At 37.7% G+C, this 144,179-nt stretch overlaps 4 protein-coding genes and 1 pseudogene across 11 annotated transcripts; 1 reads left to right on the forward strand and 4 right to left on the reverse strand.

Moving 5' to 3' along the window:
* Positions 1-14,266: 14,266 nt before the first annotated feature.
* Positions 14,267-69,021, reverse strand: SPAG6 (sperm associated antigen 6). 3 transcript variants are annotated; one of them, XM_016124652.2, is made up of 11 exons: positions 68,898-69,021; positions 68,716-68,811; positions 52,304-52,470; positions 48,743-48,926; positions 35,406-35,611; positions 34,354-34,527; positions 33,041-33,193; positions 30,424-30,615; positions 22,103-22,219; positions 18,659-18,804; positions 14,267-15,211 (listed from the first exon to the last, which is right to left on the reverse strand). In XM_016124652.2, the coding sequence occupies exons 1-11, from the start codon at positions 68,920-68,922 to the stop codon at positions 15,142-15,144; spliced, it is 1,530 nt and encodes a 509-aa protein (XP_015980138.1). In that variant the 5' UTR covers positions 68,923-69,021; the 3' UTR covers positions 14,267-15,141. The 3 variants fall into 3 exon arrangements, with proteins under 3 accessions (XP_015980138.1, XP_015980147.1, XP_036084034.1); XM_016124661.2 differs by lacking the exon at positions 18,659-18,804; XM_036228141.1 differs by lacking the exons at positions 68,716-68,811; positions 68,898-69,021 and adding an exon at positions 55,679-56,418.
* Positions 62,405-62,523, forward strand: LOC118608765 (annotated as a pseudogene).
* A 13,938-nt stretch (positions 69,022-82,959) lies between the features above and the next one.
* Positions 82,960-93,352, reverse strand: BMI1 (BMI1 proto-oncogene, polycomb ring finger). 4 transcript variants are annotated; one of them, XM_016124587.2, is made up of 10 exons: positions 92,748-93,352; positions 87,823-87,953; positions 87,389-87,485; positions 86,795-86,850; positions 86,658-86,708; positions 86,384-86,492; positions 86,258-86,303; positions 85,737-85,835; positions 85,281-85,361; positions 82,960-85,190 (listed from the first exon to the last, which is right to left on the reverse strand). In XM_016124587.2, exons 2-10 carry the CDS (start codon positions 87,932-87,934, stop codon positions 84,861-84,863), a joined length of 981 nt encoding a protein of 326 aa, XP_015980073.1. In that variant the 5' UTR covers positions 87,935-87,953; positions 92,748-93,352; the 3' UTR covers positions 82,960-84,860. The 4 variants fall into 4 exon arrangements, with proteins under 4 accessions (XP_015980073.1, XP_015980084.1, XP_015980093.1 ...); XM_016124598.2 differs by lacking the exon at positions 92,748-93,352 and adding an exon at positions 92,271-92,406; XM_016124607.2 differs by lacking the exon at positions 92,748-93,352 and adding an exon at positions 88,692-88,791.
* Positions 88,497-92,264, reverse strand: LOC118607782 (atherin-like). Its single transcript, XM_036226651.1, has one exon. It carries the CDS (start codon positions 89,403-89,405, stop codon positions 88,497-88,499), a length of 909 nt encoding a protein of 302 aa, XP_036082544.1. The 5' UTR covers positions 89,406-92,264.
* Positions 93,353-94,198: 846 nt separating the features above from the next.
* On the reverse strand, positions 94,199-98,079 carry COMMD3 (COMM domain containing 3). Of its 3 annotated transcripts, none has more exons than XM_016124628.2 (8): positions 97,896-98,079; positions 96,461-96,572; positions 96,292-96,355; positions 96,163-96,197; positions 95,761-95,821; positions 95,617-95,673; positions 95,467-95,526; positions 94,199-94,558 (listed from the first exon to the last, which is right to left on the reverse strand). In XM_016124628.2, exons 1-8 carry the CDS (start codon positions 98,032-98,034, stop codon positions 94,499-94,501), a joined length of 588 nt encoding a protein of 195 aa, XP_015980114.2. In that variant the 5' UTR covers positions 98,035-98,079; the 3' UTR covers positions 94,199-94,498. The 3 variants fall into 3 exon arrangements, with proteins under 3 accessions (XP_015980114.2, XP_036084036.1, XP_036084037.1); XM_036228143.1 differs by having other exon boundaries at positions 96,292-96,379; XM_036228144.1 differs by lacking the exon at positions 95,617-95,673 and having other exon boundaries at positions 96,292-96,379.
* Between the last annotated feature and the right edge of the window lie 46,100 nt (positions 98,080-144,179).

Raw genomic sequence — 144,179 nt, forward strand, 5'->3', positions numbered from 1 at the left:
GTAAGCAAACATGAGAGCTTCTCTTTAAATACTAGCACTTGATTCTTTCCAGATATATGAGGGCTGATAATGTTTTAGCAAACATACAGGTTTTATATATACAAATAGGTGCTGCCCCTTAAGAATAGGTCATCAGCTTGCTACAATTATATTACCATTACTCAAACATTTTTAGAATTCTTTAGAAATTCACCACAAGAGACTAAGTCACATTCTTTTAAATGGACATCATCAGTGATGGCAACTCTTTCTCCTCTGAGAGTAGATTTAATGTTTAGAAATATCTAAAAGTCATTTGAAACCAGACCAAGCTTAGTTACATTGTTTAGTAGGGAAAAATTAAACAAGAATAAAAATAAGTGAACTGAGTAGTACTTTTTAAAAAATTAAACTCCAAGAAAAGGAGAATTAAAAAAAGATTGAAGCAGAAATTAATGAATTAGAAAACAAATGAAGAAAACACAATTATTATTCAATTCCAAAAGTAATTCTTTGGAAAAAATAGGAAGAAAGTAGAGAAATACCTGGCAAATCTATTTAATAAAAGAAAGAAAGAGAAAGGAAACACAAATAAAGTTATAAAGGAGAAAGGAGACAGACGTAAAGAAGTTTTGGTTTTTATAAAACTATGTAGAATACTATGTGTAGTTAGCTATGTGCTAGTACATTTTTTTCCTGGAAAAACATAAATCGTCCAAATTGAATCAAGAAGAAGTGCAGGGGTGGAGATTAAAACTAGAGAATTCCAAAAAATCTCACCCCTAGAAATTTTATAGGCAAATTCTTATACATTTTGAAAGACATACAATTCCCTTTCTAAATACATAAAGATTAAAATGTAATTCCTTTTATTGAAGCAAATATAGGTATTACAAATATATCTAAACTGGTACAAAAAGAACACTCGAAAATATAAATCTACATAAGAGATCCAAACCAATGAGAGAAATCCCACTTAAAATACCAGCAAGTTAAATACACTGAAAAAAAGTAATTTTTAACATGATCAGATAGATTTAGTCTAGAAAAGCCAGGATATTTTTATAATAGGAAAATAATTGAAATAAAAAATCATTTAGGTCATATAAGAAAAAATGCCATCTCAATAGATGATAAAAATCTAATACCTCCTCCTGATTAAAACAACTAAACTATATAGATTTAAAAAAGTCTTAGTAAATATAAACCAATGGCCAACATCATATGTTATAGTAAGATTTTATAAAAAATAATGCTATGGTAAGACAGTCAAACAGTAAGGAAGAGGAGAAAGTGTAAAGTTAATTCCTCAACCTCTCATCACCATTCATTCTCCCTCCCAGAGGTAACCTCTATTAACAGTTTCTTACATATCATTCCAGAAATTTTCCATGCACATAAAAGTGTATGACTATTTCCTTTGAAAAAAGAACAGATAGAATCATACTATACATATTGTTCTACACTTGCCTTTCTCATTATACCTTGGACATCTTCCCACTTCAGCATATAGATCTACCAAAATTATTCATAATTTTGAATACTAGCACATGAACATACCATAATTTCTCATTCGCCTATTGGGAGCATTTAGGCTGTTTTCTAGTTTTCTGTGATTATATACAGTTACAGTGAGCAGCATCCTTGAATATCTTTGCCTATTAGTGCTAATGTACTTAAAAGATTAATGCCTAGCAATGAAATTGTTGGATCTATTTTTGGATAGATATTTCCAAATTAGCATGCAAAAAGGTTGGTTTAATTTATAATCTCACTAAAAGTGTATGCAAAATTTTTTATAATTGTTGAGGCTAGGTGATGGGTATATGAGAGTTTGTTTTACTATTCAATCTACTTTTGGGTAGTTTTAAGTTTCCATACTTAATAACATTACAGTAGACACATTATTAAAATCAAGTATAAAGATGCCTGCTATTCTTTAAAATTATGCTGAAGCAATTCTGTAATAAAACGAGACACATAAATAATAGCTAAAATATCAGAAAGCAGAAGAAAAATTGCCTTTATTTGCAGATGATACTTTTGCCTAAAAAAAAAAAACCAAAAAAAACACCAAGAGACCTGATCGAGAAACTATTGTAAAATAAATATTAAAAATCCAGTGACTTAACAATAACCTCTTGGGAAATATATATATACAACATATTTTTATATATAAATATAATAAGATCCTATTCACATATAAATAATATTGGCAAGAACTAGAAGGGATCTATAGAAAAAGAGAGAAAGCACAAAAACAAAAGGATTTCAATCAATTGAAAAATCTGTTATGCCCTAGAATAAATTTATCTATTTTTATTTGTGATTTTAACCAAAATTCCAATGGGATTTTTTTGAAATTGAAAAAAATTAATTTCCATTTGGAGGAAATAACAGAAGAGAGTAGCCAGAATATTTTTGAAAAGAAAGAGTAATAACAAGAGATTCACTGTACCAGATGTTAATACGTATTATAAACCCACAATAATTACAATGATTTTGAATTCCTGAGAAAAGATTGATAAATAGATTGATAATATTTCGGAACAGATAAATTTGAAAGAAAATTCAATATGCCAATAAATGAAGCATCACCAATGAGGGCATGGATTATTCAATAACTGATACTAGAAAAATCAACCATTTGGGAGAAAAAAAATCAAATTAGATGCTCACTTCATACTTTATACTGAAATACATCTTAGGTGGATTAAAGAGGCAAATGCGAAAATGAAACAGTAAAAGAACTAAAAGAAAATATAAGTGAATATCAAGTGATTCTTAAATGGGAAAGAACTAACTACAAAACAATAGAAGAAATCATTTTTATGTATCTGCATAAGCATCTGTATGTCAAAAATTAAAAACAATATTGAATAATAAGTTGCAAAGTAGAAAGGTATTTGTCAAAAACATTGTAAAATGGCAGAGTTAGTTTTTGCACCAAGGTCCTTAAAAACCTTTTCAGAGAAGAAATCCCAACACCTTTGAGACAACAACAGCATAATATTATGGACATTAACTCAGAAAGAACCACTTTGAAGAGGTCATTTGGAAGAATCATTTGTCTCATTTTTAGAATGTTAGGTTTTTGTCGTGTTCCTATGTTTTGTTTTATGTGTTTCCATCTCATTTCATATGTACAAGGTGATATTTGGATTACAAAAGCTTTTTTCTTCAATTTCTTTTTCAAAAGCACCCCTAGAATATTGTTTCTGGATCCTCTGGAAGAGATTCACTTGATTTATCTCATTCCAAGCCCAGAGTAGATCTCTTACTATTCCCAGTTTCCAGTTTACGAAGGATGTGTCTTTGTGGCTTTAAGTACAAATGGGCAGCAAACTAAAATGTTAACATAAAAATCATTTGAAATAAAGTTATCAGAGAAGAAGCTAAGCCAAGTGAACATGATTCAGAGAAAGGGAGGCAACTGTTAAAAGAACCTGCCAATCCTCAAATAAGGTATGTGGGCTCTGCCAGGATTCTTACACCTCACCCCAATCCTTAGCTCCTTAGCTGTCGCAGACCACATCCAAGGAATATAGCCTAGCTTTCCGCAGTGCTCAAAAGAGGCCTTAGGCTGGAGAGATGTGAGGCTGTGAGGAAGTTGGCTTACCTCAGTGGGAAACACAGCCTGATGCCTGCACTTGTGCTAGCACTTACCAGGGCTTAAAACCAGGACTGTTCTGAGCATGTTCTGGCCTCAAAATATGCATGAATTCTCTCATGTAACCATCACCAAACAACCCTTAGGTGCTTTTATAATCCCTATTTTCCACATTAGGAAACTGAAGCACAGAAAAGTTAAGGGGTTTATTGAAGTTCACACAGCTAGAAAATGCTAGAAGCTGTTTTTGAGCCAGGTAGTTGGAACTAAAGCCCAAGCTCCTTGGTCATATTTAACCACGTACAAAGTCCTTTCATCCACGAGATTTTATTTGACCCTCACAGCTTTATGAGGAGGTCAGGAAATAGTCTCCCCAATTTACATTAAGGCAGTGAGAAACCAGAAATGGGTTATTAAAATTAGTCATCGCCGTCTTCTTCTTCTTCTTCTTCTTCTTCTTCTTCTTCTTCTTCTTCTTCTTCTTCTTCTTCTTCTTCTTCTTCTTCTTCTTCTTCTTCTTCTTCTTCTTCCTCCTCCTCCTCCTCCTCCTCCTCCTCCTCCTCCTCCTCCTCCTCTTCCTCCTCCTCCTCTTCTTCTTTCTCTTCTTCTTCCTCTTCTTCTTCTTCTTCTCTGTTCTTTTTTAGTGATCTGAAAGAAGCTGACAGGAGAGCATAGACGGACATGTGATAAAGGATGACTGGAGAGAAAACAAAGCTTAAAGGCTTGGAGCAGACAAAGAAATGCCTTGAACTTTATGTGGATTAAACACAAGCTGCATGGAGGGGAAGGGAGCTGGAAACCAGCAAAGGGAGGTTATCCTGAGCATAGTGAGAATGCAATCATTCCAGTTCATGAGCTATCTATCAGGTCTAGAATGAAGCTAGATGAGAAACAGTGAAAGGAATCATCCACAGCATTCTCATCATGTTGAACTCGGCTCCCTTCCTGAAATATTAGCTCCTATTCCATGTCATTGTTTGTCTGAGAATCCTGTTGTTAAATTTATGTCTCTGTTTATTTACCCGGCCTTTGTTGGTTTAGATAACAAGGCTAGAAGTTGTGTTTAAACCACCAAAGTGAAGCTCCATTGCACAACAGCATTTTCACCTAGTTTTTAAATAGAATCATGATAATAAAGTTTGTACAAATACTCTTAGAATTTGCTTACATAGAACTAAAACAGTATTAATCAACTTCGGAATTTATTGCTTGCTTTTTGACTACATTTTTTTATTGTGACTTCAAAGGAACTTCACAAGAAACATGCATATTCTCAGAAACTTATTTTTATAAAATGATCTATGTTAAATGCACTGGACCTCCATCTATTTAAAAGAAAATATAGAATCCTGTTGCACACTCATTTATTTGATTTTGTTCATCTGAAAAAGTATCAGAAAAGATATGTATATTCTCTATTCATTTCAAAAAGTTCTTAAAGTCAATATGCATCATTGATGGCAAGGGAAATTCTTTTACCTACTGTAAATTACAGCATTAACCTCAAGTTTTATGCAATGTAATATTATCACAAAAAAATTATCTCTTTAGGTATAAACATTTTCATAAATTTCCATCTGAATTCTCTCACAAAAATGAGTAAATTCCATTCAATAAGACTTTGCTAACTTCCCTGTCCTGCTCCAAACGTACATTCTTTCCTTCTATAATTCTTTGTCATCATAACCCTCAGTGATCTGTAGCAACGAGACAGGTTTCCAGTATTTGATCCCAAATAGTTAAAATGAAAAAAAATTGGGGGATTGTTAAGATTGAAGTATTTGGCTATGCCTCAGGGGAAAAAAATAAAAGGTACTCTTAATCCATGGTTCTAAAGACATTGTTCTTTTTCTTTTTTTCTTTTTTTAAAATGCTAGTGCTGGCATGAATGAAATATAAAATGATTCATCCAATGAGAATTTGAATGCTGGCAGAAAACCGTACAGTGAGGAAAATATAGTCAGAAAATGCAAAGAGAGGTTCTACGAATGCAGGAAAACAAACATAGCAGGTTTGACTCTTCATGCTTAAAGACTGCTAGAGGCCAGTGACATACGACACCAGGATGGGAGAGGAGCCGAGGGTGAAAAGTTTTCTAAGCTGACTATTAAATAGATGTAACTCACTGACGAGTGTGCCCATGTGGGATTTTAATTACTGAGACATCTGTTTAGCGAAGTGTACTACTAAATAGGGATCAAATACAGAGATCAAATTACGTGGGGAGGAGAGAGGAGATGACATTCATGACTAGGAAAGGAGAGCAATCGGCCAGGGGAAAATCAATCCTGGCTCTACATCTCACCAACAGAGAAGCAATTATTTTAGATGTGGAGCTGGTTAGCATCCTAGGTCATGAATTGAATTAAATAACCCTCGAGTGGTAGAAAACAGAACAAACCACTGTATTTAACTGTCAGTAAGACATGCTACAAATAAATGGTCCCAATTCCACCTCTTTTCTTTCCCTCCTCCCACATAGACTTCGTGTAGTTTTCTTAAATTCACAGCTCCCTTCCTAATTTAGCCTTTGCTTCCCAGTGGCATGCAATAAACTCATCTAAATAGATGGCTTGAACCAGAGGCAAGATTTGCTTTCCACATTCTTACAATGAGATACTTGGGAAGATGAAGAAAAGGGTCAAGGATTAAGTCACCTTTTGAGTTTCTTCTGTGGGCTCCATAAAAAGTCTAATAGTTCAGAAAAACATCCTGGAATCAAAGAGAAGCTTGAGTGGCCCTCTTATGGGCAGTTAGTTAGCACCTGGCAAGGTAAAGAAAAGAAATCGAGATTCAAAATAAGTAGCCGGAGGCAAGAACTGTAGGAAAGATCCCCAAGCAGTAAGAAGGGCAAAGAGAAGCATTCAGGTTTTGAAATGAATGTTTAAAAACCAGTTTTACGTACTCAGTGTGGCCCCTGGCAGCTGTCTGCTGAGCTCCAGCCAACAGCTGGCAGCCTCCTGTCCATAGCTGACTCTGGGCAGAAAGGTGATCGTTTTTATAGTCTTCACTCTGGCTCTCCACTCAGCTTTCCAGCCCTCATCACACCACCATTCTTCCAGCATCCAACTTGGATATACTGGTTTCCTCAAAAATGCTTTCCTTCTTTTTGCAAATAATGGAAACCAACTGGAGATAATTTAAGTAAAAGTGAATTTGCTGGATACTTGGGTATCTCAAGTAACCCAAGGAAGAATTGAACAACCAAGCCTTCCTCAGGGAATGCTGGCCAAGGGCAGTCCCCAGAACCCCAGAAGTTGAAATCCACTAATTCTTCTGGTGCTGCCATTAACGACTAAGATACCAACTCGCAATCACTAGCTCTCTGTGTAAAATCCAAAATTCCCAGGAGAATCACACACACACACACACACACACACACACACACACACACACACACACAGTATGTATTCAAGCTCACGCTGTTTAATAAACTCTGAAAAATCCTCCTACAGTTTGTGTTCATTCCTTTGAAACTGGTCTTTTTGCTACCATTTTAAAGTCATAAGAACTACTTCAGGCGCTGCTGACTTGAGTTGAATGGATGTGGCTGACAGCACAGCCAGATTCTGATGCCAAGTGTGAACAAAGTGGCAGCAGTCCTGACAGAATAGAACTTGAAAAGAGCCTATTCTTGCTTGGGTGAGCTACACTTTCAAAGTGTTCTGGCCAAAGTCCCATCAGAGAATGCCAGCAACCAGGATAGCTTTTAGAACTCTGCAGCCTCATTCATTCATTCAATCATTATCTATTGATTGCCTACTGAGGGCCAGGCAACTATGCTAAGTGATGTGCTCAATGCAAACACACGTTTCCTGCCCTCATGGTGCTTAAACTTAGACCTGTATCTCTTGTGTGAGCAACAGTGTCAGGGCTCCTAAGAATAATTTTTCACACGAATACTGTTTTTGTTTTTGTTTTCATTTTTTAACTCCTTCCCCCACGCTCTTAGATGAAAAAACCCAAGGATTTTGCCTGAGTTGTGAGGCAATCTCATCGTCAATGAGGTTAAGATTTTACTTCCTGTATGCAGAGAATTAGACTACATCAGATGAAAACTAAGATCACTTCACAATTAACCACAACCAGGTGTTACTTATTTTAATGATGTGATTTAGAGGGTATGACGTTGGGTGAGTATGGAATTATTTTTTGAAAAATAACTAACATTTTCTTCCTTATCTGAACCAAACAGATAACTAAATATGTTAATTAAAAAAAATATTCTAGCTCAGCTGGAAGCACACTTTAGAAGACATTTATCAGCTAAACTGCCAGAGGAAAGTCAAGAGCTTCTAATTAGCAAGAGCTGCTAAGGCCACAGAGACTCTACCCACGCCTATATGTGCAAAGTGCCTGGAACTTTGGTTTGGGTTTAGATCTGAGAAAATTTGATGTTTGGGTTTGGTGTGATTCCAATCTGAACTAGTTGCCTGAGTGTTCTTAATTTTTTTTTTTTGGTTCAGTTTAAAGTGTTAATTTTAAGGTTTAGCAAATTATTAAGGTTCATTCTAGTTGCGGGCTAAGGATTTTATTCAGTTCCTATCTGTGGTAAGGCTATAAAAGGTGTGACTAGAAAATAGCTGCAGCCGAAGGACGAATGCGTCGGCCCTTGGCTCTGACGAGGAGATGTGAGTGGAGCATTGGGGTATCTGTTACGTCACCCCTTGTGGTGCTCAGATCCACTTCCTCTCCCGCCCAGTAACCAGCAACTCCAGGACTCTGGTTGGCCTTTACTGCTGAGGAAACACAAGGAGGTCAGTGGGAAACCTGCATTTGCTACAGCTGCAACAGATCTCAAGCCTGAAGTGACTGATTATTATTATTATTCCATTTTCCACCACTCATTCTAGATTTGCCTCAGCCTCAGCTAGCATCCATGCTGGTCTAGGCAGATGACACAGTGTTGTGAACACCTGCATGGTAGCAGCAGATGACGTGGGGATCTAGATCACCAGCTGGTACAACTTTATTTACTATGACCTTTGGCCCTGCTCATGCCCAATCTTATACCTGCCACTTTTGTTTTTGAGGTGGATTGCTGCTGGGGTCATCCAGCTTATGACATGCTGGATCTGACAGAACCTAGTTCATGATGGTGATCTCGGGTTGCAAAGTTACTTGATGTCCCACAGTCAGATACTCCATTTCAAACAAGGCCTATTAGTTTGTAAGAACTTCTATTTGAATGGTGTATAGATCTTTACTAGAGATGGTGTGACCTTGCTCCAGAATCCTAGGAATCTATGCTGTGGTTCTCCTATTGGAATTATTGGTAACTCTACATGACATCTTTTCCCACCACAGATCCCTCTAATACCATAGGGTCTGCTGAGGGATATGGCAGGGCTGCTTGCGCTGGTGCCTAGGCCTGCCGCATAGTCAGTCTTTTCAAGTTCCATCTCCTGGTAAAAGAGTTGAAACAATACTCTAACATGCATGAGAGGTAACTACTGAATACACTTAATGAAGGTCCTCCAGACTGTATTCCCATAGGGACCAGCCTCTCCTTCGGTCAACGGGTTCCAGATCTGAGAATTGATGCAGGTCTTAAAACTAGGTAAGTGACTGTCATTTTTCATTGGGGCAGCTGCCCTTAGCCTTCTGACCAACCATTCTTGATTTGTTTTTACTTCATAAACTGATACCCTTACTGACTTCCTCTAGGAACACTGAGTTCTATTAATCATCTTTATAGCTCCTTATGGATTGGATCCCTGGATGCCACACCAGTTTTGCTACTCGTCGCAATAACTGCACACCCCTTGCTTCTGACAGTTAAGTACTGTCCCTTGGTCTCTATTGTGTCAGGATTCTATAACCCTACTAAGGAGCCCAGTTCTGTAACGGTGTCTCCTCCAGACAACCCTGGCATCGAGAAAAGCACCACCACTGAGATTCTCAGTGGTCGTTACCCTCTAATAATGCATCTTTTATTGCCTTGGTAAACGGCGTGTTCTCTGGAACCTCTCTTACAACAGTCGGTCAGTGAGTTTCCATGACTAAGCCGGTTATGGGCTCCAGAACGCCCGCCCCCATGAGCCATCCGATATCTCTTTCTAGTTGGCCAGGGCAGGTGTGGCATTTCCACTTCACTTAGTGTGGGTGGTTGATTTCTCCAAACTTCCAAGAGCCATCCTTGTACCCGGGGTCCTTGCTACAGCGATAAATCCTGCATCCTGGGAGAGTGTGCCCATCATTTACATGCTCTCCATAATCCAACGTTAGTCAGTCTTCATGATTGCATTGCTAGGTTTGAGTCAAATTTTTCCCTGTTGCATGCAAAAAATATACTATAATGGTCACTCATTAAGGACTCTCCCAGCCCAGGTTCCAGGATGAAGAGAGGTGAATGGAGCCCCAGTGGAGTTGCTTTCCAAAGATCAGCCATCTTGCAATAATGTTATAATATTCTTGATCCAGTCTCAAAACTCAAGATTAAAAAGCTATATGGATTATTGCAAAATGTACTTTGTTTTGTATACAAAAAAAATGTCCCCTGATTTGGTCTTACATTTAGTGTTTATAAATACAAGAGTAATGGCTTAATTAGTATCTCTGCTAGCTTAAATTGCACATTTTATTGTGGAACGTACTTTTCTGTGGGGGAAATGGGAAGTGAGGGAGGTAGTAAGCCAGGTTTTGTAACAAAATTCTGATTCTTTTTATAGAGATTAACTTTGACCCCTTTATTTTTAAAAAAATGGATAGCATTGTTTATCTGGAAACCAATTCCAAACCCCATTGACAAAAGTGAAAAGAAGAGTAGCAAGTACAATCTATTGAGCACTTATGTGCACAGTTGCACAGGTTGCGTATTGTACAAGGGCACTAGCATGTCAAAGGGGGTGTGGTTCACATCGTTGACATCATTATTTGCATACTCATTAAGAAAATGTTCCAGCAGATGGCAGTAAAGACTTGCTTGAACAAAATCATACTATTACAAAGATTTCTGCCAAATGGAAGTAAAGTTTCTTGAGAGCCATACACCTTTCACTGTTCACATGAAGGTATCGTGTAGACAGACTACCATTGGCACTGCTTACTACACGCCAGGTCCTATTCTGGCTCACCCTTGCTTAATCCCCAGGATCCTCTAAAGTGGGTGCTATTAGTAGCTTGCTGAAGGCCAGTGAGGCGGGCTGTAGTAGTTTTGAGAGTCTAATGTGGGTCTCTAACTTTAGAGCCTGTCCTCTTCTGCACTAAGCCATGATATTTCAGAAAACTATGGCCTGGGGATTTAAAGAGATTTGACCACGACAAGCCTTGCTACCCTGAAGCTCCAGCCTGCTACCTGTTCTACTCTGGGCTTACCACAGTGCTGGATGCCGCTGGGAACTAACCGGAGCGAGGCACATATCACTCATCCGAGAAAAAGGTCGTACTTCAGTCAGTAAAAAACAAAAATTAGAGAATGACGACGTTCTCTTGGGCATTTTAATTACGTTTATATGATTTAAACTATATATGCTACAGAAATTTAAAAAACAGAGGACCTAATATAGGTTACAATCGTTCTCAAAGAGTTGGTATTCTTTATATCAAAAATACATTGAATAAACACTATCAGTAATGCATGAATTTTATATTTTAGTATAAATTTAGCAAGATTACATTGCCACAAATTCCATATACATGGGACTTTTAAAAATGTATAAACATCTATATCAAACTGCCTTGCAAAATGATACATTATTAGTATAATATTCTTGATCCAATGTTGTAAAACTGATAAGCCATAACTAGCACTCAGTTTAAAAACTCTATAGCAAATACTCACCAGTCATTAATAAAAGAACATTTATATTTTCTATTGATCTCTATAGTTAAGAATTTTTACCTAAACCCACTAAACAAACAAAAAAAGTGAAAACTCCATCTTTTGTGAGTTAAGCAGACTGCTATAACGTTTGCTTTTTATTTTAAAATAGTATGTATAGCAAATATATACTTCTCTAAATATTTTTCTATCTGTATAAAGGCAGAGAGGAACTTGGAATTATGTTAACTTGTTAATGACAATCATTTTCTGGGTTGTGAAATTTGGAGTGAAGTTTCTGCTTTTGGCTTTATCCTTTCATATATTGCCTAAATTTTTTTAAAAATCACTGATTTTTATGAACACAATAAAACCATTCTTTAATACAATTGTCATTGAATGTCTAATCTTACGGCCTTTAGAAAAATAATTTTATAGACAAATCACATTTGAGAAAATCTAAAGTTCCTTAAGCAACTGGTAAATGCAACAGCTATACTTAAGACTGTCATTTGATCTGTTTGATCTCTGAAACAAAATAGCTATAAATCAATACTTTGTAGACAGAGAATTTTGTGGGACACCGCGCCAGTGCGTGCACATGTCTCGGCATATGCTAGCACCTAACTTAATCAAAGGATTGGAGATTTGAAAACACAACAGACAAACCCTTCATTCTTTTAACGTCAGTTTCTAAACTTGACATCTTAGATTAGAGATGGCCTCACTCAGGAATTTAAGGTCAGGGTTTATGAATTTAAGGAAAGGGTTGACGATGTGAAAACACAACAGACAAATCCTTCATTCTTTCAAGGTTAGTTTTTAAACTTGACATCTTGGATTGGAGATGGCCTCACCCAGGAATTTAAGGTCAGGATTTATGTTAAGCAGGACCTCAAATCAAGTTTAGAAACAAGCAAATCTTTAATCCTTTCTTTAAGGGCATAATTTGAGAGGAAAAGGTTAGAAAAACAGGTCAATCTCCTGTAAATATGAGGTTGTCATTTGTTTTACATACTAAATGAAATATGCCTGTGTCGTGTTCAGTGTCTTGTGCCTATTTTATTCCTTGTGTCCAGGCAAATGTGTGTGTATTAGAAAACTCCATGAGGGCAGGAAATGCAGTTTTTCTTTATTGTTAATCATCTGATATAAACTCTACTTATCTAAGAGTATGGGGCCTGGTCTGCCCAATTGTTTTGCTTGATTTTTGGACCAAACGTGTAGTTTGTCATCGACTGTCACTGCCCATACATCGCATGTCGGTTTGCACAGAACAAAATTACAAAATTGTTATATGCATCACTGCAGGTTATTTTCACAAGCATCTTATTAGTAAGCTGAGCAAATACTATCACCCTTACTACTTAACAAATGTGACTAGAATCCAGATTTCCAACATCTCTTTTGGGTACCACTGACTTGTACCTATTTCCACAACAAGTGAACTGAATGAATAACAAGAAGGGTTAAGCAATAATGTGATTTAACCAAATCTATTCCTAAACTGAAGTCCTAAAAATAAATTGTTCAACTGAATGAGATATCCTAACGATAGCTGACTCTTAAATAAATCGCAGGGGGAAGAGGAGTCAGTGGGACAGGAGTTGGTCCGCCCAGAGGACTGGAATTGAAATAATTCAAACTGAAGGTGAAAAATATCAGAGAACACTGTCAATGAGAGACACTATTTTTGCTCTAGCACAAAAGATTTTTTTTCAGTTTTAAAGTCTTGTAATAGACTTTTCAAAAAGTAAAGCTTCATTTTGCTTTAAGTGTTTTATGTCAAAAAACATTTCATAGCATTAATATTCCAAATTGCATATGATTACATTGTAGCACCCATCAATCACTATTAAATATTGTATTACTCTCTTAGTTTAATACTATTTGATAAGTATGAAATTATGTATGCAGTAAAAACTCTCAAGTATAACATACGATGGCAAGAAATACCTAATAGGAAATTCACAATTCCCATATAGTTTGAAGAGGTTTTATCCCAGATAGACCAGTTTCTTCATTAGCAAAATGGTCATCTAAAAAAAAAAGATCTTAATAAAGGAAGATGAAAACTACCTTTATTTTCTCAAGTTGTTAAAATGTTCAAAGCAGGCAAGTGGGAAGGAGAGGTAGGGAAGTTACAAAACTAGAAAAAAAGTTATATTTTCTTGTGCAATGAGCCAAAGAAATTACTGCAAGGAAACAAAATAAGCACAAAGTAGTATTAAAAAGTCAAACTCTAAGCAATCCTAGACTGATATAAGGCAAAAGGAAATGGGATAATCTTGAGTATAATATTTTAAAAGGTGCAGCGGAGCTATGCACTATTAGGAAATGATGACAGAGATGAATACAGAAAAAAAATTGATTAATGTGTAGGTTCCTTTTGAGAAGAAAACCTGAAAGCCGGGAAACACTGTGGCCTAGGGGTTCCCTGGCTATCATTCACCTCCTCTCCAGTCTTCCAGGGGAGATCACTGTAAAATATGTCCCTTTAGATCAAAAGACACCCACATGCAAACTAACCAAGATTCTTAAGTTTAATCACATATTCCCCAAGGTCAGAAACACACTAGATATGAAAAACAAACAGAGACTCATGGATGTGGACAATAGATTAGTGGTTGCCAGAAGGAATAGGGGGAGGGGAGAGGTCGGTGGGGGGGCAGGAGTCAAATATGTGGTGACCAAGAAATCTAACTATGGGCAGTGAACACACAATGCAATATATATATATATATATATATATATATATATATATATATATATATATATATATATATATGCCTTACTGTTGAACTGTACACTTGAAACACTGGATTTCACTAACCGATGTCACCATAATAAAAAAAAAAAGAAAGAAAAGAAAAAGAAAAAAGAAAGAAAAATGCAAAGGACAATTCTATTGCTCTTTTTAAAATTTTATTGAAACCCCCTCTCATCCTTTTTCAGCTCCCTAAGTAAAGACACATGTAAATCTGAGCGTGATGGTATTCTTTACAAATTACATCTTAAATCTCTGAAAAAGTGACTTTTGAAACTTAGGAAAGTGAAGCTAGCTAGGAAAAGGGAATACTGACAACCCACGTTACACACTTTCTTTCTTGTTTATTCATGAGCAGAGCTAGACTAAGAAACCCTTCAATGAAAATGGAAAGCATGTCTACAGTGGTATGATGTTTAATGTTGACTTCTGTCCTCTCCAACACCGTGACAGATAAGGAACAGTTTAGGTAGGGTAAGAAATGAGCTTAGAAAACTTGGGATGGAAGGAGAGTTCCCTAAGGTTACCCAGAGAGTATGTGTTCAGTTAATGCATTTGTGTAACCAGCATCAGAGTCTCTTTCATATGCCCTGTACTTCATCATCAGTTTCTTCTTTCAGCTATTTTCCTTCTAAGCCAGTTTTCCTTGCCTATGTCTATGTGGCATGAACCAAAATAACTATGAGTTTTCGAATACCATTTTTCATCTATATCTAGTTGGAGGGGTGTGCGTCTGTGTGTATATGGTCTTTAACAGAATAGTAACAAATGCCTTAAAAACTCTTTAAGGTCCTTTTTAAATCTACGTTTACAGAGTAAATCCTGTCTAAATGACCACGAATAGTGTCTCATATATTCAAGCCATTGATCTTTAAAGTATTATATAAATTGAGAAAATATTGTCCAAAGGTATTTCACATTGAATAAATCTAGAATGTACTTAGTTTGAATATTTAGAAAGAGCTTTAGCAACTGTTATTCATAAGTGCTCTGCTGTGAATTTGAATATAAAACTATAACTGCTTAGTTAATAAGTGGTTGATAGCTGTCCACTCTTTGCAGAAGTGTATCTGAATATCCAGGAGAATAATACCTGAAAAAGAAAATTTTCTATTAGATATTTGTGAAAAGATTCAGCACAGTAGGCACAAAAGATCCAATATAAGGTATTTATCCAAAATAATTCTATGAATGAAACTTCAAATACACCCCGAATAATTGTGCTCCAATAATGTTTTGTGCATGAGGTTAGAGACTATCAAAAAAGAGAGCACCAGCTCACAAGACTGTTCTAGATAAATAGCAAAACATGTAAGGAATATCAATGCACTGGCAGAGAAGGGGTGCTTTCAAAGCAAGGTGCTTGGATCCAATGATAGTATTTTATTACAGAAGCTTTGTTTTTATGATGTCAAGTGACTGATGTTGCTTTAATCATCATAGCTAACAGATTTTTTTTTTTCATAAGTTAAACAACACAGTCCAGCATTGCAAATCAGCTTCTGCATTCTGATTGCCTTAGAGATTATTCTCAAGGTTTGTTTTAATCAGATCTGGTCACCCATAAAAACAAAAGTTTCTGGGAGCATAGTTCATATTAAAGAACCATTTCATAAAGAGCTTACACATAAAAATTCCATCATACAAACCTAGAAAACTAATCATTTTCATTTGTTCTTGGGCACCTATAGTGTTACAAATTTATATTTATAAATTGAACATTTTATGAAAGATTTAATATAAAAGGATTAAATATATCGATTAATGCATTATGAGATGTTTCACATACCAAGGAAAGATGCTTATAAAAATATGTCAAATAAAATTTGGACGACACTCTAGCATATATAAATGAACAAAAAATCTAAATAAGTGTAATTTAAAAATTGCCAAAACACTTAAAATAATTAAGTCTCTTAAGTTGTTGCCTCCAGATAAAATGTAATTTTGAGACTTGCTTTGTCCTTTGTTACTTTATTGATGCTCAGATGCTTGACTTAAACACTCATGTATTTATAGTATACTAATTTCTTCCACAATTTATCAAGTTATAGTAGACAAAACAGAACTGTATTTTCTCAGTAATGTACTTTCTAGGCTATCATAGTTAAACATATGTATACACACGCATACACAAACATAAAAAGCTACCTTAAAGAAGAATGTTTTTCTTCTACAGGCCTCCTGCTCTGGAAAAAATTGCCCTTCGACAGTGGGTCGCTTCAAAGTATTCATACACTGAGGAATTCACAACTGTTTCTTTCTCTCAGTCACAAATTTTAAAGTAGACCTTACCTTCATAAGCCTTATGAATATGTTAGACAAAAGGTAAGCATTTTTTATGTAAATGGCAGGAAGTAGATTTTTAAAAATCTAAACTTTAAAAACTGTGCTCTTTATTATGGTAGCTACTAACCACATGTGCCTATTGAGCATTAGAATTATGACTCGTGTCTGAGAAATCAATTTTTCATATTTAATCTTAATAAAAATTTAAAAATTGATACTCAATTCAGTATTGGAAATACTTTAAGTGTCTTTGGAACAACCTATGGCTCTACTTTTTCATCTATAAACTTTATATAATCTAAATAGAGATTAATAATTCAGACAAAATTTATTATTGTGTATTGAAATGTGCCAGAAGTGATAAAATACCCACCAGATTTCAAAAACTTAGTATAAAAAATGTAAAAATAACTAATTAATAACTTTCATATTGATTATGAGTTAAAATATTAATACTAGGATAAACTAGACTAACCAAAATATATCATTAAAATTTATTTATCCTGTTTTATTTTACTTTTTTAATGTTATCTATTAGAAAATTTAAAATTAAATGTTAACTCACATTATATTTCAATTGGTAGTATTGCCTTAAAACAAAGTCCCCAGTAAATAAATTAGGATCTACAAATAATTCTTGAGGCTTTTACTTGGCTAATTGCCAAGCTAATTGCCACTGTCATACCTCTCTCCTCAAGGACTTCAGAGACTCCACAATCTCAAGGACTCTCAACTGGGAAGGAAATGTGCTCAGTACTTACACCTCCCCGCTACTGCTATCCCAGACCCACGCTGAATTCAGGTTATGATACAGTTATCATATGAGAAATGTGCCAAATGGAAGACTGTATACAGGCCTTCCTCCCAAATTTAGATATTTCCTAAAAACAACTTCCCTTCCCCAGTTTAGGCAGGGATCCAGAAGACGGAAGAGTTCCAAAAATACCTCTGGCTGTGGAATGGATCCGGACTAGAACTTCTACGATCTAGTCCTGGGCCCCTTCTCTCTCATCATACCAGCTACATTTATTAGAAATTTTTAAAGATTACTAAAATTAGAAGGCAATATGAAGTAAATGTTTAGGCTAATAACAGTGGAGAGAAAGTAACTGTTGATAATCTGTCTTATAAAGAATAATTAGTTCTAAAATAGTCTCCAAGTGATTCTTGAGAATTATATGATTGCAAAAATAAAACCATTTAAAGATTATATTTGTCTTTTTTTATAGCAAGATAATGTTTCAAAGATTTCTATAAAACACCACTTTATAGACCCTAAAGCTTAAAATATATATCAGAAACTTGAAAAAGTTAGCTAACTCAAATTTTTCATGATAAAATAAAATCCCAAATCACAGAATGCTGGAAATTTAAAGCTTGCAATGATATTTTGACAAAGCACCAGATTAGAGTCTCACATGACAGAGATTTTTATTTCCCCTGGTGCTCTGTAAAATAATCCTAGAAAAGAGTAGAAAGAAGACTTCTGTTCAAGGATGTACCTTACCATTAGTTAATTCTAATAGGTTGTTCCATTGCGGGGACCCTTTCATTTGCTTTTTTATCATTTTTCTATAATTTTATATTACAAAATGGTATTGAAAGTTATTTTAAAATTGTACAAGGTAGCATTCTTCCTGAAGAGATGTGTAAATGCGTAAAAATTAATTTTATTTTTTTTTCTTGAGAAAAGATTTGCCTGTTTCCTTTATTTAGTGGTGTTAAACTTATGTTTAAAAATATTTTGAAAATAGCTTCCTGCTACATTATTATGAAGCACCTGCACATCATAAACAACGTTATTCTATTTTTTCAAATATAGATTGTAACTTTCTTTTTTGACACTTGACATCTCTTTTCTATTTGTAATACTCCCATTAATATAAATGTGAGCTTAAGGTAGAAAAATAATATGCAGATAACTCTGAAAATCAGGCTCCATCTAAATCAGGTTCACATTAAAGATTAATTTAATTTGAACTCTGTATTTGGGCACTCTAATAAAGCATGTCTTAAATTAGTACAGAAATGTCTCAAATGGCATTCCAGTTTGATTTGGGAATGTGTGTGTCAATGAGAATATTATTTAAAGTGAGAGAAAAAAGAGATCAAGAGCAGAAATAAAGGTATACACATTGATCTCTTATACTATTTCAGAGTCTACATTTTGACACGATGGATACAAAATCTAGATTTGAAAACAGAAAAACTACATTATAACTTTGAATTTCTCAAAGTCTATTTTACCCACCTTACTATTTCCTCTGGGTAACAGTTGTTAATACTGTTAATATATTCTTGAAGGAGGGATCCAGGTTCTGCTTTTATCTCTTGAACCTTTTTAAGTCCACCACTTGTTACAAAAAGTCGTCGAGCTTTGCTGTCATGTGGCAGCACCTTGAAAAGTAAAGCACATTAAAATGTCAGCTTTTCTTTTTTCAAGTTGGATTATTACTACTCTGTCTGAGGAAAGGTAAAAGAGAATTTATGTCCAATATATCTGTAACACAATGAGACTAAATTTGGAAGTTAAATGCAGTCTTTTTAGGACCATATGAACTTTTCGTGTTATGGAGATGGGATAAAGGCAAAGAACATGAAGAAAGGCAATGGAGATCCACTCCTACACATGAAATGTGAAGTGGTGTCCCTCCTTTGCGGATACCCATTCAAAATCTTTTGGCCACCTACAAAATTAACAACAAATTCATTAACAAGGCCCAGAAGGTCTTCTGAGACCAGGCAACTAAGTAGCTCCCCACCTTCCTTTCCCATCAATCGCTATCCCAAATTTTGTTCAATAACCTCAAAAGGCGTGTGCCAGGCCATTTCTTTGCCCAGGCTGTTTCCTCTCCTAGAATGCCCTCCACCTTCCACACTCTTCTCCCATTTGCTTGGCTAACTCCTGTTCATCTTTAAAATTTAGCACAAGTGCTACTTCCTTTAAGAAACTTTCTCTGGGACACCCTCACTCTCTTATCCCAGGGTGAGTTAGATACTTTTCTTTTCTAGTAGCATTCTGTTAAACCCCATTGGTGCACTTATCACATAATATTTTAATTATCAGTTTATATGTCTGTCACACATAAATGTCATACAGTCAGAAGCTGTACATTTGTTCATTCATTGCTCTAGTGCCCGGTGATTAAAAGACGTTCAATAAATGTTTAACAAATGAATGAACATACCAAAGAGTGGGCAGAGGAAGGAAATTGAGTTGTTAAAGAGATAAAGAATCAGGAAAGTAAGGAATCAACAAAGCCAAGAGGAGATTTCAAGGAGAAACCAATGAGAACTAAAGAAACTCACTGGGTTGGACAGTGGCTGTTTGTGAGTTGAGAGGAAAGAGTTGGTGGAGATGAAGAAATTAATTATGTAGGACCACAACAACCGATGAGACAAGGAAGGTTCTGGAGAGGGGCTTTGCATTGTGGGAATTCCCACTCTCTTCCTTAGTCATCGCTACTATTCCCTCTGACAGAAACAGCCTACTCTTTCCTCAAAACCAGCTTTTTTTTCTCTTGTACTTCCTCTCTGAATGCCTCAGACTGCATTAACGTACGCCTTTGTTTAAAGGAAATTTATTATGAAGTCTAGTACGCTGAAGTATTTTTTAATTGTTTTGTCTGGACTCCCCACCTAGATTATAAAGTCCCTTGAAGAAGAACTTTGTCTTATTCTTTTTTTTTTTTTTTTTTTTTGTCTAATCTCCAAAGCTTTACAGGGTACATGTAGGCATTTAACAAATACTTCTAACTACAGAAGGATCTGGCTAATAGAATGGTAATACACATCAACTGGACAATAAAAGATTATACAATACTAATATATTTCTAAAAATTGAATGGCTTACAGATATCAGTTTTAAACATTTTTTTTATTTTGACCTGGTGAGTTTTCATACTTCCTATGTCTGTCCCCAGCTACATTAAACTAATATCTTTTTACCTCTGCCTTGCTCTCCCATTTTTTTCTAATGCTCTACTCTCCTTAGATTAGGAAAACACAAAATTCTTCCTGAAGCAAGTATTCCCAAAGAGTACATATTATGTACTCAAAGGTACATAATATGAGGTACTGTCCATCTTTATTTTATCTTGGCTATCTAACCTTCCACAAATCCCACTGATATATGTTTATTTACTTTAGTGACCGATTTTCAACTCTTTATTCCAGTTAGAGTTCATTTTTATGACAAGTTCAGTAGTCTAAAATATTAGACTATTCAAATGAAACTTTCAGAAATAGTGCCAACTACTCATTTTTGAGAACCGATGACTGTCCATGCACGAACCACTCAGCTCCTTACTCCTCTTCCCTCTTAGCTGGTCAATTTTTTACATAGCTCCCGGAAGAGGGAGGGAAAAAAAGTTTAATTATTTTCTTAGAAGAAAGAAGACAGAACATAGGTGTTTGATACCCAGGATTGTATCCCGAGGTGGCTTTAGCAATGTAAAACCTACTATCCAGGGGCCCTGGCGATTGAGGGTCAGCCAGGCTGTTGGAGATGAGACAAAGAGTTTGAAGAAGTGAAGGCCACTGGTAGAATATCTTTCAGATGAGTACCTAAGACTAGACCTCTTTACCTATAAGGTCTCATTTACAAGTTATAACAATATATAGTTTTGTTGACTTTTTGTAGAAATATACTGCACAGGTAGTATAGTACCTTCTTTATATAATATTTTAACTGACTATTCAAATAAATTTGGTACCCCACTGATTTTTTATTAATCTTTTTAATGAGCCTTAACCACTGCTATGTTTTATATTTTAAAAATTATTTTATATGCATTTGTGCTTAATACGTGCCAGTGATTGAGCTAAAAACTCCTGACATATAACATCCCATTAAACTTTACAATGGTCCTATGAAATAGGTACTCTTATTATCCACGTTTTATGGGTGATCGTACTAAGATTAAGAGAGTTCAAGACTTTGCTAAGGATATTACAGCTAGTAAATGTAAATCCAGGTACCCCAACTCCACAGCCTGAGCTCAGAGCCACTGTGGGATGCCACTTCCACAGACTCCAATTCCTTACATCAAATCTCCTGGGCACAATTTAAGCAGTTCTTGATAGCTTAGGGTCACCATCCTAATTACCAATGGCTGTGGCAATGCAGTCATCCTCTCTCCTCTATTGCTATCAGCTAGATCTTCCTACCTTACTGCTAGTGATCTGCAATCATCCAAGAAATGTAACAGCTACATTTGTTAAAATTGTTCACAAGTCAATAAATTTTAAATGACCGTCTGCGAGCATCTCCAGTAAGTGTATGAACTGTGTGGAAAATATTTCAGTGGCTCAGAGACCTTTTTCTGTTTCTTCATGAGATCTTTGCAGTGTTCCCAGATGAGTGAGACTAACAGACACCAGAGAAATTACTGAAAGTTGCTTATAAAAATAAATGATCTGTATTATGAGGGTTTTAAGTGTCGACATACTATTTACTCCCCAACAACACTGAAAAAGACAGTGCAGAGACTGTGAGGAAGAAGGAAGTGTGAATTTTTTTCAACCTGTTAATTTTACTAACCTACGTTACCGTCTCTGTCAATACAGTCAGTGAGAATTAAGTAGTAAAACCCTGCCCCCATACTACAGAAGAAAACATTGACCCAACAGAAAAAAACAAGTCAATTCGTTTCCATCTCCTCCCCCTCTCTTCCAGGTTAAGAGCACATCTTACCTTACTGAACTGCCCGACCACGTGCTTCAGAATGTTGGGAGGAGCATCGTACAGAAACGGCTCGAGGGCTGGCAAATAGGTGCATTTTTGTAGGATATTCTTTATAGCTTTTTTACTCTATTGAAATATAAGCAAAATACATACCAAAGTAAGTAATCGATGAAAGCTTAACAAAAATTCATGTCTCATGTTCCTGGAATTTGAAAATGAAATCAATTTCCCGGTCTAAGCTGCAGTTGTTTCATTTTTCAAAATAGTTGTCAGAAAAACTGTCTTTCATTGGTTTTATCACAGAATACCCTGCCAGTTGTCTTCTTGTCAAATTTTAAAACATACAGTTATTATTGAGCTCTTAAAATACCTATGAGGGAACTAAAATTCTAAATGATAAAACTATAGACTCTAAATTAATATGGATTATATTTTATAAGTGTAAATTTTGTATATACAAAACTATGAGCTAACTAATGTCCTACTCCTTCCAATCAACAAATATGAGAAAAACTTAGTTTACTACAGAAAGCCATTACCAGGCAATCTATGTTCTCCAAAAGATTTCATAATATGTGGCCAGAAATATCCTCCTATGTGTTTAGTCAGTGAGCATTTGCAGATATGCTGCTGTATATCACAGGTAGAAATTGCCCCGTTCATAGATAGAAGTGAAACAGAATCTACTTAACTATAGAAAAAAGCTCAACAAGACGGAGTATGTCACCCGCAAGCAAAAAAATAGGTCCCCACGTGTACCTTTCCCACTGTCCCCAGCACTCTGTATTTCACGGTGACACCTTGTGCTGCTGCCCCCCTGCTGCAAGTGTGGCTGAAGAAGGGGTCTGATGTCGCTGTAGCACATCCCTGCCGCCAAGCTCTAAGGCCACGGCTGGTGTGATGCTGTTTCCTTGCAGTAAAGCCTGCCCACTTCACTTTGGAAGGCTTCACGACCGGGCTTATCTACAGCTGTTTTCCACTGGAAATCCACATCTGTTTGTATGTGTGTGGTTTTGTGCTTCAGTGCGTCCTTATGGCCTTTCCTCTGATCACCTATTCTCCACCTGAGGTCTCAGCTGACCTGTTCGGGCATCTTGCTATTGAACGTTTAGCAATGCTCCTGAATGTCACGGAGCATTCTGGTTTTCATATTATGAATTTTACAGTCAGTAGAGAGATTCTGCAAAAACTTTCATCACATTTGTGCTCTCTGGAAAGAAACTCTTGAATTTGTGATTTCCCCGAGATGCAGGTAAGCAGTCTTGTAATAATCTCTTATTTCTTGATACATTTATCCTTAAATATTGTTTTATAAAGCGAGATTAAATAAAACAAGAAATTAAGAAATGCAACTCAAAATTTTTTCTACAAGTAGTGTAACATAAATTGGAATTAAATTCTATTCCCAAAAAACCTAATCATCTTCGTAAACCATTTTAGGATTATGCGGACATTAACAGGCCAACGAATTTAACTTAACTACTGCTGGTGACAAGGTCTACTGACAGTATAGCAGAAGTCACTTTCACTGTACTATGTAGACAGCCTTGCTCTAATTTTAACAGTTCCAAGTTGGTGATGTACTGTCAAGTTATTAACGAAGAACTCTCGAGGATTTGAACTTCTAATGACATTAGAAATTCACTGAGCTTTACTATCCTTTGTCAAGAAATAGCCTAGATTTATGACTACATACTTCTACATAGGAATGTATGTTGTGATTAATAATCAGCTGTATTGCCCATTATGAAAGAAATATTAGTATATTAATTAATTAAGATTTTGTTTACTTGTCAATTTCTGTGCTTATGATTTTTAACAACTCTATTGAGATACAATTTATATACCATAAATTCATTTTAAGTGCACAAATCAACGGACTCTTAGTAAATTCACAGAGCTGTGCAACCATCAACACAATCTAATTTTACAACATTTTCATCAACCCAGAGAGAAACTTCATGCCCATTTGTAGTCATTCCCTATTCCCTCACCCCACTTATCTCACCATCCCCAGGCAACTACTAATCTACTTTCTGTCTATAAATTTGACATTTCTGGACAATTCATATAAATAGAATCATTCAATATGTGAACTTTTGAGACTGGCCTTTTTCACTAAGTATAATGTTTTTGAAGTTCATCCATGTTATAGCATGTGTCAGTACTTTGTCTCTTTTATTGTCAAATAATAATCCATCATACATATTTATCACATTTTGTTTATTTGTTCACCAGTTGATGAACATTTGCATTGTTTACACTTTCAGCTACTATGAATAATGCTGCTATGAAGATGCATACACAAGTCTGTGTGTAGACAAATGTTTTCATTTCTTTTAGGAGGATATCTAGGTATGGAGTTGTTGGGTGATGATGGTAAATTTATGTTTAACATTTTGAGAAACCGCCTAACTGTTTTTCAATGTAACTACAACATTTTACATTCCCAAGAGTAATGTAAAAAAGTTCAAGATTATCCACACGATGGTCAACACTTGTTATTGTGCATCTTGTTAATTATAGTCATTTGTAGGTATGGAGTAATATCTCATTATGTTTTTAATTTGCATTTCCCTAGTGACTAATGATGTTTAACATTTTTTCACGTGCTGATTGGTCATTTGTATATCTTCTTTGGTAAAATGTCTATTCAAATATTTGTCCAATGTTTGGGTTATTTGTGTTATTATAGAGTTGTAAGAGCCCTTTATATATTTTGAATACAAGTCCTTCCTCAAGTATGTGATTTACAAATATTTTTTCCAGTTTTATGGTTTGTCTTCTCATTTTCTTCTCAATGGTGTCTTTTGAAACATACAAGTTTTAAATTTTGATGAAAAGCAATGTATCAATTTTTTTAAATCACTTATGCTTTAGGTGTTGTATTTAAGAAATCAATGCCTAATCCAAGGCATAAAGTTTTATTCCTGTGTTTTCTCTAAGAAACAGTCATAATTCATATTCATATCTCTGATCCATTTTAAGTTAATTCTGGTGTATAGTAGGAAATAAGGGTCCAAAATTAATATTTTTCAATGAGGACATAATAATTATCCCATTACCAGTGGCTAAGAAGACTATTCTTTTCATGTTACACCACCTTGGCACCTTTGTGAAAAATCAATTGACTAAATAAAAAAGCGTCTATTTCGGATTTTCAATTCAACTACATTGATATATATGTCTTTCTGTAAGCAAGTACAGTACTATCTTAATTACTGTAGCTTTGTTAAGTTTTAAAATTAGGCAGAGTAAGTCCTCCTTTTTCAAGATTGTTTTAAATAATCCAGGTCCTTTGCATTTCCATGTGAATTTTAGAATCAGCTTCTCAATTTGGAGGTAGGAGAGGCAGTTGGGATTTTGATAGAGATTGTGTTGAACACATAGATAAATTTGGGTAGTATTGCCACACTAACAATATTGAATCTTCCATCCATGAACGTGGAATGTCTCTCCACTTATTTAGATTTTCTTTAATTTTTTTTAGCAATGTTTTATAGTTTTCAGTCTTATATTTCTTTTGTTAAATTTATTCATAAGCAATTTATTCTTTTTATGCCATTGTGAATAAAGCTGTTTTCATAATTTCATATTTGAATTCTTCATTATTAGCATGTGGAAATACAATCGATTTTGACATATTGACCCTATACCTTGTAACTCTGTTGAACTCATTAATTCTAGTATTGGTGTGTGTGTATTCTGTAGGATTTTCTACATACAAGATTGTGTCACATGTTAGATTTAAAATTTGACAGCCTTTAGTAATTGCACCTAATGTAGGTTATTTATTGCTGTGAGCAAAATAAAATAGTTCTTATAACTTCATACTGCAAATTGTACAGAAATTATATGGCATCAACAAACCCTTTTATTTACTTAACTCAGTAAATTAAGTGATATCTTACTCTGAACTAATGAACAACAGATTGTGAATTTTGCTAATTGTCACTGCATTTAGTAGCTAGTGTTTATCTTTAGACATACATAATATATGACGATATCAGAGAGGAATCAAGGGCTATACATTTAGGGCAACTTATCCACAGTTCTATATTCATTCAGTTTTCTGTCATTGCTTTCTTTTTATTAAATTTATTTGAGTGACACTCTTTAATAAAGTTATATAGGTTTCAAGTGTACAATTCAATAATACATCTTCTGTATATTGCATTGTGTGTTCGCCACCCAAAGTCAAACCTTCTTCTGTCATTGCATATATGACCCGCTTTACCCTTATCTACCTCTCTCCCACCCCTCCCCCACCTTTTCCCTCTGGTAACCACTAAACTGTCATCTGTGTCTATGCATTTTTGTTTTGTTCATTTATTGCTTTCAGTTCTATATCCCACATATTAGTGAAATCATATGGTTCTCAATTTTTGTCATTTTATAGAACTGACTGTCCACACTGATTAAAGCTGTTGTAAAAACCACAGTAACTGACTAATGACACTATATTTTACCTCTAAACAACACACATAAGAATAGTAATTAACAAAATAAAATTGTTAGTACAAACCTTTGATACCATTTCAATTGTCCTTCACAAAAAGGAAGGAATAATAAAAATTATTCATTGCTGCTTTCCTTAATGGATGATCTTTAATAAAACTGCTTAAATTTTTTAAGAAGTGTTTCTTATTCAAAAGTTAAGTTTGTTCTGAAAGTATTTTGGCCCAAAGAGTTATAGTTTTTTAAATGAAGGGGAAACATAGGAATACATTTTGTGACCTTAGGTTAGACGAAGTCTTCTTAGATATGGCTCCAACAGCACAAGTAACAAAAGGAAAAAAATACAAAAACTGAATTTCACTAAAACTTAAAAGTGTTTTGTTGTAAATGATACCATCAAGAAAGTGATGAGACAATCTACAGATTGGGAGAAAATGCTTGTAAACCATACATCTGATAAGTCCTTGTATCCAGAACATATAAAGGACGCTTGCAGCTCCATAATAAAAAGATAAACACCTTCCTTTTTAAACAGAGCAAAGGGTCTAATATTTCTCTAGAGAGGATATGTGAATGTCCAATAAGCACATGAAAAGTTTTTCACTATCATTAACCACAAGGGAAATACAAATCAAAACCACAGTGAGATACCAATTCACACCCACTAGGATGACTATAATAAAAAACAAAGTTAATAAGTGTTGGCCAGGATATGGACAACTGGAACCTTCATGCACTGCTGGTGGGAATATAAAATGGCGCTCACATCGTAAAAGAGTTTGGTGGTTCCTCAAAATGTTAAACAGAGTTATCATGTGAGCTAGCAATTACACTCGTAAGTATCTACCTGAGAGAAAAAAAAATCACCTCTCCATGCAAAAACTTGTACAGTAATGCTCATAGCAACATTATTCCTAATAGCCAAAGAGTAGAAACAACCTAATGTATGTCAACCGGTGAATGGATAAAGGTGGTTTATCAAAATACAATAGAATATTACTTGGCAATAAAAAGGAACAAAATATTGATATATGCTGTAACAAGAATGAGACTTGAAACTTATGCTTTGTGAGAGAAGCCAGGCACAAAAGGCCACATACATTGTATGATTCCACTTAAATTAAATGTCCAGAAGAGACAAATACACAAAGACAGAAAGTAAATTAATGGTTGCCTGGGGCTAGACAGGGAAGATACAGCTAATGAGGGAATAAAAATGTTCTAAAATTAGACAGTAGCGATGGTTACACAACTCTGTGAATATACTAAAAGCCAATGAACTGTATGATTTATGTGGGTAAATTATACGGTATATGAATTGTATTTCAATAAAGCCACTAAAAATTTAAGGGGAACAACCATGATAATAAGAATATAATATTTAAATTAACTAATTATCTTAGAAATAGTTTTATAACTAATGTGATAAAATGAACTTATTCAAACCCCAAAACTAACATGAAATATTTCAATACAATGCCTTTAAAGCAAAACAAATGAAAATGCAATTGCCTGAATATTTTCAAAATATATATAGGTAAGTTTATTAGATAAAATATTTATTTTTTCATTTTTTATAAGATATTTGAAAGAACATAGGCTCAGACAGATAGTAAGGCTACGTGAAAATATGCAGGAAATTCCAAGGGGCTGCTCATCGGTTCTCTTGGATCAGAACCAGTTAGAGACTGCTTACAGAAGCTGACATGCCTTTGGGACAAAATGAACTTTAACATGGCCTTATAACTTGAAAGCTGCCATAGAGTTACAACTGAGAAATACCATTAGACAGTTTCTGAAGCTCTTGAATACATTTTTCCCTACTGAGACAATGTCAAATCAAACAGATTTGGAGATTCATCTTAAAGTCTTTAAAACAACTAATAGAATTCAAGAGACCTTGGGAAGAAAAGAAAAAAGAATGGCCAAGTCCCTACGATAAGAAAATATTTGTATGGACTTAAAGCCTTGGAGAGATTGCTAACAGGATAGTGACTGATAAAGATCCCTCTTTTTAATACCCACTGTATTTCCTAAAAGTATTAAATATTGCATCAAATGTAGGCAGAAAAACCTTGACTTCTATTAGTAAACCTAAATGTTTTACTAAAATCACCTTTGTTAAAATAAAACACAAAAAAATTATCTTACTTTAAGAAGTGAAGTTTTCAAACTTATTTTACTCCAGTGATTTTTATATATCATAACATAATAAGTCATTAAAACCCAAGATATATAAACTTGGTAGTATGTAAAAAGTATATAGTACTATCTAAGAGACTATTTGTAAGGGTTTCTCAACTGTTATTACTGTTGACTCCACTACTAATTATTCATGTTCTAGCTTATGTATTCCTTTATTTCTAAAACTTCAAGGAAAATAAAAGTTGTTAAATGCAAGAATCTGAAAGTGCCAGAGACTTTTTTCAGGCTATTAATAATTTATCTGGTGACAACATAAAAGTTGAACATAATTACTATTACATCCCGGGCAGCATAGCTCATGCCTATAGGGACCCAGCAGAGACGGCCCCAGTCACTGACTCACTAGAGGTACAGGGCGAGGGAGGATGAGAAGTGAGGAGGAAGGTAAAGGGAAGAGAAATTTGCAGGGTGGAAGAGGGAAGCAGGAGAAAAAAGGCAATAATGACCATGGGTTAAAAAATATGGAGTCAAAAGAGAATTACAGACATAGGTTAAAATTACATATACATAAAGTAGCTGTCTTGAACACCTCAAAATTGAAAGTGGGATTGTGGTTTCTCAACCAAGAAAGTCAAAGAATCACAGAATTGTTAAATGGAAACAGCCTTAGCACACGGCCAGTCTTACTCTCTCTACCAAGCATTGCCAAGGAACGCAGTCAACATCAGAGAAATATAAAGGAAGCCCTCAATCTATCAAATCATCGCTCTGATCTAGAAATAGAGAAGTAACGTGTAAACATAACCAAATATAGATAAATTCACTTTTATAAAATTTAAAATTCATAAAGATATAAATTGATCATTAATGATCCACTATATACAGCTTGCAGAGTTCCTGAATTATACAGTTCTAATAAATTTCCTGCCCCATTATGTCACCTAAAGTTTTGTCACCAAATACATTTTCTTATTTGTTAATTTGTTGTTTTAATTAAAATTCAAGTATAATTTAACTTACTGTTATTAATTTTATTTTGAATTATTGTGTTTTCCGTACACTTCTTTCAAGCCGAGTCAATTCTGAAAGCTGCTTTCAAAAAGTAACATGTTTTCCTAATGAGTCAGTATGCTGGGAAACACTTTTTTTTCTTTGAAATACTATAATTATTAAACAACTCATCTTATTTTATGTTTTATGAATCATACATTTAGTAGCTAGTAATATATTTTTAGACAGTTTGAATTTTTTAAAAGTGCATATTTAAAAATGTTTACTTTAGTGAACCTTATGGACATTTTAAGGAACGAATATTAGACATATAATTAAAAGCCCAGGCAGACGTGGAGTGAGGTGAGGTAGATCATAGCTTCAGGAATACCCTCCACTCAGTTACGTTAGACACCACATTCTAATTCCAAAATTCTATTCTTCATTCTGTTCCATAAGAAAAGTCGACAGGAATGTAGCAGGGGACAACCAGACATCCGTCTTACAAACAACTGCACCTGCAGAGAACTTTCTGTAAAATGTATCATTGATTTTCAGAGACAAGGGTAATTCATTTTCCAAGAAGTCACCTCATTTCTTCAGGTAAATTTGTATCTCTTGACTCACAAAAGCAATATTGTCCATAATGAAAATTAAAGCATTTTAAATTACGCATTTTTAAGAATGAGTCGAAATCTAACAAGTCTTTATAAAATAGTTCAGAATTAAGCGCTTACTTTTACTTGAAGATCCTCAGAGCTTTCTGCTGACATGTACAAAGAAAGCAGAACCGGCAAAGTGTTTGTGACTGCGACAGCCCGTGCATGCTCTGGAGTGTGTCTCCCAATCTGTCCCAAGGCCCAAGCAGCAGCAGCCTTAATATGATCTTCTGGTTCTTCTGACAAGCAGACTGACAGCTGGGGCACACCCTGCAGCGTTGATCAAAAGAGCAAGTGTTACGAAACTAGAGCAGGATTAAAGAGTCTTCCATGTCTCCCAAACATTAGAGGAAATCATTTTGGCCTTGATCCTTTTTTTCCTAAATGGTTCAATAAATAAGCACGTCAGAGGGGCTGTCATTTTTCAAGTCGATAAAATGACTAGAACTAATTTACTTTAATTATCTGTAACAATCCAACTACACTAAGACTATCTCTGCTAGACTTTTTCAAATAGAGAGAGAGGCATTTAACCAAACAACAGATGCCACAAACAGGTATTTAGGCAAAACCAGATTTCACTGTGACAAATCGAAAATGCTTAGGATTTTAAAACCTTTAATTTTCCTTTGTTAAAAGGGTTAATTTAGAAACCTTTTTAAATTTCCTTTTTACTAAGTGGAATAGATCTGAGAACAAAATAACTCCTATAGATCCAACATACAATTAATAATATGAGTAAGAATTCTATTTAAGTAATTTTTTATATGAAATATAATCACTTAAACCTTTCTTGAAAGAATAAATAAATTTCCATTAATTTTTTTTTGGTTAACTTTTAAATGATAGTTTTGCCCATTTTAACATGATTGAATGTCAAAGTAGAAATGATTACTTTTGTAACAGCACATACTTATATTTTGCACTGTAGACTTCAATTTTATCTAAATAAATGAAACAGAAGTAACTAAAGGGCCTCAAATCCATTACAATTTATACATCCAAAGAAGAAGCAAATAGCCAAGTTAAATTATGATTCCAGATTCTGTATAATTTTCTAAATAATTTGAGACTATAGTTACTATCACCTTAAATTTAGTGCCGCAAAAGTCAATGTCACAAAGGCCAGATGATCGTATATACTTTTTTGTCCCTCAACCTTTAAATTTGGTTATTAAGACCAGTTTCCTGTAGAGACCTGCCATATTTCTTCATTGGCTTCTTTTTTACAACTAAAAATGTGTGTCTGCCAATACCAAAGGTCAGACCCGTCTTTAGAATGAGGCGACTTTCCAGAACGTCCGTATTCTGGGACATACCAAGATTGAAGAAGCAGGAGGAAAAGCAGCCTCCTCCACCCAGACCCTCCAGCCTCTGACTTACAGGCCTCAGCTGTTATGAATACCACATGAGACAAGGAGCACGAACGTGCTTTGAAGATGTGCTTAGAGTACTGTGTGGGGAAAAGAAAGTACTGTGCGGTTTGCCTCAGACTGCTGCCGCCACCTTGATCTTCAGCTAACTGAGCGACAACTAGGTGGGAGAGGCCAGCAGCAACACTGCGCCAAAGGAGGGGAGCGCCTCCTGGTTGGTCTGGGGAGGGAATGTAGGAAGCAAAAGCAACTCTTTCTCCTTTCATCGTGCTTCCTACGTGCAAGCCTTCTGATGATCCATAAAAGAACCAAGAATCAAAACTCCCGGGGACAGCCCCACGGCGACCCTTCAGAAAGTGGCGCCACTGCCCCGGTGGCTATCACAGCCTCTGGTAATAGAAGAACAAAAGGAAAAGCGCGGATAAAAAGCCGGAGAAGCAAAGAACTCTCGAGGAATAGGTAGGAAATAGAGATCTGAGGCTCCTTTTAATTCTAAGGATTAGCAAAGGATAACAAAAAAAAAAAAAAAAGTTCCACACTTCTGTGCAACATACAGTAGCAGGTTTTCTATGCTGGTGAGAAACCCGCATTCTAGAGGGTTGCTGGAGACACTGTACGCGCACAGCCTCAGAAGTGTTCTTCAGGAGGTCAATGTATCCATTTAACCAATATTTTTTGAGCGCCTACTATGTGCCAGGGCTACACTGTATGAAGGGTTGATACTAAGTTGTAAATCGAGGTGAGACCAAATCCCCAGAGCGAGAACACAAAAAAATATTGCTGTCTGACATACGCTCCAACATGTAGGATTGCCTGCATCTGAAAAGAGAAATTGAAAGCTAAAGGAGAGGAAGTGGACAAAAAGGGAATCCCTCGTCGTTGTCATCTCCTACCCAAACGACAGGAAAGGGAGAATGGAGAGATCCATGAGAACAGCGAAAACGACTACTAAGCATGTCATCTATAACAATTGTTTTTAATCAAAGTATGCTTTACACGTTTGTAAATATGTACAGTCAAACCTTCAAGATACAAATACACTGAATATTTTAATACAGATAATACTAACATGCAGAGGTACTGATATTTTGTTGATATTAAATACTAAGTAAAACTTTAAACTGCAGCAAAGTAAACTTTACTTCAACAGCATTGCTCTCAGAAACTTACTAATTAGCCTTGAAAACAAGCTGAAAAATTCTTCAGGTTTCTTTCACTCTAGTCAGTTATATTTTATACTCTATGGGAGAGTATTCATCCGTGGTTCCGTCTTAGAATCTACCTCACTGCAATCATGAGAAGAAAACCGAGCAGGAACAAACCTTGGAAATGATCACCGCCATTGCCAGGTTCTCAGAATGAGCCGCCACGTAGCCAAGCATCATGATGCCAGGCAGCCTGATGTTGCCTTTGCAGGACCCAAGGCAGTCGATCACGGCAGCAACTCCCCCTGCGTTAACTATCAACTGGGAAAGCTGAGACAGAAGGAGAACTGGTCATTGCGACAGTGAAGCATAAGATGGTCCTTAAATATTACTTTAGTGCTGCCAAACTTTTTTACCTGGGACCTAAATGCATCTGGTAAAATTTGAAATATGATTTAGCAAAATGACTATAGTTAATAAAGGAATATACGAATGTAATAATTCTGCCATTTTGAACGTACAAATATACTGACACTTTCAACTTTTCGTGCGCCACTGGTACAACTTTTACCCCTATTATAATGGATGTCAAAATTCCTCACCCAGACATGAAGCCTAGGGCTAGTTCATAACTAGCTAACTAGTGAAAGCCCCAAGTGCAATGTGTGAGCATGAAGCAGGTTCATCATTGAAAGTTGAAAGACAATGTCAGACTTGAAATATTCTAGCCTAATTATCCCTGTTTGCAAGCAGTGATTACTAGCTGATTACACTTCAATCTTGAAAAATCTCAACCAAGTAAAGATGTTAGGTGAAATAAAGAATGAGGACTTTAAAGTTTAGTGAAATAAAACTGATTGATCAAAATACACACAGAAAATATATACAACTTCAGAATCCCCCCAGGCTTCCTTCATCACTGTTCTTTTAGCATCTAACCACTCCGAGCGGGAACCGCCATGTAAGAGCTACTGCTGCAGGCGGAGACCGGTGGTCTCTCCCAACCTGGAACTCAACAACCACTCACCACGCCCAGCTCACCTAAAATGACAAAAACGACAAAGCTCCACAGTCCTCACGATCTAGAAACGGAAAGCTGAAAATGATTAAAAACCGAGATTTCAGTCTCAAACTCCACGGATATAAACTGGTGGTTCTCAAGCGGAAGGCACTTTTGTCCCCTGGGGAACAGTTGGCAATGCGTGGAGACACTTTTGGTTGTCATGATTCGGGGAGGGGTGCTATTGGCATCTAGTGGGCAAAGGCCACGGATGCTGCTAGATACCCATCTTACGGTGTCCAGGACGACCCTCTACAACAAAGAATTATCTAACCCAATGCCCATAGTGCTCAGGATGAGAAACCCTGATCTAACCGGGTCATGCGGTAGAGTACTTGGGTCCTGTATACAAATTTATGTTTTACTTAAAAATGGAAATTAGTATTATTGTATTTAAAGGTTTCGGAGTTTTTCGTTGTTGTTGTTTTACCTCAGGTGTATGTTTTGCAATCTCTCTAATTAAAGTAGAAGCATTTTTCTTCACGTATTCGTCTTTGTCCTTCAGACAGGTGAGTACAACTGGAAAAATCTCTGCTTCAACTACCATTTCTGCCAGATCCACAGAATGTTTTGCAACCTGACTGAGCGCTGAAAGAACCTGACGCTGTTAGGCCAAAAGAAAAAAGAAAAAAAAAAACGGAATAAAAAACACTATGTAGAATCCACTGCAGAGCTCAGATATAATTTAAAGGGCTTTATACACAGTCATTTTATTTTTTTTATAAAAAGAGAAAAACAATTGCATACCTAATAGAACCTAAGATTTCTGAAGTCTCGAGACTTTCACATCCTAGCCTTATACCTAAATACTCTACTTAAATGCTCTGATTTCCAAATTAAATGTCTTAGCTTCTATGGACTATTTAAATCTCTATCACAAAAGATCAAAGATGAATACTGCTTCTTAATTATGTAATACTTAAATTGTTAATTTACAATCTATGTGGTAATGTAACACAAAAAATCAAGCAGAACTAGCATCTTATTTTGGACATGATGATGACAACATTTCAAAGCAGCTTTCCATTGCTTAGTTAATATTAATAATTTAAAAACCTTATAGGATATAACTATTAGAATACAAAAGTATAATTTGTGATTGTTAACTGAAAATCAGATTTTAAAAAGCTATTTAAAAAAAAACACTAAATACAATGATTTTCATAAGCAATTTAAATAGTGGTGACCTAGAAAATCTTTAGTCCCTTCCTACCCTGAGATTCGAAATCATTATGTGATTCCTGATTTTAGTGATTAACGTTAATACTGAGGCTACTTCTAATTCTTAGCATTATACATATTTTCCCCAGTCATGTCTTACAGCATAATTTCCACATATTAAAAGACCAAATACATAATACAGTGACATGTTTTCAATGATAATTTACTAATTATTTTTAAATGTATAATATTAATCTATGCACATTTCCATTTTCTTAGATTAACAGAAGACTGGTTTGTTTTTAACTTATTTTTAAATACCTTCAATTTAGCATCAGGGTTCAGGATCATCTGGGCTAAGTGAGCAATAGCTCCTGCATCCACTACTGTCTGTGCTAACTCCGGAGAATGCTTTGAAATATCACTAAGGGCCGAAGCAGCAATCCTTTTCAAAGCAATTTCTGGCTCCTGGATACAGAGCACTAAAAGAGGAACCGCTCCCGCATCCACCACAGCTTGTGACAGTTCTGTGGGTCCAAGAAAAGTAATTAAGTGAGTATGGGTGACTGACCCTTGTGCAAGCCATTTTTCACCCTGACAGATACAGCAAAGAAAAAAGAGGAGGGTGTACTTCACTGTCTCGACATCTGCATTTCAAATCAGCTTTCCTGGTTTCATAAACCATGTGGACCAATCCCAAGCTGAAAAGAATACAGGTCAATAGATGGACCTCCATTTACATGAACACATTTGAGGTAGATTAGGCTGAAATGGCTTGTTATTCTTTTTTTTTTTTTTAAGAGAGTAAGCAGATGTCAGCTGTTTAAGCTCTGACAATTCTGCACTTCTCAATAGGCAAGCATTTTATGCATGGTTTACAATAACAGAGAAAATTAAAGTACCAAAAATTTACCAACCACACTAATTAGGCAGTATTTTGTGCTATTTACATGAGTAAACATTAACACGGATCTTGTGCCAATAATGTTGATTTTTAAATTCCTTTCATCTTATAGGACTTTCAAAAGATTTTTAGAATTTTTATACAAAATAAAAAGGTACATTTTTATTATACATATAAAAACATTTTCAAAAATGGGATCTACAACCAAACATCATATTTTAATATATATAAATGTTAATGTTTAGATAAATGAATAAATTTATCTTAACCATTTTACATGTCAGAAATAAACATCTTTTGAATATACATGCCGATTTACTTTTGTGCCCAAAAAATAACAGCTATAAAAGTAAAACATCTTAAATTATAGATAATGAGAGACAGGCAGGCAGACCCATATAATTAATATATATATATTTTGAAAAGCATCAAACACAATACATAGTTACATAGTTACTTTCATTGTATTCATGGCCTCTCTTACTGAATCACACATACCCATTTCTATAATCTCTTCCTTTCAAATTATGTTCTCATTTGCCTAGATTTGTAGTGCCCTGACAATTTATGTCTTAAGAGCCAAACTATATCTACAGCTTATCACTTAAAGTCTTTAAAGAAAATGTGGTGTTAACTTTTTCAAAAAATTGATAGTATCACATTTTCTAACAGATTAGCATCCAATATTTGTTTTCCTTAAATTATTATAATTATTTAGAGGTCCCTATATTGTGTAAACAACTTACTCATTCTATCATTAACCAAGTATTAATGGAATGTTATTATGCACCAGACACTTTCAAATCTGATGCAGATGACAGGCTTCTACAAATTAATACTACATTGATTAGCAAATATGTTTCAATTTTTTAAACCTAGTGTGAAATATGACAGTGATTTTTAAAAGAAAGAAAAAAGACAACAGCAGCAACAGACAACAGACTAGAATATCAACAGTTTCCTCATAAGCACCTCTGTGATTCTATCTCAATTGCCTGAAGACCAACGAGACAGCAGGTAAAACAGGAAACAGGTGATCACTGGCTCTCTCTGGTCCCCCACCCCATCCACAGGAAATGAAAGAAACATAAAGCATGATACTATATGTAATTTCTAGATTGAATTTTCACATTTTATAATTGACACATTGATTCAATCCAGCCCAAAGTATACAGGTATGGTACTTTGTTGTATGTTGTATGGTAACATCAGCTTTATAGGTACATATCTAAAGTAGCACCTAGAATATATGTAGTGGGCTGAGCATTTTTGCTTCAATAGAGTTTAAGGGTTAGTCCATCTATTTAAGTATTATCACTTTTATACATAGTTTATAAGAGTAAAGAATATGCAGTAAATTATAACTGTTTAAGAGTACCATTAACAAAAAAAAAATTGTCTCTTTAAAAAAACAATCTGTTTTCTTTGTAATCCTCACACATTTTATTCTTTGCTTGAATAACAGACTGCCATATCTTCTTTTCCCTGAACTCCAGAATGTTAATAACAAAGCAAATTCTGTTCTTCTGACTTGTTACACTATCCCACCCTAAGCTGTTTTCTGTTCTCTCTGAAGTAGTGATGTTAAATGTTGGGAAAGCTGGGGATGGCTCTGGAGAAAGATCTGCCGTGTAGGTAACGAAGCTCCCAAGGTTGTGGCCTGGGCGAAGTCGTTTTGTACTTGTGACTTCAGGTACTTAGTGTCTCTAAATTTATACTGTTCTATGAAGCTGGCATCTGCTCTTGGGTGGCACATATTTTTTAAGTGATATTGTTCTACTACCCCATACATATGCATTAGGTATAAGACAGTATAGTATATATAAGTAAGAATACAATAGGCCTAAATAATGCACAACATACTGTATTACACGTACCACAGGCTAACTCTTTCAGCCTACCTCTGTCACTACTCTTTCTCCTGCAGCACATCTTTCTCCTCTTCCCTACCAGTGCTTCCTCTGGCATTTCTGTGTGCACTTGACTATTGGTGTCAACCCAATAACCTTTGCCAGCCATGGATGGGTTCGTGAACCAATCCTGGCCAACGGGACCTGAGTAGAAGTCAGCTAAAACCATCTGTGAGAGGCTTTCCTCTGTCATAAACAGAAATATACAGGAGGAAACACTGCCTCATCTTTGCTGGACATGGTCATGTCTGCAAATGACATCTGGAACTCCTACATCCGTCTTGCGACTATAACAGAAGAGATCACCAGTATGCTGAGGATAGCTGAGTACGAAAATGAAAAACATCTGGGTCGTCCATGACACTGTTCAGCTGCCTAACCAGCCTTGGAGATGCCCTGACTCTGAACTTTGTGTCATGTGAAATAAAAAAGTGTCTTTATGGTTTAAGCCACTTGTAGCTGATATTCTATAACTTATAGCCAAAGGCATCCTGATGTAATTTTGTCCTCTTGTGTGCTCAGTGTATGGGAATACTTTCCTCTCTCCCTTTAGTCACTGAGAATTTGTTAAATGCTTACTACATGCTAGAAATTCGGCTAGATGTTGGGGAGCAGAATAGAGTAAAACACTGTCCTGTTCTAGAAGACTTTGCGCAGGGTGAATATACAAACAGACCACTCACTCCAAGTACAGAGCAGAGCTAGGAGTCATGTCTGGGGAGTGTTTGGTGAAAATGTATACAGGAGGTGCCATTTCAGGCAGTTTTTCCCACCTTACTTCCTTGTCCCTTTTTCTACTTTTCCTGTACTTTCCTACTCTGAAAGAAGTAGTACTAATCAAAACACATATACAATTCCAATATATTTAAAAATAACTTCTTATAGGGGAAATTTTAAGAGTTCATTTTAAAATTCTAATTTTGAAATGAGCTTTGATTTCATTAATTATCATGCTTATGAAATCAAAGATATGTACAGACTTAAATGTTCATAAAAGGGTTGAAAAAAAAGCAGGGAGCCAAGAAATTTATCTTTCATATCTTTGAAAAGATTTTAGCCTTGTTTTAAATTTTAAGTGGATCTTCAAAAAAGATAATTTTTTTAAAATACACCTTCTATTGTGCAATAACAAGTGACATGATCATATACAGTTGATAAGCAAGATTAGAAGTATTTGTGCAAAGAAAAATGCAGAGAAAAAAAGGCTATACGATATACCAACATATAACAGGATTTGTCACTATTGGGTTGATGGTACTATTAGTGATATTTTCCTTTTCTATTAGCCAAATTGTCTTTAATGTGATTATATATTTCTAAAAAGTGAAAGAACTATGAACATGTCTCCTTTAAAGAAAATATTAGGAAAGGGTGTATAAGTATTATTTGAAGAATTACAAATATACACTAAAAATATTGTCTATTGGCTTTTTCATACTTTCCCTCTTGCCTTAATCCATGCCCTTATTATGTTTAAGTTAAATCGTTACATTTTTTTAATGTTAAGGGTTATGCTTCATTTTTAACAATTTTTTAGATTACAATCGTCAGAATAAACTATTAATGGCACCTTCTTTATTCATAAATAAAAAAAGGCATTCATTGCATACACATAGATGATTGAATATACAGTCCTCAGATTTGATGGTCAGCTATCTTCAGTGAAGGAGTAACTAGTTCTACTGGGCCTCATGAATAGCTCGTTGTCCAGTGGAGGAGCTGAGGCAGCCTCTTCTGTGGTGGTGGGGTCATCTCATCATACTTCTGCCTCTCAGTTTTTCCATGGTTCTTTCTAATAACATTTATGAGGCCTATGTGCATGCAATGCTTTGAATGTTAAGAACGTGAAAAATTCGGGTGACAACTTTGCTTCTCACACAGCTGCTTTTTCTTAAGAATTTTATTCTATGATTTTCTCAGGACTTGGGCTTTTGTTTTTGTTTTTGTTTTTGTTTTTGGGGGGTGTGGTCCTAACAAAATAAAAACTTGAAGTGCTCTCTCACTAACATTAAGGTGTGACGCGTTACTGTTTAAATGCATCAAAATCTTCAATTTAGCATAATCAAAAAAAGCTCAGTATAACTTTAGATTTAATTTTAAAGCAAAAAAGAGACACGGATAAAAGGGTAGACTTCTAAGATCAGCATTGTTTATAAAATTAATGCCATCTAAAGCTGATGAATGGAATAATAGAAATTATTTCATGCTGACTTGAAGAGCGCACACAGAAATGCCCAGCAGCATATATTAGGCTTGACTGTAACAGGTGAAACTAGGGAAATGAGACAAAAGTAATTTTGCTTTGATGGTGCTCCCAACAGCCTCAACTCTACCTCTTAACTGTTATTTATGGCTCATTGTTTGTATAGATATGGAGTGGTAAACTGAAATGTCTCACGAGGCCCAGGCAAGCAAGTAGAGTAAGTGAAGCCAAAGGGTGTAAGAAAAATACCCAGTGGGGCACCAGGAGTAAACCGGAAACGCCTAGGCACCGGCTACAAGCGGCCTTAGTCGGCTTCAGTCCAGTACGGCCGTGTAGGGGTTATAGGCCTACTGGTGTCAGACCTTTTGATTTTTCAAAAGAAGCCAGAAGTCTGATTTTTAATGTGAAATTGACCGATTTTTAAAGTAGACAACTTTTTTTTTTTTTTTTTTAAGAACACTGTGTGAGACAACATACAGCAAGCCAAATAAAATGCATCCATCTGTGGGCCAGCTCCTGCCTACAGCCGCCATTTTACAACTTGGGTTTAAACCTCACACCTTCTAAAATGGCCTTTCCTGGGCTTGGGGGCGGGGAGTCTTCCTAGGTATGGAAGAGCGATGATGTTCTTTCCACCTTTGATTCTTGCACTCATGTTTTTGAGTCATAAAGGAAAAATCACTCGAGTGGTTATATAAGAAAATTCTGGGGAAAATTCTGAGAATTTGAAGAAAAACTTAAAAAAGGATTAATCAAAACATATACCTAATTTTTCTGTTCACGAAGGAGCTGTAGGAGAAAATGTCAGCAAAACTAACTGATTCATCATGAGAACTCATAAAAAGTGCTCAAAACGAAGAGGCTCTCCAAAACAAATAAATAAATAAATAAAGGAAAAAAATATGTGTGTGTGTTTAGCACACTAATTCAAAAATAATGAGGCAAATCAAACACCTCAGGAATTCTAATTTTGTTTACCTTTTTGCTTTTTAATTTGTTATTTTTTTCAAAAGCTTCTTTTAACTCACTATTCTAAACCCTACAAAAATTTACTTTATTTGTTTAAAAAAAAAATGAATCATTATTTCTCTGCACTTAGGTGGCCTTATTTATCAGTTTAAAGATAGGTGGTTTTTGCTTCCAGCTATAAAATATATAGCTATATCACTTCAAAACCTTTTTGAAATAAAGCCTGTTAAAATATACTTAAAATCTAGCTACCACTTATGATGTTAATCCTATGTTATAAAAATTGGTCACCCCATTCAACCACATTTTTCATGATTTGGGAAAATTATAGTCAAAACAATATGGTGTTGCAATTGCCAAAACTGGTTATACGCTGACCATACTCTAGTATAATTTTAGGAATGTCACTTTCAAAATAGAAGTAATTTGTATAGTTTTTTGTCTAACCCAACTGTTTACAGCTGGTTTAGTTATCTATTGCTGTGTAACAAATCACAGCAAACTTAGCTGCTTAAAACAGGAAAGAAACATTTATTATTTCATAGTTTCTATAGGTCGGGAATCTGGGACGGCGACCTCTCTCACTAGGCTGCAGCCAACATGGGGCTGTTATTATCTGAGGCTCAACTGGGTCGAGAAGATCTGCTTCCAAGAAGCTCACTCACCTAATTGCTGGGAAGCTCAAGTCTTGCTGGTTGTTGGAGACCTCAGTCCCTCACCTCACCATATGGGCCTTTCCATAGGTGGCTTGAGTGTCCTCCTGTCGTAGCAGCTAGCTTTCCCCAGAGCAAGGAATGAGAAAGCGGGGTGGAGGAGGGGAGAGAGAGAAAGGGGCCCTATGACAGAAGCCTCAATCTTTTATAGCTGGTCACCTATTCTTAGATGTGACATACCATCATTTCTGCTGTATTCTAGTGGTCACACAGACCAATGTTGGAGGGGACTATATGAAGGTGTGAATACCAGAACCCAGGATCTTCGGGGGGCATCTTGGGAGCTAGCCACCACAGGTCATACATACATACATACATAACTTCACAGGTTATACACACATGCATACATATGTATATGTGCACATGTGTGTATTTGCTTAAATAGAGGCCCAGAGGTGAAATTAACTGAAGGGAATAATGTCGACATTTTTGAAGTTTTTGATATTTTTAGATTAAACCACATGAAACCACTGTTTTTGTTACGTCGAAACCAGTCAAACAGGTAATTTCACGTAGGTCAACCTAACATGCACTGCAATATTGTTTCCCGAAGGGGCCGTGTTCAGCATATGGCCCCATCGACAATGTGTGAGGCTGGCCGTTTGGCCATTTACCTTATAAAGTTTATTTTGACCCTTACATCAAGTAAGTGATTGCCTGAAGTCGAATCATTATTACTTCTCCCCAAATGGCATTTTTAGTTCCATATTCCTTGACTTATTGCATTCTACAGTTGGGTTAGGCGAATATTAGGTTTGATATTTTGGGGCCACGGCATTGCCGCCATATTGCCTTTTAACAAATAACTACAAAGCGCAGGCACAGCAATTCTCAGTCAGTGCTGTCCACTAGGAACATGAGCCACATACAGAATTTAAAATTTTCTAGAAGCCACACTTAAAAATAGGCAAAATCAATTTTAATAAGATACACCATTTAATAACACATGCAAAATATTATAATTTCAACATGCAATTAATATTTTAAAATTTTAATGAGATAGCTCACATTCTTTCGTCACACAAGTCTGAGAAACGCAGTGTATGCTTTGCACTTACAGCATGTCTCGATTCATTTGCCTATTTTCACTGGAAATAATCTCTATTTAGATTTCAAGAGTTTACAATTGAAAAAATAGATTCACATACCCAAGTTGTTCCAATCCTGCCTAATAATGTTCCAATAATTGATAATCGATTTTAAATGTATATTAATTAAAAGTAAGTCCAATTAAAGACTTAGGTCCTTAGATGTACTAGGCACAATTCAAATATGCGATAGTAACACGTGACCAGTGGCTACCACATTGGTAAACCTGTGGTGTGAAATCCAAGGAGATACAGCGAAATCGTCTATGACTAGTAATAGAATAATGACACAAATGGTTAAATAGCTATAGTTAATGCCTTTTCGAGGCCAAAGCTCCTTTCTTGAGCAGAATGCTGTGATGCAATTAACTTATGGTTCATTCATCTAAAACCACAGATAAGAGCAAAGTAAGCCCCCAAAATTAACTGTACACAATTATCAGATAACATGGTAAATATACAGCAACTATTTTCCTGTCAACTGTGAATTTAAAAATTTATGGTAAGATAAGATGAACATGACTTATTTCAAAGTACAATTCTTATGCTAACAAAATCCTAAGCTTTTAATAGCTAAATTCTCTTATAGATGTTTGTGAAATACTTAATTGGAGTACTTTCAAATTTCAGTCAAGTACACTATGCCTAATGTACTTTTAGAAATACAAATGTAAATTAAAATGTGTTTTACCTCGATATCTAAAAAATGTTAAGACTTATACACTAGTGACTGAGAAATAAAAAAGTTCTAGAAACAATTTTGTTCAGACTCAAAAACATGTTATGATGAACGATTCAAACTTGATTTACAAAACCACTAGGATATAAACACCCCGTACTTTATCCACACGGCACATAGACATTTAGTGAATTTCTTGCACAGGTATTTGCATAAAACAGAAAACAAAGCCTCAGGCTAAAAGAACATTAGGTGCCATCAGGTATAGGAAATATCGTGTGGGGTAGAGGGCTAAGTGTCTCAAATACTTTTGACGATTGCAATGATGATGATAAAGAAATTGTTTGCTAGCCTCACATACAAAGTTTTAGGTCTCAGTGACTTAGGGATCTAAGATCACAGAATTATATTTTATTGTTCCATATTCTGATTTTTTGTAACTTTAAAATTCACAAATAAAAATATAAAAAATTCACAAGTTTTTTACTAGCATACAAACTAACCCTAAAAATGACTAACAAAGTAGGTAATTACTGATAAAGTTATCATTAAAATGTTATTTTGTGTAACACATTTGGCTTCTACGCCCAAAGAACACAGAAGAGACATTTATTTTTCACTTGATCTTTTTTCACCAACACCTATATAAATAGAAGAATATTTACAGAAATAAATTTTAGGATCAAAATACGTATAATCTCATATATATCATCTGCCTCCATGCTTGTTTCTCAACCTCTCCAAGATAAAATAAGTTATAAAAAGAAAAAGATGATACAGAAATCAACGTTAGCTACAGGCATCAACAAGGACAGTTAGTTACCTGTAGGGCTTTTTAAATAGTCTGTGATTTCCAGGCTCTAGTCCCCTTCTCCTGTCCATCCTCACTCTAAGACATGCCATACAAAATCCCTGGTTAACACGGGTATTTGTCACTAACATGTGGATTTTTTTTTTTTTTTTTTTTTTTTTTTAGCTAATTACTGCTTCCTAAGCCTGTTCCACACAATTTAGGTTATAGGAGTGGTATGGGAAGAATATTTTTAAAAATTCAGAATTTTAAAATTATTTTCTCCTTTAATCATTTCATCATTCTATACTAGGAAGAAAATAATCAGGCTGTCAGCTCTGTCTGGATTCATTCGTTGCATTATCTATTTAATAACTAGGATACACTCTACTAAATGTTTCTTCCAAATCAGCCAGTTCCTAGCAGCACTACTCATCTTTGGCCACTGCAATCTCGTCTCATAACTGCTACTGAGCTGGAATGGAAATTTCTCACTTGATTTAGGTCCTAAGGACATAAATCAGGTCTATAGGAGAAAGAATAGTCACACATGTGGAAACCAGCCATCAGGGATTAAAAACAGAGGTATCTGGCAAGACTTTCAAATACAGGGAGATTAAAACGAAGAATGATGAGCTCTTATACATGTTCCTTTCTCACACTATAAGGATGAAAAGTCTCTAAAAGGTTTTGAGTAATTGCCAAGTGGTTCCACCATAAATTACTGCCTGAGCAGAATAAATCCTTTAACTTCTCTAGTTCAGTTTCCTCATCTATAGTATGACAATTACATTAATAACTAAAATGTTTTTTTAGAACACCTAGTCAAATGCATTCCTCTTTGCCAGGAATGCCCAAAATTTACAAGAGATCCAGTTCACAAGAGAGAGCATTTTTAGCTAAAGCCCCCAAACCAAACACTTAAAACTTATTCAGAGCCCAAATGTGGAAGGCCATTCTCACAAAACACTGACGTGGCTCCTCCCTTCGCACACTTCCGGCCGGGCTATTGCCCGCACGGCGGTCTCGAGTATTCTAATTGCTGCCACACTCCCGGCCCAAGTTCACTGGAAGCTCCGCAAAGCTGCTGTGCAAAGACCCGGCGAGAGAGCGGCCGCGGGCGGGAGCCGGGCAGCAGGGCTCAGGGCGGGGAAGCGGCTCCCCGGCCCCTCCCAGGGGAAGCGCGGTGGCTCCTTCTGCCTCGCCCCTCAACCGCCTGTCCGCCCAGGCTCCGGGCCTCGCCACCTGTATCTCCATGAGCAAGACTAGTCTGGAGAAATAGTGAGAGATTTGACATTGATTAAGTAAAATATGTTAACAGGATAATTCTGCAGAGTGGGAGAGTGTGGCAAGACGAGAAACAACCAACCTGAGAAGAGTTCTACTTCAGCCTTTCTCAAGGAGCAGGAAAAAATATGAAGAAATAACATTTATCTTCAAAGTGAGAGGTACATATTATCAAGTGTATTCAATATCTGGTGATCCAGTCATAGAAAATTAATGATATAATTTAGAGAGTTAAAAAAAAAAATTTAAAAAACACCATTTCTAGTTGTTGGCTGCCAGTCCTCTTTATCTCTAAATTACTTTAAAATCTACATATAGAAGTAAATTTTAGAAATTGTGGTGTTTACATAAGAAAAAATCAAATGATGCCCAATGGTTACTCTCTTCTACTCTTTGTATACTTACTTTATTTTTAGAAATAAAAATACACAAAATCTTTTCCTTCTAGTGCCCTTAAAGGTACACTTTATTTCTTTTGTATGTCCACGTAAGGTTTATATTTCTTAAACTGTCTAATCAAACATTTTACCACTAATACCAAGAAGAAAACACTAAATGAATGTCTTCCCATTAATCCCAATATATCCCATTTTGGGAAATCATGGAGAAAGAAATCAAGTTATATCTCTTTTCACTGATATTCAGCATGCGAATAATGACTTCTCTTATTGCTTACTAGCTAGATAACAATTCTCTTCTGAGAAATCTAAGCAGTAATCTCTTCTGGGAACTTCTGAGTCCCAGTCCTTAAGTATGGTGAAATATTAAAATTACAGTGAGAATGCCACGTGGGAGCCAGATTATAGCAAAAAGTTGAAGTGGAATCCCAAAGACAGAGCCTATTCATGAACTATTATCATTTAGCCTCATGCTCAACAGAAGGGAAGTTTGGAAGGGGCTTCTATGGGTCCTGCCTGGGAATGTATCTATGTGGTTGTCCTTGAAGCCCTTTTGCATCAACCTTTGAAATACTCATGTTACAATGTGTTTGCCATGAAGTCCTGACATAAAAAAAAAAGATATATTTATGTAGTTTCCTCATGATAGCCAGCTTCTGATTTAGAACACTACCTTAGTTTTCTAAATCAACACATCTTAAGCAATAGCCTACCTAGGAAAAAAAAAAAAAAAGAACAAGAGCCTATCTGGAAAACCAAAATCCAGATGTTAAGGAAATAATTACAATAGTTTTCTTAATTTATTTTTGTATCATTTTATTTCTCTTTTGTCTCTAATAGTTTTACCATTTTGAAAACCAAATTAAACATAACAATGAGAGACTTTCTCACTGTTTCTGTTTTAAATTTCTTCAATATTCTTTCATGAATTATTAAGTAAAGCCGTGTGGTACAGTGGTTAACATGGCCTTTGGATTCAGACAGATTTAGACCCAAATTCCACTTCCATCATTAATATAACTTCGGGTATCTGCTCAAGGTTCCACCCACTTCCTTTGTTTAACAGAGATAGTAATACCTACCCTAAGGGTAGCACAATCAAAATGAGGTAATGTATCTGAAACAATCAAAATGGGGTAATGTATCTGAAGCATACTGCACAGAGCCAAGCACCTAGTAATTACTCAATGAATAGTAGCTATTATTTTATACATATATGCACATTGAAAATCTGGAAAACGAAGAAAAAAATCCTTAATTCTATCACCCTAGCAATACAAACATGTGTCTCTTTGTAACTTATATCTACATAAGAACTTACTTTATTACAATGCAATATACAATTTTGTCCTTTTTTTTTTTTTTTACCTACATGTTGCCATGTAGGATTCATAATTATCTTTTAGTTTGTTGAGTGAGATTCCGTTAAGTAACCTATTATAAATTAACCTCTAAATTCCTGCCATATATTTGAGGTTTTTTTGGTATTACAAATAATGCTACAATAACATTTGCATGAATATAGTTTTTCATTCTGTGGAATTCTTTCTTTAGGATGAATTCCCAAAGCAGGATTTTTGGCATAACCATGGACTCTTTCATGACTTACTTTTACCAAACTACATTCCACAGGTTTATACAATTTGTGGTGTCTCCACCAATGGGCATAAGCATCGTCATGTCCTCTCCAACCTTCAGTATTCATACTAATATCTTTCATTTACTGAATACTTACCATGTGCCAAACACCAGTCTAAGTGCTTCACATATATCATCTCATCATCCTCACAACAAATCCCCGAAGTAGCTACTTTTAGTTTACAGATGAGGAAGTTAATGTTCAGAAAGTTTAAAAGCCGTGTCCAATGTCACATAGCGGCTAAGTCGCAGAACTTGGACTCAAACTAGATCCTGTCTAATGCCCTTAACCACTTGGCTAGATTGCTGCTTTACTCTTTTCTTCCCAACTGGATGGGAAAACATATTTTCACTGATGTTTTAATATGCAATTCTTCATTACTAGCAAAGTTGATCATTTTTACATGTTCATTAAACTGTAAATTCTTATTGTGTTATCTGAGATTTATATTACTTAACAATTTCTGTAAAGTGGTGGGGGCACTTTTATTCCCTATGTACTTATCACTAATTGGGTGTGTCAGCACAACCTTCACACAAGAGGTCCAGGTCCCTTCTTGATGACTTCAGTGAACTGTCAGTTTATAAGACAAGGTGCTCTTTCTCTTTCTCCTCTTACTGGCCAATATGCTCTAAATACAAATATGTTCTAGAAAGTTATCATGTCCATATCCTTTCAACATTACTATTCATATGATATGGCCCCTGGCTAGTTCGGAACACCTTATTACAAGTAAGAGTGGAGACCCAATGTACCCTGCGGGATGACAAACTAAAATAATTTCTTAACTGAACCATTTACTGAGGTCTTTGAGAACTAATCAATATCTCATGTGCTCCACTCTTCCCCTTTCTCTTTCTGTCTTCAAATTTCTCTTTGGTGAAAGAGAAAAGATAAAAACTGAAATGTATAGGTTTTTGTAAATTTCTGATCCAAACAACTTGGCCATTGTTCAAACTTTATCTCTGATAATATATATAAACATCATGAAAACCTCACGTATGATTTACTAAGCAAAACCAAATTTACCTTATAAATCTAAACTTAAATAATCCTATGTTAAAATATGCTCCATTACCTGCATTATGTCTTGCAATATATCCAAGTGCCCAGGCTGCAGCCTCCTTGACTCCAGGGTCAAAATCTTCCAAGCATATCACCAGCGTATCCAGCGCTCCACAATCAACTATGGCCTGAGCTAGTTGAGGCGAATGTTTACCAACTGCTCGTAACACAAAGGCAGCTGCTTTCTTGTAAAAACGCTACAAGGATAAAATAGATAAAAACTCAAAGTGAGTTAAGCACTCATATAACCAAAAATTAAAATAGATGAAAACCAATGTAAAAATGACATTACTATAATAAACTCCAACAGCGTTTAAATACAAAAGATAAAAAACATCCTGTAAAATCTTCTGCAATTTTTGCAAAAGCAATTCCCCATTGCTTCTGGCCAGTAACTGAACAATGTAAGTCTTATATTTCATTTTGAATGTTTTATTCTAAAACACATGTTTATTAAATAAAATATTATATTTCCTACAAATTCATAAAGTAATGAGATTTTATGTATCTGCATTCACTGAAAGGTATTCGTTTGACCCTTGGGAACTCTTAGATTGTTAGCATGTGCAACTAAATTGTCAGCTGACAAATCCGTTTCCTTTATTTGCCCTCAGTCTCTAAGCATGGTAGGCCTTTCGTGACCTCAACTAATCTTTCTGGTGTCCTAAGTTATCCTGAAATAACAACCATGTTTTGAGATGCACTTACCAATCATTGGATAAACATGAAGGCAAAACATTCATAATACATTGTAAAACTTTCCATGGCAAATAAACTAGCCAAACAACGGGATATGTTATTTATCTCGTTTTCAGAAATGCTTTTTTAAAAAGGTAAATACAAATGACTTATCATTATGTGAATTTTAAGTAATGTTTCATATTTACAATATTATATATATAAATTTATCAGATTAAGAAATAAAACTGAAACACCATTTTCTTAAATAGCTAAGAAAATTAAGTGTTGAGGAAATATTTAGCTGTAACACTCCCTGTGGTTTTATGGTTCATATAATGACACAGTAATGGTCTCTTAACTCTTTCTTTTATTAATAGAACTCAGTTAATCCCCTATTTTAGATTTTAAGTTTCTATTTCTTTAGAGTGACTACTAAAATATGATTGGGTGACTGTTTTTAAAGTATTATATTTACTTAGGCTAAAATATTAAGCTAGAATAAAAATTATAGGAGAGAAAAAACACATCAAGGATATTTTTAACCTATTAAATCTCAAAACTTGGTATGTATTGATAATGTAAGAATATGCCATGCTAGTTAGTCATAATATTTTAATTTTACATATTTTTTAGTTTCTTAAATGTAACATATAGATGTTAAAATATTTGTTGTAAAGTCTAATTTTATGTCAGTGACCAAATATCTACTAATTTATTGTCAAAATTAAAATAGAATTTGAAGTAACCTTCCAAAATTATTTTCTTATAATTGTAGAAAAATAATAATGATACACTTTTTTTGTCATTACCTTAAGCTAATTTGACTTCTTATATTGCAGAATTTTCAAACTCACAGACAATTTATTGGGCATCAATAGTCACTACTAACCACAGTGCCTGTAATTCACATTTTCTGATCTCATTCCCCCTTTTTCCTAATTTCCACTTCCCCAAATTCCTCTCTTCTTTCCCATTTCTCACCGAAAGAACTTCCTTAAAAGCAAAAGCAAAATCAGAATTGTACCTCATTAAAAGAGATTAAGTCTCCTGTGAGAAATGAGTAAAAGGCCTAGGAGGTGAAGGAGACAGAAGCTTGCGAATAATGCTTCACATTCTCTCTTTCTCCTCGCTTTCCTGCCCTACTACTTTTTTGTCTCTACACCACTAGTAGACATTCATTGACAGTTAGAAAACTTCTAGAGAACCTTCTATGCGGAATACCAAAACACAAACTCTGCCCTCAAAGGAGCTAAGAGTCCAGGAAGAAGAAAGTCTAACAGTATTTGATGATAGAAGCAACATCTACAAGAAAAATAAAATTTCTGTGACTCCTCCTAGAGATAAAAGTCATTAGTAAATGGCTCTCCAATCTATAAAATAAGGCACATTTTTAAACAATTAGGACTCGTGGGGTATTTTAAATTCTGCTAAAATACACATAACATAAAATTTCTCATTTTAATCAAAGTATACAATTTGGTGGCATTTAGTGTATTTACGGTGTCATGCAACCATCACTTGTCTAGTTCCAGAATATTTTTCTCACCCCATATGTGTTGAGCAGCCACTCCTCACTCCCCTCTTCCCTAGCCCTGGGCAACCACTAATCTGTTACTGTCTCTATGGATTGGCATATTCTGGATATTTCATAGAAATGGAAGCATAAAATTGTGTCTAGCTTCTTTCTCTTAGCATAACATTTTCAAGGTTCATCCACTTTGTAGGGTTATCGGTATTTCATCCTTTTTATGACTGCTAATACTCCATTGTATGTATATATAACGTTTTGTTTACTCAATCATTCTTTTAGCTATTGTGAATAATTCTGGTATGAACATTTGCGTTCAAGTTTTGTTTGAACGCCTGTTTTCAGGTCTTTCGGTGATATACCTAGGGGTAGAATTGCTGTGTCATCTGCAATTATGTTTAACTCACTGAGGAACTGCCAAGCTGTTCCACAGTAGCTGCACCATTTTACAGGCCTACCAGCAATGTGTGAGGGGGGGGTCCAATTTCCCCGCATCTTCACTAGCACTTATTATTTTCCTTTTTTTGCTTTTTTTTGGTGGCCATCCTAAGTAAGCAAAGTGCTATCTCATTGTGGCATTTATTTACATTTCCGAATGACTAATGTGTCTTGGCCATATGTACATCTTCTTTGGATAACAGTCTATTCAATTCCTTTGCCCATTTTTAATTGGATTGTCTGTCCTTTGGTCGCACAACTAGGAATTAATTTGAAAGATGTATCACTAGGCTATGATAAACTAGCAGAACGCAATGAGCAGTCCCAGACCCTAGCAATAGGAGGGTCCCTGACGATTGTTACGTGGCGCTGCGCAGAAACAGGTGGAACCAGACAGGAGGGGGAGGCGGGGGCACGCTCAGATGGCCTTTACGGTGGCTAACACGCTTGCACACTGGGTCAAAACGCTTCCTCAAGCCTTCCGTTACACTCATTCTCCTTCCTTTTGGAGAATTCCCCTTGCTTTAGAGCTGTTTCTTACAGTTGCCATTAACCAGGTTTCACCTGTATATAAAGATTGCTGAAAACAACTTTTTGTTTGCCTAGGGCTTCATATACCTTTCTAAGACTGATCTTGTAATGAATACGCCCAAAACACAGAAATACTGCTCTAGGTATAATTCCATTAACATTTTTAAATCTGTTTTCTCCTTATAGTAACAATAATGGAGGGGGGGGAGGAAACTACATACCAGCCCCAGAGTAGAATACCCTAAAGATATTATATGCAGTTCAAAGAATTCAATATGTAGTAACATCTTAATAATTCTAATGCCTACAAGCTTGCAACTGTATCCAAACTATTAAATTTTTAAAAATCCCAAACAAAACGAAAAACATACAACTTATATATTTTTTAAATCTTACATTCTGTTCTGCTAGTGAATAAACAAGCTGTGGCAGAATGTCACCCTTCACAACCGCTTCTGCTAGGTCATCGTTGTAATTAGCCAGTCTCCCAAGAGCCAAAGCAGCAGTCTGTTGAATTGTTGGGACCACATCCAGAAGAAGAGGTCTCAGCAAAGACATTACACCTGAGTTAAATTATGAAAGACAGCAATCAGCAAAATTTAAATTAAAAAGTGAACATACAATTTGGCATATATATAGATAAGAAAATTAAGGGGAAAAATCAGCAAAAAAAAAAAATTATCCATCGAAAACAAATGGGATATTTAAAAGCATACAACTGACCAAGATTCAGAACAACACAAACATGAAAATAAGAAAGGCTCTGGGGTCAAGGAAAAGTTTAGATCCCTGATTTGGCAAACACTAGCTGAGGGACTAACTGGGCTGTCCTGAGGAACGCAGACAAGGGTCACGAAGTGCATGGCTAATGCCCAGGATGCGGAAGGGTGGCGGGGGTGGCGAGGATAGGGTTCCCCATCAGCTTTTGCAAATCCTGTCTTGCAGGGCTCAGTTCATGTCCTTTTCTCTCAATGAAGTCTTCTGTTTGGTCTTTTCTCTGATCCCAAGTGAACTCAGAATTTATTACAGAAATTTTATCAGGATCTGTCTCATTGCCGAGGGAGCCAAGAAGAGCATCTGTCTAGGACCTCACATTCATGAAGGGCCGCAAATCAGATTTCTGACATCATCACCAAATAAATAAATTCTTTGAGATAAGGAAGTAAATCGTATTACTAGCTCTCATAATATTCACTCTAGGTTTGACTACATAGCAGGTATATCATTACCACAATAAAAATAATAAAAGTAGCTTATATTTACGGAGCACATAGACATACATTGTTTTAAGGACTTATTTTTCATAATTCACTGAGGTCTCATTACAAATCTATGAAGTAGGCCCTATTATTATGTCTCTTTTATAAATGAGGAAATGGAGGTTGAAAAAGTTTAAGGAAACAACACGCAACTAATAAATGATGGAGCAAGGTTAGAGATTCTGACATTATTGATAATTGCTAAATAAATAATACGTGTTAAAAATCGAGGTGAGAAAAGGGAGACAAATAATAATTGCATTTTGGTCGTTTTATTGGATAATTACAACCCTTTATCTTAACTTTGCCTTACTATAAGATAGTCCATTGCTATCTGTGCTTTAATGATGCTCTTTTTAGCCTAAGGTTGATGGTGGCATCACAAGAAAGATGATGGCATGGCTCGAACTGGAACGAAGTGCCCGCGACTTCCTAAACTTTACATGATTTACTTGTAAAGCTTATTCAACTTGATGTTATTACGTATTTTCCATAAAAACATAACCCGGTGGTCTATAAAAACAAGCGTTACCAGTATTCTTTTATAATATTATATCCAGAAGCATTAAATAGAATAAATGGAAAACATTTGTAATAACACTTAGGATTAGACAAAAATAAGAAAATAGTACTACCAAATAAACATAAACAGAGAATAATGATCTTTATCACAGATACATCTAATAATGTGGCTTTTTATAATTTAAAATTTCATTTAGTGATTATTTTTATGTCTAAGTTGGCTTGGTTGGATCATCTTATATGAGGCCGCATTGGCAAATTTGAACCCTCGTCAGGCCAGTTGACTTTGCAGCCATGAAGCACTCCTCCTCATGCCCATGCCAAAGCTCCTGTTAGAGAAATCAACAAGTCTACACTCATAAGTGCTGCTTTTATTATTATACTGTGTATAGAGATTATTTCTGAAGTGCTTCACAACAAAATGTTTAAAGCACAGAATAAGGTTAATATAGGTTCTTTCTGGAAAGTTGAATTTAAAACAATTTGCCAATCTCGACTTGATTTTTTTTTTTTTTAGTTTTTTAATTGTGGTAAATACACATAACATGTTAACCGTTTTTGGTGTGCAATTCTGAGGTATTAAGTTCATTTATAGTGTTGTATAATCATCGCCACTATCCAGGAATGGTTAAACGGCTCAAAAGGCTGCACCACTTTACATTCCCACCAGCACAGATCAAGGGCTCAAATTTCTCCACATCCTTACCAACACTTATTTTCCTCTTTCTTTTTCTTTTTCTTTTTTTTTTTATAATAGCCATCCTAATAGCTGTGAAGTGGTTTCTCATTGTGGTTTTGATTTTCATTTCCCTAGCACTAATGATGGTGAATGTCTTTTTATGTGCTTATTGGCTATTTGTATATCTTCTTTATTAAAATGTCTTTTTTTTGGCCAATTTTTAAGTTGAGTTGTTATTTGTTGTTATTGTTGAATATAACTTGACACATGTGATAATAGGCACTCTTTTACTAAAATAAGTCAATACCTCAAAAAAAGAAAAATTATATTTGTTAACATATTTAAAATTTTATAATAAATATATTAATGAGCCCAAGGCCAAAAACATAAAGTATAAGAAAAGGAATAGTTTTAAAAGAATCACAGTTGTTTCATGTTGTTTTTTCTTAATGATTCCATTATTTTCTTTTTTTCTCACTGAAAAATTTATGTGAAGGAAGTGGCTTATTGCTTTTTGAAGTATAATTGGTAAATCAATCCATATTGGGGTATTTAACCTAGATATTTTGAATTAAAATCTCAAGAACTTTGAACTTTTATGTTAAGAATTTGAAGAGTGGATTCATCTGTCTAGGTCTATAATATTTCATTATAAGTGTTTATTGTGGCATTTATGTAATATACCAAAAGTCTCTCAATTTTGGAAAATTTTAGTTTGCGATTTTAGCAGTAAAATGTTTTACCCCCCAAAAGATATTTTGCTTATCCATATACCAAGAGGAATTTTCTGCTTTATGTATATTTTCCTCCATTTTGCTACTGCATCTGGCCCAGGAAAAATAATGTAAATAGAATGACACACATTTTTTTCCTTCTATTTTCTTCTATATCCAAGGTAGGTGTCTCCACACTCTTCTCTATTATACTTTTCCTATATTCCTTAGTTCAGACAGTAGCATGAAGAGGATTTAGAAAAAAATTAAACCTCTGAACCTATAAAAGTAAAACCTAAAGCCTCCATTTAAAATGTCTTTGTTTGAATAAGATCATTCTTATTAAAAGAAAATATTGCCCCAAATTTCTAGTCCTTGAATTACCTCTTGGTACTGCATAATCATTAGTCCCCAAGGACACGTTTTCATCTCTTACACAGATTAAGCATGGAGACTTTGTTATTCTAATTACAGGTTTGTCCTAAAAATATAGATAATGCAAGAAGAACTGAGAGAGGGAGAGACAGAGACAGAGACAGAGACAGAGACAGAGACAGAGAGAGGAAGTATATATAACATAAAAAAAACTTCCCCTTACCTGCCCATCCATTATGAATCCATAATGATTGATCCTTGGTGAGCGAATGCATGAAAATTTAGAGTCCATAAATTACAGCAGTCTGAACGGTTGCTACAATATCTGATACACAAGATCTCTAGGAGCAGCTAACGCCTTCACTGAGATCCCCACTGGAGGAGACAATACGTACTATCTAATGATGTGAAACTATTTCTGAAATTTAACTTATAAAATGAATCTTTACGATGTTCCTTCTCCCTCGACTTTATGACTTTGAGTTCCTTTTCTGTTTCTCTTATTCCAGTGCCGTACTGGAGACACTGCTGCTAATAACTACACTGCAATCCGGTTACGCCAGAGATAACCTCACTTATCCTGTCCATGATCATTCATTCAAAAAACAGATCAAGGTTTACAAATGGCAAGGAGTAAGACTCCTCATGAATAAGCTCCTCCTCTCAAGAAACTAATGATCTAGTGGGGGAGGTTATACAATAGCCTGCAAATAATCACAACTCTTTCTTTAATTCCTTTTAATGCAACATAGGCCTAATTACATTGATTTTGCATGGCAACTCCACATATAAATAAATCAGGAAGAAAATGTCAAACATTTCCAAAGACAAAAATATTACCCATTCATTCTCATACTCTATGTATATAATTTATATACATATTATCTCAATCTTCTGTTTATAAAGATATTCAACATCTCAATTTTGTTTCTTTAAAACAAGAATCTGCACACAGTGGCCAGGACATGGAAACAACTGAAGTGTCCTAAAATAGATGATTTGCTAAAGAAGCTGTGGTACATATATACAATGGAATATTACTCAGCCTTAAGAAGAGATGAAATACTGCCATTTGCAACAACATGGATGGAACTCGAGATAATCAAGCTAAGTGAAATAAGCCAGACAGAAAAAGTTGAAAATCACATGATATCACTTATATGCGGGATATAAACCTAAAAGCAACAAAGAAACAGGACAAACAGAGACTCATGGACATGGACTATAGACTAGTGGTTACCAGAGGGGAGGGAGTGTAAACATCACTCACTGTCATTTCCAGAAATTTTCATCATCACTAACAGATACCCTGTCCGAATCAAACAGTAACTTCCCATTTTCCCCTACCCCCAGCCCTTGCTAACCTCTATTCTACCTTCTGTCTCTCTGAATTTTTCTACTGTAGATATCTCATATAAATGAAATGATATAACATTTGTCCTTTTTCGTCTGGCTTATTTCACTCAGCACATTTTCAAGGTTCATCTATTGTAGCATGTATCAGAATTTCATTCCTTTTTAAGATTAATAATATTTCATTGTATGTATACAACACATTTTGTTTGTTCATCTGTTAATTTCACTTTTTTGATCGTAGTAAATAATGCTGTTGTGAACATTAGTGTACAAGTATCCATTTGAGTCCACGCTTTCCATCCTTTCAGTTGAATTGCTGGATCAAGTGGTAATTCTATGTGTGACTTTTTGAGGAACCACCGAACTTGTTTTCCACAGTGGCTGCACCATTTTACAGTCTCATCAGCAACGCACAAGGGTTCCAATTTACCCACATTCTCACCAACATTTACTTTTTGTTGTTTTTTATAATAGCCATTCTAATAGGCGTGGAGGTGCTATCTCATTATAGTTTGATTTGCATTTCTGTAATAATGTGATATTGAGCATCTTTTCAAGTGTTTATTGTCCACTTGTATAACTTCTTTTAAGAAAGGTCTATTCTAATTCTTCGGCCATTTTTTAATCAGGTTGTTTGTCTGTTGTTGAATTTCAGGGTTTTCTATCTGTTCTGGATATTAATCTCTTTTCAGAGATGCTTTGCAAATATATTCTCCCATTATGTGAGCTGTCTTTTTACTCTCTTGATAGTGTCCTTTGATGCCCTTTGTTGTGTTTTTAGATTTAAAATGAAGTGATTTCCACTATATATATTTTTAACTTTCCAATTTTATTCAAAATTATCATAAACTTATAAAATATGTTAAAGATTTATTATTGTAAATTTTGCAAAGCTTTAAAAATTTAAATTCCAACAATATGTTTCATTTTTATCTAAACTGATTTCTATATGACCATTTACTATGAAATTGCCATTGTAGTTTATTCAAGTTTTGGAAGAAGTGATTTACACATACAATTAACCAATACACAGCAAAGAATTCACCTTTGACTGTCAGCATTTCCATCTGACTCAGGCATTCTGTTTGGGGTCCAATGAGACTATAAAAGAAACTTCATGCTGTAGAAATAGAAGGAATCACTTGCCCTGCTCGTTACATTCCTGCCTATGTTGAAAGACAAGAGACTGAGGTACGTATCTGTAGGGAGACTGACTGGATTCAAATCTGGATTCTGCCACTTCCTGGCTGTGGGACTCAGTGAGGTTACTTAACATCTCTGTGTCTTAGTTTCCTCACATGTAAAATTGCGGCAAATTCTAGGACTATCTCATAAAACTGTTATGAGAATTACAATAAATTAAAATTTCTAAAATGCTAAGAAGATGCATTGGAACAGAATAAACACCAGCAAGTGCTTGGTAAATAAAAGTGCCAACTAATCAATTCTCTATGCTGACTATATTTTTTATTAACTTTTATTATTAGCATATATGACTAATTAATTAATCAGTACTTCCACTCTGATGAAGAAATATTTAAGGTCCTGTGGCCCCATAGACTGAGTCTTTTCTACCATTTAGAATTACTATAGAATGAATAATTCGCTCATCATTCATTCAAGAAATAGCTCTTAAAAATACACAAGGTGTTCAAAACACAGTTGTCCTTGACCTCAAGGAATTTATAAAGGGGTTGTGAGAGACAAATAAACGCAACACACTATGATGTGTGCAACTAAAGGAGAAGTGGAGTGTGCTCTGTATCTAACCCAGACTTTGAAGGATACAGGAAAAGCGACCCGTCTAAGTTGAGATCAGAAGGTTTTGGGGGCGGATTGCCTGCTGAAAAATTGGAGGGAGTCTCCAGAGAGGGGAAGGATTAGCGAGTCTTCCGACCAGAAGGAACTATATAAATGAAGCTCATAACAAAAACTAGTTTCATATGTTGACAAAACTGAAAACGCAATATGACTACTGCATAACAGGGGAGAGAGAAGGCTGGGGAAAGAAGGCTAAGAGATTGACAGAGGCAAATGTCCTCAAGGATCCAACAAATTATTTTAAGTATTTTGAATCGCATCTGAACATTAATGTCTGTGCAGTGACAGAATCAAGTTTTCACTTTGTAAAGAAGGATCACTGTGATCACACTGGGAAGAAAGGAAGGATGGAGAGATACAAGATGGGAGGCAGGAAGACCACTTAGGAAGCTATTGTAGGAACCTACACTAGACATGAAGAAAGCCTGGCAAAGGGGAAAGAGAAAAATAAAGGGTCTAAGGAGATATTTAGGAAACAAACTGATTGATATGAAAAAGATGGAGGAATCAGTGATACGACCAGGTTTCTGGCTTAAACAAGGGATGCATGATTACTGCATACAGTTGAAGAAGCCACGATAAATTCATGGGACATAAAACGGGAAGGGTGACATGGCAAAAGTTAAAACTGCAGGTTAGTTGGGGACAGACCAAATCTGGCTATAGGTCAAATTAAGATTTTGTTATTCTAAATGACATGGGAAGCCATGGGGAGCTTCATTGTTTATACCACTTACTCTCAGGGAAGTAAATAAAAATGAACACTTCCAAGGTCAGGCCATGGATAGCTAGGTAGGCTGTGGACTGTACGAATCCAGGGGCTACCACGCCTATAGATCACGACATAAATGGCATTCCTGAAGTTATGCAGAGCACAGCAGCCATCCTTGACATAGCATGTTATGTGGTTCTCTACTTTGTCACTTTGTTTTATGTGAATAAATGTCTTATCTCCTCAGTAAAATAACAAACATCTCTAGAGCAGAGCTTATATTTTATATTCTTTTTCTATTTCTCATATTACCTAGCACAGTTCTGAATTCACAGCTAACTCTTTTTGAAAAACTTGTGGTCTTGGCTATAGAAAACACCATTCACTTCGATTTTACTATTCTAAGCATTACCTATTCTATCACAGAATAACTCCAATGACACTTATCAACTTTAATAGATATTTTTTCATTTTATAATAAGATATTACATTTACCTATTACTGAAGTAAGATTCATGCTACTAATGAATTTTACATGTTCTCATATTCCTTCACTGGTTATTTTTTACTTGAAAACATGTAAGTGTTCCTCCCTTGCATTTTTCTTTATTTGCTTTTTTTATTTTTTTAGATTAAGGATTTTCAGGCCTTGATTTGGTTTCTTTCAGCCTCTGTAATTATATACCCCTGGCCACTATTCCTGGATTTGCTTAAGAAATCAGATTTTGGTTTCACATATCTATTTATTTTGTTTTCTGCAAAATACTTGTTCACTATCACAACTATCAAGTCAGTTATGATTTTAGATGTTACGTCCTCCACAACACATGAAGAGTCTTATAGTTTATTTAAAGTGTCAGAATGAATCACAAAACATATGTATAGTCTTTTTACATAGAATTCCATTGTAATGGTAAATAATTCAAGAAATGCTTATGATCAAGAATAATCTACTTTCTCCTTTTAAATTTATTCTCATTAACTATCATAGCTTATGAACTTCGTTTGCTGATTTACTGTTAACTCAGTTGTTTATGAGTGAAGGGCTACCATACCTGATACATCGTTTTTTAAACAGAAGGGGTGACAGGAAGAGGGGTTCACTGAGCAACTAGCCACTCTTGTGAGAGGGCAGGGCAGTGCAGTACGTATTTATTTACTTATTTAACATACACTTACATAGCATTCACCACCTACCAATGAAAACCGGCCAATTGCCAGATTTTGAGTGCACACTGAAGGGTATAACATGCTGAATTCGCATTATTCTACCATTGACATTGCTGTAGCTGTCTCCCATGATTACTGTGTTAAACCCAAATTCCATTCATTCTTCCAGTGCAACTGTGTGACTCTGCACTAGGTCAGAGCCATCACCATCTATGTGTGAGATCTGAACTGAGAATGTAGAGCATGCAAGTTATGGCAAATTCAATTTATGTTATACTTTAGTTGAAATAATTGGAACTTACATGTTTATAATTACATAAAGAAATATAAAATGGGCTTTTGGTATAGTTTTCATATGAACATGTTAAATTCCACATATCCAAACCTGTATTAACAGTTACACGTGTCTCCTGAGCCCAGAGCCCTATATAGCCAAACTGCTTACCATGGTCACTGGCATATAGCTACCCCAGACATGCTACAAACTCAACACTGTTAGAGAGTAAAATCGCCATTTCCCTCTGCTTTTTGTATCCTCTTTCTCCATTAATGAATGGTGCTCCTGCACCTAAGCAACCCGAAGCCTGGAAGTCATTCTGAATTCATCTCTCTCCTCACCTGACCTTGCCCCTGCCTGCTTCTACTAAGCATAAGTCCTGCAGACCTCTTATCCAGTGTGACTGCTATTGTAAAAATAGATACTTGATCTTCCTGATTCTGTTTTAATTGCCTTCAAACAATTCTCCATACTACTATGAAAATCATTTTCCTAAAACACAAAATGGGTTCCATCATTCCTCTAGTTAAAACTCTTCAATGGCTTTCTATCAATTTCAGGATAAATCCAAACTTCAGATGAGGTCCTTCATAATTAATCCTGTTTTCCTCTCTAGCCACTGATTTTCCTCTCCCTTGCCATATTGGCCTTAAGAAGCTCCAGCTACCCCTGAACATTTGCCTTTTCTGTCAAGTACACTCCACATTTTCTCTGTCCCTTTATGTTTAACGTTACCTCTACCAGAAGGCAGTTTTCCCCTCCCCTTTCTTCATTTGCCAACTCCTCGGAACTCCTCCTAGAAGTCTCCCATGAACAGCACCCCTCACGCCCAAAGCTTGAGTGAGGTACCCTTCATTTGTGCTCCACACGTCTATCTTTATACATTTATTAAACAGTATTTTATTTCATGTCTCTCCATTAGCAAATAAGCTCCTTAAGGACACAGTGTATGTTTCCTATTTTTGTATGAGTAGTATCTAAGTATTTATCTGGCACTTGGACGCTCAAATGTTAATTGAATTACGAATGAACAAACTGAAACTGAATGTATAGAGAACAAATAGGACAGTTCTAAAAGAATTGTCTACTCCAAGAGGTTTTGTGAGTAATATCAGAAGAGCAAAATTTTGGAAGGTGGTCAGTTCAAAACTATATCTTCAGATAAAATTAATTTTTATTTCGTTTATGCTCCACCTACTCTAATTTTTTTAGATGGCTTACTCTAAAAGATATGGATACAAATGTAATTATTAAAAGCCATGTAGTAGGGAGGAAGATGAGCAATTTTATTAGAAATACAGGTTACAGAACATTGCTGCAATTGATTTCTCAACATAGCACTGCGCTTCCTGGCAGCAAAAGTGCAAAGGGAACACTCTGTGAAATAAATGAAAGTAGGAATAATTTTTTTCTGAAATTTCATACCTAGGACTAGCCTGACATACAATAGTTAATAAAGGTTGGTTAAATAAGTGTACCTTTATATAAAAACATTTAAAAATGTTTTGTTCAAAATGAACTATATTTTCAATGACAGAATTAAAGACAGTATGGGGAAATTGTCTGTTTTTAAAATAATCCCTCAATTTAAAAATTAAAAAGAGGGCATATTAGTCTACGGCCATGCTACCCTGAACAAGCCCAATCCCGTCTGATCTCGGAAGCTAAGCAGGGTCGGGCCTGGTTAGCACTTGGATGGGAGACCACCTAGGAAGACCAGGTGCTGTAGGCGTAAAAAATAAAAATAAAATAAAAATAAAAATAAATAAAAAATAAGCAATCGTAAGATGACAAGATCCTTGCACTCTGTAAGGCCAAAACAAAGGTTGCCTCCCCTAAAAAAAGGGGGGGGGGGCATATTATTAGACTAATTCTAAAAAGACATTTCCATGGAAAACTAATATAATCTAGCCAAGTGTAGAATTTAATAGTGATTGTAACTTGACACAGAGATAGAATATGTAGAAAAGTGGATAGAGATCATTTTTTTTGGAGACAAATACATACATACACACAAGCACAAATATCACTTGTTTTCACCTAGACTTTTAACAGAATGTGAATAAATAAATATTTTCAGTTGAGCTACCCTTCTGATAGAAAGCACATGGCAAAACCAAAATACTTCACTTTGAAAATCAGGGATGTCTGACTTGTGTTCAAGGCAAGGCCATAAATGTTCTAGGTGTTGCCCCAGATTTCTCCTAGGGCCAGCACACCTTCTCAATAAAAATCCCAAAGTTCTGCCCCCAATTAACTAGGATAAAAGTTCTTCAGATAAAATATGATTAAATGAAAAACAAAGGGAGAAGTTAAGTGTATACTCACGCCAATCAACCAAAAAATATCAAGTGCCTCCTCCTTTACTGTGCTCTACCTCCTGTGCTCTCAAAAAGCCCAGGAGAGCAGGAAGCGGATCACAGGGCAGCCAACCACACAGAACTCTGACAAAGTCCCGTCAGCACATCCCCTGATCTAGGTAGGGTCTCCCCCAAAAATTCTCTGAAATCCTATCTTGGGTGTCAACTCACAGGGGATTACATACATACTTTTCCCTTGGTGCTTTTAATGAGCTTCTGGTTTGATAAGGCTTTTCCTTAAAAGCCAGAGGAAGCCAAATGGTCCTTTAGAGCAGTGGTCCCAACCTTTCTGGCACTAGCGACTGGTGCTCCTATGAAAATCTGTTGCCTGATGGATGACCTAGGTGGAGCCGAAGCGGCGATGCTAGCGCTGGGGAATGGCTGCAAATACAGATGAAGCTTCACTTGCTGGCCGCTCACCTCCTGTTGTGTGACCTGGTGCCTAACAGGCCATGGACCAGTATAGGACCATAGCCCGGGGGTTGGGGACCCTTGCTTTAGAGCTCTGAGGCTAGTTTAAACTCTAAATGCAATTCCCACTCTCTTGAACCTCCACATATTTATCAAAGTTAGTCCTCTGCATCTGGCCTCCACTCAAGCTCTCATAATGGTCCTCAAGGAGACCTCGAAAGCCAATTATGCATAATTACTAGACAGCCACTGGTACCCAAAAGCCTGAACTAGAAAACTTGTTTTAATAATTAACATAGAGGTTTATTAGGAACTCCTAGAACCATTTAGAAATCGTTTACTAATACCCACAAGCAGAAAAAGCACAGGGTCAGGCAGCAATTAAGAAACAACAGATCCTGGTCCCACTTTGGACAACCAACTCATTCTGTGAGCAGTTATCCAACTTTTTGGCTTAAGTATCCACACTGAAGAAGATACCTACTCTATTTTTTAAGAGATGTGAAAACACTTAGCGAAATAATTACTCTTTCTTTCCCTTAAACACGTCGAACATCAGTTTATACTAAGCATTACACAAGGCATGGAATCTACAGTTAGTGGAGAAAACAGAAACTAAATCATTAAAATTATGATGAGTATGAAAGAGAACTATTAGGAGAAAGGAAAACATAAATCAGGAGACTTACTATGAGTGCTCAAGAAAGGTTTCTCTGAGGAACAAACATCTAAACAGAACCATAAAGAATGAGGCAAAGAAGTATAGGAAAAAGTTCTAGTCAGAGGAGCAAAGGTCATGAAAAAACATTCAAATGTAAAGTGGAATTAGGAAATATTTAACTTTTCAAAAACAATATGTAACATCTAAATTTAACTCAAATGATTTGCTATTTCTAAGCCCTGCTTAAATAGGTTCATCTATACCTGGATTTTTTTAATTATCCAGTTTTTCCTAAAAAACAGTGAGATCCTAGCCTTATTTATGTACCATTGCTTAGATAAAGAAACAGATAACTGTCCATGTAGGAACAATGGTTTGGAACACAGATTAAAATTCTGAATAATCTTGGTTTTAGGACATTTTATTAGGTGCTACAAGTTCAAAAGTTTTATAGTTCCCTAGAATATTTTCCACTTCAGCATATGTTTAAAAAAAAAAAACCCTCTATCTCTATCTTTAAATAAAATAAAATAAAATAAGTGCTTTAAGTTAATTATCACATTTATAAGTAGAAGACTCCTTTTTGTTGACAAAATGCATCAATTTAAATAGCATGATTGGTTAAGTTTTTTCAAATTGTTTTACAAATTATCTTGATCCTATGGAACAATAGTTTTGTAGGAGAATCCTGATACTCTTCCCGACCAAGATATGTTTTTAATGCATTACAAATGCTTACCACAGGCTTTTCCTTCTTATAGTAAATTGAGGTACTAGATCATTAATTTGAAGGTTTCTACCCTGCCCCAGACACGTGTAATTTCAAATCACTTAATGTCATCATATATTACTATTTTCTTGAATTCTCAACCCATTAGATTGACTCAACTTGTAAATTAGCTTCATACAAATGGGTATGAAACTTCTCTATTCCTACTCTTCTAAAAATATGCTTATCTAACTGATTTGTCATGTTTACTGTTTTACTTTAGGTTATATGTAATATATTACAAAGTATTATGTTAAACTTTACCTCTATTTTTCTTATAAAAATGGTTGCTTCAGAAGAAGTTTAGCTAAGCAATTTCAAAATAATTTTCTTGGAGCTTTTATTAGCTTATTTCAAAAGACCTACTAAAACCTAAGAGTGGCTTGGTATTCCAATATGCCATAAAACATGTTTCTTTTATTTTTATAACTAAACCACCACCTTTAATTGTTGAAATTCTACAATTGGTAGAAGTAGCAATGTATTATCTCTGCTATTATAGTCATGTGTTACTGATTATCCAAAAAGGGGAAGTATCAAAATGCATTTTCAAATCTCTGCAAGACAAACATTATAGGGTTGGAGGGTGCATAAAGAGACTTTATAACAAACTTTTTAATGTTTGCATATATGCTCTTTTGATTTAGAAGAATAAAATCTCAATGAGAAAAAAGCAACTCTAGGTTATAGAAACATTAGACACAGTTCTTTCTAGTAACAATTTTGATTAGAAATTAATCTTATTTTTATCTAAATACTCTGAAGAAGGTATCCTGCAACACTTTGTCTTAGTAATTACTTTGATCATATTTAATATGGCAAATTAATTAGCATATCAAAAAACAATGAACAGAGCAGAGATTTAAAATGAAATAAAACTCCATTGATTATTTCCACCTTTAAGATTCCTTTCCCAGTAAATGAATTCAAAAAGTCTTAACAAGTAAACTACTGATTTATCATAATGCTTGTATGGAAATGTTTTTCACATTATCTTGGATACATGACACATATTTATTTAGTTTATTAGAAAAGTGAGACAACAAAACAAAACCTCCCCAGATATCCAGAGATTATGTCAAAGTCAGGAATAAAATGTCCTGGTGTCTTATGCTACCAAAATAAAGTCACTTAACTGAAAAGAAAAGAAAAAAAAGCTTGATCAGAATATATAATTGATGCACACATATTGTGGCTCATTCAAAAGCATTTTTAAATCCATGGTGATTTTTCAAGAAAAGAATAAATTATTTGCATGGTTAATCGACTGTTATGAAAAGTTTTCCTAATAAAGCTTACAGATTACTTTTAATTAAAAGAATAAATAGGATATTCATTATCTGTGTCTATTTAAAATAACTAAGGGAGTCCTTACATTGAATCTAGATAACATGATATTAAAATAAATTTCTCAGGAAGAGAAAAATCTTAGTGTTCTATCAAGATATTAGTGAAGTGCAGATAGCTTGAAAACATTTATATTCTTTTTGTATTCCATTCCTTCATACACCAGACCATAAGCAGAAATAGATGGCTATTTAAAATGTCATATCTAAGTCACTTATACTTTGGTGATCACTTAGCCTAACAGTTTGGATTGATTACATTCCATAATATATTCTACACTGTACAGTGATGGAAAGAGATAACCTGCCACTATTATACCAAAACATGATATTCTGTTACCTGCATTTCCATATTTCAGTATCAATTCTATAATATAATGTCAATCATTTTCCCTTTGGATATTAGCTGTGTAATATCCAAAAATTAAATATCTGTAAATAGTGAGTATCCATCCACAAAGGTCATTAACTAAGACTAAGAGAAAAAAAAAACTAAAAAAATTAGTGCATTTTTAAAATGTAGTATGCTCTAATAAGCTTTAATTAGCCAGTATCTGTGAAACACTGTGTCCAGCAATGTTCCAGGTACTTTAAGGAGTATACATGCATGCATACAAACACACACACATACAGAAGAAAATTAATCCACATGAAACAATTGCAGAACAAATGATCAATTTTGAAATGACACAATTTTTGAAATGGAGAACAGATTAGTGGTTGCCCAGGGTTAGGAACAAGAGGGAGGTGGATGTGGTTCTAAAAGGGCAACACCAGGCATCCTGGTGGTGGTGACAGAATTCTGTATCTTGACTATGGTGGTGATGCACACACACAGGATAAAATAATATAGCACACACGCACACACACACACACACACACACACAAGTACAAAACTGGGGAAACTTGAAAAAAATCAATGGATTTGTATCAATGTCATTATCTTGATTGTGATACCACACCAGGGTTTTGAGGTACACAGATTTTATATTATTTCATACAACTACATGTGAATCTACAATTACCTTAAAAAAAAAAGCATTTTTAAAAATGATTATAAAATACACTTTCTCTATTCTAAATACATCTCCTGACCCAAATAAAGCTAAAGGAGAAATAAACACCAAAATCCCCTCCAGTGACCCACTCCCCCCAAAAATACCATCTCAGTGCAGTAGAAATTCCCCCTCAAAAAAACATATTATTATTATGTCTAAATATTCTCTTGCTGTCGATATGTTCTATGTTCTTAATTTTCTTTTAATTTCACATTAAATTAAATAAGTTTTAAAGATCATATTCTATAATTGAAGATTTCTCGTGACACAGTAGTGATAAAACGTTTCCTTACTTTGAGTTTAGATGATGGTGGAATTATCTGTAATGACAGAAGGAGGCGGAGGGAGGGAGGAAGCGAGAGGGAGCAGAGAGAGATGGAGAGAAGGGACCACCATTACCTCTTCTTTTGATGTTAACAACCTAGAAGCAAATCTCTCTCTCTCTCTCTCTCTCTCTCTCTCTCTCTCTCTCTCTCTCTCTCTCTCTCTCTCTCACACACACACACACACACACACACACACACACTCTCTCTCTCACACACACACACACACACACTCTTCCTCTCTCTATAAAATCTGCATGAGTTTGGACCGAGGGGTAAAATAAGAACATCGTAAGGATTTATCAAAGCTTTGTCTTTACCTACTTTGAATCTCTTGGAAAATCTTTAAGCGTATCATTGTTCCTTCACTAATACAAGATGAGAAATAATGTGTCAACTGCTCTGGAATTCCTTTGGCGTGAAGAAGTAGAAGGTGATCAAAGGCAGGGTGACATGAAACGGCGCACGGATAAAATGGGTCTGATTAGGGTAGATGCCCATTCACTTAAAATGACTTCCAGGCAATTCATTTGGCTTTGACTTTCAACTGACACTTTTCTGGTTGCGATAAAGATGGACGTAGGGACGTCGGGCCCCTCGTACACCCATCTGGAAGCTTCACCTTCTTGGCCTCCCCCTCGAAGGCTGCGAAGGAGGTTGAAGGTTTCTACAGCCTACGCGATGGTTTGGAGAAACTTAGGAACGCCGTCCTCCAGTCCCCATCCTCCTCCTCCCCAAAAGCTCAGCCCACAGCGGAGCGAGGCCGGCGGGGAGGGGGTGGGGGTGGGGGAGAAGGTGGCAGGGGACGTAAGGGGAGGGTTGAGGCGGGGGATCCGGCACTCGGGGCTGGGAGAGGACCGGGGACACTGGGAGACGAGGGGCGGGGGATCCAGGTGAGGGATGAGGCAGGGCCGAGGACCCAGGGCGACCAGGGGCTCCAGGAGCAGGTGGAGGCCAGGGCCCTTGGTGACACAGTGCCGGGGGTGCTGGGCTCACCCGCATTCTGCAGAGTCTCGATGTTTTGGGGTCTGGTTGCCAGCTCTGCCACCATCTGCACGAACTGGGTCCGGGCTTTCTGGTACTGCTCGAACACTGCGGGGAGAGACCCGGTGGAGCGGGCCGCCCCTTTGTCCCCGGCTCCCGCCGCCCGCCGTCGGGGCGCCCGCCCGGGGTCCTACCTTGCAGCACCTGCCTCTGGCTCATGACGATTGCAGCTCTGCGCCCGCCACAAGCTCGGGGGTGACGTGGCTCATCCGCAGACGGGACGACCGCAGCGGCCACTCCGGCCTCCGACGGGAGCCGTTCGTCTCTGTGTACCCGCGTCTCTGGGGCAACTGACCGGAACCGGAACGCGGCCGTCTCGTGGCAACGACCAGTCCCGGTGTGACGTCACGGCTCCGGGGCCCCGCGCCCCTCAAGGACAACCAGCCTCGGGGGAACTCCGCCTGCAGGGGGGCCCGGGACGTGCCAAACGCGCCCCGCCGCAGCGGGAGCCTGGCGCCGTCGAGTGTCAGCACCGTGCTTGGTACAGGCGACCGCCGGGAGGACAGATTCTTTACAAAACGACCCCAGACCTGTGTAATTGCCGGACTGCGCGCCACTCATCTCGGCTGGGGAGCCCCATGCGTTGGGAGAACCTAGTGAAAATGCGGGGAGACAAGGAAACTGGGCAATGGAGTCGTCTTGGTATCGACGGTCAAAAGAAATCGCACACGTGACATTGTGTAATCTGATAAATACATTATAGTCCATGTGACTTGAAAGTCCATCGTTTCCCCCTTTACTCCAGCTTTTAAATGCCTAGCATTAAGGGGTTCAGGATTCCTAGAGGGTCAGGACAACGATGTCCATACAGGTTAATTATACTGGACTGAAAGCATTTAATAAGCACTCCTAGAGAGTCAACGAGAAAAGCAGACGAGGAAACAATATGATATATGTCCTGTCTTCTACGACTTTCTCCTACCACTACTAGCTTTGCTGTTTCCTCACTTCTATGTGATTTATAAACATTTGACTTTGTCCTTTAAATTTAGGCTTCATTTTGTTGCTGGATAACATTTTCAAAAGAAAGGGAGAGTCTTTACCTGGAAAGTCTTAATTCAAATAATCTAAACCAGACTCCCCTAACTTATAAACCTTTAACTCTTTACCCAGTCTCTTTCAACAGAAGTCAAATGCTCAGTCTGTCACTGGCTTCTAGCTTCTCTGAAAACGATATACCAAATGCTTCAATGACAGGTGTTAACTTTAAATGTTTCTCCATCAGAAACTACAATTTCACCAGGTGTCATGTGAGTAGTTAGACACAGCTGCTGAGTAGTGCCAAGACAGGAAATGTCTTGATATCTCTTCAGTAGAAGGGGGTGTGCAAACATATTTGGGGCGAGGTCTATGAAATAATCTTGGATATCTCACTCTGACTGGAGCTTTCTGATGAAGTCCTGATATTTTATGGAGCCCCAAATCATTTGGGAATGGACCCGCAATCGGAGAGACCCAGGGCAGGTGCCCACCGGTCTTTTGCTTTGCATTTCAGAGCCAGCGACATACACAGTCTTTTTACCTAGCGCTCAGGTATTAGTTTCACAATGATCTTTACATTTCCCTAAGGAAAAAATTCTTTCATAATTAAAGCTTTTGTGTGTCCACATTTCAAGAAGTGGGGGGAAAACAGATTGAGCAAATAATTAGAATTGCAAATAAACCCTCATTGTAATTTTGTTTTCAGTTCCTTTTTGCATTATGAAAAAAAAATCCCCTTAAACTAAAAGGTTCCGAAATTGGTTTCAGTCCTTGAACAATTCAAACTCCCAAGCTACTACAGCTGCCATTTTTAGTAATTGTTCTACTACATATTTTCTACTTTAAAAGTGTTGAGCTGAGCTCAATGGTGAAAAAAGGTCTAAATCTATAAATATAACTCTATTTATGGAATGCTACAAAGTTTGAAAACTTAAGTTCGAATGGCATCTAAATTATTTTTAACTATAGATTCTGAGAGTCTGTCATTAACAATGTGAGTTAAATTGTATTGTTCCTGATAATACACATATAAGATTCCCACTTTATAACTGGAATTAGTCTTATCAAAGAAGCTAGATCCTTGCTCTTCATTCTAGCTTTCTTTTTTAAGTCTTAAAAATTAAATGGATAAATGTAACACAATGATCATAACATACATATAAATGAATCGTTAGTTAGTGAAATATAAAATATGGCAACAGGTTACTTTTAATGACAAGAAAGTCAATCTATATTTTCTAATCCACTTTTCAACTCCCTAACTTTAAAATACCATTGTTTTTACAAAGTTAATTGTATGCCCCACGATCACAAACATACTTCTAACAGTTAAGCAGTGAGAACAATAACAAAAAAAAACTACTCAAAGGGATATTTCAGGGTTTTTTTTTTCAGTTTTTTTAAGTGCTATTTAAGATTAAAGTTCTTAAAGCACCAGCTGACTTTAAATACAGACGTACAATGTACTTAACACATTAAACTATACATTTGATTGAGAATGAAACATGTTATCTGAACAATTTACAAAAATGTTTCCATGAAAGATTTGTTTGGAAGACTTTGGCTCTTTTGTAGAAAGCTAATCTTATGTAACTTCCAAATCATCTTGTATTCAATTCTTCTATTTATGAAAATGAGACAAAAAAATGACAGTATAAAGACAGTTTTTAAATCCTGTTCTGTTTCTCTTTAAAAATCTGCTTTAGGAATTCAGAAAATCCCATTATCATGGGAATATACTCTACACATGCCTAAAAGAAATTTTAATTTTAACATATATGTAATTTTTATTCAGCTCAGCTGAATTTTAAAATTAAAGCTTAATATGTACCAATTAGATATTAACATCCACATTTAAAAAACTGCTGTTGAGTGAATCAAGGTGAAATGTACATATATATTCCTTCATCAAGCCAGACACATATTAAATATCAATATGTGCTAGACACTTTGCTGATAACAGAATGTGCTTGTCTTCTAGGACGAGAAATCTAGCAGGAAATAGGCATGTAAACAAAGTATTAATTCATTCAACAAGCATATACTGCAGTCTTCCCTGTTTTAAGGGCTGTAATTGCTCTAAGCTCAGTAATTACTCTGGGAGCAAGGACAAGGGACTTGAGGTAACCTATGTAGAGGTGAGACTACCTAAAACATCACTTAAATGTAAAAGACTTCTTGTTTTTAAGAAAAATTAGCTGAGTTTATCTGTGTATGAAATCTCCTTCCCTTCTCTCCTAAAGAATTAAAACATAGTATTTAAATAAGCATTCATTTGGTGATTGCATGTAGTTGTTCGAGTTATGAGAACATAATAATCATTTTGTGTTCAATAATCAACAGCAAATCTAAAATTACTGAAATAACTCCATATTTACATACTTCAATTAAAAATAAAGGCATTACATGCCCATAACCAAGTTAGTGGACTCAAAATATTATGAGGAAAGGACATGACATCTTAAATGTTTTATAGCCCCTTTTTAAGGAAAACGTCAGGATTTTACTTCTACGTCTGAGATGACCATCCAACTGTGCCATCAAGTTTGTCAGCAGGGCAGAAGACACTTGTACATTTCTGTCCAGGAGGAGATTAACATTCCTATGCTTTTGTGTTGAGTTTGTGTCTTACTTCCAATTCTTTGCTTTTCAACCCTTTTAAGTCAACTCGTACATTTTAAACTTTAATGTTTATGTGTTTCTTTTAGTGTCGAGGCCAAGAAAATGTTAGCATGACAATGATTTAGCTGTCCCCAAAGTTCTGAAGGTAACACCTGTACATGGCTTCCTTTTCCACTAATTCAGAGGATGCAGAGATTGAACTCATCTTTCCCACTCCAAAAATAAACCGTCATTAAGGGGATTCCACACACGAATAATTTCACCTCCAAAGGCACCATAGAGCACAAAGTGATTGACACTAAAAATTGATGCTTCTGAAGCAGAAGTCTGAAATACAGCGTAACATTTTCTAAGACAATGGGACATGCATAAAAAAATTATTGCTGCTTGGGATGTGTGGGTGTGTCCGCCTTACGTGATTATCTTCTTTCTGAAGACTTCTGTGGATGTTTCTTAAAAATTGTACCCAAACCCCGCATCACCAGATAGAAACCTCTAAGCCCTTTGCCATAGAAGTTGGTCACCCCCTCCCTCTCAATACCGCCCAGACCTACTACCCCTTTAAAATCTTGGCGTTGTTGGACTTGCCTCGGAGAAGGTAGGTACTATTGCTTTCCCTCTTTTTTATCTGTAGACACAAGGGACAAAGATGGGAGGTGCCACAGAGGAAACTCTCGACCCCTGGAACCCACCAAGCCCGCATCTGGGCCACCACTGGGGAGGACGAGGCCCGTGCAGGCGCGGGTCCTGCCAGCCCGGAGAGAAAGATCCCTGGCTGATGACTCAAATCTGGGGACGGGAGGGTCTCCGCACACCCGGGGCGCGGGGGTCTCGGCTCGACGGCGCTGGCCCTGGCAGACAACGGCGTTCAGTGTGCACGGAGGTGCTGGGGCCCCAGCTGAAGGGAAGGATGTAGTCCTCCCCGACGTCTACTGCTTTTCTTTTAGGCCGAAGGTTCCAGAACACCAGGGAGCACCTACGCGCTCTCCACGCACTTTCTAACGGGGGAGGAGCGCGGGGAATCGGTTGGGACTGGGGTCAGGCGGCCGTTCGGGTTAGACCCCCACGAGGCCCCCGCCCCGAGTCGCCGGGCCAGGCCGGAGCGGGGGCGCGGGGGAGCCCCGGGCGCAGGGCCGGGCCGGAGGAGCGAGCGGGGGCGCGCGGCCGGGCGCGAGTGCGGAAGCGCGGCGCAGGCTCGGTCTGGCGGCCTCGCTCCCGCGGGGCCTCCGGGGGCGGGGCGGGCGCGGGCCCCGAGGTGCGGCCGGCCTGCGGGGACGTCCCTCCCTCTACCCCGCTGCCTCGCAGGCTCCCGGGCCGCCGGCCTGGGGACCGGGAGGGAAGGGGCCGCGGGTGCCCAGAGCCGGCGTGTGCTGGGGGCGTGGGGGGAGCGAGATAAAGGCCTCTGTCCTTTCGCTTTGCCTCTGCGGCCAGGCCTCCGGCGGGCTCCGCACCCTGCGCGGGCTCCGGCGGGGAGGTCCCGGCCGGAGCCGCCCCGCTGCGTGGCTGACCCGCGGGTCCGGGAGCGAGGCGGCCGACGCGGAGGGCCGAGCCTGGAGCGGGCGGAGACCGGAACCCGGGAGCCGAGGCCCCGAAGCGCTGGCGCAGCCAGAAAAGCTCGCCACGGCCGCTCCGGTCGGCCCTGCTTCCCCGGACTTTCTCCTCCAGGGACTTAGAAAAAGAGCCCCTTTGTGGGGTCGGGGGGTGGGGAAGAGGGGTCTTTAGACCCTCCTTCCCCGGAGTGGGGTGTAGGAACCCTGCACCACCTTACATTAGCCAGCTCCTAGACCCCGCCGCGCAGGCCAGATCCTAGAGGCTGGGTGAGGAGCCAAAAGCTTATTTAGAAAAAAAAAAAAGAAAGAAAAAGCAGCTGCATCTCAATGCGCATGTGCGAGCCTCTTTTCTTTTTTTGACGTCATTTCGCTTTATTAAGTCCCAAAGCCAAACTTCTTGCTCACTGATTACTCTGAGGAATAATTGGCTATATGCATTGACTCCTGGAAAATATTGCAGAAGTACAGAGAAGGTCTTCAAGGTTTTTGCTTCACAAAAATAGCGTAGGCTATTTATCCACTCCTCACATCCCCACACAGATTTTCAGAGCGGAGACGGAGCTCCGCTAACGTGTAGTCTAGATTGACAGACGCGGTAGCACAGCATCTCATTCTTTAAGAGGAGATACTTGCACTACAGTCTGCAACTTCTGTCATCTTGTTTTTGATATTTCAGAGGAAACGTCCGAATACTGCCAAAGCTGGATTGCTTTAATTTACCTCCCTCTCCTATGTTACTCTATATTTACTTTTTAAAGTGAAGAATAAAGTTTCTCATGTGAGAAACATAAAAGATTAACGACTACCTGTAAGAAGAAAATAGTAATACCTTTTCCATTAGTAAGACAGGAAATGAATTGTAAAGAAATTATTTTTCTAGGCGGGCTTTTTTCCTGTTAAAATAATACATAATTGCTTATCATTTTAATTATAAGTCAAGGATAAAGGTCTTGGAAGTTTACAAATACACTTGAAAGTATACAACTAATGCCAGTACGTTTATGAAAAAATCCCAAAGAAAAACAAATTTGCAAACTCTTTGTTTAAAGAGTGCCTTGCAACACTAAGTACACCAAATGGGGACAGTAAAGATAGAGACTCCTCGTAGCACAGTCGGATAGAAGAACAATGATTTTTTTTAATGTGATGCTTAAGCATAGTGCTTTAAATGTAAGGCAAATGTTTATAAGAGTGACACAAGTAACTGGTATCCATTATCTTTCTGGGAAAGGATATCCCCAGAACCCATTGCAGACCATAATCACATAATAGACTTGTGTTGCACTAGAGTCTCTTTTTAAGTTTAGAGAATCTATATTAGTTGTGTACATTAAAGTTAATGAAAATGCATTTTGAGTTTATTTTAAAGGTTGCTTATATTATTCTATTGTAAACTTACTTTATTGTAATGAATTTCCTTAAAAGAGTTCTCCAAAGTGACAAGAATTTTAATAGATGAATAACTTGAGTAGAATGATCATTTGATAAAAGTGAGTAGGTTCTATTGAATCTCATAACCTCTTTCTCCTTAGAAAATGATAGGATAGTTTGAAGAGAACCCAAGTGAAAATATTTTAAGAAAATTGTCATGAGGCAATATTTAGAAAGAAACAGCTGGTAAACACATTTTCCCAAGCTTACTCTGAGTTCTTCAGTTACACTAGAAAACAAACTAATGAACCATGTTCAAAGCAAAGACATTCTCCTGACATACTTACTGATAACATTAATTTTCTGACTCATGAACAGCTAGATGCTTTCTAAACATTATCATCCCAGTACAATTTATACTGAAGTATTTTGGAAGTGTGTTTATTGAACTTAGTTTTGTTCTGGAGGTTGGAAAGGAGTCAAAAATTGTGTGGTAAGATTCTATGGAAATGTAACCAATTCCAATAAAAAGTCCTCTGTACGGAAGTACATTATGGAAATGACGTGGTTGTCAGACCTAATTGCTTGGCTTTTGAGTCCTCATAGAAGAAATTCTACAGCCTTAGGGGTGTAGACTCAAAAGCAGCAGCATTTCTAGTTTCAGTTTAAATAAAACAATGAAATCCATCATTGTTCAAGTCAATAGCGATAATTCACATGAATATGAATGCACTTTGATCTTATCCTTCAATTCATTGAAAGAAACAGTCGTAATGAAAAAGGGAGATAATCTCTTTAACTTGGTCTAAAGCAAATTGTTGAAGCTTTTCTTTCCTGAAAGACCATAGAAAGGAATTTTTCACTAAAGCCTTGCTTTCCTATTTTTAAGGTGGTGGTGGTGGGGTGTTTAGGGAAGCTACAGGTCATTATGTTGCCTCCAGGCACCAAGTAGTGCTAACTTTCTACTTTGAAGTAAACTGTCTTATTTAGTGAACTTGACGTTTTGTGAAGTTTAAAGGTGAACCCCTTTTATAACATCATAAGAGTCATTTTAGGAAGCATGTTGATTTGAGTTTACCATCAGATATGATTAAGACATATTAACTACTTTTAGTATGTTTTAAAGTTGATTTCAATTAAGTAGATTTCAAGATGTATTCTTAGTAGATTTACAATATCCAATACTAGCCCCTTAAGTGCTTCTGTTGAACTGAAAAGATAGTTAATGCCATGTCTGTGCTCTATGAAAGTATGAAAGTCACTCGAAAATCTCATCTTACTTTTGGCTATTGAACCAATTTTCAGACTCTTTTGGTGGAAAAATAGCAAAGTTACAAGTTCTTAGATATAATTTATCATTCTTAGATTTCTGGAAACATCTGTCAGATATTTTTAGTACAATCAATCACATTTCAAATATAATTAGGTTAAAAAAATGCATGAGTGAATCCTGATTAATGCCACTAGTCTGGAAAATGGTTAGCTTTCCATTAAGTTCATTAATGATACCCAAGCTTTATAGTAGTTATTAGTAAGTTTTTTTTTTCTAATAAGGGTTGTTGAAATTCTGGAATCCTCTGGAAATTCAACAAATATTTGTTGAGTTATGTTAAAAGGAGCTTTAAACTTAAAAATTTCAGCACATCTGTGATTTACATGAAATTTCAATCTATGAGGAACACTAAACTAACTTAAAACTATTTAAAGCTGGGACAATTATTAAGAGTGAAGACATTTGGCAGTGCACATATTTCTCCAGTTATCCTACTCACTAAATAAAAGACTTTGCTTGGTACTTTGAAGATTCAGCTTCAATAAAAACCTGTTTAAGACACTAACAAGAGTTCTGTTTAAGAAATTAAATCAGTGTCCTAGAACCACATAATGGGAAAGGCAAAATCATTCGTAAGGGTTAATGTTAATCATTTTCTTTATGTATCAGACCACTGAGTCCACAATGCCAAGGAGTGATGTGGTTCATCAAATAAAATGAAGTTGGGGGCGGGGGTCGGAGGGGAGGGAGTGCTCCATCCACTTCTGTATAACAAGAACAAGTATCTGGATGTAATGTTTAAGCTGACACAAATGATTACATTATAAATTGTGTGCAAAATATTCGTGGTAGCCATAGAAGAGGGAAGAAAGCAGTGTTTGCCTCTGGCTCCGACCAGGGGAAAGACCATTATCAACAGCAGACACAACCGTAAGCTCTTCTTTGTGTCGATGTTACTGGGAAGGGAGTGGGCATCTGCTCTTGACTTCTTCACCACCATCTTTATGTTTGAAGTCCAGAAAAGCTTTCTAATGGACTGGGCATTGACAAAGAATTTCGGCTCAAGGTGGAGACGAGGGCACCTGGGACTGGGACTCAGCAAAGCGCCCCTCACTCCCGGGCTCAGGTGCCTGATCAGCGCGGCGCGCGCTGCAGTGTGTGCGCTCCCAGTTCCCCTATTGTCTGCTGTGGGGGCAGGGCCAAGCCGGGGAGCTGGCTTTTGTGCGGAGCTGAGGGTCCTGGAAGATGAGGACCCTCAGCGGGGGCGAGAGATGTCAGCGAGGGCCACCCCCCAGAGTTGCAAACGCTCGACCCCGAGGTGTAAGAGGAGGCAGCGGTACCAGCGGCGGCGGCGGCAGCCCTGGCTGCAAATCGCCGTCGTGTGGTTGCTACTGGCAACCGAGCCTCTGCCGAGCGCGCAGCCCCGCAGCCCCTGGAAGGAAGGTGGAGAGGGGAAGCGGCTGCGGCGCCGGGGCCGCGCCGGCTCGGCCGCCCGCAGGGCTCTCGCTCCCGCTCGCGCTCTATGGTCCCTTCGGACCTTGACCACAGCTGTGCTGCAAGAAAGGCCAAAGGGCTCTCAGGCTGGGGGTGTCGCTGCCTCGGGAGCGTCAAATTACCGGCGCCCTCCGTGAATGCAGCAACATGGCAGCTGGGGCTCGAAGACTGGGTTCCTTCGGCCCGCGGGGGAGGCGGGGGCCGCGGCCCGCGCACGGCGCCCGCAGGCTCCGTTCCAGCCCCGCGGCCGCCCTGCCCGCGCCCCGACTCGAGGCCGGGGCGAGCCCGGGGGAGCCGCGCGCGCGGGTCCGCCTCGCCTTCACCCCTCGACCCTTTGTTCTCCATTAGGTAGGCACCTCGCGCCCCGCGGGCGTTTAGTGGACACCCTCGAAGCCTCGGCGACCCAGGATGGAGCCCCAGACCTCCCCGCACTGCAGAGCTGTCTGTCTAGCTTTCCCGGTCTCCCGAGGGCTCCGGGCAGAGATGGAGGTGGCGTCCCCACCGGGCGCTCCCCGAGGAGCCGCCTCCCGTCGGGGGGCTTCGCCTCCGCGAGGCCCAGCGCGCAGCGTCCCCGCCTCCGGGCTCAGAGGTGTGAAGCGAGAGACCAGGGCGGGGACGCGGGCCGGCGACGCCACCATGCCCGTCACAACCCCAAGGAAATGAGATTCTCATCACCGGGCCGAGGACAGCTGCGGGCTCGGAATCGCCCCAGTCTTAGAATTAAAGGAGACGGCGACACCCCGTTAGGTCTGCGCCGGGCTGCGTCGCGCGAGCCCAGTTTCTTCCCGAGGGACGCGCCCCCCGTCGCGGTCGCGGGGCGAGCGGAGCCTTCCGCCGGGAGTGGGCGAAGGGTTCGCTACAGGCGCCGCGGGACGGCCGAAAAAGAGATTTACGTTTTTAAAAACCGCGGCTTCAAAAACAGCGATCGCGCCACGTAGGCAAGCCAGTTGTGACGCTCGGCACAACGTGCTACTGAACTGCCGAAACCCGCCACCAAATGGCGGCTCCTGCAGTCGGCCGCACTGATGAAGAGGACTGGCCCGGCGTCGCCCATGTTAGGCCGCTTTCACTTCTCCGCGGTCACCCCGACCCTCCTCCCCAAGTCGTTCCTTCCTCTCCCGGTTTTCGGGTGCACGCGGGACTCCAGGGTCAGAAGGGCGTTCATGTCCTGGGGCTCGGGCAGGCGCGGGCTCCGCGGGAAGCCGGCTGTGTCCCCGCGGCTTCGGGAGGCGACATCCCGGCCTCGGACCGCGCGTTGCTGTGCCCGGCCGGCGTCTCCCGGGCGCCAGGCCTCTTAGGTTCGCCCTGCCCTGAGACCCACCAAGGTGTGGTTCTTCGCCCTGATCGTGAGGTTCCTGCCGCGCAGCCAGCCCCTCATGGACACTGTCACCCGGGGAGGTTTGCTCCCCAGGGGATTACAGCCTAACTACCCATCAAACAAACTCAAGTGGAGGGCCTTCTCCCGTGGGCCTTTTTAGTCGCTGCGCACAAAACTCAGCCTTCGGAAACCTTCAAGATGGCAGTTTTATATTTTGTTACTTAGTTTACAATTTAACCTCCCATAATCCCAACTGCACGGACAGCTGGTTATTGAAGGAGGAAGGGCGCCGGACTTGAAGCCGGAGGAGGGCAGAGCAAGGCGATCATCTGGAAGGCCCCCCGCCAGAGCGCGCGTCTTCGGGCTCTGAGGCGAAGCCGCTGCTTCCGCGGCCGGTGGGTCCGTTTTCTGGGGGCGCTGAGTTCGCGGCTTCGGCGGCCGAGCGGCCCCACTGTTGCCTTGCCGCGTGAAGAAGCCTTCGGCAGGAAGGGATCCACCTTACGAAGCCACGCGCACCCCACTGTCGCCGCCGATCGCCACGAGGTCCGACTCTGGAGAAACGACTTCGTTTCCCCGCCAGCCCGGCCCCGCAGGGCCTGAGAATCTCGCTTTCAAATTTGGCGGGATGCGAATCCGCGGAGGCGAGCGCGGCGCGCGGCGAGCGGCGCAGGCGCAAAATGGCCTCCCGGTGCCCCGCGGCCTGGGCGCGCGCGGGCCGCGCCGAGGTCCCTGCGGCGCGGCGGGGCGCGGGGGTCTGAGCTGCGGCTCTTCGCAGCCCTCGGGGAGCTGCTAGTTAAAATTGAGGACCGGGAGAGGGGCCCTTCCTTCCTAGCGTGTCCTTTCGGTAAAGGCTCCCGGACCAGGAAGGCAGCGCGGCCGGGAACGAGGTCGTTTTCTCCAGGCTGGCGTCCTGTGTCCTTTCCATCGGGCACCAGAACATAAAAAGCCTCCCCCCTCCCCCCACTTTTTTTTTTTTTTTTGGAAAACCATTGATCTTTCCACCCTAATTACCCTCGCCCCCGCCTTTGTCTTCCAAGCCGCGCACTGCGCGCCTGTCTTCGCCTTTGAGTATCGTCCACTCTTGGGCGGTCCACTGAGGCCTAAGATTGCAGCTCCTGGACAGATCTCCATCTCGGGTCAACTCTTTCTCCGTCTCTATGGCGTTCTCATTCCTTCCATCCCAATTTTCGACTCGTTTCTCTAGTACCCTGGTCCTCGACCTCACAAGTCTCTTCTCCCAACTTGGGTTCTAGCTAACAGGACAGAGGCGTGCAGAGTACCGAACCGGTACTGAACATGAAATCATGTTCTCTCTTAAGTTTGGACTTTATGAAGACACCCAGCAATCAGCAAGAAGTAATGTGTTGAAATGTAGGTGATTCTGAGGGAACAACCCCTATTTGGGGGAGTTCCTTCTTATAGTCTCCAGAAAGGATATTTTAAGGCAAAAGTTATAAGAACGGGAGTAATTTAACTCATTCATTGTAAGTTTTTATTAAGCGCTTACTATTAATTAGAGGGTTAAATGAGACTTCGGGATGCGTTTTCCATGCGCACTTGAACTTCAGAAAACGCACAAGGATCTTAGAGTAGCCTTTCCAGGGATAAATGACTTTTGGTGCCGTCGACTTAAGACAAAAGTTGTCAGTGAAGTCTTTGTGAGACCTCTAGAAATTGCACACTAAGAAAAAGAAACTGGTGCAAATAAAGGAAATCCGTTTCAAGAACCAAAAAGAAGAAAAAACGTTAAAAAAAATTAACTGCGGAAACAGGAAACACTCGACTGTGTAAACATTTTCGGAGCCTTTCATAATCAAAACTGGGCGATCTTGAGATTTGCAAGATCTACAGGTTCAAGGTCTTCGCGGGGTTGTTTCCCAAGTCTGATTTACTGAGAGGCTTTAATAGGTGGTGATACTTTCTCTTCCTGGTAAAGGACCGTCTATCTGAATTCTGTGGTTCCAGTTGAGTTCCAGGTTTTATTTTGGAGGAGTTAAAAGTTTTTTGAAAGCGACTTTAGAAATAATCACCTGTTGTACTGTTTTCATTTTATACCTGAAGAAACAGCCTCAGGTGAAATGACGTTGTCTACCCCTAGAACCTCATGCTGAAGCTTTCTGCACTCCTTTGCACCATTAGATGTTTTTAAAAGTATCTACGGTTTTTTAAAAGGTTCGTTTTACATGTAATTTCATTAGAATCTTTGGTTTGGGATAAAATGTGAGTTAGACTGTATGGGGGAAAACACTCAACTAAATCAGAATTTCACCTGTCATTCCAGGGGCAATGAAAAGATACATTAATATAATCTTTAAGGTGTAAAGAAAAATGAAAAATACACTTCCTTCACCTTAACCACAGAATTCTAAGAGAATAGGTTCCCTATGCAGATTGTTTCTAAAATTAACATTCCATCCCCTCAAAGATTACCATAAGCTATTTTTAAAAAACCAAACATGTTCATTTCTTGTTGGCCAATGCAAATATTATATCACATGGGTTCCTATTAAATTCCTTTTAAGATTTCATAACAAAACTTAGTCTTGGTAGGCCTGAGTGTATGGAAAGACTTAACAAAAGAACTAAAACTCCAAATATTGGGAAAATAAGGAAAGGATAAAGAGGAAAGAAAAGTCACTACCAGCTTACTCTGCCTGTTGCATTACACCCTGAGATCCTAACATTTCCACATACAGATATGGAAACAAAACAATATGGTTGGTAGGTTGAGTCAACTGAAGGCAACTTTTTTTTTTTTTTTCCAACTCAGTGCAATTAACGGCCGGCAATTTTAAAAGCAAAAAGTACTTGTAAAGTGGTATGCATGTGTAAAGCAAGATAGATCACTGTTTACACAACAGCAACCAGTCTCATTCTCTTTCTGTATTTAAGCTAAAATCTGTGAAATCAATTGAGGCGTTTTCTGTGAAACATTTTGTTAACATCTAACTTTGTGGTATAGAATCCTAGAATACTTTTCAGAAGCAAAAGCCAAACTTAAAGCCTATTTTCCATGTACCCGACTTTTACTGCTAGGAGTTTAAGAGTTAGCAGCTTTGATACGAGTTTTTTTTAAGGTTGAAATTTTAAGTGGTAATTTAGCAAAAGTTTTAAATCTTGTCAGAACTGTGATAGCTGGTTATGGGAAAATGCAAAACACTGTAATCTTTCTTGTTTTAGCAAAAGACAAGTTTTAGCCCAAATATCCATTAACACTTCAGCAATTTTCAAATAGGGAAAAATATCCTCTTGCAAAAAAAAAAAAAAAAGACATTTTCAAGTATATGTGTTAAATAAGCCATAAACATACTATCTGGTATTTCAATAGGTAACTTCAAAAATAAGTCCATCATTAAAAGGCTGAGATGTAAAGTCTAAGTTTCACATTGACCTTACAACTTGGTTTTAAATCAAATGACAGTCCACTAGCATTTGAAGTTTTTAGTCTTTGAAAAAGTTTTTCATTTTTTTATACACCACCGAGATCCAAAGTAAAAATACCACTTAAACTTCCATTAACTAACTTTAGTCTTACATAACATCATGAAAAACTTGAGGCCTAGAAAAATGAGTTAAATTCACCGAAATTGGCAAACATGGGTAACTTTTACTTCAAAGATTATAGAGTAAATAAACAGATACATCTTTCAATTGGGCTTTCAAGCAATTATACAACAAATCATGTTCTTAGCAACATCAGTATTTAAGACAGCAATGGATTCTCTTTACCTTTTACCTGTTGTTATCCACAATAGGGTTTCCAAAACTTCTGCACATTGTGCTTTTCATATCAAATTTTTATTAAAATCTTAGCTATTTTCTAAACGAATATCCTTTTTATTGGATTTTTTCCCAATTACAAATGAAATTTAATTTTACATCTATAATTAGAAACAACACAGTGGGAACTGTACAAATTTAGGTCAAAATAAAAATATATGTACTTTGTGGTTTCATAAAACTTCATTTACTGTATTTTCAAAGAAAGCAGAAGTAACAGCAATATATGTAAAAGTAATGATTTAATGACTATAAGCAAGACAAAGCAATAGAATTGTGCTTCTTTTGCAGACTGAGGACAATGAAAGGTTTAGCTACAATTTTCCCATACAAACATGAAACAATATTCATATAGAATAAACACCCTCACGAATAACTGATGGGTGATGAAAACACACCAAGTTCGACCAAAGCAAAACATGAACTGAAAAATTTGGGGGGTTATTCATATTTTAAATTTAACATGCTTACTCTAAAAATTAATACCTGTAGAAGCTCATAATAAATTGCTTCTATTTCCAGACATTTGAGAGGGTATATGCCATTGTTTAAAACTGTAAAAGCAACTCTTAAATTTGAAATTATGATGTACCACATACTAAAATAATTTTAGATAAAATGCCTTTCTCCAGCAATTTGCTGTTTAAAAATTTGTTTTAGGATTATAGTGATCAATATGCATTTTAAAAACACATTAATTTTATCATATGGAATGAGAAACAAAGATACTATTTCCAAATTAAAGTTTTTCTTTACTGCAATAGTATATTTTAAAAGTAAACATGTCTCATTAGAGTATTATGATTTGCCAATTGCTTCCAATGGAACAGACTTTAGAATTAGATATCCACATTAAAAATATTCTATGCCAATAAGGCTCAAACGCAGGGTATCTGCAACGGTCGAACCAGTTGGGAGAATTTTAACAACCATTTCTGAGTGCATGAAACACAATATTTTCTTTATAGTATTTATAAATATATCATACAATACTGTTTCCTGTTATGTCATATACCAATATGGCATTGTACAACAAGCATAATGCCATTGATTCTTACAAAAGCGAATCATTTAAACAAGTCAGTAAAATAAACGGTAGTACCCGCTTTTAGGTATACAGATTGTAAAACTGAAGTTTACTTTCCTTTGATCGGTTTTGCGTAGCAACAGAGAAGTAAAAATCAAACAGGAATCAAAATGGCTAAATATGCAAGAAATTGTTATTCACAGTGACATGGCTACATAGAATGCATTATTCTATGCATATTCTGTTTGTTGAATTTCCAGGTAAAAAGCACTTGTTTTCTACAGGTTCACAAAACAGCTTAATAACAAGAACAATCAAGGAGAATGTAATGTAGGCGTTAGTTGAGATTAACAAACTATGGCCCAATGTTTATATCCACTGCAGTATATTTTCAAAACCAAACAACAGTTACAGAAACCATTTCATATCTTTCCTAACACACAGAAAAAAATCTTGCCTGCCTTCTCAGAAACCAATTCTTTATAGGAACAATCTTTCTTTTCAATTAACGTCCATATGAATATCACATCTAGTCCATCTTTTATAGCCAAATTTAATGTCACTACAAAAGAAAGCAAATTGGACGATAGTCACATGTATTAGCATCTATAAAGCTGTAATGGCATGAAGATATCTATATAAATCAGGGGTTTAAAATTTTTTCCTTAACAGTCTCAGGTATCAACCAGATGAAGTTGCTGACGATCCATTTACTGATGATTTTCGAGGTCTATTGGCAAAAGAAGATTGGTGGTTACCGCTGGGGCTGTTGCTGGTTCCATTCATAGTACTGGAAATGTGAGGAAACTGAGGATGAGGAGACTGAACTGGAGTACTGGGGCTAGGCAAACAAGAAGAGGTGGAGGGAATACCTCCTGCTGGGCTGTTGGCCTTGTCACTCCCAGAGTCACTTTCCAGTTCTCCAGCATTTGTCAGTCCATCTCTCTGGTGACTGATCTTCATTCTTTTACAAGTAGGTCGAACTCTGTATTTCAAAGGAAGTGGACCATTCTATAAAGTTAAAAGGAAAAAAAAAATCAGCTTTAACTCTTTAAATACAGTTTACTACAATAATCTGCAAGTATTATATACACTGCTTACCCTTCTCCAGGTATAAATGTAGGCAATATCCATTAGTGTATAGTAATCCTTTAAAGGTTCCTCTTCATACATGACATCAATCTATTGAATAATAATATTTCAATTATTAAGTATCACAAAGAACAAAGGTAAATCTAGAATTTTTTGGTCATCTAAATATAATCCAAAATTGCTTTTTAAAAAACATTTTTTCCAAACATTTTGACAAGAAAGAATCCCTCTTGAAACCTCAAATGATGGACAATATTTCTTGAAATTATCAAGGGATTTATTTTCACAGCATAAAACACAATTCATACCAAACATTTTAAGAGCTATTTCCAAATTAAATGCTAAATTAAATTGTAAAAAATTTTTGTCGTTTTTGGGGTTCAGAATTCAAAGAGAAAAAAATCACTGAATTTAAAAAAAGGAGAGAGCTCTACATAAAATGCATGAAGGCAATAAAGTGAGTACCTGGAAAGTATTAGGTATGTCCATTTTACTTCTGAGAAACTTTCTTAGGTGCATCACAGTCATTGCTGCTGGGCATCGTAAATATCTTTTATCATTCACCTAAGTACATTTAGAAAAGTAACTTTTTTATTCTTAATGTTCAGATTAAAAAAGGTTTCCATTAGATAGCCTGAATATGATAAAAGGTATCCCCAAAACTGGGACGTGACTAAATTCTCATCTATACTTTTGAGTTTACTACTTTTATAAATATTAAATGAACAGATTCCTGAAATAATAAGGAAACTTCATCAAAACATTAAACATTATTTAAAATATTTTGTAAGAATAGTAATCACATAAAAAATAAATTCTATATATTATCAGATCAGATATAGGTCACTCTTAAACATCAAACATGACCATTTTCTTCTATCTGACAGCATCGTCTGACCCCAGAATATTCTAAAGGGCAACATAAACTCATAAAATTTAGAATCTAAACAATATTTCTTTTATGTTTTTTATGACATGGAACCTACCTCCTCTTTAGATTTCTCCTTGTCTTTGTTTACTTTCCGATCCAATCTAAGAAATGGATAATTTATTAGTGGAAGAATGTTTCTAATAAACATATGAGCATAAAACACATTTTCTAAAGAATTTACCTGTTCTGGTCAAAGAATTCAATGGATAAGCTTATTATTTCATCATCAGTTATAATTCTCTTGTCTTCATCTGCAACTTCTCCTCTATCTTCATTAGAGCCATTGGCAGCTGTAAAGACATTTTGAAATTAAATATTCAAAAATTAAGTATTTAATTAAATATTATATATAAGGGAGAATGGAAATGGTACTTTAGATTATATTCAATTTTAATGTTACTGAATAATAAGTTCTCTCTCCAAATAAAACATCTTCCCCCCTCCAAAGAGTTTACCATCAGCTGAAGGATGAGCTGCATAAAAATCCCTTCTTCTCTTCATTTCATCTAAAGGGAGAAAAAAGACTTAAACATTTGGTATAGTAGGTAAAACTGCTATTTTTTAAAGACTCATTTTTAAGTAAGCTACTCACTTTTGAAAAGCCCTGGAACTAATTTATATACAATATCCTGAAGAGTTTTATCTGACCTGAAAAAAAGTAAGTTAGAAAAGTAAACTATCAATTAATATGACAAAAACTAAAAATGTCCAGTTATAGATTCTTTGTTCTCAGTGCTATGGTATTTTATTTTATTGTGACAGTGTCTGTAACAATGTCAATAAAATAACATTTATGAGAATAAAATTCTTTATATAGAAGCACTCTTTTCAATAAGTAGAAAAACATTTTATCTTATATTTAATAACAAATTCTTGCCATCTTGGACTCATACTAAATAAGCTAATATGAAAGAATAAAAAGAATGGTAGCACTTTAAACACATTGACTCTTGCTTGAACTGATTTGGTTTTTACAAGATAGGTTTTAAAATCTCAAAATCACTTGATTGATACTGAACTTTGTTTAAAGTTAGTCAGTATTAACAACGCAAGAAATTAAGAGCTATCTTCCACAAAGGTGGGGATTTGAGAGTAAATTTTCTGTGAAGAAATAACTAGGGTAACCGTCATTAAATTATGCAATTCCAATAACATTTACAAACAATGATTTTAAACATTTTCTTACCTTATATTCAGTAGCGGTCTGGTTTTGTGAACTTGGACATCACAGATAGGACAATACTTGCTGGTCTCCAAGTAACGTACAATACACGTTTTACAGACTAGAAGTAGAAACACATTTTATAAATTTAGAAATTATATACTAAACATTAAAATTAGTGTCAGAAACAGAGAACAAATAGTAGTCAAATAGTAATTTTCAAAAGATATTTCCAATTACATAAACTAACTCAATATCCTGAGAACCTTATGCATTGCATACTAATACAATCTTTTACTAAGTAAATATTAAGAAAAAGTCATCAAATGCAAGAGAAGAAAACAATTCCATCACTTTGTACCAATATTCTCAAAGTCTGCAGAATTGTCAGTAGTTTTTCTATTTCAGGACAAATGTGACATTCATGACACAAAAAGAGTCTAGAACTATGTACTTACAGGAATGTAGACATTCTATTATGGTTGTGGCATCAATAAAATACCCTCCACAAAGCACACACATTAGGTGGGGATTTAGCTCAGTGATCTTGATTCTGGTTGTTCGATGCATTTCTGCTTGATAAAAGATCCTGCAAGACATAGAAATATTGGCCATAATTCACAGAAAGAGAATCGACATTGTCTCCAACTCCTACTAACCATACACTCTGAAATGCTGAGTTCACATAAAACTCGTTTAACACTGTACTGCTAGACTGTCCCAACATTTTCTACAGAAGAAACTTACTAATCAGACTTGAATCAATTCAACCGAAATGGTGAAAAAGGCTCCTACTAAAGTAACTTGTGGTCCCTCAGGTCATTCCAGCAGAGGGAAGAAAAAGGTCTGGGGTGGGGGCTGGGAGCCAAGAGTACTCGGGTCTTTCTTCCATTTGTCCTCCAGCATAGCAGCCCCACGGCTGCTGCAGACGCCACACAATCCCCGCAGATACTTGCCAACCGCTAGGGCATGTTCAGGCTCTCCAAATTTATTGTAAAACTTTTCTATAGATCTTCAATCGAAAACCCGGGAGCATGCCCTGGCTTTCCAGGGGTTCCTGTTGTTTTAGGCGCTTCCAGAAACCAGAACCTGGCACGTTTTTCCTCAACACAAAGGGAAAACAAATTCTGCTTTATCTGCATCCCTGGCATTTCCGGAGCTGGGTGCCGGGACCACAGCAGAAGCACCTCAAGTCGGCCTTGGGCTGGGGCCTGAGCGCACAGACGCCCGGGGGCCGGGATGCGAGGGGCGGATCTGGCGGCGCCCGGGGCTCAGTCTTGCTCCGGATTCGGAACTTGCCTCTGTGGGGGTTTCCATAGCAACTTACACTTACACTTGGCATCCGGCCACCGCTACAACTCCGCGCTGAGCCGGGCAGAGCCCGGAGCTTCGGGCGGGCGTGCGGGCGGCTCCGCGGCAGCAGGGGCGGCGAAGGGCGCGGGGGCGGGGCCGGCGCGGGGGCGGGGCCGGCGCGGGGGCGGGGTGGGGTGCGGGCGCTGCGGCGCGGGGGTGGGGCAGCCCCAAGAGGCCCGCGGTGCTGGGGGGCTGGATCCCCGCCCAAGGCTATTCCGCAGGCAGGCTGAAGGACCGCGGAGCCCGCGAGTAGTACGTGAAAATGCAAACAGCACCCCGGACCATTTCGCACACTCTTGGGGGCCTCTTTCCACGTCGACTTGGTACGAAGAGCTTTCATATCTTGACTATTTCGGTCTGTCCTGTTAGCAATCGCTAGGTAAGAAATTCCACGAAGGGATCTTTTGAGAATTGCCAACTGTGCACTTAGCCCGAAACTGTCAGGGCTCAAATTGCAGAGATGTTCATTGAACTGAACCTCCTTAAAGCTTTCTTCTCTAATATTAACTTCTATAGATTTAGACGAGTGATATGAAGTTTCGGAAAGGATGAAAACTGAAATCTGTTTTACAAGAAGACAAGGAGGGGGCAAAGCCCTGTGTTTTATTTTAGTTATGCTGGAGGCAAGAAAAAGTACTTTAATCCGTACAATAGTGACAATATGTAAAGAACCACGTGACCAGCTCATTCCCAACGCTAAATCAACACCTTGTCAACCCAGAGCAACGACAGGAGAGAAAAACAAATATCATTTTCTCAGCCTAACCTCCATACAAACCCCCACACGGTGAAATGATATTCCCAACAGATATCATATATTATAAAGACACGGTGGGGAACTGTCAGCCACAATACACCAGCGGACAATCAGGGAAGTCAATTACTCCGTGTAACAGTCTTGAAAAATACATTTCTTACCCCCACTTCATTCATTTCAGAACCTGAAATAAGACTAAGCTTCCAGATCTGTCTGAAGTACATTCTCAAAGCTGCCTTGAATAGAAATCTAGGAGCCTGTGAAACTTGAAGATGTATCTGAGGTTTTAATTCATAAGAAATTTTAATGCAGAAGAGGGAAATACTAATCAACATACCTCAACAGCTGAAACTAAAAGCTTCAGAGTACTAAAAAACAGTAAAAACAAAACAAAGCCTCTTTTATGAAATTGCCTACAGTGGCAACCAGCAATTTCAACCATAAAACTTCATGTGTGGCTCTTCAGTTATCTTTGAGTTACTTGTTTAGAAGAATATTGTCAACATATTATTGATATAAATCTAGGTGAGGTTGCAGAGGAGTTGTGATGGAGCAGTGTCCCTAAAGAGTGCAATAGTTAAATCCATTGTACTTGATAATTAAAGACAAGCCTCTTGGTTCTTAAAGGAAACTCTCCTTGTAACACCACAGGATCTTTCCTAGAAAGACAGTTAGCTAGGTGATGCTTCTGTCTGCCTATGAATGCATATCATACTAACGCCACAGATCACGAAGTTTAGGTTAGGGGCTTCAATAAAAAGAGCCGCCTTTACTTCTCTATTTTACAGAAAACCAACACAAGACAAACAAATATTAACAAAGAAAACAATCAGACTTCAGTGAAGGGTAATCGACTGGTTGGCTTTGAACATTTAAGTCAAATGTACTTAACCAAAACCCTTTCAAAATTCATCTTACGTCCTAATTCACACAATTGCTCTACCTCAGTTCAGAAGAATTTGGCCACACCCCTATTGTCATTTATAATGCTAGTAAGTACCACTTTGTTACATATATAAAAATCAGTTCTTTGTCTTTTTATACCGTTTGAAAGTACTAGCAGCTTAATGAAGACTTTGAAAATGTTTGACATGCTGATAAGATTTAAGAAATACTCTCACCTTAAAAGAGGAAAACTTCTAAGTCCCAACACAGAAACTTCCAGTCAAGCAAGCAAAAATGCACCAAACATAGAATGGTAAAAATATTCAATAATTAAAACTTGCCATTATAGCATACTTATTTGGGGCTGTGTTTGCTTGGAGGCCTAACACCACTAATGTCAAAATGAAGGAAAACAGAAGCAAGTTCTTATGTTAACAATCAACTTGACTATTGCAATCTAAGAAATGCAAATGAACTCCACAACCCCACTTGTGGCTTACAGCCCAACAGAAGTATGGGTGAAGCAGGGGTTAACTTGACTCCTAGAAAGAATTTTGCCTATTTGGGCACTTCATGCACATCCAACAACTTGGAGGTAGAGTATTAATGGATTTATCAAATACAATTAAGTGTTCGATTTTCTTACAAAAGTGTGTGTGTGTGAGTGTGCATACACATACACACAGAGTGACTTTTCTATGGCTTTAAAGATACTGTTACTCAAGCATATAACTTGCACAGGTAGGTTATTTCAAACACCTTTGCACTCTGGGGCAGTAGTATGGGAATGAACTCAAGTATTAAAAAGTTTATATATTTGCTCATAAAATCAACCTCTAAGGGATTCTGATTAATCTACTTAAAATAAAACTCGAATGTTAACATAGTCTCATAAGTTGTACATACCGTAAACAATTTGCATCCTTAAATTTCAAGTGTTTAATGAGGCTTATATAATGTGTTTCCAGAACTTGGGGGTTAAGGTTCCTATGAAATATAGGTTGAACTACTCCTAACATTCCAAATATCACCAACCTATACTTGGATTTGGATAAATATGCCCAGAATTTTGCCTGCTTCAAGGGAAGGGGTTAATGCATGCTTCTCTTTCAAATATTGAACCGTGACCACTAAGCCCACTAAATCCTTTTATTGCAATTGGGAATGATCACAGTCTCTCTAGTTGTTTACTTCCAATTATTAACTGTAAATCTCTGGGAAAAAGATCATGTTTTATCGCTGTCAAACCCAAGAGACTGCGTAATCACAGTCAACTTTTTAGTCCTTCTTTTCCAAGCATCTCTTTTACTATATGACCTATGCTGACATTTAGCAAAATCTACAAAGCGCAGTGGACTTAAGTCGTGGTTCTAACTGCACCCCATAGTAGAGGTTGAGAGAAAAATTGTCGTCTCCAAAAGAGAGAAAAGAAAAAGAAAAGGAAGCTTGAAAGAAAGGAAACCTCCTGCAAGACTAACGTCCAGTCACCATCATCACTCCAAAAAAAAAAAGCTCCAAATTTGAAATACACGCGTCTCGGTGAGCATGTCCCAAGTGATGTTTAGAGAACTTACTCAAGGCAACCAATAAATAACACCTTGAAAACTTTACCATTTTAAACGCAAATGCAGGAGACCTTAGAAACAACTGGGAACCGCCATCTTACAAGCCATCCAATCTCACACAAGTGTCCCTCCAACTTAAGTTAATAACATTTTTGTTTGGGCTCACCCCAGTCTAACATCCACCTTGGCGGGACCGCCGCCCCCCACGCAACCCGTCCCTATAAAATGGGGGCGTTCTCTGGACGTTCGAACCCCTCAAAAGCCTTTTCTTCAGGAGAGGAGGGAAGCCACTTGACCCAAGCAGCTCCCGATTTCAGGAACCCGTCCCCGTTTCATCAAAATCTACCTCTCAACAAAGGGCGCCGTGGCCGCGAGAGCCGCAGAGGCTGCAAACAGAAGTGTTCTTCTCGGGGGCCATGTGCGTCGCGAGGGTGTAGAGGGGCGCTCGGGGGAGAAAGGAACTAAAACGTGGGGCCGCGCGCGGCGCGTCCGGGGCTGAGCGGGCGGCGGCTGGAGCGGCGCCGAGCCCGGCTGGCGGCGGCGGCGGCGCGGCGCGGGCTGCGGGTCGGTCCCGGCGCCGCGGGAGTCGGCGGGCGACGCGGGCGCGCGCTCGCGGGCGCGGGCGGCGCGCGGGGCCGGGCGGCGCGCGGGGCCGGCGGGCGGGCGGCGGCGCGGGGCTCGGCGCCCACGCTGTCAGCGCCCTCCCGGCCGGCGGGGCGAGGCGGGGGGGGGCCGCTCCCCGTCCACCCGCGCTCGGCCTGAGCCCCGCGCGGCCCCCGGCGGCCCCCGGCCTCGGCCCGGGGGCGCCTGGCCTCCTACGTACCCAGAAGAAGCAGCCGGCGAGAGGCGATCGAAGCGGGCGGAAAAGACAATGAAAGTTAAAAGTCGTTCAGCAGAAAATGAATGCGAGCCAAGCGGCCATCTTGAAGCGAGCTGCAGACGCCGCTGTCAATGGGCAACGAGCGCAGCCGAGAGGAGCCGCGGCCGCGGCGCTCGGCTCATGCCGCCTCCCGAGCCCGGCCTCCTCCTCCGCCTCCGCCTCGGCCTCCTCCTCCTCCGCCTCGGCCTCCTCCTCCGGGGCCTCCAACGCCTCCTCCTCCGGGGCCTCCTCCTCCTCCTCGGCCGCCGCCGCCGCCGCCTCCCGCTCCGCACTCGGGGGAGGGAGCGCGCGGAGGGGGCGCGATCAGTATTATTCTGCGGGGCTGGGAGGTGTTTCTAATCCGGATCGGGGCTCCCTCGCCAACATCCCCATTGTCTCGCCCCGATCTCTGCCTTTAATACTACGATTATTATTTCATAGTTGCTGTGGGGGGAGGAGGGCGGGTGGGGGGCGCCGTGTGTGTGCGTGCGGAGAGGCGGGGGGAGGGGAGGAAGGATGAGAGGGGGGAGGGGAGGGTGGAAAAAAATGCACCGCTGAAGGCAGAGTGGAAACTGACACCGGCTCCAAAATGGCTCAGAGTCCGCCCGCCCCCTCCCCCCGCCGCCCCCCCACCGGGTCACGTGCTCCCCTCATTCCTTAAGGGCGGCCTGGGAATTAGTGTCGGTGTAGTCGGGCCCGCGGCCGCCCCCTCCCCTCGAAGCAGCGCGACCCAGCACCCTCCCCCTCGCTCTGCGCGGCGGCGGCTGCGGCGGCGCTGGTGCGGCTGCGGAGACATTTCTCCACAACGCCACACGCGCCACCCTGCTCTCGGCGCGGGCATCGCTCCGGCCCCGCACGCCGCTCAGCCCCCCCCCCTCACCCCCCGTTATTTCTTTCTTTCTGCCGTGCGCCTCCTTCCGCGGCGCACACGTCCACCGGCTCCCGCCAAGGAGAGCACGGGCCACCGCCCCCACGGGCTGCGGCCCAGACTCCGGCGCCGCCGCGCGGAACCTGCGCCCGAGTTGGGCTCGCGGAAACAACAGCGCCCGCCCCTGTCTTCCCGCTGCCGCGCCGGCCCCTTACTTCGCCCGTCCGCCAGCGGCCGAGGCGGGGCGCGCGCGGGCAGCCGCTCGCTCCGGGCAGGGGCTCCGCGCGGGGGCTGGCGGGGCCGGGCCTCGGGAGCCCCACGGGCGAGGCTCCGGTTGCGGACGAGCCCTCCGGCTCAGGTAACGGAACCGGCCAGCTCCCCGCTGCGGGCCGACCGCGCCCGATCCCCAAGTCCCGAAGCTGGGGTTTTCAACAAACCCCGGAGTTCGCATCCTTCCCACTGTGGTCAACTTTAATCCACAGAAAAATCGATCGTTAAAAATCTTCAGAGTGATAATTGACACACAAACTCACATTCAAACAAACGCTCACCAGTTTTGGTGGGAACTTATTTATTCAGTGTAAATGCTGTCTATTTCCTTTTATAAGTCTTGAAAAAAGATAAAAATGGGATGAATGTACAGTTAATACTAGAGTCAAACACTTAGGCAGAATTTAACTTTCGCAAAAGCAAAATGTGTCAAAATTGAGTGTCATTAATCCAAAAGGATGTTTGTTTTTTTACTATTGAAAAAGAAGACATTCAGCTTGCACAAATGACGGTTCGGCTGACGGCAAGGCGTTCCTGGTCCTCTTCTAGACCCGGGCAGATCGCTAACTTCCCAAAGTTACAATTGACTTGCTCTTTCCATGCTTTTCGAAGCATCTTTAAGTTTCCCCACTAAGTCCTAAAAGACGTATATAATGCCACGTTTGTTAGGATAAAACACGGGAAAGAAGTATCCAAGTTTGAGAAAGATGCAAGAAAAAAGTCGGGAGACTTTTTCTAAATAAGTTAAAATTCACGAGGTTATTAACCTTTGATAAATCATTATGGTTCAAAAGGTTTTCCTCTAAAACAGCTCATCTTCAAATCGGCTGCTTGCCCTCAGGTTTGAAATACGATTTCTAAGTGAATCTTAACAGGCAAGGTATAACTAAATTAAACTTCTCAAGTTATCTAACAAAGATGATGTCTATATTCACATTTTCTGAAAGTTTAAAGTTTGATGAATGGTTACATTAAAACTCTGCAGGAAATGCCTTTTGGAAAATTTAATTTCATCAAAATTTCAAGCGATGATCTTCCTTTTTTAAGTGGTAAGAAATAAATTCGTTGTCATGTCCACCAATTAATGTAGTTTTGAATTTCCCCAGTCTTACACTGGCAATATAAACGGTTCCCCCTTTAGAAAAAGTCATTTAAAACCACTTTAAAAAATCCCATTTTGAAAGTTTAATTCAACATCTGACAGCAAAAGAGACATTTTCAAAGCCATGCTCTTAATTTTGCTTGGTCCTATTGGATCAAACTCATCAAAAATAGAAGGAAATTACACTCAGCACTACACTTCAGAAGTTTATTTTAATCGGAGGGAACAGCAAATGTAGATCAATTCTGTTAGTGACATCTTAATTTCAAAAGTGAAGCCTATGTTAAAATATTGCTTTTGAAGTCCCTTTCCCATTAAATCCTTAAACAATCTTCATTATCTACTGACAGATGGTTAGATTATTTTTCTTTTGAACTTTCTAAAAGTATAATTCTCAAAGATCTATTAAAAGATAGACATATTCACAGATCCTAATACTGTACCTGTAATTGTTCCATGTTGCAACTAAAGCTAATCTCTGGGTGGGATCGGGAATCAATGTTCTAGGGAAGAAAAAAGTGCCGATTATTTGAATCAAGGAAATTTAAATTCCATTACACATTTAATTTTAGTCGGGGCTTATGTATAAATACCTCTACATTTAAGGTCACCAAATATGTAGGTCTGTACATCTTATGAAGTTGATTTGTCTAAAATAACACAACACATACATTTCAGCATTTAACTGTATTTCTTTTAAGTTTCCTATATAACCTTAAAGAACAGCTAAACTTTACCTTTATCTGATATTCCAAACGCCAAGAAACATCAGTTATATGAGGCAGAGATCTCCCTATACTGAAAGATACAATGATAATTTTATACACAATATCTACAGAAAACTTTCAGTATTTTTCTTTACTAAGAATGGTGTCTACCTCCCAACGCCCCCCCCCAATTTAGAACATTGTTAAACTTTATTTTCAAGTTCCCAATAATAAAAGAGCATTTAAAAAATTATGTCAATAAACTTTATCTTTAAAAACATTGGCTTAACTTCAATTGTTTCACTTGCCCTTTGGCCCCTTTTCTTTTGGTCAAGATCCCTGTTTTTTGCCCTGTTTTGTTTCACACCAGCACTCTCCATTTATATCTGCAAGTGAAAAGTGGCTCAACTTGACACATTATACAGTACCTACCTTCCCAGTAGGATTTCTAGGGAATTCTCATTATTCTGGAGGGGTGAAAAAAAGAAAGAAAGAAAACACATCTTTGCAAACAAAGTAGAAGAAAGATAGTAATTGTTAATTTAAAAAATGAGAAGTAACCTGATATTCCGTGCAAAACAGTTCTATTCGCTCTCTATCAAATTTACAGTCTTCTAGATAAGTGCTAAAGGAAAACAAGAAGCAAAAACTTAGTTACCATTTTAGAATCTGAAATTCGAATCATAAAGGTACTATTTGATAATGCATGGAATTTAAATAAATCCTGTACCTTATAGTTGATTTGTCAGCTCTTTGCTTTCCTGCTTCCAGTATATAAGTTGCAGCTGCTGCATGACAATGTTTTAACACTACTGGGTCGATATGTTTCAAGTCTGGGTGATCTAAAATAAATTAATTGCCAGTGATGCCTGTGATTCTTTATAGTCATGTTTCCTAAAAGGATATTTTAATTTGGGTAAAACCCCCTTTAACAAGATAACAGAATTCTACTGTAAGGACTAGCAATTAAGTAAATGAGAGATGAACAACAAGGTCAATGGCAGAACAATAAAGAATACATATCAACAATTCTGTTTCTTGGTCTCAATTCCCTTCTTTGATTTTGCCTTAATATTTTTACTGCTTTTTAAAATTATAGTACCAAAGGAAAAATACCTATACAGTGGCCATTCTAACATTGGATGGAATAAATGCAGAGGAAAATAAGATAAATATTTTACATGGTGTAAATTTAATAAACATTCCCTCTAAAGATTGATTCATTTTAGGGTAATGGTTCCATGGACATTAATACATCAAGGAAGGGGAGGGCACCAGTTCAGAATATTAAATATAACTTTCAAAATATTTTCAGGTTTTTGACAGCCATTCTTTTTTTGAGATTAATGCAGGTGGTGCTATTTTCGTTTAAAGAACTTCCACTTTCATACTTTTTGTACAAGTATTTAGTTCATGAAACTACAGAAAAAAAACACAAAAATTTGAATTGTTGGGATATTTATATTTAGGAAAATTATCTAAAGGCGACTTGTCTTAAAATATGCTTTCAATCCATACAAACACCGCACTCCACTACCATTGACAGAACCACTTAAAAGGGACTCGCCTCCTGGTCACTGGTGCCGAACAATACCTTATGCACCATATTTTAAGGTTCTAGGCGTGGAACCTGTGCAAAACAAACGGAACTAGATAGAGTGTTGGAGTGATCATAAGAACTTGAAATATTTTTTAAATTGGAAAATGTCAACACTATTCGACCTAGCAATTACTTTAGAAACAGACCTTTAAAACCTTTGCTAGCCTAGCACTGAAAGCTTGAATTGCCAGGGAGCTCGCCGGCGGAAGTCCAAGTGTCAAACAGCTTTCGCCTCAGACCAGGCTGGGAACCTTAGATGTTTAGGCCACAAACAAGTCTTGAACACGGGCTTTACAAAGGAACAAAGAGCCTGGGACGGGAAATCAGGATAGGAACGTGTACTGGCTATGTGCAGGTGCCAAATGGGGACAGAACAATGCTCGGGGTCCGCTCTGGGTTCTAGCAGAGCCACATCGCCTCACTCCGTCCGGAGCGAAGGGCAAAGCCCGGAGAGACTTCCTCTTCCCGGGGCTTTCCCCGTCTCGCTCGGTCTCGCTTGGTCTAGCTGTTCTCCTCCGAGCGCCCCTCTACCCGGGCCGATCCAGCTCAGAGTTGAGCGGCTTACCTAACACGGCCTCGTCCGCCTGGGCGTCCAGCAGGCTCTGGAAAGTCGCCCGGAGGAGAAGCGTGAAGGTGTTGAAGTCGAAGGAGCCGGGATCGGCCAGCATCTGGAAGCCTTTCTGCACGAACTCCGAGAGCTCCATTGTGAGCGCGCTGTGACCTTCGACACGCGCACCACGTGATACGCGCCGCGCGCTCAGCTGATGCGGCCGCGCGCGCACGCGGCTCGGGGCGGCAGCGCGGGCTGCGGGCCTCCCCTCCCGGGGCCTCCCCGGCCGGCCGCCCGGACGGCGCCCTCGCCCTCGCCCGCACCCCCCGCCACCCGCGCCCGCCACTCGCCGCCGCTTCCTTCTGCGCCAGCCGCGGGAGCTGCCAAGCCTGACCCAGAGGGGCGGCCCCGGGCGCGTTGTGGACGCGCTCGGTGCTTTCTCTTTCCTTCGGTGCCCACCTAGGACTGTCACCAGCTCCTGCGGGGCTCCGCGGCCGTGCTCCCTGAAAGACCCCCTTGGGAGGTGGTGGAAGGTGTCGGGATCGCGGACTCCCCTTCCCTGAAAATACGCCTTCCCCGCCCACCGCTCAGCGCGACAGCCTGCGGGAAGCTCCAATTTAAAGCAACCGGTTGTTTTTTAGTTTGGGGGGGTTCTTTTATTCGGCAGCTTAACTCTCCAGCATTGCCCTTTTGTGAGTGAGACTATGGATTTCTAGTTGTATAATTCTTGTTTATTTTTCCTTCATCATTGTCATTTTTGGAATAGAGCAATTGATTCCTTCCTGCGTGGGGTGTGTATATACACATTTACGTATAGTGCGCGTGTGTATGTAGTGTACTCCAATAACAGTAATAAATTATGCACGAAGATATTTGACAGAATTATTACAAATTGTATATGCCGCTGCAAATAAATGCCGTTCAAAAGCAAACTGATATAAATTTTGTGCTACTGTATTCAGTACATCTATGGGTCCACTTTTAATTACTCAAATAATCTTTATATATTTACATCAGACAGTTATCAGTAAAGTACAATTAGGACCGGCAGAGTTTTATTAGAAATGAATTACTGTTTTGGATACCCATAACTTTAAAGATTCAATATTGTATAAAATTTGAGTTACTATTTATAGTTCTATGAAGTTGGAGAACAAGAGTGATTCTTAAAAACAAAAAAAAGCGAAGTAGATTACGCATTTTTGATCAAAAGAATGTAAAAGTAGATGTCAAAATGCAAGTTTTTTACAGGTGGAGGGGAGGGATAAGGAACAAAAAAGGCGTTTTAGTCTTCAGGAGAGATTATTTGAAACAGACTCAACGTGAAAGACCTTTCTGGGCTTAATTGAGGTGCTTACCTGAAAGATTGTTTCTAATAAATACAGTCAAAATTTAACCTTGCATCAGTACGTAGAAAGCATCTGATATCACAGTAGGATGCAAGTGGAATAATTTAGCATCAGGGACAGACTAAGTACTCAGTTCTCTGAAGGCTTTGAAAGGCATGTGTACTAGCTCTCCACTTCGGTGAGCATGTAGGAACAGTGAAGGATTTAAAAGAGTCTCCCTAGAGTTTTTATGGAACAAACACCTATTAATCAAGTTCATCTTTTCTTCCCATCACTCATTTTCTTTCTCAACTTGTTTTCATCACTAGTAAAATGTCAGTTGACAAATTTCCAGATATCTGATTTACATTGGGAGATATTTTACAGGGCAGAGTTGTGTAAAAGTCAAACAATATTAACAACACCCAAGTTCATTATGTTTGTTACACATATATTTTATGACCTTGCATAACATCGACTGTTAATATCCTAATAGAATTTGAGTTGGTAATTGTAATCATACTCAATTTGATGTTGAAAAAGAAAGCATTAATGCTTGAGCATAGATTTCAAAATGTTATTTTTAAAGAATAAAGTACATACAATTGTGAGTTTGTGGGCATAAAAGTTAGAAAATTCACAAAGATTGTTTCCATAATAACTATTATATTACTCTTGTACATGTGTGATTGCTTTCTTTTATAGAGCATTTGTCCTCTTCTCCCAAAATATTCATGTGTTAGGCCCCAGTGATGGGTACATTTCCAGCTCACACAAAAATTTTAACCATGATGTTTTCTGATGCTAGAAAAACTGAATTTTTCTACTGTAAATACATTTATTTCAACTTTCTTTGAAGGAGGCACAGGATTAAGTATTTGTTTTAATGCAAGTAGAACATGTGTGTCTTTGACAAGTAACCATTTAAATACATTAAAGTATGATCATTCAAATGGCAGGATTATCCAGATGTAGACTCTCTTGGTTACAGCAACAAAATCAGTGCATTTTATATTATTAGAAAACCCTTGTATGAACAACACATTTGGAAGTGTGAAAAAAAACTTTAAAGTTTTTGCTTTGATCACTGAAAACAGCATTGGAGCTTTCACTAGAATTTTAAAAATCTGCAGACTTAAAGCAGACTTTAAGTCTTGGACTTAAAGAGACTTTAGAAATAACAGTTATCACAGGGATGTGAAGGACAGCATTGGGAATATAATCAATAATGTAGTAACTGTGTATAGTGCCAGGTGGGTACTAGACTAATCAGGGTGTTCATAAATTATATACATTTTTAAAAAATAACAATTATGTGCAGCCGAAAATAACAATATAGATGTTTAAACATCCTCATGTTAATATGTTTTTTCTTCTAAACTGCAAATGTTAAGTAGACAATCCTGATAAATTTGTTTTTCTTTTTAAGAATCTAGAAATTATTCAATTAGTATCATTTGAAACACTTCAGAGCATTTTAAAAACACTTTGTATCCTTTGAACTGGTTAGTTAATTTTTTTTAAGAAACCAATTTAATATTGGTTTTTGCACTGTGAACACAATTAAACTGATCTAAGGCCTTTATAGGATCTATGTGGTCAGCTTTTTCCAAAGGCCTCATTGGGTTTTTTGTTAGTTTTATGAAGTAAAATATTTTCTAGTATTCTTTTTTAGATTGTATAAGTACTTTTGCTTTTGTGCAAAGAAAGCTGAAAGAAAGTATTCCTTTAGATTGTTCAAAATCCATGAGGAGAAAAAAAGCTAATATGCTTATGTGCCCATGAGACATCAGAAGCTTTAACTGGCATGTAAACTTATGTGTTCCAGTTGGTTTTGTTTCTTCCCTGCCTCTAGAATACCTGCTCATTTTCTAGAGAGAAGAAAGTTAAAACATTTAGAAATTACCAACACACAAGAAACCAGCTTCTCTGCCCCTTAACACTGATTCTTTGATTGTTAGTGATATTTAAACCTTGAGGTAAATATTAATGAAAATTAAATTTACTAGTTTAAAGCGATTTTAACCAGAAATGAACAGTTGGGAGGACTACTTATCTGAGTTATATTTGATGTTTGAGAGTACAGGTTAAAATAATTTTGGTAAAGTTTATAAAATCTATATACATTCTTTTGTTTTATTAAATTTTTTAACTTGGTAAGGCAAAGATTGAGACTGGGAATTTGAATGGTCAAGTGTTTATATAGTCATGATCACAGAGTTCTGTGGTTTCAAATTAGGTTTTATGTCACATATGCTGTCAAACAGACCACACTGAGTATTCAGAAGGGACAACAAAGCTTTCATTTTCAAATTAAATTTGTAATCCAATCCCTGATACTTTCTAAATAGTCATTGCTACAATAATTGATACAGGCAAACATAGTCTTTCCTTCCCCTTCACATAATATTGCCTATCTTGTATATGTGGACTTTTAGATAAAATTCAAATTCATTTTAATGGAATTAGTGCCTTAATCTGTGAGGGAAAGTGAAATGCTAGTTACATGAAAGAAATTGAAACCACAGGAATGAAAATCAATGACACAATGTTTTCTAAAACACTTAGAAAATTCATGCATATGGTTTCGCACAAGTGTTTTGGATTTTCGCCCCTCTCAAACTTTTATTACAAACATTTAGACTATATAGTACAATTTTTATTTAAGTAATTTTCACAATTTAGTACCATTTTAAATTTTTATTTTTTAGATAGTTGCATCTGGAAAATATTAAATATAAAACTTCAAAATGCGATAAAACAAGTAAAATTAAATGTTCAAATCTAAATTTTTAGCAGGTTAAATTATCATACTACTAAAAAATTGAGTTTTTTAAAGAGATAAACCTCAAAGCATTTCTCAAAGTTAGGAAACTATAATTTTGTTAAACTTTGCAAACAGGAAATTTTATAGTCAAGATATTGTCAAAAAAAAGGAGAGCATTCTTGAATTTTCAGAGTGAAATTTGAAAGCTGTCATCAAGTGTCATGCTATGATTCTATTAGCTACTTGGGCCAGAATAAGATGACTCTATCATTAAAGGTATGTACAGTAAGAGTCAAATTATAATTTTTAAAATAAAATCTTTGTATTTAACTAGTCTATAGTTCTGGAAAGATTTCTCACATATTAGAAAAATTATGCCTGTTCTTTCGGGCTTCCTTTAGAAAGTTTGATCCCTTACTTTGAAGCAAAGCAACTAATATCACATTGGAATATCTGAGTCATATAGACTAAAATCGTGAAGTCTTCAGCTAGGAAGAAATGAGAAATTGATTTTTTAAAGGTAATGAAAATAAACAAAAGCAATTTGGCAAGGGATGAAAGTAAATTTTAAAGTCTAGGAAATCAGAAGAAAGCAGTCATACTTCATATTATATTTAACAAGAAAAGAACAGGTTGAATTATGTACCTTAGACTTTCTCTATGTAGACAAATTACCACTTTATCTTTAAACTCAGTAAGTGATTTGAATGATTACAATTTACTTATATTTTGTATGGATTATAAAAAGCAAGTTTACTCCTTAAACATTAATTCACAGAGGACTCTTTCAATAGTATATACTGGAAATATTGATTTTATATTTGCCAATTACAATAGAAAGAAGACAATATTCTACTATGTATGTTGTAGTTTCAAAGGGTGCCTTAAATTATTTTTGTAACCAATAACTAAAGTGTTTTGGGAAATTAAAAGCATTTTCAAACTAATACTTTTAAATTAATTTTATTTTGTTTTTATTCTGTTTCTAAAAGTTGTTATGATCAAAATTTATCTGTTTGTAAAGACTACGATATTCCATGATGACTAATGTTCAAGTTGAGTCATAATGATAGTGTTAAAGTCAAGAGTGACTATAGGAAAGTAGTCATTTTGCAACCAAACATCCTGTCATGTAATGGCAGGGGCAGAGGGGTAAGCATATGTCATAAAGTAACAGACTTAAATCTTCAGCTGAGCCTTAAGTATCTAACATAAATGGCATAAAAACAATCTATTTGTGTTTGTCTTAAACTCTTTCTCTTTGGTTAGATTTGAACATATTTAACATGATTGCCAGGATGGTTTAAGAAAAAACCTTTGCATTGAAATGTCATCAGAAGCTCAGGCAAAAATTTTAAATGATTATTCCAGATAAATATAATGACAGAAAAGTAGATAATGTAACTTTGTGTATTGGACTAATATTGTACCATTCATCGAATGAAAATAATTGTTACTTTCTTTCTTCCTTTAAGATAATATGAATAATTGTTTTGGAAATGTAAGAGTTTAAGTGACAAATTTAAAGATTAGAGTTTGTCTTTAGTTTTAAGTGGAATATCAATCTTTTGAATAACATATTCGATTAGGATAATAAGATTTATTGAAAAGAAATATAAAATACTTTGTAGGGAAATATTTATCCAGAGATATATTCTGTTTTTTTACTTATTTTATTTTTTTATTTATTATTATTTATGCCTGCAACACCTGTTCTTTCTAGGTGGTCTCTCATCCAAGTACTAGCTAGGGCCAATCTTGCTTAGCTTCCAAGATCAGACATTGGGCTTGCTCAGAATGGCATGGCCATAGACCACAGACTATGGCTCCACTGGGGCATGAACCCAGGACCTTCTGCGAGTAAAGCAGACATGCTAACTGCTACGCTATGGAACCACATCCTATTCTATGTTTTTAATAGGGAGATTTTCATAAATTTTCTTTAAAAGTTTATTTTTATCTTAATAACTATAAGGATCACTATTAATTCATATAAGTTATAATGCCTTCTTAAAGAATATAGAAGTTCATGGAATTTAAACCATTATGGTTGTTACTTCTTTACTTTTCTACTTTGCTACACTTATGAATTCTTTTTATTAGACAAGTATTTGATACATAAAAGTCAAGAATATATGTTGAATGAATGAAGGTAGTATACAGTGCATGGAGTCAGAGGAAAAGGAGCTCAAAGCCTTGTCCCATTTACTTCTGGTTCTATGACCTTGGACTTATTTTCTCTAAGTCTCATTTTCCCCAAGTGTACAATAGAAATAATAATGGCAGCTCTTTCATATAGTTCTTAATAGGCATTCAGAGCCCATCCTTAACATGTGCTCCATGCATGCAACTATAGCCAAATAATGTAATTCTGTAATTGTGAATTTTGTTTTTACTGTCATCAGTTTTTCTCATTCTAATTTACAGCTGTCATACACACGATGTAACTATTTGAGGACGCCAAACACAGAAACCCCTACTTAGAAAATGAAATAAAAACCTTCTGGGATGCCATGCACATCTTTTCTTCCAGGGACTCTAAAGTGAATCTGACAGAGCTTTTTTCATAGTAACAGTCATAAGAGGCCCTCAAAGACCCTGATGACAATAATTATCTTATCCCTCATCTCGTGAGCTTCTTGGAATCTCAGAATCCAGGCAAGTGTCCATTATAGTCAGCTTACCTGTAAACACCTCCTTCTTAAGTAGGCCTCGTGGGGCCATTCCTTCTCTTCCCATTGGTTCTCTCATTTTTCTTGAATCAATCCTTTTGGTTAGCAGCTATTTAGAAAGTCTTTGGGGGCAAAATCAAGATGCCTTCATATTTTTTTTCTGGAATGTCTCATCTAATTTCAGCAAGTTACTGTCTCTTACTATAGTTAGAATAATCTATAACTTGTGGTCCTTTGTAGAATATAGTCTACAAAGAGTCACATGCTTCATAAGGCATTGAGAAGAATAAGCAATTTTAAAACAATAAGAAAGAACTCTTCCCTAAAATGGAATGGAGGATGCACAGTTTGGAATGCGGATGTTTAAACTCTACAACTCCAACACATTGAACAGTTCCATGAGATTTGGCAAATGTATGCAGTCACGTGACCACACCCCAGTGAGGGTATAGAGCATTGCCACATTCCAACAACTTCCTCACTTTCCCTTTGCAATCGTTATACTGCCGGTAATCTTGATTTCAGGCAACTGCTGATCTACTTTGTCTTACTACCGTTTCTTCTTTTCTGGAATGTTATAGACGTAGAGTCACTAAGTTTGTATTTTCTGCGTCTGGCTTCTTGTATTAAGTATAATATTGTTGAGATTCACCTCTGCTGATATGTGTATCAGTAGTCCATTCCTTCCATAGTTTGTTTACCCATTCACCACCAAAGGGCATTTCTTGTTTTTGAAAATTATGAATAAAGCCTTTATAAAGATTTGCATGCTGATTTTGTGTAGACATATGCTTTTATTTCTCTTGAGTAAAAATCAAGGTGTGGGGTTGCTGGGCTACATAATATGTGTATATTTAGCTACAAGAATCTGCCAAACTGTTTTCCATAGTAGCTATATCACATTGTTTTTCCATTAGCATTGTATGGGAGTCTCAGTTGCCTCACTTCCTCTTCATAATGTGGTAATATCAGTTTTAGACTGATATTAGTTTTAGACATTTTAACAGGTGTGTAATAGTATGTTATTGTGGTTTTAATTTGCATTTCCCTAATGACTAATATGTTGAACATTTTTCATGTACCTATTTGACACACACATATATCTTTATTAGTAAAGTGTGCATTCAAATCTTTGACTTTTTTATAGGATTATTTTTTTCTTAATAATTACTAAGTTTTGAGAGTTCTTTATATGTTTCGGATGCATGTCCTTTATCAGATATGTTTCTGCCAATATTTCTGTAGCTATTTTTTGGATCGTCTTTTCATTTTCCTGAGAGTCTCTTTCCAAAAGCAGAAGTTTTAAATTTAGACTAAGCCCATTTTTTTTTCTTTTATGGATCGTGTCTAAAAAAATCATTCATTAATCAAGGTCCCAAAGGTTTTCACCTATGTTTTATTTTAGGAGTTTTACAGTTTTAGATTTTATATTAATGTTTGTGATTCATTTTGAGTCAAGTTTTATATTTGCATGATATATAAATTAAGTTGAGTTTTCTTTTGCAAATGGATATTCAATTATTTTGCCCTATTGTTGAAAAACGATCTCCACTGAATTGCCTTTTCTTTCTTGTTAAAACTCAGTTGACTATAAATGTGGATCTATTTCTGGATCTTCTATGATGCATCAATATATGTGTCAATCCTTTTGACCATACCAACACACTCTTGATTCCTGTAGCTTTATGCAAGTGCTAAAATCCAGTCCTGTGAGTCTTCTAACTTTCATCTTTTTCAAACATTTTTGACAATTCTTTTGTGTTTGCTTTACTCAAATAAATTTTAGAATCTGCTTGTTGATTTCTCAAAAAAAAAAAATCCTGCTGGGATTTTTTATCTGGATCACATTAAATCTATAGATCAATTTAGAAAGGAAAAATAACAACACTGAGCTTTACGATCTATGTGCATGACATATCTCTATTTTTATTTATGTCTTTGATTTCTCTCATCAATATTTTCTAGTTGAGCATGTAGATTTTGTACATATTTTGTTATATTTATAACTAAATATTTTGATCTTTCTCCATTAACTATGATGTTAGTCGTAGGTTTTTCATAGATATCTTAGGTTGGGAAACATAGGAGCATCCCTTATGTTCCCAGTTTGCAGAAAGTTTTTTTTTTAATCATGAGTAGATGTTGCATTTTCTCAAAACCTATTTCTGTACTAATGAGATGACCAGACAGTCTTTCTTCTCTAGTCTGTTGATATGGTAAATTACATTGATTGATTTTTATTGATTTTCATTTTTTTATTAAGTATTGGGGTAACATTGGTTAACACAATTATATAATTTGACATCTATATATTCTATTATGTGATTACCACCCAAAGTCCAGTTTCCTTCAGCTACCATATATTTCATCCCCTTTACCCACTTCACACTCTTCCAACTCCCCTATATTTGGTCCCCTTAACCCCATGTATCTCTCCCCTCTTCCCCCACCCCCTCCCCTCTGGTAACCACTAGTCCATTGTCAATGTCCCTGAGTCTCTGTTTGTCGTGTTCCTTTGTTGCTTTTAGGTTTATATCCCACATATAAATGATGTCATTTGATTTTCAACTTTTTCAGCCTGGCTTATTTCACTTAGCATGATGAACTCGAGGTCCATCCATGTTGTCACTAGTGGCAGTATTTCATCTTTTCTTATGGTGATTGATTTTTAAATTTTGAAACTAACTTGCATTCATGGGATAAAGCTCATTTGGTCTTGATGTATTATCCTTTTTATATATTGCTAGGTATGATTTGCTAATCTTTTGTTGAGAATTTTTTATATATGTTCAGGGAGCATATTGCTCTGTAGTTTTCTTCTCATGTCTTTGTCTCCTTTTGGTTTCAGAGTGATGCTGACCTCCCTCTTCTTTTATTTCCTAGAAGAGTTTGTGTAGAATTGGCATTATTTTTCCCATAAATATTTAGCAGAATTCACCAGGAAAGCCATCCACACCTGCAGTTTTCTTTGTTTGAATGTCTTTAGCTATGAATTTATTTTTAAAGTGGATATAATACTGTTCAGATTACCTATTTTTTCTTGAGAGAACTGTCACTTGTCTTCATTTTCTTAACATTGTCTTTTAAAGAATAAATGATTTTGCACTAGTTATAGTATTGAATACGATAGACAATAGCAAGCAGTTGTAAGTTCTTGAGCAGCACAAAATGGTGACACATCAGTGTTTTAGGAAGATGAGTGTAATTCAGACAGGATCAAAGAAGGAGACTGGAATTAAGGAGACTATCTAGCTAATAAGAGTCAAGGCAGAAGTGGTAGCATTGAAAACGAAGAAGCAAGTGAGCATGTGAAAGTCACTTTAAATAAGGAATCAACAGAATTTAGTAAAGTCCAGAAGTAGGTAAAGATGGAGAGTGGCATTCAGGAATGAACCCAAGAGTCTGTCTGAGGAGATGAGAAGAATGTTAACAGTGCAGACAGAGATGACTTGATGGAAAGAGTAGCTATTTTAGATGTCAAGGTCATGCTTCATCTCGGGATATGTTGAATGTGAAGTGAGTTGTTACAAGAGTTATCAGCATAATACTATTAGAAGATATGACAGTAGAAGAGACTCTTGAATTAGTGAGATCAGTGTGCCTCAGAAGGATTGGAGAATCAGAGGGCTACATATAAAATATAGGATGATCAGTTAAATTAGAACTTCTGATGAATAATGAATGATTTTTATAAGTTTGTCACAAATATCACATTGGACATGTTTGTCCTAAAAATTATTCATTGTTCGTCTCAAATTAAAATTTAACTGGGCATCCTATATTTTTATTGCTAAATCTTGCAACCCTAGGATCTGAGAACTTTGATTTCACCCTGGACATCAGTTTCAAGGGCCTCAAAGGAAGAGAGAATGTCAAAAGAGAGAATCACACAATTTTTGGAATCTAAAAAATTCAATCAGTATAGGTTAAGGACCAGGCTGTCGATGACTAAAGATAACTCATATTATTCAAATCATATGCCAGTTTTCAAATTTGGGGCCATAAATACAAATGTTAATTGCATGCGAGTTTTGCTCTCAATAATATTAAAAATTATTTTTAACCAAAGGAAATGATATGCTAAACACAATATTAAAATATATTCAAGAAAATTAAATGTAATTTATTTTTAAAATGGAAAATCATAATGATAATCTTATCAAAAGAAGATAATGTGAAAAGTAGAGCAAAATACCATAAAACTAGCACCACAGGCTTTCAAGTAACTTGTTTTGAGGGATAAATAATAGTATAGACTATATACTAGGTACCAAGAGCTATGCGCTAAGATATGCATCTTCGCAGCAACTCTCCTAGGTGAGTACTAGTATTCTCTTTTCACAAACGAGCAAACTGAGGCTTAAAGAATTTTAGATTCTTACTTGAGGTGACATAATGTTATACTATATTAGTCGAGCTAAATTGGAATTATGTTTCCTGAAATTCCCTGACTCGTATGGTTCTCATTTAGAGTTGGTCGCAACAGCCATCTATGCAAGATTCGGAATTTAGAAATGAGACAGCAGCCATGACACTCAAAGCTGTTGCTGATCTCCTGCCTCACCTTGTCGACTGCAGGCAGCAGTTCCCTCAGTTGCTGCCAGGCGCTCTCAAACCTGGGCCAGGTTAGCTGCAGCGAGAGACAGTATAAAGCCAACACATCGTGTTACCACAAGTAGGAGTGCTCGCCTTCCACCACTTCATATCCAGCTTTTCTTACCCACAGCCTGCTGTGCTGGTCCGCCATAATGTCAAGCCCACCAGCAAAGGAATCAGCTTTCCACAGAGTCCTTTCTAGGCTCCCATTCATGTTCCCAGGTTAGCAACTTTATTGGTATTCCAATTATCCTCTCTTTTATATAGCTTTCCTACCACGTCTTCTCCCACAACTGTGTAAGCTCTAACCCCTATAATGAATCCCTTATTCCACATCACTGCTAGTGGTTCTGCTTCCCTGATTGAACTATTAGCTGACATGTATAGCAAGCAAATTGCTGAGTTGCTTCTCAAGCCCAGATCTGTCTGACTCTTGGCTTCATATCAGTCTTCCTCTCATATTGAAAAAAAAGCAATCAAAATTTTTACTTGGATGACACTCATTATCAAGCTTGGCTTATAGGTGGTAAGATTGCTTAGTGATTATCTTGCTGAAATAGGTAAGTTTCATAGCAATTTGATGCTTTTATGTTTCTTAATACTTTCTATTATGAATTACAGTCATCGCGTATGTCATCACTAGCACTGTATGACAAAGTTCTTCAAGGACCAAACAAAACGTTCTAATTTATTCTTCCAAAGTTTCTGCCACAGCATTTTGCAAATTGCTGATACTCAATAAATGTTCATGACTTTTAGTATGAGTAGTTTAGTTCCTCAAACATATGTAAAATAGTCCCACATCAGAAAATAAACTTACATTTGGGGTACTAGATATGTGTTTCAATATGTGGAAGAGATGTTACAGTTAAATTGAAATATATAGAAAGATGATGAATTTTAAATAAGAACTAGACTACTATCCAAAGCGTTGGAATGCTCTTGTTACAGGTTGAGGATAAGCTTTAAAATGAAAGGCAGAACACTGCCCTCCCTTGAACACTGTGGGCTCATTGCAGAGATTTCGTTATATGCCACTGAAAAGATAGCTGCCCTATGACATACAGACAGAGTAGCGCCTCCAATTAGTGCAACTAAGTAGTTCTTAGTCCTTAGAAACATACTGTAAAATTTATTCAGGGAAAGAGTTTTTTAAAGAATAATAGGTTGCTCTCAGGATCTCTGGGAGGATTGGAGAATGAACTTTTGGGTGGTAAAACCAGCTATGTCTCTGGGAAAAAAAATGTGCTTTCTTAATTTCTATGGTATTTATAATTAATGATTATAAACATGGCACAGTTTTAAGTTTAATCTGTTTATTAACATTTTTCCATTGCTTAAACTCTAGACAATTGACAAAATAATAAATCAAGCCCTGATTTGTGGTGTCTGCCAACTACTGCGATGTAAATACTCCCACCATGGCAGAATTCAAGCTCTCAATGTGATGTCACTGAACATGGAATTGGGAAGAGATGTATCATACACATACAATCATGTAAATAAACCTAAGTCTACAGGTAACAGCAAATAATGAAGAAGTGATGAGTTTTGACTATTTATTATCCTTGTTTTATGTAGAATTTAATTGTAAGATTATGTAATTTATTATTTAGTATTACATTTAATGTCTGGCTCACAAAATTCCTGAAAATTTAGCAATGACCTTTTGCAAACTGGTACAGCTGTCTCTAGTACACCACTCCTTTGGGGCTACCCAACTGGAAAATAGTACCCCAAATCACCCACAGCACTGGAAGATAGCACTGCACATGGATGAGCTGATAGCATGCAAGATAGCTGGGCACAGACTTGCCACTACCTGGGCGCAGGAGGGTACTGCTAGAACGACTGCCCTTTGTTGGTTCAGGAAATGGCCACAGTTGGCACATGTCACTGGAGTACCACCACCCTTGTGTCATTGTGTTATCTCCCAAGACTTGGAATTAATAGACAGATCTGATTGACAGCTCTCACTTGGGTGCAAAGAATCTGAAATAAAGAAGTGAAATACTTTTTCAGTTTAGTAGCTGTCAGTCAGCTTCGCCTCATTAAATGAGGGTTTCTTCAAATATAGAAAAAGGGTTCAGCTATTGGGTGGTGAGAATAACAAGTGTCTACCCAGTTCTATATCTCACCCCTTTGACTGCCTAATATCAACATACAGTCTTCACCCCATACTTAAACTTCCAAAAATGAAAGAGAAAAAATAAAGGAAGAGAGGGAGGAGGGATAGAGAGAAGAAGAATCTTGGGAGGAAAGAAATGATTCTAACTAACGTGACGAGTAAGCTACAGTTCAGTGGAAAATGTGTTCGCCTCCTTCCGCAAAGCGGTCAGCTTAAAGTCTCATTAGTAGCTGCGCCCAGTTGCAAGTCAGGCCCTCAGGACGATGTGCATTTCTCTTTCAGTTTCATCACTAACTCATCTCAATATTCTGTAACCTGCAGCCTAAGTCATGAAGTTACTCACTAGATTAATTTATAGCATATAAAATAGTGGGAGAAAGAGACTTGGGAAGAAAATGGAACTTAGTTAAAATGCATAGATATATACTTAACTTGGGAAAGAAGAAAATAGCCCTCTCTCGTATTATGAATCACCACGCCAGGGAAGATGTTACGATTTTCCTCCTCTACCACGTGTTCCGCATCCTCTTTGCCTTTAGCTGGTTGGGATTCTTAACACAAAGAACTCAAACCAATATTCATTAATGATATAAGCCTTTAATGGTCATGCATGTATAGGGTTTCTATAATTTTCACCATTGCCAAGGTAGAATTAGGAGGTGACCTGATGTATCCTCAAGAAGCAGTGCATACTCTTCACTTACCTTTTATCTAGTGGCAATCTTATTTTTCCTTAGAAGTCAGGAATATTCATCCTAAAGATAATGTTATACTTTCTTGGACTGTTATTCACTGGCATGAGAAACCCGAATTGGCCAAGTAACATTCTTGGCTTATAATTCGAGAGAACGAAAGGTTTACGTCTAATGGAAGTATTCTTCCCTTGGGCACTCAGACCTCTATGCCAGAGCTTTATGTTACTGGACAGAAAGCAAACATTTTGCAAGTGGATCATTAGAGAGAATAGTGAAAGATTACACCCTCACTTCCACCTTGGTTCCCAAATCCATCTATTTTAACTGTGGGAGAAGCGGTTGCTGGTTAAGAACATTTGTCGGGTCCCATAAGAGAGCACACGCTATATCAAGGACATATGTTATTAAGTCTTCAACAGACTATCTCCCTATTCCATAATACCAGCTTCTTCTGGGTGATGTATCCATGATAAGTGAATCCCATGGATATCAGCTCACTGTCTTGCTGCTTCTCCAAAAGGGAATTTAATTTTTAATAATACACTACTTTTTTAAAAGACATTTATCAGCTTCACTGACTATACAGGTGAGTTAAACAAGGATGTGAAAGGAATCATTATCCTTTTATCTGTTAGGTTTGTATAGTGACCCCTCTGTGATCCCTTGGGGTTGGGGTTTTGCTTTTTGGTGACTTGTTAGTATAATGGGGTAAATGGGATGCTCCAAGGGCTCAGGATGTGACCCTTCCTGCCATAATAGCTCTTGCTCTTGCTATGATAGAGTCATTGTGGAGATTCTTTTAGGTTTTTAGTTCATCTATTCCTTTATATTCTTCATAACAAAGGAACTAAACATAGTGTGGATGCAGGGTCCTACCAGGACTACATGAGAAAACTCTGATCAAAACTTTATTTCTCATTTTTATTTATTCAATAAATACTTACTAAGTATCAAACATATGTAAGGCATTGTTCTAGCTTCTTGGGATACAACAAGGAACAAAACAGACAAAAATCCTTCCCCTCATGGAGATGTTATAATATGAGAAGGGAATAGACAATTAACTAAATAAATAATATAGTACATTAGAAGGCAACATATTCTATGCAGCAAAAAATAGGCAACTTTAGATGGGGAGGTGTTTGCATTTTCACACAGACTGCTTAGGGAAGGCCTTATTTAAGCTAAGATTTAAAGAAGCAAGGGAGTGATCCCATCCTGTCCTGTAAACCAGGAATGAATCCAGGAATTAATAATTCCTCAGTAATCAAGGTAATTTCCTTTACAGTATACACTTACCCTGATTGATGACTTGCAAGTCCCTTTGGGAAAGCCCAGGAAGAAGACTGAGGGTACATACATGTGATACTGTTGCAGGTTCTTCCTCCAGGGGCCCCAGCCTCCCCTTCAAAGCAGGAACTCTGGGACACTGAAGTGACTCAGGAATTGTGTGAGTAACTTTGAATTTCCATCATCAAGGCTCATAGCAAGGGTTTATTCACCAAACTTAGACATTTTGGCTTGTTTAGGGAGGCCCTTAATAGGCTGACCATCTATTTTCATTGTTGGGGCTGAATACTCAAATAACTGCTAACAAAGACCTCGGAGGGCTCAGTCTGTTTATCATTCCCACTCAGCCAACACACACACCTGTCCTAGTGATATAACCTTGGGACCTTGGTATTCCCATTGTGCATTCACTGGGGAATGAAATCAAGAGTTTCTTTCACCCAGCACATCTCCTGGCTACATAGAAAAGCCAGTACAATGTGCACCCATTTGTTTTTCAGTACTGGCACTCCATCACCGAAGAGAAACTTCTGGACCCTGTAAGGGGACACAGGAATTGGGAGAGCAACCTCTGCATGATCAATCCACTTCAACATTTTTATCTCCCCGTTTATTTGGATTTCTTCCTTGATATTTCATCAAGGAATTTCTGGTATCCCAATTTTATTTAGCTAGGTTTCAGTCAACCCACTGGGAAAGCCATTAGAACCATTCCCAGCTGCTTAAGTCAGCACACCTAATAAATTCAGCCTGACCTAAAATTCTATCCCATTGTCTTTAGCCTAAATCCCTCAGAATCCATTTCCAAAGTTTACCAATATAAATTAGCATAATTCTACAATTCTTTTGATGCATTGTTGGTATGTCTCTTTTTGGATTTTATTATAGCTTATCTTGGCCAAGGCATGCTAAGATTTATATAACATATGTAACTATATACTAAATATATTTATATATAAATATATGTATCCCATCTATAACATATTTACTTACTTATGTATATATATGTAGATATATGTTATATAGCTATATATGTATAATGTATGTGTGTATAGTTACATATGCATACATAACTACATACATTTACTCACACACACACACACACAACTATATAGGTAGATAGACAGGCAGACACAATGAGGGATGGAAAAAGTAAGGTATATAGAAAATATTTCTCAGTAGGCTTGGTCTTCACAGAGTCTTCAGGCAAGGCAGAAACACTCTTAGCTTCAATTGGCAAGGGAAACTAAATGGTGATTGAAGATCTAGTATATTCTGAATTATTTGAATCCTCCCATATATCCATACTCTAATCTTCAAGGTCCTACATTTTCTCATTGATTGCCTTAACTTCAACATGAGGAATCTGGTGAGGCTGGCACTTAAACTGATTTTCAAATCAGATGACACACAAGATCTAAGTTGATGCTTGATTTTCAATAATCTCAGCATTTATTTTGGGGTCTGTCATCCCTGCTGCATAATAGATAAGAAATCCTTTAAGAAAATCATAAGGAGTCCCTAGTTTTGATCTTTGAAATAAACTGATAACTTAGAACTTTGAGTCTGGACATCCTCTTTCTCTAAGCTTGCCAAATACCGTTCGAAGCACATGTGCTACCCTACAGTCTTTGAATTCTTCATGATTTTCATACTGTCTCTTAGAAATAGCCCTTGGGTCTCTCAATGCCTTGTATGAAATAGCACTTTATGCCAGGTGACCATAGTTAACTGTGCCATGCAATATTGAAGTCCCATCCTTCAATGCTAATTAGATTTTTACTTTCTTCAGCCAAAGTAATTAGGATATATAGTACTCATACACAAGTAGACAAACCACTGTATAGAACAGAACGAGGAATCAAGAGAACGACCCATACCTATATAGTTACCTGAGTTATGACAAAGGTGATACTGCAGGCCAGCAGGGAAAGAATTGGTGCTGTCAATTGAATATCTATATATTAACCCTTACCTCACACCTTATACAAAGATAAGTTCCAGGTAGATTGCATATGAAAGGTGAAATTACCATAGAGCTTTTAGAGAAAAGCACAGGAATAATATTTGCCATATTAGGGTAGGCGAAAATTGCTTAACCACAACACAAATAGGACTAACCATAAAAGAGAAAAGTGGTAACTATGGCTATATTAAAATTAAGAATAATATTCATCGAAAGACACCCTTAAAGAGAATGAAAAGGAAAATTACAGAGTGGGAGAAGATATAACAATACACATAATGACAAAAGACTCATCCGGAGCACATAAAAACTTCTACAAGTCAAGAAAAGGATAGAACACCAATAGGAAAATAGACAAAAGACTTGAACAGACTTTCACAAAAGATTATGCAAAAATAGCCAATAAACCTATGAAAAGATGTTGTGCTTCTTTAGACAATAAGGAAATGCAAATTAAAACCACATTGGTTCTACCAAACATTTAAAGAAGGATTAAAACAATTATTTTCAAACTTTTCTAAAAAATAGAAGAGGAGGAAACACTAACTCATACTGTAATGTTAGTTTTCTCTGATACTAGAGGAAAGATATCAAAAAGAAAACTAAAGACCAAAATTTCTTAAACATATAGATTCAAAAATCTTCAATGAAATACTAGCAAATCAAATCCAACAGCATATTAAATGGATTATACACTATGATGGGCTGGGAAATATATCAGAAATATAAAAGTGGTTCAACATAAGAAATCAAGGTAATTTACTATATTGATAAGATGAAGGTAAAATATTACATGATCATCTCAGTTGACACAGAAAATGTATTTGACAAAATCTAAAACACTTTTGTGATAAAACACACACACACACACACACACACACTCAGAAAACTAGCAATAAAGGGAAACTTCTTTAACATGATAAAACATATTTATTAAGAACCCACAGCTAACACCATACTTGATAGAATAAGACTGAAAACTTTCCACTTAAGATCAGTAAAAAGACAAGGAAGCCTGTTTTAACCACTACTATTTAACAATGTTCCGGAAGTTCTAGCCCAATCAATTAAATGGGGAAAAGAAATAAGAGGCATCCAAACGGGAAAGGAAGAAGTAAAACTACCTCTGTTCACAATGACATCGATATATAGAAAATCTCAAAGATTCTACCAAAAAAGAAAAAAAAAACTACTAGAGCTAATAAACAAATTTTAGCAAAGTGCAAGATCAATGCACACACAACGCTTGCACACATGGTTGTGTTTCAATACATCAGCAATGAACAACCCAACAAGGAAATTTAGAAAACAATTCCATTCTCAAGAGCATTTAAAATAATAAAGCACCAGGAATAAATTTAACCCAGCAGGTGAAAGACTTGTACACTGAAAACTACAAAACACTGATTAAAGAAATTAAAGAAGATCTAAATAAAAGGAAGGCCATCCTGTGTTCATTGAATGGAAGATGTAATATTGTTAACATGGCAATACTACCCAAAGCAATCTATAGTCAGCACGATTTCAGTTGATACTCCAATGACAGTGTTTGTGGAAATGGAAAAGCGTATTCTCAAATTTAAATGGAATTGCAAAGGGCCCTTAAGAGCCAAAAATAAATTGAAAAAAAAAAAGTTGAAGGATACACACTTCCAAATTTTAAAACTTACTTCAGAGCTACAGTAACCAAAAGAGCGTAGACATATAGACAAATGTAATAGAATTGAATTTCCAGAAATAAACTTATACATCTATGGCCAATCGATCTTCGACACGGACACTAAGATCATTCAATGGGGAAAGGACATGCTCTTCAAAAATTGGTGCTGGCATAACCAGATCCACATGCAAATGAATGAAGCTGCACCCATACATCACACCATATATAAAGATTAATTCAAAATGAATTAATAACCCAAATATAAGAAATATAATTATAAGTCTCTTAGAAAACAATGGTAAACCTTCATAGCCTTGGATTTGGCAATGCATTCTTAGATATGACATGAAAAGTACAAGCAACGACAAAAAAAAAGTAGACAAATTGAACTTCAAAATTAAACACTTCTGTGCTCATGTCCAGAAACATCATCAGGAAGATGAAAAGATAACGTATAGAAAGGAAAAAGTATTCAAAAATCATTAATATTGTAGAGTTTAGTATCCAGAATATATTAAGAACTCTTCCAACTCAACACCGAAAAGACAAATGACCCAATTAATTATGGGCAAAGGACTTGAACAGACGTTTCTCCAAAGAAGATATGCAAATAGCCAAAAAACACATGAAAAGATACTCAACGTCATTAGGCACTAGGGAAATGTAAATCAATACCACTTTGAGGTACCACTTCATACCCACTAGGATGGCTATGGCCATAATAATAATTCTTTTAAAAATCCAAAAAACAAAAAGTGTTATTTTTCTATCAAGGGTGTAGAGAAACTGGAGCCCTGTACATTGCTGGTGGGAAGCTAAAATGGTTAGTCTGCAGTGGAAACAGTTTGTCAGTTCCCTAATAAGTTACACAGAATTACCATATGACCCAAGAATTCCACTCACAGATATTATACATACTTCCTTATCCAAAAGAATTATAAAGAAGTACTCAACCAAAAACATGTACACACATATTCATAGCAGTATTCATAATAGCCAAAAAGTGGAAACAACCCAAATGTCTATCATTGCATTCATGGATAAACAAACTGTGGTATATACATACAATGGAATAATATTCAACTACGAAAAGAACAAAGTACTGATACAATGTGAATGACCCTTAAAAACATTGTGTTAAGTGAAAGAAGCCAGAAGCAAAAGGTCATGTATTGCATGATTCCACTTATAGGAAATATCCAGACTAGGTAAATCCATAGAGACAAAGTACATATTGATGGTAGCCATAGTCAGGTGGGGAGGAGTCAGGGAATAGGGAGCGAATGCTCAGTGGGTACAGAATTTTCTTTTGGGGTAATGAAATATTTTGTAGTTAAGTAAAGGTGGAGGTTGCATAACATCGTGAATGTACTAAATGCTACTGAATTGTTCACTTTCAAAAAGTTAACTCTATGTTATGTGAATTTCACTTCAGTAAAAACAAATGTTAAAAATGCACACACATGTTGAGATATCCACCAGAAAAGCAAAACCGAAAAATGATATAAACACTAAGTTTTGGCAGAGATGTGGAGCAACAGGAATTCTCAGACACTGCTGCTGGATATGTAAATTGGTTACAATTATTTGAGAAAACTGACAATATCTACTAGAGCTGAAGCATAGGAAACTCCATTACCCAGCAAATCTTCTCTTTAGTGTAACCTCCCCGCCTCAAATGCTTATACATGTTCATTAGAGACATGTACTCAAATATTCATAGGAATACTATTTGTAATAGACAAAAATCTGGAATCTAGCCAAATGCCTGTCAACAGTGGAATAAATAGATTACTATGCAGCCATAAGAATAAAGTTCTAAAATGACATGCAATGATATGGGTGAATCTCATGAACATAATAGTGAGTGAAAGAAGCCAGACCCAAACGAATGCATGCTACATGATTCCATTTATAGAAAGTTCAAAAGCCACTCATGTTGATGGAAGTCCTGACAATAGTTGCTGTTGAGGAGAAGGGAGTATGAGGGAGCATTAGTGCCTCTGGGGTGCTGATGCTGTTCTGTGTCCTGATCTGTTGCTGTTTTCATTGGTGTATTCAGTTTACATAGATCCATGAACTATATACTTCTGATACGTGTCCTTTTCTGTTTATGCTATTCCTCAAAAAGAATTTAAATATTTTTATGAAGAAGTTTTGAATGTTAGGGGAAACCTGTTTCTAGGGGCATTCGGAAGAGTGGGGACAAATCAAGATGGTCTTACATTGAAGGAACCTTGGAATCCGGGGTAGCTTGGGTTGTGTGGTAGGGATCACTGTGCCCCATCTTTGAGGCTATAATAGTGACGAGGAGATTTCCACTCAGAATTTTGATTCCTATTTTGAAAGGACAGCACCATTTCATTTGTTCACATTAGAAATAGAGAATTTTCTGCCTGGAGAGAACCTTAAAGATAGCCTAGAAAAAAACCCCTAATTTTATTAATTAGGAAAAAAGCACAAAGAAATTAAATAATACAAGCTGCATGCTCCCTTCTCTGTTCACAGGAGATCTTAAGGGATTCTGAATTTCCCCTTCTCCCATTTATGATTTCAGAATCGGAGGTTTTGAAATTACTTTTAGGAAAAAAAAACTTAAAAAACATCAATAAAGTTACCTCTTAACTATCTTTCCTACAGTAAGAAAAAGTAGAGTGGATCTCAGAACATTTTGAAATTTAAGAGATGATTAAATAAGGAAATTCCATTCCATTGATCTGTTAGAATAAATTTCCTAAAGAATTATACGTTACATTGAAACAACAAAGTTGAATGCACTTTAAGGAGTTTAATAGCATACGAGAAGCCAATCGGCTAATTCTATTAAAGGGCCCAATTTTATATTTAAGAGAAGATTTAATAATCATGAAACCTTCTGAAGAAGTTGAAACATTCCCTGCTCACAAAATGCCATCAAATCATTTACTGCAAATTTCTAAGTTATTTTTATATTTTCACAAAAAATAAAAATAAGATTTTGTCAAAATCTGTCAATTCTCTTGAATTCCGGTCCATTTATATTAAACGAGGCATGAATTGACAAGCTCATAACCATAAGCTTGAGACAGTCAGTCATTTTGATCTTCTCAGTTGGAATTCCTGTTCTCAACACCTATACTTGATGCACATACATAGTCCCTTGGCTGTCCTCCCCGTACCCATCTGTTGGCATGGCTTGCTGCCCACTCACCAGTTTGGACTCCCGCCCTAGTGCATAGGTGCCAGGGAATTATAGTTTACGTGAGCAGCCTGTAAAATGTAAATAAATGTGTTCTCCGTCCATCGTCTAGATGTGATGTCCACCAGATTTGGATGCTGTGTGCCTCCCTTCACTGGGTCAGATGTTCTTGACAGATAAAAGGCGGAAAACAATAGTGAAAGTTGGGGAGAAGAGTTTGAGGACAGTGAGCTTCCTGGTTTTTAACGTTGTAAATCTGCAGTTTGATTTTACCGAGAGAGCTGCCTTGGTAAGCCACAAAGATCATCGCAGGAATGTCAGCAAAGCTGTAGCCAAAGGAGGAAATCTCTCCACCCCTTTGGTGAGATAACTACAGCAGACGACCGACCGACCCACAAAAGACTGTGCTTGCTTCTTTAAATTACCCAAAGGGCCAAAAGCCTGAATTCCTCTTGTTTCTTTTCTCCAACAAGTTTTGTTTGTCATGACTCTATATCAGGCTTAGAAGAATAAGAGGTTTTCTGAATGTTTCTAAGCTTTTTAGAAATTACTTCTTAGTGTGGTTAGGAATGAAAAGATAAAAGTCTGTTATGTAGCATCTGCCAAATTCTTCTAAGGCTGTTCATAGTCATAGCTCATTTAGAAACATGATTATTTCAAACATAAGGTCTTAAATATAAATATCATGCTATTTCCTGTATTTTATTATACATAGAAAATGTTGAGAGTATGAAATAAAACGTTAAAGCATAAGATTTTAAACCTTATGCTTAAATGGTCTATGTTAGACCATTTAAAGTTAAATATCTCTGACCTTTCAAATACAAGAGAAGAGGTCAGAAATCACACATACAGCAGGAATCAGATCTTAAACGTTCTGATGATTCATTCTTTGGTTCAAAAGAAAATGATCCAAGTCATGAAACCCAGGCATCTGTCTGGCAGAACTTTTGGGAGATGCATCAGGTGTCTTTCCATTAGAAAGACAAATAGTATTTAAGAATATCAGTAGAAATCATGAGCCCATTGCAGTACCTTTTGTACCTTAAAAAATTATTGAACCAATCAGTAACAGCAATATTTGGGGTAGGTTTATTTTCTGCTAAATGATATGAATTGTCTTTTTTTCTCCGACATGTCTGGTGAGTCAGAGCAAAAGAATACATATATATTTTACCTTAAGCAATTAGCAAACATGTATTAAGCACCTATTATATACCTAGCATGTGCTAAATACTGCAAAGGATATAAAACCCGCTCCTTAAAGTCAGCGTGTATCAATAGAAGGTTGTGGTAAAAGCAACTTTGAATTCAGCATCAGAAGAATCAGTTTTCTAGCCCTGGCTATACCAAATACCAGCAAATAAATTGCTTATTTTCTTTGAATCTTTCCTTATCTGAGAAATGAAGATAATAATGCCTGTTCTGGTATCTTTTCAATGTGGTCACTGTTGCAAACCACTCGACTATGTAAAAGCTCTTTGAAAATCATATAGGACTATAAAAATAGGAGACATTATATATCCCTAGAAAAATTATAATTCTGCATTTCTGGAAAATTCCTTACCTTATTATTTGAAAAAAAAATTCTTTTAACTTTAAAAAATTAAACACTGGGTACAAATTGTAGAAAGCCTCGAATGCTCAATTAGACATATAGATTTTATCATGTAAGTAGTAGGAGTTACATGCTATAACTTGCTTATTCGATCACATTCATGTAACGTGTTCACATTTTAAAAACTTAGATTGTTGTAGCTTATTCAAAATATTCTTATTTTATAATGAGTTTCATAAGACTATCATCAACATGAAACAGTTACTATATGCAAACATTGCTCTATGCCTTGAATATATTTGCTTATTTAATCTTCACAGCAACCTTGTGTATAATTATTATAATTGTTATTCCTATTTTATAGTAATACTAGACTCAGAGAAATTAAGTGCTTTTCCCAAGGTAACACAGCAGAGGAGCTGGGATTTGAATATAGCTCTCTAGCTTTAGTCTGTGCTCTCCAAAAAAATATTCTACAAGTATTTACTGAATGTCCACAAAATGATAGACACTGTTAGATGCTGGAGTCACAAGGAGGGAAAAGGCACAGTGGCTCCTCTTGATGAGTCTATCCTTCAGGAAAGCATTCTTGTTAATTAGGGTTTTTCCCTAGTTAGTTATAAACACTCATTATTTACTTATTCATTCAACATATACCTATTGAGCACTTACTATGTGCTATGCATTGTTCTAGGAGAACCAATCCAACAAAATTCCTTGCCTTTAAGGAACGTACATTCTAATGAGGGGAGACAGACAATAAACAAGCCAGTAAAACATACATCAGAAGGTAATAAATGCTATGAAGAGAAGAAAAGAAGAGAGATGGGGAAGGTAGGTGTTGCGATCATAGCTAGCCCAGTCAGGTAAAACTCACCGAGAAACCGACTTTAAATGTTAAGACCCGAAGATCTCTATGAGTGTTTCTAAAGAAAGATTATTCCTGGTAGGGGACTAACAATCACAGCGACTTGAGGGGAGACCATGCCTGGGGTGTTGGAATAGGAAAGAGCCAGTGTGGCAGGAGCAGAAGTGGGGGACAGTGCGGAACAGATCATGAAGAGCCCTTGAGGCAGTTTGAAAGACTTTGGCTTTGAGTCTGTCTGAGACGGGATTACACTGGAGGGGTTTGAGTAGAGGGAGAGGTTTGAAAAGGATCATCCTGGCTGCTGTATTAAACATGGGCCCCGGGCATGAGGGTTTGGGGAAGAAGGCCGAAGTGGGAAGCCAGTCAGGAGACGATTGCAAGAACCGAGGTGAGAAATGATAGCGGCACGTGAGGTGAGGGAAGTGGTGACAAGTGACCGGAGTCTGGACAGATTATGGAGGTGAAACCAGCAGGATTTTCTCGCAGGTTAGATGGGGGGCGTGCAAGAGAAGAGAGAGCAGTCAAGAATGACCCCAAGGGTTTTGACCTGAGCAATTCGAAAGATGAAATAACTGTCTACAGAGATGGAGAAGACAGCGGGGTTAACAGTTTTTATTTAGGGGGGGAAATCGGAAGTTCCATTTTGAAAAATTATGCTGGAAATGATTTTTAGACATCCTTGCCTACAGGCAGGAGGATGTGTAAGAAACGCTCAAGGGAGAGGTCTGAACTGGTGAGACGAAGTGGGGAGTTGTGGACACAGAGGTAGTTCTTAAAGCCTAGAGATTGCCTGAGGTCAACCCAAGCATGGGTCAGACCTGTGCCCTGAGCGCTGGGGTCCATCACCACTTATCTGAAGGATAGAAGGAGGGAGCAGTCGACTAAGGAGGTTGAGAAGAGCATCGGGAGGAAAAACAGTGGAGAATCACTGTTATTGTTTGGAAGAGGCACAAAAAGATCTTGTTTTGTTTTCAATTAGATTCCTCGGGTCCCCCAAACAATATTATATTTGTTCATCCAAAACTTGACAGCAATATGTAAAGTGGTATTGTTTTATTCTTTTTTCTTTTTCTTCTTTCTTTCTTTACAAATAGCCCATTTAGTATGGTGCTCGAGTGCCATTAAATATTTAGATAATTAGTTGCAAAAGTAATTGACCTTCGGGGAAGACTTTGTAGTCCACTCTAGGAGGTCAAGTGTTTTGTTTTTTAATAATAATAAAATTCTAGCTTGTGAGTATGCAAATTAAATTCCCAGTCCAGTTAATTAGATATTAATGTTTTCAGTAAATACGCTTAAGGTGAGATTGCTCTATGGTCAGTTTTAGTGAGGAACTAAATGATCTTTGGGGACATGGAAGATCTTTAATGCAGAAATAATGTGAATTAAGGAAAATGTATGTGAATTATATCCTAAGAGTTGTCCGTTCTCTCTGGGATGAAGTTTTCCAGCTAATTGAGTTCATTACTTGTCACATAAAGGAGATTAAGTATGTCAACACTGTAGCTGGATAATAAAAGGTTTGGAGCAAAAGTATGGCCAGCCTCGAAGCTTGCATTTTAATTTCTAGGGAACAAGATATAAAGACAGCAAAGGTCATGAGGAAATGAGGGTTTTAGCATTCAGGGCTGAATACGAAAGAAGATTGGCAGACAAAAGGGCAAAGCCAAGAATGGAAAAGGTCGGGGTGAGCTCACAGGATACATTCCTCACTTCTTCAGGTTTAGCCCCTGCCAGATAAATCGCTCTTCTCCTATCTCCCCGTCTTGGGAACCTCACAGCGCATTCATCACACTATCTCACTTGAGCAACTCCTTCACTGTACTTTATTAGCCAGAACATTCCAGTTAAGGACATATTCCAAACCCCTTTGGGCAGCAAGACACATGTGTATTCTGTGTGTCAGCCAGATGTCACTTTCCTGCTGCAGTCTCTGTACAAACCAGGTGCGCCAGACACCGCCATTGGCCCCGGAATCCAGTCTCTTCCCCTTTTCTATGGCAACTCCTGATTTTTAGCAGTCACGTGACCATCCAGAATAAACGTGACTTTTGTGAGGCTCCCTTGCCAGTCCTTCTGACAACATATTCATTTTGAGATTTACAAAGGACGTGGCCTCTTCCATGAAACCCATGTACCTGTGTGGTTACTTCACCCTTCTGCGAACACTCATTAGATTTTATCTGTACCTCTGTTATGACATTTTTAAAAGATATGATGTACATTCATTAATACTTTTACCATGTTGTAAACTCCTTGGACGCATAAATTGGAATTTATTTATGTTCAATTGCTTCATATTTTGTATTTTGCAAGGAGGAAGCGTTCGATCAATACATTTTTTTTTTTTAATTAAGCTGTGGAAGTAATTCCTTTCCTACTTTTTTCCCATCTGTTTTTGATCTCACTCTCCGAATGTTTACTTTTTTCCTAATCTTTATTCTTTCTTGTGGAATGAAGACGATATAATTGAACTTGAGCAAATGGAACCTAAGAGGTTCTGCTTTCTTTCTGTCATCTTTTAACATCATCTTTGTCAAGAAAAAGGCTCGTGATTATTTAATTAATTAGAGATGTGTTTAAGTCGTTGGTGAAAAGTTTCCTAAAAATAGACTCTCATCACTACTCTTTTGTTCAGGAAACTGGTGGGCCCCTATTCTTTCCTGTATCAAATCTGAATTCCTCTGGCTTGTTTTTCAGTGAATTCCTTTATGTAGATAACCAATGTGGGTAATTTCCACCACTTCCCAAATGAACTTGCACTTCTATCAGGTTAAACTCCTTACGGAACATGAGACAAATCCTGTGAATTTCTACCTCTGTTATTCTGTTTATTCTTCTCCTCTGTTTGAGATCACGCGACACTTTAAGTCTCGCTGAAATCCTGCTCATCTCTTAACTGCCTGCTTAAGGTTCACTCTCTCCTTTTAACTTTACTTCAATATACCAGCATCTATTAATTGCTTTCTTTTCTCAGTTTCTATTGCTTTTATAATGTACAGTTTCTTTTAAAATTTAATTTCATTTAAAATAAACTCTGCTGTGTAAATCTTATAACCCCAACTAAATTATAAGCTCTCTGAATGCAGGAATACATATATTTATATTTGATTATGGTTAGTTGTAATTACATAGTCACCAAATAGCAACCTAGCCCAGGGCTGGGTACAGAGTATATATTCAATAAGTACTTATCGATTGATGGATGGATTGGATGCAGAATTATATTCTATAATTTGGAGCTGAATACAAATTAATTTCTTATTTTTTAAAAATTTGTTTACATAATGTGTGCAGCTATACATCTAATTTTATCCTTTGTATCACTTCGAAATGAACTGGCTGCCTATCTACTTATATCTTTCCATGTTAAAGTGAATTCTGGGGGATGTTCTCTCTACAATGGAAATAAAAACATAAATTCATAAATCTCTTTTGAAAATTCAATTAATATACAAAATTAAATTAACTTAGAGTTAGAAATTGGAGACAATTTGAGAAACTTCTAGTGTTATACTATTTAGAAAAGCCTAGCAATCTACTTTTATCTGAAATGGAGCCTCTTTCAAATTTTTGATTTTTTTGTGGCTCTTTTATTTTTATTTATTTATTTTTGGTTAAAGATGACTGAGTTTTTGCTTTCCTTTATTATCATTATCATTATTATTATTATTATGGTGACATTGATTAACAAAATAAGTTAATAAGTTTCAGGTGTACGATTCAACAGTTAGTCATCTATATATTGCATTGTGTATTCACGACCTATAATTAGATATCTTTCTGTCACCATATATTGGAACACTATTATCCCATCTACCTCTCCTCCCCCTTAAAATTCCTGATTTTATTGTTGATATATTATATTGAACATCAATGCACCCTCGAATTTTTGAAAAAATAAAACCAAATGATTGGAATTGGTTATGAGAAAGGCTATGTAAATTAGTGAGAAAACTACATCACAATGTAAACAAATATGTCTACATTATGTTTTTGCAGTGTTATGCTGTTAAGGATTGATGGACAATAATCCATTAGAGACACTATAATAATGCAATAATACTGATAAATAAGTACTTCTGAATGAAATACTTCTAAAATCCTAGCAAATTTATTATCTAAGTATGAAAACATTCTCTACATTTCAGATATATCTCTAAACACTTTTAACAGAGAATACTAAGGTGAAAATATGTAATCACAGTAAGAAAAATAACACAGAATTCACGAGGATTAATGAGGATTCAGTTTTCTGGCTAGTAAAAACAAAGTTTTCGACATATAATTTCTTTTATTTTGAAAATATGATTGTAAAACTTTCACAGCTTTTATACAAGATGAATATCTAATTAAGTGACAAAAAGAAAAGTTTATATTATTTTCCTGATAAAGTAGACTAAAGATAAATTCATAATATTATTATAAAGCAATATTATTATAAAAATGGCAAATTTCCACTATCAGCCTGGAAGAGTCTTAGTTCAAGTATAACCTCTGGATGTCATAGATCAGGTCTGAAAAGCAATCAACACAACTTGGAGTTACAACATATATGTAACATTCACAGTGCTGTTAAGAATTTCACTGTTGAAAAAAATTATGCTAACATATGATACAAATTTTCAGCAAAAATAAGAAAGTATTATTCTTTGATTTTAGCATTCATGGGTTAAACATATGTCAGGTAGAAATTATAAATTCCTGATTAACTGGAAAAAATTAAGAAGCATGTGTAATTTTCATCTTACAAGTCAAGGGTTAAACATCTTATGGTCCTTTATAAGACAACAGAGCCACATCTATGAATAAGATTAATGCCATTTCGGATGAGGATTTTAAGGTTTTGGTCATGGTCATTAACAAACTTGCAGAACAAACGATTATTTATTCTGATAATGGCATTGTAAGGTATTAATTTAAAACAATGTAGAGGCAGACTGAGTTTTTTTTTTAATCCTGAAAATATGTAACATTCCAAATTGATTTAAAATTTGAAGATATCACCATTTCATGTTAGCCATTGGGTCTAAAGTGTATATTTATCTTTAAAACAACTGATTTAACAAGTAATTAATCGTATTGTATGTCAGTAACACACCCTTTCTCAAATTGATCTTAAGTATCTGTTCCTCAGAGTGACCCCAAGGAGTCTCTGGCATGATACTTGTCACAATGATTTCAGGAATTTGTTAGCCATAAAGGGGAAGTACTGGGGACACGCAATGGTTTTCAGGAATTGATGATTCTATGGTGTTTTTAAATGTCTTTTGCTTATTTGTGCGATCTTTAATTTGGCCTGTTATAGCTTGGACTTACATTTGAACTGTATTAGGAGAGAATGCGAAATTTGCTGAGAAATTTATTAGCACTTTGATGTAGCTGTGAATTACAGATATTTAATTTTTTTGCTTCAACCTTCCAATCTTGTCCTCTTATAAAAGAGGCGTTTTGTTTGTTTGTTTTTAGGAGGTTGAGATTTGTCATTTGAGTGTAATAATCCAATTTATTTTCGTTTGCATAAAGAAAAAAAAGGCAATACTAATACATGAAAACCTGGAACTCAGGAATGGAACCAAGACACCCAAATCTTCATGATTAAAAAATGTACAGTTAGACAGCCTCCGGGACAGCTCCCAGTGACCCCCACATTCTGGTCGTCATGCCTTGTGTAAACCCCTGAGTCTGGCGGAACTGAGTGACTCATTTCTAATGGGTAGAAAACAGCAGAAGTGATGGTGTGTTACTTCTGAGATTAGGTTTTAAGAGACTACGGCTTTCCTCTTAAAAGTCACCCGTTTCTTGCTCTCATTCTGAGGAAAGCCACCTCCCAAGCTGTGAGCTGCCCTGTGGGGAGGCCCCTGAGGGCAGAACTGAGAAAGGCCATTGGTCAACAGCCAGGGAGAACCTGGGGCCCTCAGCCCAAATTCTCAATGGAAGCCCACCAACACCCACAGCGGGTAGCTTGGGAGAGGGCCCTTCAGCCCCAAAGTCAGGTAGCCCTGGCCCACAGCCCGACTGCAGCCTCATGAAGGACCCTGAGCAGAGACATGCCTCTCAGCAGCCCCCAGATTCCTGCTTCTCAGAAACCGTGAGGTAATAAATGTTTGTTGTTTTAAGCTGCCCCAATTAGGGGTAATTTGTTATAAAGCAAGAGAAAAGAAATACAGAATATAACTTCTGAACCTTTAATAACTAAAACCCATTGGATGGAGGCTCAGAAGGACCAGTTTTAGATGATATTCTACTCTGTAACTAGTCATGTTATATAATATGTAGACTAGGAGTTCACTAGAACACAGACATAGCATCTTATCTTCTTTAACATGAGATTTTATTTTCCAGATGTCGGGAAAGAGCCTAAGCACCGATGTCAGACTGTTGGGGCTTCAATCTTGACTCTACCAGTTAGTAAGTGTGATATTTGGACAAGTCCTCTAACCCAGTTAAAACTCATTTCTTCATTTTTAAATAGAGGTAATGAGAGTGTTGAGAACTGAATGAGAGAATTCATTTAAAGGGCCTGGCACCTAGTCCATATTTAGCAATGTAAATTACTATTATTATCATTATTATTAGTATCAGGTCAGAACAAAAGACAGTGGCAACTTTTGTTCTGAATATTTTTTTCTCCGCAGCTTGAAAAAGAGCCACTAACTCAATAAGATCATGACTTGGTGTCTATTCTACAGGGAACAATTGCTAACATTTGTTTCATGTTATAATTTAATTACCAGCTCTAGAGAATATTTTCATTCTTAAAATGAATATTTTTTATTTATAACTTTCTTGTTTAGACAACATTGACGTTTTCATAACTTTAACATGGGATAAAAATGAAAGTAGTAGGATTATCAAATTGGAGGACAACACTTTTTCTGAGTACTTCTTAGGAAACACGAATGTCGATACAACATGAATTATATCCATAGGATAATGAGTGATTTTCTTCACACACAGCAAAACTAGCCATTCAAATGAATTGTCTCCTTCAGAATAACTTTCGTTCATTTGACAAGTGTGTATCTAGCCCCTCCCATGTTCCAGGTACTGTTTCAGGTGTTAGGGATGCAATGATAAACACAACGGTTCATCCTTCAAGGAATTTACAGTTAGAGACAGAAGAGTCCACAGGCAACTGTAGGTCAGTTTGAGGGGTAAAGTGAGATAAGCTCTGGGTACCAAAGAGAAAATTAATGAGGAAGAAGTTTCCCTGGTTGAGTTGAGACTGAGGCGGGCCCTAAAGAGTTAGCCAGATTCATGAGGCAGGAAGAAAGGACAGGGCAGGTGAGTTAGTGCTCCAGGCTGTGCAGAAGCCTGGAGGCAGAAGAGCATGTGGCATATTTATGAGCCAACGTATAATGTAGTATGGCCGGATGTTGTCAGGCCACAAGGTGGGGAGTGACCAGAGATGAAGCTGGGAAGGGAAGCAGGGTGTATAAAGGTTTTTACATGCCATTCCAAGGATTTTAGACGTTATTGTGAATACACTGGTGAGCCAAGGGATGATTTTAAGGATGGCGTGCTCCCACAGGTTACACGCTTATTCAATAATGCTTCTTTGCTCAAAACTATAGATCTTTTTAAATTATCTTCAATTCACTCCTTTGAATATGCTCAATGCTGATAATGCTTTTGAGAATGGATTTGACTTGGGGATGGGGATGGGAAAGAGGAATCTTTTAGAGCAGGGGTCTTCAATCCAGGGGCTGCAGACTGGTACCCGTCTGTGGCCTGTTAGGAACCAGGCTGTACAGCAGGAGGTGAGCAGCAGTCAAGCAAGCAAAGTTTCATCTGTATTTGCAGCTGCTCCCCAGCGCTAGCATCACCGCCTCAGCTCCACCTTAGATCACTAGGCATTAGATTTTCTGAGGAGCATCGGTCCCTGGTGCCAAAAGGGTTGGAGCCCACTGATTTAGAGGAATTGTGTTCGGTAAATATAGTTGTTAAAGCAGGTAAATATTATTTGGAATAAAAATTTTGCTCTGACTATAAAGTCATGCGGCTGAATCTTTGCTTCTTATTGCATTTTATGAAACACACATTTATACACTTTAGAATTTGTTAATTGGATGGCCACTCATGTTTTTAATTGACTTGGCAACAGCAGAATTACCCAGATGCTCTGGAGAAATATTACCTCCCAGCTTTGAAAATGGCACCGTGAGAAGCTTCTGGTCTGGGGCAGGGCTCTGCAGTTAGAACAGGGTTACAGAGCAAACTCTCTCAGCCGTCCCTTCCTCGCCCCACCATCTGGGTTGTGGTCCCATTTTAAATTATCTCAGACAATACCACTGGTGTTTGGGTATGAGTTTCTCACCTTGCTATACTGCCTATCAGTGTTTAAAACATTTTTATATGTATTTATCTTCTCTAAAATGTTGGTGACAAATGCTTCCAGTTCAATTCTATGATGTGTGAGGTTCTTGTCACTATAGTGAGATGATTTAAGGTCAATATTGAGTATTCATCTTTTATATTCATCCTATTCACAAGTTTATGGCAAGCATATGGAGGAAAGTCAGTATTTTTATGAGGTACAAAGCAGAGACTGATGTTTGGGACCAATTTAAAATACTCTACTAAAGTTATTTTATAGCTATGAAGTCTTTAACTACAATTTATACTTTTGATATCTAGTATATTGATAATTTTTCTAATTTGGGAGTTCAAATGTCTTTACTTAATAGTTTTTCTTCCTTAGCAGACATACTCTTATAATCCTATTTTCAGAAAGACTTTCTGTCATGTGGGAAAAAAAGCTGCAACAGAATGAAATAAATATAAGCAAGGGAATCAAGAAAAAAGGGGAAAAAAGAGTAGAAAAGATAGGCTCAGGAGTGAGGTTTACGCATGAGATATATACAATAAAGACTATACTTTTAGGAAGAGAGCTATCCATGTGCCTCAAATGGTTTTTAATAGTTGAGAAAGAAAACACCATTGGTCACAATTCCCAGAGCCCAGATGATTTAGAAAAATCACACCAGAGTCAAAATCACACGAACGGCAGTGGCCAGTGCCTTTGGAGAAGCCCAGCAGTTTGTGGTTCTGAGACCAAAACAATTTATCATGCTTTAGGATAGTTAATCAATCAACTGTGAGGAAACCAAATCTGCTATAAAGTGCTTTATTATGGGCCATCTAAATTCACAATATCCCTTATTGGGCCAAACCCAACACCAAGTGGAATAATAATGATTTAAAACATTTTACAAAGACAGGGCAACCGAAGAAGTGCCTATTTAATCACTTCAGAACCACCTTAACTTTGCTAATGGACATTAGCTAAACGGACAGCTGTACCTGCCTTTCTTCCCTTCACTTCATTCCCTAGCTGCAAGGGAGTCTGGGAAATGTAGTTTTTATCTTTTCAGTCTCAACTGTACAGGAAGGCACAGTAAAGGAGGTTAGAAGAGATACCATATAGCCAAGTCTACAGTAGCTACCTCAGCTATTTAAGTTCTTTGAATATTGATTGGTCTAAAAATGGGTATGGGATCTAGTTCTGGATGATGAGATGTGAGGGGTAGTCTTCTGGCAAACACTTCTCTTTCTGAATAAAAGGACAAGCTTCTGAAGGAAATAGTTTCCCGCCCATAGCCTTCTTCCTGTCTGGAGCACAGATGCAATGCCTGGCAATGTAGCAGCCATCTGGAGACCGTGAGGTAACAAGCATGAGAATGAAAACCGATACAGTAAGGATGATGGAAAAGAAAGATAGAGACTGGGTCCCCGATGGCATTGTTGAGCTGCTGCACTGAACCTGGATTGCCTACCTATGTGCTATTTTTTTGAGGGACAAATAAACCTCTGTTTGTCAAAACTACCACGGTTGAGTTTTTTGTTATTTGCTACTGAATGCAGTCTTAATACAAAGCTATTACAGTAGTCCAGACTGGGACAGGAGCGGTAGCTATGAAGATGGAGAGAGCAATTGGACTCGGGATATATTTTGGAAGTAGAACCACCAGGACTTGATGATGGGTTGGCTGGAAACAGGGAGTAAGGGAAGAAATCAAAAGTTTCTAGGTTTTTGTCTAGATATGATTGATGGAAATGTAAAATCTTGTTTTCATTCAGAATGTGGGAAAGTTCTCCCATCACTGCAGAAATAGCTAAGGAAAACAACGTGTTTCGCTCTTGACACCTGTTTTCCATTGAGCCTAAGGAAAAATTGGGGTAAACTCATGTTAAATAATGCAGGAGAGGGTTGGAAATACCTAACATCCATTATGAATACTGTAGCTGGAACATAAAACAGCCTCTCTAAAGCCTTATCATCAAAGCCTTCTTTCTCATCGAAGTCCAGGTGTATAAAACTCAACCCTTACATCAACTACTATGTCCTGTTTTTTATTGCTTGCAGGAATAGACTATTATAATACTAATACTTCTAAAGAATATATTAATTTCTTGAATCAGTAGGATAATGCTCTACAGCTGGGTCAAATAAACATTCCAAACCGGAGCTTTCTTTTTTTTTTTTTTTTTTAAGAATGTACTCTTTAAAAATATCTACCATCATTATATACATATATTTTAACATCAAGTAAAAAAGAAAGATTACTCTGTATATGTTATACCTATTACTTCCATTTTAAGGCTTTTCTTTTGTTGATGAGAACATAGTAAGAATGCCAAAAACATTGCCTGCTGCAACCACAGTTGTTTCTAAGGAAGATGGACTTCCTGAAAGGACTTGTATTACATGACCCTCTCCAACTCATGTCCCAGCCCTACTTGAAAGGACAGTAAATTCCCAAGCTGGCTAGAGACCCGTGCAATGACTTGGCTTAAAAGTGTGAACAGGCCATTCACATTCTCTCCCTTTCCCTCTTTCTTTCTCCCTCCCCCGTTCTGTCTTTCTCAGTCGGGAATTTGAAATGAAAACCTTTAATAAATGATGTGATCTGCCGCGGAAGGTGAAACTTAAAAGTCACGAGGCAGAATGATGTCATGAGAGCTGCCAGGAGGTCCGAGGGGGAAATTAAGGGCCTAAGTCCTGGCTTGGGCACAGAGAGCCAGGCCACGGTCTCTGACGGTGGAACATTCATTGATTCGGCCCTCCTACTCCTACCCCCCCGCCCCCCCGCCCACCATTTGGAAGCAGGAGGAGGAAACCTGGGTTGCAGCAACAGCAAGATAAGCCCTAGTAGCCAACACCAAAGATACCCAGGCAATGAGCAAATCCCTCTGGCTGACACCAGGGCACAGCTAGTTCCTCATAGCCTCTGTCCCATCCCATTCGTACCTCAACGAGTAGAGGGAACTTGATTCAGTTTCTTCCTCTTGAAATAAAAACAGCCCAAATAAAACCCAAACAGTAACAAAAGCCTAGTGTATTTCATGTAGTAAATTATTATTAATAATAATATAATAATTATTATTATAAACAAATAATCACTATTGTGTTCTCTGCAAACCTACGCTATATCAAAGCAAACATTTGGGGAGCATGAAATGCTTTCATTACGAATAACCCTAGACATTATATTCTCCAAGGTGAGCCCAAACCCTACACGAAATGCTTCATTCAAAAATCCTGTTTAAACTGGAGCATCCTATGAAACCGAGGAACCATTTCCAGGGAAAATACTAGTGCAGACTTATTCCATGAGCCTGGCCCAGGTGTTGTATGTGACGGGAGGGTGCAGACCGGGGGACTTGTCCAACAGCACTCAAGACAGCATGGCATTGCGGCCCCCAGCAGAGGACAACTTTGTATCTATTTCCTCAGGGATAGGTGTTCTTTGCTGGGCAGTGTCCTTGGAGCCACGTTCACTCCTCCCAAATGTCTATTTCAACAGCACACAGGCAGCCATTTAGGGTGAAACTATTTGATCATAGTAGGAGGAAACTCGAGGGAATATGGTTAAGTAGAATTCGAAGAAATCCAAGTTCAAGTCACACAAATCGAGAGGCACATACTTAATTCAGGGTGAGGAGCGTTTCAACTTAAATGGAACAGGGTTTCGGCCGGGAATCTGCCACCTGGGTCCTGGGGAAAATGGCCAGATATGAAGGAGTCTGCTTCCCTCCTCCACACCTCTCTGCCTGCCAGGTGCCCAGTGCTTTTTGCTATGATATAACTATTGTTCTTCATAGACTGATAGACCTAATATTTGCATTTTAACAGAAAGAACTGTAGTCCCCCATTCCCACTAATGAATCTGAAATAGGTGATAAGCGAGCTGCATAGGGAGCTGCTTTCTAGCCTCTTGGAAGCGGGCAGAGCAGACCTTTCAGATTCTCTGTTTGGTACTTCTTTGCCAATTCCTCATGCTTCCTTTTTAAACCAAATTTAACCAATCAAATACCCCCCATAAGTGATATGTGTGTGCAGCTGCTAAAACAAAGAAAGAAAAAATATCTTCTCATGCCTCTTCTGTTTGCCAAGCACAAGAGACCTGAGCCACTCCAGATACGCACCGAAGTCTAGTCTTAATGAGAAGTGTATGAGATGCAGCGGTCATAGACTGTTCCTCTGGGGAGGTGGTGCTAAGTGAGCACTGAGGGGTGAGAAGGAATGAGGCATGCTGGAACTAGCTTTCTAGCAGAGGAAACAGCATACACGAGGGCCCCAAGTCAAGAAAGAGCGCAGCCTAGTTAAGGAATTAAAACAAGACCAAGTGAGCTGGAGCATACCGAGGAAATGGGAAATGGGAAATGGCAGGACTTGAGCTTGGAGAAGTATGTAGAGGCCAGATTGTGTTTGGACCTGTAGGCCACAGTAATATAGTCATATTTTAGTCTAAGTAGAAAGGAGTTTTGGCTGCAGTGTCATAATTTGTTTTATGTTTCAAACCTGTTGATACTAGTTATATGATGTTCAGAAATGGGCAAAACTATGGCAAAAGAAGTCTGGCTAACTTTAGTGGGGAATGACAGAGGAATTATGAGCGGTGGGGAGGGGTGGTTTCTGAGGTACTGGTAGCATTCTGTTTCTGAATTTGAGTGTTGGTTCTACAGGTGTGTTCAGGCTGTGAAAAATCATTATGTTGTACATTTATGATTTGTGCACTTTTCTGTAACATTTCTGTAAATATTGTACCAAAAATTAAAGGAAGAAAGAATAATAATGGCTGGATGGAGAACAGATTTAGGGGCAAAGTGGAAGGGAGATCCTCTTAGGAAGTTATAATAGTGCAGAGAAAAATTGACAGTGGCTTAAACTAATATGGCAGCTGTCAAGATAGAGAAAAATAGAAAGATAAGAGACATTTTGGAGTCAAATAGAGAGAACCCAGTGATAGATTGGCATTTTAAGAAGAGAATGGCTTCCAGGTTTCTGAATTAAGCAACTAGATAAAGGGTGATACCATTCACTGAGAGTGAGGAGGAGCAGATTTGTAGGCAGAAGGTCACATCCGCTTTGGATATATTATGTAATTTTAGATACCCACGGTGATATCAAGTAGACTTAGATAAACTGGTTCTCAGAGAAAAGGTTTTCAATAGAGGCGTAGGTGTCGACTTTGTAGATATACAGACTCTAACAGAAATTATGAGAATGTTTGAGATCATCTAGGGAGAGAGAGTAAAGAAAGTAAAGGGACAGGACCCTGCGTTAAGGAAACAACACTGAGAGTTAAGATTGAGAAGGGAGAGGTAGAAAAAAGACCAGTAAGGTAGGAAAAACAGCTGGCAATGGCAAAGGTTTGATCAGTGTTATGATGTGGAATGCAATAAGGACAGAAAAGGATCCATTGCATTTGACGACATGGAGGACCATCAGTGACACTGGTAAGAATCTGGGTCACTTTATCTTAGGCCTTCTTTCCTCAGTAAAATGTCATAATGATTGTACCCACTTCATGAAACCTTTACGTATAAGCGCTTCCTACACTTTGTACAGTGCTTGGCTAAATGTGAGTTGTTAAATTAGATGAGAACAAATGCTTGCATTTCTATAAATAGGTTTAATTTTACCCTCCACACAAACCTATGAGGAACAAATTAAGAAACATCGTATGTTAGAAAAGTAAACTTAAAAAAAAAAAACTATAGGCAGATCTTTACCACACCTTGACTTGAGTAAATTATAGCTGTGCACGTTTGGGGGTAAGAGGACCAAACCACGTCTTTGAGGAAGTGGAATACTCGGTAGTTAGATCAGGCCCTACCACCCATTTATTTATGTCAGAATCCTAGACAGAAGTACAGTCTTTAGAGAAAAACAAAATTTGCTTATAAGTGGACCCATGCAGTTCAAACCTGAGTTGTTCAAGGGTTGGCTATCGTTAGGTATCAGTAAAAACTGGGAGAACGGAGTTGCAGAAAACATGAATCACCAACATCAATTTCACTTCCTGGCTTTGGCTCCCTCCAGTTGCATGGCTGGTGAAATTGCTTTGCAGATGTGCTGGGATTTGGCAAAAGTTGTCGGAGGGCCAAATAAAATAAAATAAAATAAAAATACAGAGGCTCAGGATTAGAGGGTCTGATACCAGTGAAGACAGAGTCTTGGTGTCTTCAGGTTTTAAGCATGATGGCCAAGGCCAGGGAGGCCGAGGCCTCGCGGAAGGCCTTCACATTCTTCACGGTTCATGCCTGGAGGTCTAGTTCTAAGAAGACAAGTCTCCAGCCATGGCTGGGGCTGCCCAGCAGTGAAACAGTGAGGGTAGCTGCTTTATGCCTTTTAACTGAAGATGGACTGACTGGCCTGATCCTCAGATAAACCTGGTGGAAGGTCCTCTTTGGCAACCTACACACTGAAGAAATATTACTTACCAATCTAGTTAATAAAGGAACATGGGGGACACCCTGGCACAACTGTGAAGCCCTGCCTGCCAAGGCGAGATTTTTTTTTCTCATTTGTTCTGATGGAAGCACACAGCTACTCATTCCTGGACCATCGGACATCAGGCACAGCTGAGAGGGAAACACAGTCAACAGATGACAGGTCCCCATTCTTACCGAAGGACAGGTGGTCACATGGTCATACTACCAGGAAAAATTGCATTGACTGTTTGCTGAGCCACTGTGTCATACTTCGCAAGGCTAGGCAGGCTGTGATCAGAGAAATAGATAAGGATCTTTTCAAGAACAGACAAACACTAAGAAAATACGCTCAAAACCCAGATCGGTTTACTTGTCAAGTCAAAGTTAGATATACAGGAGAAAAAAATTCAGCCTGTAATAACAAAAGAAGAAACCTAAATCGAGTCACATGGAAGCTGGGAAGATGCTCACAGGCTGTTAAAATTAAAGTCAGGAAGCAGATAACTAGCTCGAAAACAGTCTGGAGTCCTTAAATGCTTGAATGGATCTCAGAGCATATTTCTCTTCATCAGAGCCCAGAATACAAGCTAACCAATTCTTCACAAATCAGCACAAATTGGCTTCTAAAAACAGCGGTATGTCTCTAAACCTCTGGAATTAGTATTAAGAAATGCTGCACTATTGAGAAATGATTTCCAGTTGTTTAAACTTAAAGAAGAGTTAATTTATTGAGACACATCTTTGATCACTGATAAGTTAATGAACTGCAATCCAGGATAATCAATTATGAGTAATAAACAAATTAACTAGAAATTATATTTCAATATTTTTTTGGTTTGGACTAATTCAACGATTAGTTGGTATTTGTTCAATATTTAAGAACAAGGGACATACACAAATTTCACATTTAGGTTATTAGCATTTTGACCACTAATCCAGTTTTTTTACTTTAAAATTTGAAGCTAAACTCAATTACCAATGATCCACTAATCTTCATTTACTTCCTGAAAACTGCTAAATATGGCTTTTAGGATAGAATATTAAACTGGTTGGAACTATTTTGTTAGGAAAAATCTGAGTCCAGTTTATGTTTGAAATAATTAAACCATTACATGATTGACTGGCTATCTTAAATGTTGATATTGAATTGATAAATGTTCCAATTTCTACACTGTGTGGAAATCATCATTAATATAACCAACAGGGGGGAAAAAAACCCCTAAAATCTACTACAAAAATTAAGAGACTGATCTTTATGAGCACAGCTCATAGTAAAGCTGAAATTTAGCAATCATCTACTTAATTTGATTGATGTGGACAGATAAATTATCTGGTTGTCAAATACATAACACAACTAATATTTCACTTTTTATTTTATAGACACGACTTTAATGATCTGAGCATTTTGTATTCAAGTCATGTTTGCACCTGAAATATCTAATTAATTCATTTTCCCCATTACATCTTGCATTAATAACTTAATTGTCCAGATATAAGGAATGGCATAAAGTAAAGTGGATTATAGATCATTAAATCCTAATGCTAAATGGGGCATTACCTAGTTAGTTAATTTTGACCGGGCAAAATTGTGGACGAAAAAGTTTCTCTCCATTCAGCAATTCCCCATCCTTAGCCTTTTCGTTGTCCTTGTTCACCTGAGCAACTTCTTTCCCCATTCGTACTAATCACTCAGCATCCTGAGATTTCTCTTCTTATTACCACCATTTGCTCTGACATTCATTCAAAGGTGTAAATAATTAATAACAGTTTAGAATGTGGGGTGTTTTTTTTCCAGTTGTATTTGGATTTTACCTCGGTTCTAACATTTAAACTATAAAAATATTCAAGGCATCAATAAATGGATAACAGGGAGGATGCACTCCTTGCAGCTGCCCTTGACATTGTACCAAGTAGCAATTTGCCTACTCCACCTGGGAGGAAGGCAGACAAGAATTCTGCACCCATCTCCCCTTCCCATAAAACTCTCCTTCATTTTACATAACCAGAAAATATTTATTTTACTCATTTGTTTCTATTTTTGCAGTGTCTTTGTTAGAAAAGGCATGGCAGATACAACATAACTACTGAATCTTATGCTCAATATTCTAAATTAAGCATTACAATCACAATCTTTACATGCCATTTCAAATGATTACTTTTATTTCATGTTGATCACAGGATAATACGTTACTTTAGGAGTTTTTACCGCCCCCCCCCCAACAAGTTGCTTAGCTAAAAAAATAATTAGGTAATCACTAGTTCCTCAATGGAAAATAAATTATGTAAGTAGGCAAAATATAATTAGAGAAAACAATTGGATAGCTCCACTCTAGGTTGTCTTCAGTACAAAGAAGAGTATGCAAATGTTCATTCATTTGTTAATTTTAGAGGACAGCGTTTCAGTGCAATAATTGAGAATAGCTCATAGCCTGTTCTGTAAAGAAACAAAACATTGTTTTGTTGGAGTCAAGTAAGTTAATTATGCTTTATAATCTTCAAATGGAGCATATAATTGATTTATGAAATTCTGTTATCATTGTGTTTAGTCCCTTGTTAGTACTCAAGAATTCTAATACTTTCTTTTTATTCTTTATGAACAAAATCAGCTGGTTATCCTATACATATTTTTAAAAAATTTAATTCAGAACACATTACACAGAAACCTGTGAAAACCACTATAAAAGATTACTGACTTTTATAAAATATTGCATTTATTGTAATAATTATTTTTATTCAGTAATACAACTATGCAATTTTTCTGTATCACTTTGTAAAATTTTCACTTCTGGTCAACAGCTTATATACAATTTTTATTTGCGACATGAAAACTATAAAATTTTAGCTGATCAATTTTTTTCCTCTTTCATTTTTAGGCTTTTACAATTATCTAATAAATTGTCTGGGGTGTTGAACATTTTGCCAAATATTTACCTGAAAATAAACAAAAAATTTTCAAACAAACATGTAAATAAAAAAGCTACGATTTCCTCAATATTCGGCCCCCAACCCCTCCAACTATCACTAGAATTATATATTCTTTTCTTAGGATATTTAGTATTCTGTACAGCCTTCCTAAAGTAAGTAATAATATTAAACTAAAAGAACACCATTTCTAAATTCCTAGTTAATATATAGAATGCTAACCCATGACCTTCCTATATTTCAAAATTTTTACTTTCAACACATTTATTGCTCAGGTGAACTTGAACCTCAATAAATTCTATATATTTGATAAATGAATGCAAGTGTTCATCTTAATTTTAAATTTAAAGTTGTTAAAATCTTTAAACTATATTGATTTCTCATAAAACAGTTAAGGAACAACACTAAACAAAAGAGAAATTTAAAAATGTGGTTTCATTTCATTATCTAAGTGTTTGTTTAATCATGCTTGGTATCTGGTAGACATAATCAGAAGAGTATTGAATAAAGCAGTGTAGTGGGAAGGGATTGCTAGAGAATGTAAATTACGTCACTTTTTAATATTTTAGTACAAAAATAAGGTTTTATCAAATTAGAAACTTACTTTGTTTTTAATTGAATGTTTTTAAAATGCAAAAAAATAGTAAAATGAAGGGGTTTTTTTGTTTGTTTCTGCTGCTTAGAATACCTGAATGTGTTTCATGTGCTAACATATAACAATATCTGGCATTAAAAAAATATTTCAAAGTTTAAAAATTGCAGATATTTGACATTTAAGGCAATACAAATAAGGACCATTTAAAATACACTTAGTATAACATACTTCAGTGGATTGAAGCAATTATGACTTATGATGTAACAAGGCAGACAATGCTAAAAAGTGTCTGAAAAGTATTCAATATTGCCAATGTTTAGATTCTGAAAGACATATAGATAAGTAATGTTAAAAATAACAATATAGTTTTGTAAAGATTGTATATTATATAAATTGTCTATCATGTATTGCATTTTTTAAAATTAGTTTTTCGCATCCCTAAGAACTACCTTGTCAAAAATTTGCTCTGTAGGTAATTTATATTACCTATCTTTCGAAATAGATTTTGAATGAAACATAAGAGCTCAACTTAAAATCCTGCCTCTTTTTAAAATTCTAAGACAGTGATTGTATGCCTTCTTTTACCTGTAAATTTATCAGATAGACATGGTTTTCTTTTTGAATTTCCTATTACCTAGCACTATTTAACACATGAAGTGCTAGAAGTGGGCTATATTAACACGATGATCTATGTTCTACATTGAAAATTAATTAGTACATGGACTTATGAAAAGAAACTCAAGTTTCTCTCAAGGGTTTAATAGATGCTTTGCAATGATTAAAAAAAAAAAAAAAGAGTAGGCCTTAATACCTAATCAGTTGCATTCAACTACTAGATTTAAGAGTACCTTCCAAACTGCAACTTCCAACTTTCACCTCTGAAGGAAGGGGTCCTTTAGAGATGAGGAAGTGACTTATTTCAAGCTTTATTTGCTTTTATAATTGGCTGCCAGGAAATATCCCTTTTTAAATGATTTTAGAAATGATTACATTGAAATAAATCCGGTCAGTTAAATGTTAGCTTTCCTATAAAAGAGTGAAGCACAAAAGACTGTTGAATATATCCAAGAAGCATAATATAAACATGAGATTTATGGGCAATGCTCCATTTAAAATTACATGTATTGGGAAATGACAAATGTTTACTTCAGTCTACCAATACTTTAAATTGTTCAAATCTCCTATAGCCCCTTTTATCTGTCTCAGAAACAGAAGCTGGAAGGTTATTTGTGAACTAGGCCTTTCGTTTGTCAATATTTTGACTTTTTAATTTTGTGATTCTAAAACTGTCACATAGCTTTCCGAATATGAAATTTTGATTTTAACATTTCATAAAAAGCACAGGGAAGAGATCGCCTTAACTAAAGATGTCAAGACTAAAGTTTGCGCTTAGTCATTGAGCTTTCTCAGGGAAAACAGTTTAATCCTAAAGTAATTTGGAACTCGCATTTCTATGAAACTTTTCTAATAGAAGTTTTTTTGTTTTTTGATTTTTTTTTTTCGTTTAGGAAACAAATGTTTTCCTTGAGGAAATTTGTAGCCTGAAAAAGTAGACATATAGAGGATCAAGTGTTTAAAATAACCTAAAGGTTATTTCATAATTTAAAGGCCGGTGGATACAGTAATGAAATAGCCAGGTTACGAGAGCCAAAGCAGAGTCGCAGGTGGGCATGCGCTGTCCGTGGCTAGCGGGAGTTTTGAAGGCGCCAAATTGGGGTGGCACTTCTGGTAGTTTGCGAGGTTCGAGATTAACAGAGCACTCTGTTACAGAGCTGACCACACAAGGAGGACGTAGTGAGCTAGTGCAGCTCAGGAGCCGAGACGTTTCCTTCTAGAGGTAAAACCAGCGAAGCGCTTACCCAAGATGCTCGGGACATTGAGGGGTTCGGGCCCCACTGCGGTGATCTCAAGTGTCCACCCTTCACGTGCCCCACTCCACTGGCCTGGATAACCAACCTCAAGACACCCCACCTCTGCAGGGGGAAGGCAGGCAGGCCCGGGGAGGGAGGCGGCGGCGGTCCCGCCGGCGGCGCGGGGCAGAGCCTGACGGCGCGAGGGGACCCGCCTCGGAGCCCCCTTCGGCGCGGCCGCTCTGCCTCGGCCCGCGCGCGAGCCGGCGGACACCGGCCGCGGCCCCGACGCGCCGCCCGCGCCCCGCGCCGTCCCGCGCGGCGGGGCCCTGGAGGCTCGGGGGCCTGGGGGCGCGGGCGCTGGGAACCCAGGATCCACTCGGACGTAACTTTGAGTGGAGGACAACGTCAAGAGCAAGTGGAGGAGAAAGGTAGGGGTGCGAAGGCAGCGTACCTCCGCCGCGTGGGACGCTCTCACCGCAGACCCACCTGTCATTCGACGGAAACCGCAGCTGGGGATGGGGGGGCGGGGCGCAGAAAACCTGAATTTCTGTTCCCGAACCGCTTCCCGCCGCCCCAAAGGAACTGACCACACCGACCACACCTAAAATCCCTGGGAGTCGCGCCCCGAGGCCCGGCGCCCCGCGGCTGGCGAGGGCCGGCCCTTCCCTGGGGACCCGCCCGGGGGCCCGACGAGCCGTGGCCTTGGACGTCCTTCCAGGGGCCGCGAGGGGCCGGGCGCCCGTCGGGCACCGCGCCCAGGTGTGCGCGGGACGCGGCGGCGCAGAGCGCGCGGGGCCAGGCCGGGCCGGGCCACCCCCGCGGCGTGCGCGCAGGTGGAGGGGGCGCGCGTGGCCGCCCCCGCGCCGGGGCTGGGTGCGCGGGCGCCCCTCCTCCGCGCCCCCGGCGTGCGCCCTCCGCCTCCTGCCCACAGGGTCGTCGACCCGCGTCGGTGCCCCACGCCCTGCGCCGAGCCCGCGGGCGGCGTCGGGGGGCTCCGCGCGCCCCGCGGGCTGCGCGGGGCGCCGAGCGCGGGGCGCCGCGGGGCCGGGACCCGGGCGGAGGCCGCCGGGGGCCGAGGGCGGCGCGGCGCGCGGGGGGCGCGGGCCCGGCCAGCGCGCGCGGCCCCGGCGCCGGCCCCCGGTGCCGCCGCCTCTGTGCGATCGCAGCTGCCGAAGCTGCAGCCATGTGCTGGCGCCTGTCCACCCGCCGCAGACAAAACCAGACAACACGCGGCGGAAGGAAACGCGAACATGGCGCTGCTGAACATGGAGCCCCGGCTCCGGGGACGGCGCCCTCGCCGCGCCGGCCTCGCCCTTCGTCGATCGCCCCCTCCAGTCCCGCCGCGTCGCCCTCCCGCGCTTTCCTTCCGGTGGCCTCTCCCCCGCCGCCGCGTCCCCGCTCTTCTTCACGAGCGCCCTTCCCCGCTTTTCCGCCGTGCCTTCCCCGTCTCCGTCCCTCTCTCTCCATTTTGTGTCACGGGCGCTCTGCCTCTCGGTCCC

The sequence above is a fragment of the Rousettus aegyptiacus genome, unplaced genomic scaffold (genome assembly GCF_014176215.1).
Source record: "Rousettus aegyptiacus isolate mRouAeg1 unplaced genomic scaffold, mRouAeg1.p scaffold_m13_p_10, whole genome shotgun sequence".
Taxonomy (NCBI): Eukaryota; Metazoa; Chordata; class Mammalia; order Chiroptera; family Pteropodidae; genus Rousettus; species Rousettus aegyptiacus.

Excerpts from the sequence above, each read along its gene's own strand:
- SPAG6 (XM_016124652.2), bottom strand. The coding sequence starts at position 68,922 with ATGAGCCAGAGGCAGGTGCTGCAAG. Across the intron at positions 30,616-33,040 it reads TGGCGGTGATCATTTCCAAG|GGTGTGCCCCAGCTGTCAGT; the intron begins GTTTGTTCCTGC and ends TCAACGCTGCAG. Across the intron at positions 15,212-18,658 it reads TACCCAGAGGAAATAGTAAG|GTATTATTCTCCTGGATATT; the intron begins GTGGGTAAAATA and ends TTTCTTTTTCAG.
- BMI1 (XM_016124587.2), bottom strand. The coding sequence starts at position 87,934 with ATGCATCGAACAACCAGAATCAAGATCACTGAGCTAAATCCCCACCTA. Across the intron at positions 86,493-86,657 it reads AGCTCATCCTTCAGCTGATG|CTGCCAATGGCTCTAATGAA; the intron begins GTAAACTCTTTG and ends ATGTCTTTACAG. Across the intron at positions 85,362-85,736 it reads ACATACCTAATACTTTCCAG|ATTGATGTCATGTATGAAGA; the intron begins GTACTCACTTTA and ends ATTATTCAATAG.
- LOC118607782 (XM_036226651.1), bottom strand. The coding sequence starts at position 89,405 with ATGAGCTGGTCACGTGGTTCTTTACATATTGTCACTATTGTACGGATT.
- COMMD3 (XM_036228143.1), bottom strand. The coding sequence starts at position 98,034 with ATGGAGCTCTCGGAGTTCGTGCAGAAAGGCTTCCAGATGCTGGCCGAT. Across the intron at positions 96,198-96,291 it reads TGTTTTGCACGGAATATCAG|AATAATGAGAATTCCCTAGA; the intron begins GTTACTTCTCAT and ends TCACCCCTCCAG. Across the intron at positions 95,527-95,616 it reads TGGTGACCTTAAATGTAGAG|AACATTGATTCCCGATCCCA; the intron begins GTATTTATACAT and ends TTTCTTCCCTAG.